This window comes from Kogia breviceps, chromosome 17 (genome assembly GCF_026419965.1).
Source record: "Kogia breviceps isolate mKogBre1 chromosome 17, mKogBre1 haplotype 1, whole genome shotgun sequence".
Lineage (NCBI taxonomy): Eukaryota > Metazoa > Chordata > Mammalia > Artiodactyla > Physeteridae > Kogia > Kogia breviceps.
In genome coordinates this window covers 37,710,453-37,854,631 of record NC_081326.1, presented here as the reverse complement: position 1 = coordinate 37,854,631, position 144,179 = coordinate 37,710,453, and the positions used below count along the sequence as shown (strand labels likewise).

Genomic DNA, 144,179 nt, shown 5'->3' with positions numbered 1-144,179 from the left:
CTGGAAACCCACATTAGACTCATCTCCTTGGGACGTGGTTAGGGTCAGGACCTCACTTGGCTTTCTTCAGAAAAATTCCTTTATTTAATTAATCTATTTATTTTCATTTAAAAAATATTTATTACAGTAAAAATACATAATATAAAATTGATCATTTTAACCAATTTTAAGCGTACAGTTCAAAGGCATTAAGTGCATTCACATTGCTTTGCAACCATCATCACAATGTACCTCCAGAAAGGTGACATCTTCCCAGACTGAAACTCTGTACCCAATAAACACTAATTGTCCATTCCTCCTAGCCCCACCCCCAACCCCAGCCAGCATTCTATTTTTTTGTCTATAAATTTGACTACTCTAGGAACCTTCTATGAGTGGAATCATGCAATGTTTGCCCCTTTCGACTGGCTTATTTCATTTAGCATAATGACTTCAAGGTTCATTCATGTTGTAGAATGTGTTAGAATTCTAATTTCCTTTAAAAGGCCAAATAATGTTCCATTGTATGTATATATCAAATTTTGTTTGTCTGTTCATTATTCAATGGGCACTTGGGCTGCTTTCCCCTTTAGACTATTATAAATAATACTGCTATGAACATGAGTGTACAAATATATTTTTGAGTCCCTAATTTCACTTCAGAGAAATTTTTATCACAAATCCACTTCACGAATCCTCTCTCACTCTCTAGTCTCTCCCTTTGGGATGAGGGAATGTCCTGAAGTGGGTCCTGGATACTTGGAATATTTTCTCTTGCATCTCAAAGTCTCTGTTAAAATGTACAACTTAAAATCCTGTTATACAACGGAAAACACATGAACTAATGTTAATCTTTTTTTTAACAGCTTTATTAGAGTATAATTGCTTTACAATGGTGTGTTAGTTTCTGCTTTGTAGCAAACTGAATCAGCTATACATACACATATATGCCCATATTCCCTCCCTCATGCATCTCCTTCCCACCTTCCCTATCTCACCCCTCTAGGTGGTCACAAAGCACCAAGCTGATCTCACTGTGCTATGCAGCTGCTTCCCACTAGCTATCTATTTTACATTTGGTAGTATATATAAGTCCATGCCACTCTCTCACTTCGTCTCAGCTTACCCTTCCCCCTCCCCATGTCCTCAAGTCCATTCTCTAGTCTGCATCTTTATTCCTGTCCTGCCCCTGGGTTCTTCATAACCATTTTTTTTTTAGATTCCATATATATGTGTTAACATACGGTATTTGTTTTTCTCTTTCTGACTTACTTCACTCTGTATGACAGACTCCAGGTCCATCCACCTCACTACAAATAACTCAATTTCGTTTCTTTTTATGGCTGAGTAATATTCCATTGTATATATGTGCCACATCTTCATTATCCATTCATCTGTTGATGGATACTTCGGTGGCTCCCATATCCTGGCTATTGTAAATAGAGCTGCAATGAACATTGTGGTACATGACTCTTTCTGAATTATGGTTTTCTCAGGGTATATGCCCAGTAGTAGGATTGCTGGATCGTATGGTAGTTCTATTTGTAGTTTTTAAGGAACCTCCATACTGTTCTCCATAGTGGCTGTATCAATTTACATTCTCACCAACAGGGCAAGAGCGTTCCCTTTTCTCCACACCCTCTCCAGCATTTACTGTTTCTAGATTTTTTGATGATGGTAATCTCTTGTGATAGTTCTTTAAGTATGAGTCATAGTCCTGACTTCAAAGAGGAAAGGAAATGCTCAACCATTTAGGAACTGCCAAGTGCTAGGCCTCAGAAAGAGCTTCCTATGTTTCTACATCATTAAATTTGTGTAACGACCCTGCCCAAAGAGGGTTCTCATCTTCTTTTCAGGCCAAGAAACTCAACTTCAGATAAGACAATTAACTTAGTGTATGTGAGGTCCCACAGCCAGAAAATGAAATCCAAACACAGGTCTGCTAAGCATTTCCATAATCTTTGCACCCTATGCCAATTTCACATCTAATGGAGAGACAAAACTGAATAAGTAAATTCTGGAGTACTGATCATATGATAAATCTCAGGAAAGGGGAATACCAGTGTGGCCTGTACTGATTTGAGAGTAGTCTATGCTTAATATCGAACTTGATCTTGAAGCATGAGGAACATTTAGGCAAACAGAAATTAGAAGGGAGGGCATTCCTGGGATAAGGACTATACTAGGCAAATAAAAGGAGGAGGGAATTAGTACAGAATATGTGAGGGACAGAGACTGGACCTTCCTCATTAAGGAGATGGTGCCTGTCGAAGAGCAGTAGGAGATAAGTTTAGATCAGAAGAGCCAGCGCACATTAGAACAGAACTGGAAATCCGGCATGGCATAACACATACAGCATGGGGATAGACTGGGATCACTGCCTTGTCTTACTTGTGAAATCTTGGGCAAATCATTTAAACACACTGATCCTCAGTTTCCTTACCTGTATGGTAGAGACGATCGTACACGTGTTGTAAGCAGTAGTGATGATATTGGGTTGGCCAAAAAGTTCGTTTGGGTTTTTCTGTAACATCTTATGGAAAAACCCAAATAAACTTTTTGGCCAACTCAATGTATGTATAAAGTGTTTTTCCCAGACCTGGCACATAATAAGTGCTCGATATACGGTAGAGGCCTTTGCTACCATCACCATCATTATTGCCCTCATCCACACGTTAGACGGTGGGGAAGCAATGGATATTCCTAAACATAGGAGTGGCTGGGCAGAGGTGGTGTTTTAGGAAGACCTGTCCGCAACAGAATGCAGTCTGATCGCTGAGGGTGATGTGGGAGGCAAAGGGGACTGTCAGAGGACCCTCAGCTTACTGGGGTGTGAAACCAAGGGCGTGAGCAGGTGGAAGGAACTGGAAAGAAGAGGGAAGAGCAAACTAGAGGTTCTTTGAAGAAAGAGATGGCAGAGCTCTCAGAATCCTGGGAGTGACGTACCAGGGAGAGAAAAGATTCTAAAACAACAGCACATTTTCTAGTAAGAGAGATTGAGGAGGAAGATGGGAACACCAGTGCTGTGAACTAAAACTAAAGAAGGAGGACTGATTGGGGAGTGTAAATACCACGGGGGAGCGGCTATGGTCAGTTCTGGGCTTGTTGAGACCTTAAAGTAAGACAAAACCATACATGCAGTGAGCGGGAACTGATACCAGAAAAAAGTGAGGAAAAAAACAGAGTATCTGAGAGAGAGAGCAAAGCAAGAGTCAATTAGGGTTGAATGAACTGGCAACAGTACTCTTCATACAAAGAATTCTTGTTGTCTGAAGCCAATAACAGAAAAACAGTGCACTTGTTTGTACTGTGGGAGCAGCTGCAGAAAGCCGGGAACCACGAGATCCTGCAAGGCTGTCCTTTGCCTACTTGGCCCATGGATACTACTGCACTGGGCACAGTGCCAACTGGTCATTGCTTGTGGCAGAAGGAGGGAAGATGGTGTTATGGGAAGTTGCACGTTTCCTCTGCTGGGGAACTCTGAGCCTTTGCCTACACATACCTCATGTGTCAGCTCACATGACATAAAGGCAATGCAACAGCACTGATCCTAATGCTAGGGTGCCGATATTTGATGTATATTCTGTTGGAAATCCCCTGAACACTTCTAGGTTGCTAGGATACTCTTCAGAACCACTCAGAACTTTGCATGTCTTGAAAGTGCTCATGTAGATCCCCCAAGACTTTAACTGTGACCCACTATATTTAAAAACTAAAGTGGAATTCATCTGATTTAGCAACAGTCACAAGGTTTTATCCTTTGTTTTTTTAAAAAATCGTATTTCAGCAAAATTTACCTAATGCACGGGTTATTCTCAGAGTAAAGGGTTTCTTTTCATTTCAAATCATGTCTGATTATTTCTATGTAAATCACAATGTCGATCATTATTCCAAGGAACAAGAGCATCAGCATGTAGGTGCATTTATTATTTGAGTGAAATGGCATATGCATCATTAGTTGAATCCTAGATATGGCTTCCATTTTATTGGTATTCTGAATTCAAGCAGATTCTAAATTAAAGTATTACATTTTATACAAGCAATACAGTATCACCAGAAGTGCCTTCTGGATAGGAAGGGGAGAGTCAGGAAGAGATTTTATTCTTGCTTCTGTTGTGGGACTATGCAGATCAGATGTCCAGTGCCAACTTGACAACAAAGCTCAAACCTGAAATAGCTGTGCCACTAGCTTTTCTGTTTGGCCCATGTTGCCTTATCATGAGCTGGTAGCCCTGGTGATTTTTCTTATAGAATGTAAATAATAAAATTTACAATTTACTGATGATGCCCCTCCTATGTTCCCCCAACCTTCTCTAACACAGAAACCCTGCGTTGTGTTTAATTAGCATTAAATTGTCAGTTCTATGAAGAAGAGACCACATCTGCTTTATTTACCATTGTAGCCCCACTACAGTTCCTGTGTCAAATTGTGACATGCATCCAGTACATATTTGAATATCTAAACCCATGAATGATGGAAACAAGCTGGTTCATTTGACTAGTTACATGAAATGCTAAGATATGTTTCTTGATTGAGTCATTACAATTTTCCCCATAACCTATTGTTTTACCTTAGAATCATAGAAACTTAAAGTTATAGAGGCCTTATAAGTCATGTAGTGCAGTGGTTTTCAACTTTAAATGCACACTGGAAGCATCTGGGAGTTTTACAAAAGACCAGTGCCTGTGTCCCACCACCAGAGATTCTGATGCAATTGGTCTGGGATGTGGCCCAAGTGCTGGGAGTTCTAAACGCTTCTCAGGAGACTCCAAAGTGCAGTCAAAGTTGAGAGGCATTGCTATGTTGCAGCCTTTCAAAGATAAGGAAGTCGAGGTCCAGAGAGACTAACTGACTTGCCCCATGTCACAGAGTTAGCTAGTGGCAAAGGATGGAAACCCAGGTGTCCTGGCTCTCAGATCAGTGTCCTTCCCACTTATACCTGTGTTTTTCAATCTGGACTCACTCACAAACCATTTACTCTATCATTCAATATTTTCCCTTAAAGGGACTCCTTTTTTAGCATTTAACCGATTTGTCTTAAAAGAAAATTTTATATCATTTGATAACTGGAAAATCTGTTTCACTTGCTATACATAGATGAGAACTAAAAATAAAAATGTTACTAAGTTTTAGCTCGATGAAGTTGCCTGCTGAAGACTCTCAGCCTGAAATTTGTTCTCTCCCTGAAAAGAACAGCAAGAAGAAACAGGTAACTATCATTAAGTTGAGGCTTTCTCCTTAACAAGAGGGTTGAAAGGGAATTGAAATGGAATGACCAGACATAGAGAATGGAGATTAGGATATAAATACACTACCAAGTGTAAAATAGATAGCTAGTGGGAAGCAGCTGCATAGCACAGGGAGATCAGCTAGGTGCTTTGTGACCACCTAGAGGGGTGGGATAGGGAGGGTGGGTTGGGAGGGAGGTTCAAGAGGGAGGGGATATAGGTATACACAGAGCTGATTCATTTCATTGTACAGCAGAAACTAACACAACATTGTAAAGCAATTTTACTCCAATTAAAAAAAAAAAAAGAAATAGTGGTCTTCAAGAATCAGAAAATAGGATATGAAATCCCGTGAAAGAAAGATGACACTTGCTCCCTCTTCTCCCAGAGGGCAGAATCATTCATTCATTCATAAAAAAAGAAAAAAAAGAAATGGAATGACTTTTTAACTATATGAGTCAAATAATACATTTTAGAAGAATGAATGAATTCTTTTATTAATCATAGATTCTGTGTCCACGTAGCACCTACAACTGCCTCAAAGGTCAAGGTGGGCCACAATCACATCCTCTCTGAAATCCCATGACGCAGGCGTAATTGGAGCCACAGCTGTTTTGCGGCTTTCTCTGCAATGGCCGTCTAATCAGAGTGGTTAAAGACCAAAATATATTAAGGGTAGAATTCTGGCATAAAAGAAACTGTATATAAAGGGGAGAAAAGAACAACACAGCATTTTCTTCTGATATGCCAAAAAAGGAAAAACTCACCAAGAATTTCTCTTACTGGTTTTAAAGCTCTTTCAAATTTTTCAGTTATCAAGTTCTGATGCAGATTACAAACTGGTATATTTACTAAGTGCTCTCTCCAGGCAGAAAAAGCAAAAACACTGGGTGGAATGAAAATAGAAGATAAAAAGTGGATGGAAGACCCTGCTGAATTCTCAGCTAAGTCAAGTCTGATTAGACCACATTTTCTAAAGCAAATGTTTATTTTCTGAGGCAAAAGTTAACCTTATCAGACACCCATGGCATGGACAGTGGAATGGGACAAATTATGAGGGACACAAGCCTGATGTCTGTTTCTCAGCATTATTCCATACCGAGGAAACGTTTGCTGGAACAATCCTTATGTTCTCCATAGCATTTGAACTTATAGGCACTCATCCACAGTTTCTTTCTTGGAGGCTGAAAACGTCTTTGTCTATTTTGTGCTGTTTAAAAGTTGTCTAATCAACGTTGGCCTAATGCTCTGTCCTTCCTGCAAAAGAGCGAGCTGGGATCTTTGGTTCCATCAGGGGGTAAGTTATAATACAGCCATTTTCCTTTCAACACACTGGCTGGGAAATCTCCCCTGCCAGGAACTAAAAGGCTTTAATTTTATGAATCATCAAAGCTTTTTCTTATACATGATGTAGAATAACCTTTTCTTTTCAGAAGGTCTAATCCCACAGCCTCCCAGAAATCAAGATGTCACCAAATGGCATGTGCGTGGAGCTCAAGAATAACAAAGGCAAGCGCTATTCAAGGCCAAGCTGCGTCTTGCAGTCTTGCATAACACCCGGTGTTAGAAAACCTCGACCCATAAAACACTCACCTACTTTGTGGAGTTTAAATAAAGCAGAATGGTGTTCCTTTTTAAAGAAGTGCTTTACAGTTATCTTCCTGTCAGAATTTCAATTATTCTATGACTCAGTGGGTATATGTCTCGCTTTTTTTTAATTCTTTTTTTGGGTAAGAATGTGAAGAAGTTTTTCGGAGAAGTTTGTAAAGGAGACGTTTATGTAAGTATGCTAAGCTGCATCAAATACAAATACAGCTTATGTCATTATTGGAAATACAATGTTTTAAAAGTACTGTTTTAAGAATTGAGCCTTGTCTATAAAAGTGAACAACATTTTCTTTGGTGCATTTGAAAACATGGTAGTTCACTTAGGAATTAACTGACATTTATGGCCGAGTTGAGGTTCTTCAATATTCACCTGTCTCAGTCCTTCAGATTCAGACTTCCATAGAAGAAGATAAATCAGGCTGAAATTTTTTACATGCAAGGGATTCGTTTTTCCTGGTTTTCACAAAACCTGCGCATCTGTCCTCTCTCTCACCTATAGTATACCCTGGCCAGCTGTTCCTATACCCACATCCACCTCTGGACACACAGCTAGACTACATTCCCAGCCCTTCGTGCAGATTGACACGGCCTGTGACTAGTTCTGGCCAGAAGAACGCGGACAGAAGTGGTGCGCTTTTCCGGCCTGGCCCATAGAAACTCCCTGTGACACCTGCACCCATCACCAAATGGCCACACATCCAGGGAGGACGCTGAGGCCAAGTCACAAGCTGAATGGCCATGTGCCAACTACAAACACGCACAACACTGAACTCTGAGTCTGGAATAAGCTTTCATTTTGTTAAGTCACTGAGAGTTTAGAGTTTTTCATTGTTTTTAACAGTAACAACCAATACATCACTGTTGTCTTTTCTTCTCTCTTTCCGTCTCCTGCTCTCCTCTTTCCTTCGCTCATTCCTACTGTCTCTCTTTATCGTGTGATTAGGTCTTTCTGATGTAATAACTAAACCAAATTGCTTTGATTGGATTTGTGATTAAGGCCTTAACAGTGTTGAAATAATAAATTATTTTTATTATAAATTATAATAAATAAATTATAAATTTATTTATTGTAATTTAATAAATAAAATTTATAACTAAATTATTTATAATTTATATTTATAATTTATAAATAAATTATATTTATATTTATATTATAATAAATAAATTATATTTATATTATAATTATATTTATAATTTATAAATAAATTATAAGTAAATAAATTATAATAAATGTTTTTATTTTAAATTATAATAAATAAAATAAATTTATTAGAAATTAGAAATTATTTTTATTAGACATTTATTTTTAAATAAATTTCTCTCAATTAATTTAATTGGGAGAAAAACTTCAATTCAACTTTTCAAAAAGCATACAAGTTAATATTTAGGATAATTTTTATTAAACGACTGAGTAAACAGTGAACATTTTATCTCATTTAGAAATCACATGAGAGCCTCAGGGTAAGTTATCTTAATGCTAATGACCCAGCAGATGTGTACATGACAACCATCTTCTAATGAGGAAAACCGGCGTCCATGCACTTGGAAATACATATAACCTTATGTTCTCAGACAACTCTATTTGAATGTCACTGTGACTTCCAGTGGGCAAGCATGGGCACTGTCACATCAGGCAGGCCAGAAAAAACACTAGTACTACATATGACCACGTGAGGCTTCCAAAAGAATTGGAGTTTCAAAGTGGCTTTTAGAAAATCCAAAATGAAAATTCCGATCTGATCTTGTGTAAGCTGCTTTCTTTCAGACTCAATATGGCAATTAACCCTCCTCCTTCTTTTTTTGCTCCAAGTTGGTGATTCTCAAACTGGGCTCAGGGAAGCCCATTTAGAGGTTATCTCAAGAAGTAGGCTCCAGGCAACTCACTCCAGATTTGACTAGAAAAGCTTTATTTTGATCTGTTTTGCAAATTGGGTTTCTGCGTAAGCATTTATTTTTGTGTGTGAGTGGAGAAGATTCTTTTGCTTTAAAGCAAAAAAAACCATTGTTTTATGTGTTCTACCGGGATGTGACATCTACTCTCAGAGTTTTAGTCACACAAATGTCCAAAGATGTCCAAATCTGAACCTCTAGCACACCATCCCACTTGTATTTCACCACCTCCGCTTGCTGGATGCCTCATAGCCACCTCTTCACAATATTCCTGAAATAGAATGCATTATCCTGCCTACCCTCTTCCTGCATTAACGACATAGCCTCTACCTGATTACTCAACAGAAAGCTCTGAATCATCCTGACCCCCTTTCCTTTTCCTCGCCATATCCCAGCAGTCCAGTTTGTAAACTGTCCTAAGTATCCATTAAATATGTCCTCCCTCTCCATCCTCATTGCCACAGCCTTAGTGTAGGGCCTCGTCCTTCTCCTTCTGGATCATCACAATAGTCCCCAGTGGCTCTCATGTTACTCTGCCCCAACTGCACTGATTTTTCTGAAATACAGTAGAAATCATGATAGTTAATATTTACTTTTAGCTTGGCAGTTAATAAAATGCTTCCATGTACACTGTCATATTTAAGTATCACCACACTCCAGCAAGAAGACATTGTTAGTCTTCATTTAGATCAGGAGGCCTCAGAAAATGATCTTGATCAGGCATCCTCAGAAAGTCAAAGAGCTGGTGTTCGAACCCGAGGACTCTGAAGTTAATTCAGATGACATTTACCACACCATCAAACACACATCAGTCCTTGGCTTTAAGACCTTCAATTCCTCACCACTGCCTACAAAAGAAAACCCAGAACTTTTAGCACCTCGAAAACAGCTCGCTCTAAATAGTGCCCCAGGAAGCTTTAGAAGTTGGTAGTAATAGCTAATTTAGTAGTTAACATTCCAGCTCTGGAGTTAGAACACACATTCTAGTGTAAAACCTTGGATAAGTTACATAACCTTTTTAAACCTCAGTTCCTGAATGTGCAATGTAAGGCTAATAATGGAGTTTATCCCACGAGGTTGCTGTAGGGCCTAAGTACGATTGTGCAAGTGAAGTGCTTTACACACTGCCTCTCCCATAGAAAGTGCTCAGTGAATATTGGCTGTGGGGAACAATTCACCAGCCTCTTCCTGCTCTTGTTTACTTTCTATCCTCCACCCTTCCAGCAGCCACACTCTCTGCGATGTCCTCCATGAAACCCCGAAAATCCCATGTGGTAAGTCCCCCACCACTTTGTACACACCTCTACAGTTAGATACTTGGTTGGGTTATACCACGGGTAAGACCAGGGGTGGCATGTTCCCTGGGGCCGGTCACTAGGTCTTGGAGAAAGTCCCCACAATGGAAGCCTCTTCCTACAAGCTCTCCCAGGTCTCTTGCTTTAGGTGTCTTTGCTCTGCCTCTCCCCCCACCCCTGGCACTTCTGACATCAGAGTTGTTCTCCAGGCTTGCCTGTGCCCCAGCCGGCTAGCCCTGCTGTCTAACTCCGGCAGTTCGATGGCTCTCTGACCTCAGCTCTGTGTCAGCACAGTTGTTCCTCTTCGGTGCAAAGCTTTGGCATCTGGTCTGGGTTCTTTCTGGCATCTGACCTCCCCCTTCTAGCTTTTCCGAAGCTGATGACTCCCAGGGTCTGACCCGCAATGGGTCAGACGGGTCGATCGTGAATCTTATCACGCTGTTTGTGTTGTTTGTCGTGTCTTTGATCTTGGTAGGTCCTCCACAGCACCTGGTTTAGAATAAACAATCAGTGCTTGTTGACTGGATATGAGACAGGCTGGGACCTGCGACCTGGGACCCTTTGCTGCAGTGCTGGCACCTGGACAAATGTCTCCTCAAACAACAAAATGTAAAGAAACTATAAGGGACTAAAAACAACTGTGTGCGAGCACAGTTGGGGCAAATTATGGACAAGAAGATACAAAAAGACAAAAAACCCCCCACAACACCTAACTGCCACTTCTGAAGAGCTGGGAGCAAAAGCGGGGTACTGTGCATGACCCCTGCACACAACACTACCAAAGGGGTGAGCAAACCACCTAAGCTACCTCTTCAGCCAGACCCCTGGACAAGCCCCTACCCTCACTCCAGATAAGGAACAAGCTCGCGGCAACCCCCCCCCCCGCCCGCCCCCGCCCCCGCCCCCAGGGAGCGAGCAAGTAAGGAAACTTGTTGCTTGTTTTTTCGCTCCCCACTGCTGTAGCAGAGGTCCCAGTAAAGCTTTGCCTGAATTTCCTGTCTGGTCTCTTATCAATTTCTATTGATCAAGGAGGTCAAGGACCCTGGTCCGTAACAAATAGACTATTCCCAAAGGAGTGGCTGTGAGTCTTGGGAACTCCTGATATATAAGTTCTTAAGACCACCTAGAAGCATCTGACAGCGAACTCAGTCTTCTGAAACCTCTCAAACACCACAACATTCAGATCAGTGGGAAGTACACCTAACTGTGGTCATACGTGAGGGTTTTATCCCCAGTGGAATTAAGAAAAGCATTCCACCTGTAAAGTGTTTTTTTTCTTATTTTTGTCCATCATGTAATAATAAGCTTCATTTTATGTATTTTCAAGATTGACTGCTTTTTGCCAAGCACTGTGTTGATAGTAATTCCTTGCAACTGTACATAAATTCCTTGAAAGAAGTCTTATCTTTGTGTACTTTTTCTTTTTGGTGGCACCTTGTTGAGCAACTTTATGAAAAGTGCATGCTACAAAATGTTTAAGTTGAAATACACTGCAGTTTTCCAAGTTTTGTAGCTGAAAAATATTCCCATTTTGTGGTTGATTCCGTTATTGTGGCTTTCATTGGATATACTTTTTTAAAACCACTGAGCGTTATTTCTTTTTTAAATCTGTAAAACAAAAAGTTGACTAAATGATCACTATTTCTTCTCAACTCCAGCTATCTGTAGTGTGTAGTTAAAAACCCTGGTGTCTCCCTGTCTCAGATGGTCTCAGAGTTAATCAACAAAGATCCTAAAATTCTATTGGTTTACTCAAAATAAGAATACACTTTGAAATTATTAAAATTTTAAAACATATACTTTAGAGAAATGCAAAATAGTGCAACAATGAGATACTACATTTTGCCTACTTAGTACTTAAAAACATATACTCTAGGGAAATGCAAATTAATGCGGTGAGATACTGTTACCAAGTCCAGGCTCACTCTACGACAGGCCAATGAATTGGAGACGAGATGTTGAGGCCAGGAACACGACTTTAATTCGGAAAGCCAGCAGACCCAGAAGATGGCAGACTAGTATCTCCGCAAACCATCTTTTTGGGGTCTGGATGCCAGTTTCCTTTGTAGAACAAACAGGGGGAGGAGATGAGGAAGTAAAGTAAAAAGGTCATAAGTTTTACAAATATCCCCTGGAATGGACAGCCTCGGGGAGGGGATGTGTTAACGTTAATTCCTTCTTTCTTACAGCCATCCACAGGTGAACAGGGTCCGGATGTTTCCCTGAACAAAGGCATTTTGGTTTAACATTCAAGCAGAGGGGCAGGGTTCCCTGAGGCAGGCCATTTTGTATAGACAGTATCCTTTTAGTGAACAAAAGCAATGGGAAGCAAGGGTTAAAGTAAAAAAAAAACAAAACAGATCCAACATGTAGTCAGATTTGGCTCTTCCCTGTTAAAATTGCCTACCAAAAAGAATGATTATCCCAATGCCAGGAATATTATCAGACACCACTGGTAGGAATGTACAACCATTATGGAGGACAATTTCCCAATATGTATCACCAGACTTAAAAATGCATATTTAAAAATGCATATAAACTCTGAACCAAACATTATTCTTCTCCTAAGTTTCTCCTAAAGAAATGATCAAGGATAGATGCAAAGCTTTATTTTTTTTCACATCTTTATTGGAGTATAAATGATTTGCAATGTTGTATTAGTTTCTGCTGTACAACAAAGTGAATCAGCCATATGTATACATATATCCCCATATCTCCTCCCTCTTGAGCCTCCCTCCCTCCCTCCCCATCCCAACCCTCTAGGTGGTCACAAAGCTTCGAGCTGATCTTGTGCTATGCAGCAGCTTCCCACTAGCTATCCATTTTATATTTGGTAGTGTGTATATACCAATGCTACTCCATCCCAGCTTCCCCTTACCCCTGTGCCCTGATGTCTGTTCTCTACATCTGCATCTTTATTCCTGCCCTGCCCCTAGGTTCATCAGTACCGCTTTTAAAAATTCCATATATACGCATTAGCATACGGTATTTGTTTTTCTCTTTCTGACTTACTTCACTCTGTATGATAGATTCTAGATCCATCGACTTCACTACAAATAACAATCGCATTCCTCTTTACGTCTGAGTAATATTCCACCGTATATACGTGCCACATCTTCTTTACCTATTCATCTGCTGATGGACGTTTAGGTTGCTTCCATGTCCTGGCTATTGTAAATAGTGCTGCAGTGAACATTGTAGTACGTGTATCTTTTTGAATTATGGTTTTTTTCAGGGTATATGCCCAGTAGGGGGATTGCTGGGTCATATGGTAATTCTATTTTTAGTTTTTTAAGGAACCTCCATACTGTTCTCCACAGTGGCTGTATCAATTTACATTCCCACCAACAATGCAAGAGGGTTCCCTTTTCTCCACACCCTCTCCAGCATTTATTGTTTGTAGATTTTTTGATGATGGCTATTCTGACCAGCGTGAGGTGATACCTCACAGTAGTTTTGATTTGCATTTCTCTAATGATTAGTGATGCTGAGCATCTTTTCATGTATTTTTTGGCCATCTGTATGTCTTCTTTGGAGAAATGTCTGTTTAGGTCTTCCGCCCATTTTTGGATGGGGTTGTTTTTGTGACATTGAGCTGCAAGAGCTACTTGTATATTTTGGTGATTAATCCTTTGTCAGTTGCTTCATTTGCAAATATTTTCTCCCATTCTGAGGGTTGTCTTTTCTTCTTGTTTATGGTTTCCTTTGCTGTGCAAAAGCTTTTAAGTTTCATTAGGTCCCATTTGTTTATTTTTGTTTTTATTTCCATTTCTCTAGGAGATGGGTCAAAAAGGATCTTGCTGTGATTTACATCACAGAGTGTTCTGCCTATGTTTTCCTCTAAGAGTTTGATAGTGTCTGGCCTTACATTTAGGTCTTTAATCCATTTTGAGTTTATTTTTGTGTGTGGTGTGAGGGTGTGTTCTAATTTCATTCTTTTACACATAGCTGTTCATTTTTCCCAGCACCACTTATTGAAGAGGCTGCCTTTTCTCCATTGTATATTCTTGCCTCCTTTGTCAAAGATAAGGTGACCATATGTACATCGGTTTACTTCTGGGCTCAAAGCTTTAGCTGAATGGTAGTTTTCAATCTTGAGATTGGAAAGAAATGAAACAAATGTTTGCGGATTGGCTGAAATGCCATTTCCCCAACAAGTTGGACAGATCTTTGGGCAATTGTTCTGTTAGTACTGTAGGCTGGGCAGACAGTAGGTCAGAAACTCACACAGACTCTTTCTGGAGCTCAAGTCTCGGGGCTGAATCCCACGGGGGTTAGGCTGGGCAGGGCCCCTTTCCTTTATCCCCTCCCTGGCTTTGTTATGTGACAAACCAGAGGGAACTGAGCATCTCAAAATCTGAACCAGAGGTTTGAGGAAGAAGAGCCTGGATGAGGTAAGGGAGCCGAGGAGAGGAACAGAGGGAAAAAGCTAGAAGGGAGGACAAAAGAGGAGGCCAGGGCAAAGCCACTCCCGCACCCGCTATGAGGGATCGAGCTCTGAGAACAAGAGATGACTGGGTGGAAAAGGAAAGCGCTCTCTTGCGCCACCTTCTGGTAACTATGTGTATATGCACCATACAGACATTTTCTGCTCACATTCTCTGCTTGCTCTTCTGGATGGTTAGGACATAGCTACCGGATTACAGTAGAAAGTAACCAAAAGGTCCAACAGTGGAAGATGGACTGAGAAAAGTTTTATAGACTACTGTAGAGGAGGAAAAATAATTTTCCTTTTACTCTTCTAAGTTCTTAGCTGAGACCCCTGTAATAAAGACATTAACAAGAGAAAACCAGGAATTTTATTAACGTATATATCATGTATACATAGTAGAGACCCAGGGAAAAATGAGTGACTCCTTGAGGTGGATCTTAGAATTCAGACTTAAATACCATTTTAGTAGAGAAAGGGGAAGGGAATGTAGCCCTCTCAGCAGGGAGTGAATGATTTTTAGGAGAGGTGGCTGGGCACTTAGAAGAGCAGGTGGGAGGTATGATGATTTGTGGCAAAGCTTGTCTGGTCTCCTCTCCTGTGGTAAAAGTCAGTCTCTTCTGGTTGATGAAACTCCCGGGGAGGGGGACTTACCACCACTGAGTTCCTTTTGGAGAATCTGTCTTTAGGCAGATAAAGGGAGTTCAGAGAAAGCCTCTCCCTGCATTTGCTGCTTTTCCAGCAACTACAGCTGAAAATTAAAAAAAATATACAAAGCAGCATATTTTGGGGTTGCATGCTCTGCTGCCCTTCACTATTTTCTAACATGAAATGCTATTTACAATACGCAGTTGCGTGAAAAAAGCAGGTTACCAAAAATGTGTGCAGCCATTCCATTGCTGTAAAAACAACACACAAGTCATATATTGTATATATACAGTCAGAAACATGGAAAAAATATGAAATGGTACTCTTTAAGGTGTTAACAGAGTTCTAGGCCCTGGGGTTAGATATAGAAGCAAACAGGACAGACAGAGCTCCTACTTGTGGACCTTGCATTCTCGTGAAGATATACATAACTTAAAAAATAAGCTAATAAATAAATAAATAATATGTGCTGCATACTGTTAACCAGTGCTGGGGTTAAAATTTTGTGTACATGATGGGTTGATATGGTCCCTATCCTGATAGAAGTCTCACTCCTTCTGAGGAGGCAGGCAGGAAAACAGGTTAAGTGGATGCCACGATCAGTGCTATGGAAGGGGAAGTGAGGTCGCTGTAGGGCTGAAGGGAAAGGGTGCCTGACCTTATCCTGAGGGTCAGGGAAAGCTTCCTGAGGAGGGAAGTCCAAGCTGACAGCTGGAAGATGAGGTAGGAGTTAGCTGATATATGGGGGAGCTTTCCAGAAAGAGGCCATTGCAGGTTGGAAGGCCTCAAGGAGGCAGGGAGGTGGGAGAACAGACAGACACGCTGGCTGAATGACAGAATGAGTCACTCCGAGAACCGAGTCTGGGTTCTCTGGTGCTTAGAGTTTGAGTGTGGACAGAGCAATGAGAAGAGAAGAAACTGGAGGAGCAAACAAGGGAAGCCCATGAAACCATGTTAAGCAGTGTCTGGACTTGACCTTGAGTTACCTCTCAAAGATCATCATGAGTAATTCAAGGGATCAGTAAATGGGGTTAGCCCTAGTATGTTCCCCCTCAGGAGGAAAACATTTTAAAATAATGATGTTGCTAAAATCAATTTCTGAAAAATATTTAATCGCATGGGAATATGTTTATTCTATGTAGTTTTTTTTAAAAAAGTAGGCTACAAAACAATGTGTAGCATATAATACCATTATGGAAAAAGGTATAAGTTTGGCATCATTATTTAAAATGCAAAGAAAAATGTCTAGGGAAATACATTATGGTTAAAATGTAATCTGTGCTTATTTATCTCTAGTGATAGAATTTCAGGCAGTTTTTGTTTTCCTATCTTTACACTTTTCTCTATTGCCCAGAGCTTCTTCAAGGAATATACATAATTTTTATGATCAGAAGAGAAAATTTAAATGCATTAGAAGTATGATTTGGAGATAGAGAGCAGTGTCTTAAGGGTCAGAAATCTCCAAGCATCCTAATGATGTGAAAGAGATATAGGCAGTGGGAAAAACTCAGACTCAACACTGAGGGTCCATGAGATTTTACTCTCATTTTTCTGTAACAATTTGAATTGTAATCTGAGCAGCACTAAAGTAAGCTCTGTTTATCTTTTTTTTTCTTTTTTTTTTGCAGTACACGGGCCTCTCACCGCTGTTGGCCTCTCCCTTTGCGGAGCACAGGCTCCGGACACGCAGGCTCAGCGGCCACGGCTCACGGGCCCAGCCGCTCCGCGGCATGTGGGATCTTCCCGGATCGGGGCGCGAACCCGCGTCCCCCGCATCGGCAGGCGGGCTCTCAATCACTGCGCCACCAGGGAAGCCCTGTTTATCTTTTGACAATAAGACATAAATTTCCCTATTGGCAGATAAATTTCACCTGTACAACTACTCTATATGCACATATTTTTGCATATCTAATAGTGTCATTTGCATATAATTTAAAATTATAAGTCATGTTGGAAGAATTCTGAGCCATACTGGTTGTACTCAACAAGCAAGGGAAACAATCTAAATTATATCCTGTCTCTATTTAAACGATTATCAGACCAGCAGTAGGTGTCCTGAGGAGGCTTTAATTCCAGCTCTCCATTGAGGGGCCTTGGATCTACCACAGAACTCCATCGGGCTTCAGTTTTCTGATCCACACTTGAGGGAGGTAAGCAACCATTGCTAAGGTCCACGAAGTCTATGATTTGGGGACTTCTTTTTCCCCATGGTAAAACTTGACAACATCCTAAAAACATTCTACAACTGAGCACTCTTTGGATACTAATCATCTTTATTCCACAAGTTTTACAGAAAAGGAACAATTGTTTTTTTAAAAAAGAAATGTTTGAAGCTGCTTTCTCATTCTGGAAAGTGGAAAAGACAAGGCTGATTTTTTTTGTTTGAGAAATACCTGGAAAGAGTTTTGGGTTACAAAAGGTGGGCTCTGTCTGGCATATTCTGGAAAGAGGTATTTTGACAGAGAACCTAACTGTTCTGTAGGTAAACTAGAGAGATTGCGGATTTGCAGTGGTAAAATGAGTGGTGACTATCAACAGAAGTGGCTTCAGCTGTTATTCTATAACCTCCAGTAGAGCCCCCAACCCACTCCAAGTAACATATAATCTAAGTTTATAAAAACAAGGTGCTTCTAAACAAAGGACACTTGGACAGAGGGTCTTTACCCCTCACCTCCAATCAAATTTTCCTCCCCAAGTCCTTTCCATATAGTCTGATAGTCACCACTGGCAGAAGGAAAAGGTTTAGGAGCCCTGGGGACTCCAAGAAGAAGATAAATGGGAAAAAGATCAGGGTGGAGAGGAAGGTAGGTCTCAGCAGCACACAGCAGGCCAGCGCCTGAAAGTTAAGACAACAATGTAAATTCCCCACAGTGGAGAGTTGGCTGAAGGACTCTGAGAACAAAGCCTAACATTCAACTTGAAGTTGTTTTCTGATCCGTGCTATGCTGCAGCCCCTCCTCTATTATTCCAGATCTCTGGCAAACCATTAAAACATACAGTTATCTAACAGGGATCAAATGGATGCAAAAAGGTATTAACAGATATAATCAAAGAAAAAAAATCCTCAAAATGAAGATTTGAATCTCCAGAACTAAAGTACACATTCTGTTAGAAGAAAATTAATATCAGTATGTTTAACTCTAAGGTAAGTAATTGGACTTTAAAGATAACATTCTTTAAGCATTCAGGCAGAAAAAAAAGTCACCTACAGAAGAAGAAAGTTAAACTGCCCTCAGACTTCTCTACAGCATTATTAACTGTCCAGACATAATGGAAGAGTCTCCAAACTTTGGAAATAAAATTTGACTCAAGGATAAGGGCTTCCCTGGTGGTGCAGTGGTTGAGAATCCGTCTGCCGATGCAGGGGACACGGGTTCGTGCCCCGGTCCGGGGAGATCCCACATGCTGCGGAGCAGCTGGGCCCGTGAGCCATGGCCGCTGAGCCTGCGCGTCCGGAGCCTGTGCTCCGCAACGGGAGAGGCCACAACAGTGAGAGGCCCGCGTACCACACACACACACACACACACACACACACACACACACACAAAAGGATGTTAGACCTAAGTAAACTGTCTTGAATTCAAAGTTTAAGAGACAAACATCTTCAGACATGAAGGAACTCAGGGTATATGACATACACAACTCCTACTTGAAAAAATAAAAAAAGAAAACCCCAAAATTATTCAATGTTGAAATTCAGCCAAGATAATGCAAATGTTAAAAATATGGTAAACGGGATTAATGTAACACTCAATTACAAACAATAAAGTAATGTCTCTGGGTCCTGAACAAAACTAAATGTAAGCCAAGAATTTTGAACGTAGTCAGACTTTTCTTGAGTATAAAGAGAACAAATATTATCAAACATGGAAGAAATCAAGAAATGGATCATCCATGAGACTTTTCTGGAAAGTACAACCTGCCAATGGAATTAATTCAATTGAGAGACAAATAGCATGTAGACATCAGGAGTTAGATTTTGAATATTAGAAATAACTACAGAATGGAGGCTTCCCTGGTGGTGCAGTGGTTAAGAATCCGCCTGCTGGGCTTCCCTGGTGGCGCAGTGGTTGAGAGTCCGCCTGCCGATGCAGGGGATGTGTTTGTGACCCGGTCTGGGAAGGTCCCATGTGCCGCGGAGCGGCTGGGCCCGGGAGCCATGGCCTCTGACCCTGTGCGTCCAGAGCCTGTGCTCCGCAATGGGAGAGGCCACAACAGTGAGAGGGCCGCGTAACGCAAAAAAAAAAAAAAAAAAAAAAAAAAAAAGAATCTGCCTGCCAATGCAGGGGACATGGGATCAAGCCCTGGTCCGGGAAGATCCCACATGCCGCGGAGCAACTAAGCCCATGCGCCAAAACTACTGAGCCTGTGTTCTAGAGCCCTCGAGCCACAACTACTGAGCCCATATGCTACAACTACTGAAGCCTATGTACCTAGAGCCTGTGCTCCACAACAAGAGAAGCTACCACAATGAGAAGCCTGCGCACTGCAACGAAAGTAGCCCCCGCTTGCCATAACTAGAGAAAGCCCACGCGCAGCAAGGAAGACCCAACACAGCCAAAAATAAAAATAATTTTTTTTAAAAAAAGAAAGAAATACAGCAGAATAATAGGGAGTTTCATACTCTTTTAGTGGAATTTAAATTAGTAACATTGTTCTAATAATAATGGTAATGATTTAAAAAAATAGGTCTGAATAGTTATACCTTCTGTTCCAATAATTCACTTCTAGTCATTTATTCTGATGAAATTATTAAGGATTTGAAAAAAGATATCTGATGAAAGAAAGTGATGTCAACACCGCTTGTGAAAGGGTAAAATTCTTTTTTGATTTTCTAAGACAAGAATAGTTATGGAAGATCTACAATATTATGCATAAAATTTCTGAAAATGTATATCTTGCAAATTTTTATTATTGTAAATTATGTTCTTTCTGGACACAGAAATAGTCTCATACTGGATGGATAGATAGATAGATAGATAGATCAATAGGTAAATTAACTGATTTGGGAAACCCAGACATGTAAATGAGACCCCGCAAACTGACTATTACATACTCAACAATTAGTATATAAAGTAATAAAGTAAGGTAGCCTTTGACATTTGAAATAAGGAAATTAAAACAATTTTTCTATTCTGATGAATTTTTACAGATAATTTATATAAGTAATATAAATCTGCCTGTGGAGTAGTTGTTAGTCCAACTCTGTTGGCAGTTTGGGTTTCTAGAGTGAAAAATAAGCCTAAGAAAATTTATGAGTAAATTTATTTTTAGCATTTAATTTTTCAAAATACTGTTTCAATGTATTTTGTATTTATAAGATATTTCACAGGGCAAAAAAGGAACTTGTGAGTAAATTTAGTTGTTGTGTAAACTGACTGACTTAAAAAAAGGCTGACATAAACTCAAAATGGATTAAAGACCTAAATGTAAGGCCAGACACTATAAAACTCTTAGAGGAAAACATAGGCAGAACATTCTACAGCATAAATCATGGCAAGAGCCTTTTTGACCCACCTCCTAGAGAAATGGAAATTAAAACAAAAATAAACAAATGGGACCTAATGAAACTTAAAAGCTTTTGCACAGCAAAGGAAACCATAAACAAGACCAAAAGACAACCCTCAGAATGGGAAAAAATATTTGCAAATGAAGCAACTGACACAGGATTAATCTCCAAAATTTACAAGCAGCTCATGCAGCTCAATATCAAAAAACAAACAACCCAATCCAAAAATGGGCAGAAGACCTAAATAGACATTTCTCCAAAAAGATAAACAGATTGCCAACAAACACATGAAAGAATGCTCAACATCATTAATCATTAGAGAAATGCAAATCAAAACTACAATGAGATATCATCTCACACCAGTCTGAATGGCCATCATCAAAAAATCTATAAACAATAAATGCTGGAGAGGGTGTGGAGAAAAGGGAACCCTCTTGCACTGTTGGTGGGAATGTAAACTGATACAGCCAGTATGGAGAACAGTATGGAGGTTCCTTAAAAAACTAAAAATAGAACTACCATACGGCCCAGCAATCCTACTACTGGGCATATACCCTGAGAAAACCATAATTCAGAAAGAGTCATGTACCACAAAATGTTCATTGCAGCTCTATTTGCAATAGCCAGGACATGGAAGCAACCTAAGTGTCCGTCAACAGATGAATGGATAAAGAAGATGTGGCACATATATACAACGGAATATTACTCAGCCATAAAAAGAAACGAAATTGAGTTATTTGTAGTGAGGTGGATGGATCTAGAGTCTGTCATACAGAGTGAAGTAAGTCAGAAAGAGAAAAACAAATACCGTAGGCTAACACATATATATGGAATCTAAAGAAAAAAAAGAAAAATGGTCATGAAGAACCTAGGGGCAAGATGGGAATAAAGACACAGACCTACCAGAGAGTGGACTTGAGGATATGGGGAGGGGGAAGGGGAAGCTGGGACGACGTGAGAGAGTGGCATGGACATATATACACTACCAAATGTAAAACAGATAGCTAGTGGGAAGCAGCTGCATAGCACAGGGAGATCAGCTCGGTGCTTTGTGACCACCTAGAGGGGTGGGATAGGGAGGGTGGGAGGCAGACGCAAGAGGAAGGAGATATGGGGATAAATGTATATGTATAGCTGATTCCCTTTGTTATAAAGCAGAAAATAACACACCATTGTAAAGCAATTATACTCCAATAAGGATGTTAAAAAAATTGGGCTTCCCTGGTGGCGCAGTGGTTGAGAATCCACCTGCCGATGCCCGGGACACTTGGGTTTGTGCCCCGGTCCGGGAAGATCCCACATGCCGCAGAGCGACTGAGCCCGTGAGCCATGGCCGCTGAGCCTGCGCGTCCGGAGCCTGTGCTCCGCAACGGGAGAGGCCACAACAGCGAAAGGCCCGCGTACCGAAAAAAAATAGATAAATAAATAAATAAACAAAAAAATTTTTTAAAGGCTGACAAAAAATTCAGAAATCAAAAAATAATACAGAAGTCTAGTGTTAATAATACTTCAGGAAAAGATGGAAGAGGGGTGGGGTCCCCATAGGGGTGAAGTGACAGGAGCCAGACCTGTAGCTGCAGGAGGTGAGATGAGGAATAGGACTTCATCAAAACCATTCAGAGTGAGAGTGACTTGAAGAACATAAGCCAACACGGCTGCACTAGCTCTGCTCCTCTACTGCGCTGTGAGCCATGCCACATCCCTGAGCACCTGCACTTGTGCACACACACAGCGAACAGAAGTGCCTGACCCACCCCACAGGCCATCTCCCCTTACCTGTCATTAAGGTCTCTTCATTTAAATGATTGAGTTTTAGTATCAGATGCTATGTATACTCCCCGATTCAGTCTGTGTAAAACTAGGAACACTTAGCATGTGACTGTAACAGAAGTAAATATACAAGATGTGAATTGGGTCTCGAGGGTCTTTCTTTTTTGTTCTGTTTTTTTTTTTTAAATAAATAAATTAATTTATTTTTGGCTGTGTTGGATCTTCGTTGCTGCACCCGGGCTTTTCTCTAGTTTGGGTGAGTGGGGGCTACTCTTCATTGCAGTGCACGGGCTTCTCATTGCGGTGGCTTCTCTTGTTGCAGAGCATGGGCCCTAGGCACACGGGCTTCAGTAGCTGTGGCACGCAGGCTCAGTAGTTGTGGCGCACGGGCTTAGTTGCTCCGCGGCATGTGGGATCTTCCCGGACCAGGGCTCGAACCCATGTCTCCTGCACTAGTAGGCAGATTCTTAACCACTGTGCCACCAGGGAAGCCTTCGAGGGTCTTTTTTATCCTGATTCATTCTGTGTCAACTGAAGAAAAACGCACAACCTAAAATTTGCGAGTTAAGTTTTATTTGGGGATTTACTGAGGACTGTAGCCCGGGAGACAGCCTCTCAGACAGCTTTGAGGAACTCTTCTGGGAGGAGCCAGTATACACAGGAGTTTCTCCTGGACAAAAAGTGTAGTCGAACATCAAAAGATTACTGCTATTCACAAAAAAACAGACATCTCAAGTTAATGATTTTAGTGCTTTTCTATATACGGGAAGATGCAGGAGTCTGGGCTCATTAAAATTATTTCTTAGATGGGCTTCTTAAGTATTTAGGGCCAGTATTCAGAGCACAGAATGTTTTCTGGTTTTCTTCTCCCTGAACTCCCCTCAGGGCGCACCATCAGGAGGGCAGCTGCAGTGGCTGATGACTTGCTGGCGGGCAACATTCATTGTTTATTGGGATGGCAGGGGACATTCCATTTGCACATCTGTTAGCTTCCATGACCACCCGCAAGCTAAAGAATGGTCCAAACCCTCTGTCTGTACTCTTGCTGCCCTTGTAAAAGCGAAGCTTAAAGTGCAAGATCATGAAACCATTCTGTGAGCCAGAACTTTCTTTGGTTATGAACATATGTGAGTAAATGCCTTTTGGGTATGATGATTATAAGTGTAACAAGATGGGAGGAAAATTCTATTAGCCACTGATGCAAGCATCCCTCTCAGGGAGAGCTTGCCTCGCTTAGGAAAGTGCCATTCTTGCCCGAGCTAAGAGCTGAGTCTACGGTGGTGGGGTATGTCCTATTACTCCACAAGGAGCTCCTGGGTGAATTTGGGAGGGGTGTGGGGAGAGGAAGAGAGGGAAGGACAGAGACAAAGGGAGAGAGGAGATGTCCAGTGCTGTGCCACGACTGGGATCTCCTGAATCCTCAGAAAGTTAAAAGAAAACCAACACAGAATACTTGGTGTGATTATTGCATTTCTCATGGAAACCCTCAGTGAGACTGAGAAGCCAAGCAGCTAGCGCCCATGCAGTCACAGGGAGAAGAGCCCCTGTGCGGGTGACAGACAAGATCAGCCTGCTGGGGGGGAGATGGAGGAAGAAGCTACGAGAACAGAAGCCGCGGTCTGCGGCAGGTATGCACACTCGGGAAGTGGACTGAGATGGTTAGTGAAAAGATACATATAGGACAGATGAAGGAAATGTCATGAGTTTGAGGGAAGGCTTGAGTGGAAGAGCTTGTCCTGTCCAGCAGGGACATAGGAGCCCAATCCTTATAGGAAGAAGAAAAATATACCTATCTTATTGTCTGTTCTTAAGAGGAGTGCAGGCATTCTTCGAAACTGTGTCATAAAGCAGAATGCTACAAAATAGAATCTATTTTCTCCCAAGGAAAATTATTATAGCAGAGTAGCATCCTGACTGAGAACTCAGCATTGCATAAACCATAAATACAACCAACACATATTGTGAAAGCAAAGATACATATAAATTTACATAACCACTTAAAACTGTAACATTATTCTTGAGTTCTTTAAAACAGACATAAATGTAATATACACAGAATTTTATAAAAGACTCCAGTGTGCTATAAAGTGAATAGCTGTTAAAACAACTCGTGTAACCAACTTAACATGAAATATGTTAGTTATAATAAAGATTAAACAATTAATAATATTGTGTTTGCCTTCTTAGTACTTAAATATAGTTTTCTGGAACAGTAAGTATAAGCCTTAAAGGAGTTATTCAAGAAAGTTTGAGCTAATGCCTTCTTTTTTCTATTAAATGTCCCTGAATTAAGCAATGCTGCTGGCAGTCAGTCAATTAATCAAAAGTTTCTTAAGAAACATAGTTGATACTCACTACTTGCTTGCTATTCTTGTTGAGGGTGAAGATGATGTCTTGTCAGAAAACCATGAATAGCATATTTAGAAGAAAGAAGCAGAGAGGAAGGTATGAGAGGAGGATTCTCTACTGTGTCATTGAGTTGAGTGGGCTGCAGGTGGTTATTTGCACTCTTAGGAGGTAGGACATTGTATCAAGTGAAATTCCTACTATGGTTTAATTAGTTTGGGCTGACTGGGAAGTAGTTGTTTCCCGGTGTTTTAAAAGTCAGGGTTGCATTATATTGCATGTGATGGACACCTGTCTACAAATAGGGGTTTATAGTTTCCAGTAACAAGAAGTGTCAGCAGCCCTGGGCTGACCTAACTGCTTGAGGCAGTCATCAAAGACCCCATCTTCTGTGCTCTCCTGCTCTGCAGCCTCATGCTGGAGCTCAAGATGTCTTTGGCACCTCCAGGCATAATGACCGCACTCCAGGCAGGAAGAGGGAAAGGGCAAAAGTATGTTAGTTCAGTTTATCCCTTTTTATCAGAAAATCAATAGCTTCTCAGAAGTACTAATGAACTTCTACCAGTCTCTCATAGGCCACCATGAAACAGGGCCACCTACACCATGGAAGTTGCACATATTCCATCCCAAATGAAACCAGTGTTCCATAGTGAAGAAGGAGGGGAGAATGGATATTCCATAGACAGCTAGCAATGTTCTTCCACAGGTTGATTTATTTGGGATAGGAATTCAGGGCTTTGTGGTGGCATACTCCATATTACAGGCTGTGTTCAAATGTCAGGACCGTTAACATCTTTCACACACATTGTCTGAGTTTAAACTGATGTGCGGCTTATAATCCTGCCCACCTGCCCTCTCAAGATTATTATTTACCATTTTAAAATATATAAAACTAAATTTTACGTTAAATGACATGTCCAAGGACAAGTGGGCTCAGTACAAACATTAATTATCTTCATCTGGCATTTTACATGGAGACAGTTGTCAGTTGTGGATCTTGTACTTAGAGATAGAAGAGGCCCTAGAGATTACTGGGACTGCAAAGGATGGAACAGAAGCCCAGACAGCAAAACTGGTTTAGCCAACGTCTAGTTACCAATAGAGACAGAACTAAACCCAAACATTTTGACTTCAGTCTCGCATACTTTCCAAGATCTGCCTGATAAATATTCATCTTACCTTTGAACTCCTTTCTTTTGTGAGGAAGAAGAAATGAGTTTCAGAGCTTTCATTTGATCTCCATCCATTTCAGACTCTCCTAAACCACTTCTTATTTATAGAGCCCCTCAAGATAACCCTAATAACCAGGCTTGTTACTTTGTGGACTTAGACACATACATCATGGGATAAATTCTATTTCCCAAAATGGTAGGACTATATAAATAACAGCCTGGCATGGTCCAGTTAGTCTCTGACCCTTGAGCTTATTCTGTGTGCAAGAATAAGTGTTCTTTAGTATTTTAGTTCTTAAGGCTCACCATCCAAGGGGCCAAATAGACACCTTCCTTTGATGTGGTGATTTTGTCTGGGAAGGTTTAGAATTAATTTTTATTGCAGTAGAGTTGATTTGCAATGTTGTGTTAGTTTCTGCTGCACAGAACAGTGAATCAGATATACATATATCCACTCTTTTTTAGGTTCTATTCCCATATAGGTTGTTACAGAGTATTGAGCAGAGTTCCCTGTGCTATATCACCCAAGTGGCAGACTGGGAAAGGACCGTGGAATCCACATGGTCCATACTTTCCCCAAGGAAGGTAACCCCTCTCTGCATCTCTACATGTGCCTTTCTAAGGCATGTGTAGGAAGACCTGAATGACGAGGAACCACTATTATTTAGGTGGCTCTAAATTATCTGAAAGTTCTTCCCACTCTTGAGCTGAAATCCACTGTTTCATAGATTCCATTCATTGATTCTAAGTCAGCGGTTGGGAGCTCTATGGACATTAACTCCATATTCCACAGGACAAATAGTTGAAGAAAGCCACCGTGGTCCTGGTTAATCTTTTTCCGGTTCCTTCTGTTATTCTTCCTGGGGCATCTCTAGATCCTTCATCATCCTAATCACCACTCTCCAAATAAAATCCAATTTGTCAAGGCCCCTAAGAACCAGGTACATTTGGAACCAGACACCATGGATGAGTGGCACATAGTAGGGCCGTTCCCTCCTTTCTTTTGGATACTCGATTAGAGTGGCCTTACCTTGCATTAAGAAAGTTAACACTCCTCCCAGTGTTGTTCCATCTTGAGGTTGTTGGTCAATCAAAGGTATTTCTCTTTTTCTGGAGCACCGTTGTTTGGCCACGTCTTGTCTTCTGGACTGTCATATCTATACTCACCACAGGTATACACAGAAGCATTCAAATAAGTGAATGTGTCACATTAATTTGCTTTGAGGTTGTCAAAACAGTAATTCAGTCTCAGTGATGTACATTCATTGGGCACTTACCTGTTCCAGGCTCTGTGCTAACAATTTTATGTGTATTATCTCCTTTGATCCTTACGATGATGCTCTTGAGAGGGTTATCTTCTAGTTTGACAGAGGAAGAACAGACTCAAAGAGGTTGAAGAGTCTGCTTATGATCACATACAAAGGAAACAGAGAAGTGGGGAGTTCAGATCCAGGTCTCTCAGAATTCAAAGCTTTTGCTCTTCGCTACAATTCTATTCTGCCTCTTTATGATAAGCACACAAAAAAACCAAAAAATGGATTAAATGAGGGCTCTTCCTGCAGCTTTATAATAACCAAAGAGAGAGGGAATAATAAGAGAAATGGGTTTGAAGTTCTGGTTTGGTTAGTATCTAGGATAGATACTCTGGTCATAAGATCTCATAACCCTCTACCCTCTGGGGGTTAGAGCTACATTGCTCTCATAAGTTACAGAAGTATTGAAGATGTCAACTTAATGAGTCTCCCTGGCAGCTGGCATTGCTGTGCTCATAATACAAAGCAGCTGAAAGGGATACATGGAATGACACCCAAACATTTATTAACATATTGGGAATCAAAGTGCCGTGGAAATACTAACTACAAATATTTATCAAAATACTGGGAATCAAAATGTCATGCAGACAGTGGCTACAATGATTCCCAATGAGAGCTGGCCTGAGAAAAGTTCAACAGTGACATAAGGGGAAAAAGAGCTCTATGATTTATTTTAAAACTATTTTTTAAATGCCCTGGTCTACTAACAGCTGTTTTTTCCTGCTGTGTTAGTTCTGTCCTTCAGCTCCTCACAACAAGAGTGGCTGCAAAAAGAAAACTGCTAACATGAAAACATGATCAGAATAATAGGCGACCCCCAGCAAGGAGTAGACCTTCCCCAGGTAGGACTGGGGCCTTGGCTTTGGCTTTGTGTTCTGAGCTTGGTCTCTCTCTCTCTTTTAGGTAACAATCCTTTGAAACTATGTGTAATGATGGCTTTGAGAAAGGCTTCAGAAAATGAGAACTGTCCAGTGGATGGAACCACATTTAGCTAGCTAAAACAAACAAAACTAAATCTTGCTCTGGTTGCTGCAACGGGGAAGTAGATAGAATCCAGAACTTAAGTTTTTTCTTGCTTTGAAACTGTATGCTTGACTCTAAGCAAATCCTCTCTCTACTGTTGGTAAGTTCTGTCAAATGGCCCACCCTGACCTGAGCTCCTGTAAATGGAGTTTCTCCTACCTCAGGGCCTTTGCACATGTTCCTTCTCTCTGGAAATCTTCACCCTCATTCCCACCCCATCATCCTGGCTGACTTCTGCTCATCCTTTAGATCTCCGCTACCCTCCCACAACAGGCCTTACAAGGTTACCCAAACTATTTTAGGTTTTATGTTATTTTATCCTGTACATTTTCTTTTAATTGCTTGTGGTAAGCAGAATAATGCCCCCCTCCAAAGATAGTCATGTCCTAATCCCCAGAATCTGTGAATACATTACCTTACATGGTAAAAAGGACTCTGAAGATATTAAGTTGATGACCTTAAGATGGTGATTATCTGGTGGGCCCAATAATCACAGGAGTCTTTATGAGTAAAAGAGGGAGGCAGGAGATTCAGAGGCTGAGAGGGATTTGAAGATGCTACGCTGCTGGCCTTGAAGAAAGAGGAAGGAGCCAAGAGCCAAGGAATCCAGGTGGCATTCTAGAAGCTGGAAAAGGCCTCGTATCCTTAGGACCTAGCCCGGTACCTGGTATGTATAAGCACTGGATAAATATTTGAAAATTGATTATGCTCCATAGGAGCAAGCAGTAATGGCATCACGAGATCTCCCCCAGTCTTCGTGATAATAGACAATAACTCTGACCAGAATACCCTTCCATTCATTCATTCATTTTCATTCCTTCACACATTTGCTTTTTTAAAAAATTTATTTTTGGCTGTGTTTGGTCTTCGTTGCTGCAAGCAGGTTTTCTCTAGTTGTGGCGAGCGGGGGCTACTCTTCATTGTAGGGTGCAGGCTTCTCATTGCGGTGGCTTCTCCTGTTGTGGAGCACGGGCTCTAGGCGTGCGGGCTTCAGTAGTTCTGGCACACGGGCTCAGTAGTTGTGGCTCGTGGGCTCTAGAGCACAGGCTCAGTAGTTGTGGTGCACGGGCTTAGTTGCTCTGTGGGCATGTGGGTTCTTCCTGGACCAGGGCTCGAACCTGTGTCCCCTGCATTGGCAGGTGGATTCTTGCGCCACCAGGGAAGTCCCTGCTATTATTTTCGAGGTGCAATGCCAGACAATTGGGATAAGAGAGTAATCAAAACAGACCTGATCTTTCCCTTAATGATGAATCTAAGTGGTGTCACTTGCTAGCCAGGAGCTTCCTTTTCTGTCACACAATTGTGCCCAAGTATCCAAAGTGATTGATTGTGCGGTGGGGGGGGAATGCAAATCTTTGGTGAAAAATCTTGTTTATATTTTCTATGTCATTTAAACATGGATTTGTAACTGGAAGATGTATATGAGAAGGTTGTTTGTAAGCTCATAGTTATAGGATGTAGTTTTAGTAAGCAGCAGGTCATTATATATAAATCCCATCATTCTCTCCCCAAGGAAAAGAAACAGGTACAAGATAAAGATGATCAGACCGGTAGAGACCAGGCCCAGTGACAGGCTTGACCATGGCTCTCTCAGGTCAAGACTGTGTGTGATTATTTTCTTCTGATTCCATCAAGTAAATGAATAAATATGAGATATAAACTAGAAAACTAATAGCATCATAGTATTAAAAAGTACAAAAAAAAAAAAAAAGTACAAATATTGCGTAAACAAAAAATAGGGGGGAGGGCTGGTGGCGCAGTGGTTGGGAGTCCGCCTGCCAATGGAGGGGACACGAGTTCGTGACCCGGTCCGGGAAGATCCCACATACCGCGGAGCGGCTGGGCCCGTGAGCCATGGCTGCTGAGCCTGTGTGTCCGGAGCCTGTGCTCCGCAACGGGAGAGGCCACAACAGTGAGAGGCCCGCGTACTGCAAAAAAAAAAAAAATAGGGGGGAAACATACACGTGTCACCACACTTATACATGCTGAAAACCTCTCTTGTAATCTTGCTTAATATAGAGGTCTCACTCATGTAAAACAAACTCTAAAGGAATCTAAGAAAAGAACGTGGGCTGCATGGTTTTGGAAACTATATGGCCTTTTGCTGAAGGTTTAAAGTTGCCACATTAAAACATATAACATATAGTATTAACATACAATATAGTATGTCACATTTTACATTATGATATATCGTATATCATAGCATATAAGGATAATATCATACAGAATCCCATTTGGTGAGATTATATTTATAAAGAGGCCTTATATACTCTGGATAATGTTTTGTTTTGTTTTTTAAGATTTTAATGTAAATGTGTATTTTATTAAAATGAAGGAAGATTCCATAATCATTAGATTTTTAATGAGCTTTTCTTTCCTCCAGACATGACCTGTTTTGTGATTCTCTCTCTTATATTTCTACTTTTAGCATTCAATTCCCAAACCTGGGATGAAAAAACCTCAGCATTACATATACGGGGAGGGACAGTGGAAGTGAGGAGCGGTGACAAGGTCAAGGTCCTGAAGTGCAGCGCTAGGGAGACCTGTCCCCAGGCCCTGCAGCCCAGGGAGCTCAACACCCTGGAAAGCTGGCCAGAGTTCAGCATGCACTCTACTGCCATCCGCTGTCACTGTTGCTTCAGTCAAACAGGGCAGAAACGTCGAAAACAGGGCAAAAACACCGAGTCTTAACATCTTTGAGATACCTGGAAAATAGTCCAGTCTAATAAGACAAATTCTCTTGCTTTATATAACATAGTATCAGTCATCTGTTCCACTTCCTTACCAACAGTTGGTATTTTACGTTTTAAGATATTAGCCATTTTGATGGTTTGGTAGTCGGTGGTATCTCTTGATTTTATTTTGCATTCTCACGATGACTCAGGTTGAGCACTTTTCACATGTGCTGGTTGGTCACTTGCGAACCCGGTTTTGGGAGATGCATACTTCAGTTTTTTTGCCCATTTTTCCATCGGATTGTCTGTCTTTTCCTTATTGATTTGATGAGTTCTTTATTCTGGATGGAATGCTTTGTCAGATATATGTTTATAAATTTTTTTCCTCATATTGAAGTTTGTCTTTTCATTCTTATAATGCTATTTTTTGATGAACAGAGTTCTTAATTTCAACGTAAATTGAAAATTTACATTTACTGTAAATATGTATAATTGTAAATTTAATGTAAATAGTGAAGTCCAACTTACCAATGGTCGGTCTTTTCTGGGTCTTAAGACATCTTGGCCTACACCAATGTTATGAACATATTTTCCAATGTTATCTTCTAGAAGGTTTATCATTTAAACTTTCACATTTAGATCTACCATCTGATTTTTGTGTGTTACATTGGGGTAAAGATTCATTTTTTTTCCCTTGTGATATTCAATTGAACATTGAGAAACCACCCTTTCCTCACTGCACTGCATGTCACCCTTGTCATAAAATCAAGTGACTGTATACCTGTGGCTCTGTTTCTAGTCTCCCTCCCACTGGTCATTTGTTTATCCTTGGGCCACAGCCATGTATTTCTTTTGTAATAATAACTATAATAGAAGGAAAGTTACTTTTTAAATCCTACATATTGCTTTGATTGGGCAGTTTGTCTACTGCTGTAGCATTCCCGGCAATGTGACAGTGTCTTAATACAGGCTCCCAGGGGACTAATCTGGGTCTTTCTTTCATAATTAAATATTCATGGGACTTATTACCACTACTACTACTACTATTACATAGCTAACATCTACATAGCATTTACTATGTGACAGGCACCCTTCTAAGCACTGTACACACATTAACTCATTTAACCTTCCCAATAACTCTATGAAATAGGTACTATTATCCGCTTTTACAGATGAGCAAGATATTCCAAATCACCCAGTTACTACGTGGTGGAGCCAGGACTTGAATACAGGCAGTGCGGCTCCAGAGTTTGTGTTCTCAGCCACTATCCTTTACTGCCTTACTGCCTCTCTTATAGGCAATGTATTTTCTTGTGAACCATGACATGCAGCCAGGCAGTCTCCTAGCCCATGGACTATCAATTATACCAGAGCAATCTGACTGTGGAAGGTCCCCTCTTGCCCCTCTGTCCATTCACTTACTCTTCGGGGTACTGAGTATTCATTTGTAGATAGGCTGGGAAACTTAGCTTGGTTAAACTCTCCATACACTGTGGCTTGATGTAAAAGCCTTTAATGATATGACTCCTGTTTTCCTTTCCAACCATCTCCCTCCAAAACCCCCAAGTGTACTGTCCTGTGTTCCTTTATGGGATAGTCAGTCAGGTTTGGCCACAAGAGGAGACACAGTAGAGGCTCAGGAAGACAAAATTTATTATACTCACAGGTCAGAAACAGGAGGCACCCATGCCATGCAGAGCCACATGGGGAAGCACCAGTGTTGGTCAGGAGGCAAAGGGACAGGAGCGAGGGGAGAGCCTAGGCCATGGCCTTTATTAGTTTCTGCATTTCTGCAGGAAAGGCAAGGCAGGGCAGTGTAACAACTTAGGACTGGTTACTTTGAATAATTACAGCGGGCTCTAAGCTATAGGGGTGGTCCCTGGTTGCCTGGTACCTGGTCCTGGGATGACTAAGGCAGAGGAATATTGCTTCCAGGGAGGGTAAGGGCCAGATAGTGCAGGTATGGCTCTGGATTGGTGCATATCACAGGCCTGCTTCTGTCTGGGTCCTTCGCTACCTCTAAGAATTGGTTAGTCTCAGCAGGGCAGTCTCTCCCAGTCAGAAAAAAATTTTAAGATGTTAAAACATCATAATACACAGAATATTTTTTTTAAAAAATATAAATATATGTATTCTGTATTCAAACAATCTGTAGCAGCCAATGGCCATGTGCTTCACCTCAGAGCATATATTGTTCCTTGCTTTGATTGCACTTGTTTTGTTTATCTTAAAATCTTAGATCAAATACCACTCTGTCAGGTCAAAGCCCTGATGACCACAGATGAGCAGTTACGAGCTTTCCCCACATCACACCCTAGTGGCCGCAGCGCTTTTGAGATCGCTGTAATTATTGGTTAATATACCTGTTTTCTCTACTAATTGTCTTATCCTTCTGAGGGGCTCGGGCGTGGGAATGGGTGGAAATGTTGCTTGAATGAATGTATAAATGAATAAGCAAATGAAATAAACCCTCCCTTCCAGAGACAACATTCCACTCTCTACTCTTTTCTAATCTGTACCACAAACCACACCTACAACATGGGTTAAGAGCTCCTTCTTGCCTCCTTTCACTAAAGGTCTGACATCTACCAAGGCCTCTTCCTTGTTGAGGCTGGGGTGACTGAGGCAGAAGTAAGGTCCAGGATTTTCATTGCTGAGTTTCTGAAATCAGTAATCTCAGTTTTAATATCATAGAATTAATTTATTAGCAACATGGAATATACATTTGAAGGCACATATTTCAAACTAAAATATTTTAAAATTCCAGTGTTCATAGTCTACTATTGTAAGCCTACCTTAATGAATTAATCCTTACAACAAGTAGTAAGCAAAGGATCTTATTTCCATTGTAAAGATGTGGAATGAAGCTCAAAGATGCCAAACAACTTGGTGTAAAGTCACAAAGCTAGTAAGTGACAAAGGGCAAAATTCTAATTCATATTCATGGCTTCTGTTACTAAATTTGGAGCATTTTTCCATTAAGCCACATGGCTCTTCAATTTACATTTATTTGCCCTCAGCTTTTATTGTCAATGTTTACTGACAACAAAAAGGTACATGTTTCATGCTTGCAAGCAGTGTTATTGGTCATTTTGAATGCTTCTCAAGCTAGGTAAACAGCAGAGCCTTCTCAAAAGGCAGTTTGCTAGGGAAGCAGTATGAGAGAAGTAAGCAAGTATAAACATCTCATAATAGAGAGACTGATCTGCAGAATTATTTCAAGGGCCTATGCATTTCTAAGGAGGATAGAAAGCACACAGCAGCTTGTAAAAAAGCTCTAGGTGAAACTAGGGTCATTATGAAATGACCAAGAGATTTATCAAATGTTTCTATGTAATCAGTAAAATTAAGGATATAATATACAAAGTACAGTGGGTTGGTTTTCCAGAAATACACAAAAGATTATGGGTCTAGCAGAAAATTAAGCACATGATCACAAAGTTTAAATCATGGCAATATGAACACAAGAGTCAATAGTGTATGAAAACCTGTACACCCTTTTATGTATCTAACCAAAATAAAAATAATATTGTACAAAACTACTTTAAAATGATATTTTAAATGTCTTTTCTCTGTCTTAATTTATCAGCAGGTGAGCCAACCGATCATATCTTTTTAAATTTCCACTTAGATACACTCACACGAATATTAACTTCTTTTATGTAGAATGAGAGTTGTATTTCTTTCATAAGCTTCTGAGTAGGTGGCTTTAAAAATCCATGCTGGGGGCTTCCCTGGTGGCGCAGTGGATGAGAATCCGCCTGCCGATGCAGGGGACACGGGTTCGTGCCCCGGTCCGGGAAGATCCCACATGCCGCGGAGAGGCTGTGCCCGTGAGCCATGGCCACTGAGCCTGCGTGTCCGGAGCCTGTGCTCCGCAAAGGGAGAGGCCACAACAGTGAGAGGCCCGCGTACCGCAAAAAAAAAAAAAAAAAAAAAAATCCATGCTGGTACATTTACTTATCTCTGAGGCTTTTAGAAAGTCATTTCTGTACTGTGACCCTTAAGAAACCAGAGTTTCAAATCCTCACCTTATTAGCCTCCCCTCTTCTCAGTCAACCTCAAGGTTCAGAGAATGTAAAGGATTCAGCTTTAGCAATGGCTGGGGACACCCGCCCCAATACTGTTGTATTCTTAAGCGCTATTTCATAAAATACATATTAATAAAACAGGAAAGAGAAACACCAAATGTTTTATTCTATATTTTCAATTCAGTAATATAAACAATATTTACATAGCATTACATTTAAGTATTTACACAGCATTAACATAGAAGGCAGTAAGAAATGTTGCTTTGGGGGTTAATGACCATTATACTTGAAATAAGGTGACTTTCAAGTTCATGGTACACAGTGAACAGGATTATTAAAGAGCATATTGAAGAAAAATAATATCACGGAAAATTATTAGCCACATGGCTCAGGATTTACATTAATTATGTTTTGGCTCCTCATATTTTTTTCCTTATTTAAAAAAAAATACTAGCCTACTAACTTATGAAGCCTTAGTTTACTTTCAATAAATCACCTTGTTAACATAACTTACAGTTTGTTATTTACAGTCTTTAAACATAATTGAAGAGCCAAGCTTTGGGAGTGCTCTTAAAATGTTAAGTAATATATAAATGTATAAAAAACTATATTGAGGAAAATGTCATATATTACAGCTCAATAATATAAATTATTAGACATATAAACAAACTTCATGGAGAGAGTATATTGACCTAATAATACAGGTATACAAAGGAATGTCTATGTACCATTTCACGAGGCGCCTATTAATCCAATAGTGAATCAGTCCACTGCCAAACAGGGTGAACAATTAAAATGAGGCAAATTGATTCAGCCCATATACAATTTAAAATTTCTAAGTAAACTTGAAAATATTTTCAACATTTATTTAACCACAAAATATGTAAAACAAAATACTGAATTGAAAACTAGGCTTGAACTTGGAATCAAAATTCTTTTCCAATGTGAGAAAATATAGGCAAATCTAGTTCATAAAATAATCTACAGAGACAAATGATGGGGACTGTTTTGAATATCATTAAAAAAAGTTATGCTGAAAGCAATATTTAGAATTTTTTTGGTCCCATTGTCAGAGCTATCTAGTCTATGAGCTGGTGAATTAAATACCATGCATAACAGGAAAATACTATTTTCCATTGTATCACACTACATGTTCACAAAGCAAGTTATGTATCTACAAGTTATAAAAATAAATCTTTCTGTAGATTAAAAAACAAATAAAAATAGAATAATTTGTATTACAAGTTTTAAAAAATATGGCAAACTAACCTGATAATCATGACTTTTTTTTGCCATGATTATAATTGTCTTTATCTATTCAATAAATTAAATCAGAAATCTTTGATCCACCAATGTTTTGGATGCCAAATTCTTCTGTCCTACTGTATTACGAATAAATCTGAAAATCTGAAAAAAAAAGTAAAACAATTCAGAAGGAAAAAAAATATAAAGGAAATTAATTGTGCACATCAATTAAAATATCTAAATTAAACTAGCTAATTTTCTCAACTATTTATTTTCATGTATCAGACATCTGAATTCCATGGTGATACACAAAATTATTTCAAGACTATTATCATCTTTCATAATACTGAAGCAGTGTGCGTCCCTATTCAGAATATATTTTTATAAATTAATAATACAAATCCCCTTATGTTCACAGGAATATACTTTTAAATATTTGGCAAGACAAGTTTCCTCTAGCTCTAAACGCTATGGAAACATCAAAAGAACTGTTAGGAACAGAATTTGTTCATAATTCTAGATCTCTATCAAAAACTAATACATTGTATCTTATTAACTCATATACTTCTTTGACATAGTGGGGAATATTTGGGTGACATGAATACTAACATTTCTAGAACAAATTTGGTTTTTCTTAAAGTCTCCATTTCAGGCTCCACACTCATCCACGCAATTGTTTTCTAATCCAAGCACATAGGGGATGTGTGAGAGTTACAACTTAAAGTGGCTGAGCCTGGAGCTACATATCAGAGCTTGCCTTTTTGTTACAGTAACATCTGGTGCAGAGGGTGAATGGGACTCTAATTACTGCTCACTGCTCGCATCTAGGAGAGATGGGTAATTTAAATGTCTTCCTATTAGGTTCCTTTCACATTTGCTCAAGCAACTTATGCCTTCTCCGAGACCTCGGTACTTCACTGACCCTGAAGGAAAGTGTAGAATGAACCTCGTTGAAATGTTTTTCCTTTTTTTGGCAGGGCTAATCATATTCTAAATCTTTATAAATTCCTAGTGAGAGTATACATTGTTACTCTCTGCTATAAAAATAAATATCTACTTCTAACATATTTCTTTTAAATGAAACCCAGAAAAAATTCTTAAATTTACCTCTTGCTGTAGGTATGTAAGGAAGGATGCTAAAATAAAATTTTGGCAAGCCAAATCCACAACACAGAAGAACATCAGATCATAAATAAGAAGAGTGGCTTCATTTCCATAATACAGAACACTGCTGAAAGAATAACTTTCATCTATCAAAAAAAGCAAGTTATAAGACATAAATTAGAAATTTAAAAATAGAATAAACCTGTGATAAATTTCTGGTGATAAAACTTGGATATTTAAAAACAACTAGTTACTATAATACTTCATGGCTATTGTATGTCAATTATACCTGAATTTAAAAAAAGAAAAAAGTGCTTCATGGTTTACAAAAAATAAACAAAGGGCATTAAAATTTGCTAATCTAAAAGGTTAATCAAAGAACTCTGCTCATAAAAATCAGTTCTAACATTTGCACCAAGGGTTGTAATTGCTAGTAGTTTAAGTATACAGTCAGTATCTTTCAATGATCAGGTAATGACTATCCCTTCTCTATTTGTTTATATAACTAAAGGCTAAAGAATCTTAGAAAGATTCTCTAAGATAGATTAAGTTTAAAAAGCAAAACACACTTTTCTGTACAGCAGAGAATTAACACAGCATTGTATATCAACTATACTTCAATTAAAATAAATAAATAAATAAAAAGCAAAACAAAACCAGCAAGGACTAGAATAGTGTGCTATAATTTATGTCTCAAGTAGTCCCCTAAGGCTCTTCTCTGAGACTTCTTCTCTTCTCACTCCCCAAGTAGGGGTTCATCCTTTATGGGATGTGAACACCCTTTTAAGATTCTGATGAAAGCTACAGACCCTTTCACGAGAGGGAGTGGGGGAAGTACACATATACAAATCTTGCACACAATTTCAGGGAGGTACAGAGAATCACTTCAGTGACTCAGCTGCCCATGGATACCCAGTTAGGAACTCTTGTTTTACACAAGAGGACATCTGGCTTGCTGCTAACATTCTTTTTTGATCAGGGCGTTAGTTATAGGAATATATTCAGTTTGTGAAAATTCACTGGCCGTTAAGCTATATCCTTACAAGATATGCACTTCTGTACATATAGTTGTATACATATTAAAAAATAAATAAACAAGCCAGCAATATACACTCTTTGTGGGTGACCTTTCACTGCCATTGCTCCAGCAATGACCTCATTTGATGAGACTCCCCAGCTTACTGTGTGCCTTCACTTTCTCCTAAGATCCAGTCCCCCAGTTCCTTACATTTAATGGCTTACTGGACATCTCTTCCTAGATGTCCCAAAGGTACCTCAAGACACAACATATTCAAAACCAAATTCATCCTCTTTCCTTCAAAACCTGGTCCTCCACCTGCACTCCCTGTCTCAGTGAAGGGTGGCACCTCTGCCAACCACCTAGTCACACACGCTGGAAATCCGGATGATTTTTGACTACTCTTTCTCTCCTACCTTCTTTTCCTTAACATCTCTGGAAATCTTTTCTTCTTTATCCTCATCACTACTGCCTTAGCTCATATTCTCCTAATTTCCCAATAGAGATGAAGAAGTTGTTGATGATGATTGTATTATTATTATTATTAGAAACGGTAACATCATTTTTCTGAGCTCCTACCCATACCAGGTTCTTTACACAATGATTACACATGTGTAAACGCAACAACCTTTAGAAGGTTATACTTAATTTTATAGAGAGGGCATTAAAGTTCAGAAAGGGTAAACAACTTTCTCAAGTGCACAAAACTAGTAGTCAGATTTTGAACCCAAGACCAGAAAACGTTGAAAGCTATATTCTTTTTTTTTTTTCTCTTTTTTTTTGTGGTATGCGGGCCTCACTGTTGTGGCCTCTCCCGTTGTGGAGCACAGGCTCCGGACGCTCAGGCTCAGCGGCCATGGCTCACGGGCCCAGCCGCTCCGCGGCATGTGGGATCTTCCCAGACCGGGGCACGAACCCGTGTCCCCTGCATCGGCAGGCGGATTCTCAACCACTGCGCCACCAGGGAAGCCCGAAAGCTATATTCTTAATGACTAAGTTATATTGTTATAGTCTTACATCTGTTTAACTCAACCTATTCACTACTGCCAGAATAATTCTTCCAATTTATAAATTAGATATGCTGAAGGCTTTCTGATGACATCCATGTTCATTAGCAGTGGTTTCCAAATTGTTCTGATCATGTATCCTTATCAGAATAAAATGCTGAGCATGCATCCCATAATAGGCATAGTTTATTAATTACTACTACATATAATTTTTCCAAAATATAAATTAAGAATGATGGAATTGCAAATATACAAATAGACTTTAATATTTTCTTCTCACACCTCCATGGATCAACCTGCACACACCTTGTAGGACAAAAATTTTAAAAATGTCTTTGGAAACAAGTGCTCTATAGGATAAAGCAAAACTCCTTAGGGTGTCAGGCAAGGCCTTTGGGATTCAGTCTCTGCCCTCTTTATTGTTCATGCACTCTCTCTCACTGACCCACTTCATTTGAGGCTTCAATCAAGTTCCTAAGTGTATAATGCCCCTTCCCCCTTCTGCACAAACGTCTTCACCTCTCTTACCTGGACCCTCCTGTTTGACAACACCACCTTATTTTTTAAGATCCAGTTCAAACTTCACTATGTTGCCTCTCTGGCTTCACCCTGTATCTAGTTAGATTTTCTACTTTCCTTTCTGCACCCAGTGCAACCTGTGTCTACACAGACTTCTATCCCAGCATCACTCTACTCACCCATCACATGCCTACTTTCCACAGTCTGCTAAAAAAGATGCCCAAGGGAGGGACCATTAGTCTGTGTATCCCAGGACTGACACAATATGTGACACTCAATAACACAAGGGTAAGTGATATCTAGGCCAGGACACTGCTTATACCATTTCCATTCTTCCCAAGCCACACAAGAGGTTATCAGTCACATTGACAGTGACATATATACTTCCTTCTTAATGATAAAAAGAAAAATTAAATGTTAAAGATAAATCATGAACATTATTCTTAAGTGTTTCATAAGTGTGCCACTGAATGAACAGTCCAATAAAATCTGAACTTTATGTATTTGTTTTACTATCTCTTCCATGTCTACCACTGATTTTGTTTTGTTTTGTTTTGTTTTGTTTTGGCTGTGCCGTGTGGCATGTGGGATCTTAGTTCCTTGAACCAGGGATTGAACCCGTGCCCCCTGCATTGGGAGTGTGTAGCCTTAACCACTGGACCACCAGGGAAGTCTTGTTTGATTTTGAAATTCAGCTTTTTTTTACTTTCTTGTAGAATAATTATCTTTTATATATTTGTTTCTTGCTATTGATACATGACATAATAAAATGGGACACAGAAAACTACTATAATTCCTTGAAGTTAACTAAGTTCATTATGTTTCCTATATAAAAGTATAAAATCAAAAGACAGGAACGACAAGCGTGTTTTTTTCAAACTTGGAAAATAATAATCAAGTTCAGCACAGGCATTTGAAGGATACCATTGTAAAAGATGCTTTTTTCCATTGGTTCCATGAATTCCATTCCAAGAATTCTTTCAAGAAGCAATTTATCTTTTATAAAGTAGTCCATTTCCTTATGAACCTAATATAAAAAAACGAGAGTCATTTCAAAAATAGCAGTGAAATGAATGCTTCCCAGTTTCTGTAAAATCAGAAGGAGAGAAAAAGAAAAATGAATAGGACACAAAGAAAATCTGTTCTTCAAAGACAATTTACTATGCTGGACTTTATAACAAAATACACTTTAGGAATGTTTTAAATTTTAAATGCTATTAGTAGTACTTAAGACTAGATATACTGAAAATCAATTTATAACAAGCTTTTTAGGAATACAACCATAGCATATTTCTATAATAAATAATTGATATTTGTCAAGTAACAAAATTCCAGTACAGACATATTTTAAGGTAATCATCATGCTAATAGACATGTAAAACTCTTTTTCTTTTACATAACTTAACTCCATCCCTAAGCCACAGTATTAGTTTTTACAGCAACAAACGAACAAAAAACCCCACAAGGCGTAAGTCCATTGACTTGGTTAACCGAAGAAATAATTGACACTCCTCGTTAACTTTTTTAAAATTGCATTTTGATTCTAGCTTAAAAAATAAATGATGATACATACATGATCGATGAAAGAGCCAAGAAATTTATTCATAGTATGATATGCTTTTATACTCTGCTCAAAAGTACTTCCTGATAAACTCAATAGTCTAGCAGGGCCATTTTTCTAATGTGAAAAAGAGACAAGGATAAATGCAACATGCCTTACATCCTTGGTATCTAAATAACATGAAATACTGACAAAATATATGTTAATTGTACTTTATACAAACCATTGTTAGTGTCTCATGAATTCTGTCATACTGTTGTCTCATCTGGCTAGAAATAGCAATTTGAAAAGTTTGACCATCTGTATTGGGTATCAAACCTCTTTGGCTACACAAATTTTCCTGAAAAGTTAAAAATTTTAAATTAAGATCAAGATTATGAACATTTTGCCTATCTTAAAAAGAAAATACAATATTTAACATTACAAGATTTGGAAGCCAACTGAAATTGTACTGAACTATTATATTTGAGACAAAGAGATTCTAACAGTATTCAAGGTTCCCACTCCCCTATAGGTTTTACTAATTTCTATTTCATCATACTTCCTTGCAGGTGCTATATCATCTCCTTTACTCTGCCCTACTTAAAAAAAAATCTCATACTAAGTTCACTGTATATTGATATTCTTAGCTTTCTTTATAATTAATTTATTGCTCTTTAATAAATGACAAAAAGTCTAGTCATAGAATTAACTACTTTTATAAATGGTCTTTTTTGTTTTCTAAACACTTTAATATGCTTCCTTAATTAATTCCAATAAAAAAGGTAGTGATACATGACCCAATGGTTAATGTTATAGACCAGATATCTATTTCAAGTCTCTTTGACACGACTTGAATCCTGAGAACCATATGCCTGTAACATTTTGCCCTACCCCCGACCTAGCCAATTCTCATAGATGCTTTAGGGTTCAGCACAAGTATTCTTGCCTCCATTCTCGAATTTATTTGCCTACTCTGGAGATTAACATTCTCCTCCTTTATCTAAACCTAAGCTGGAAACATAATATAACACTTGGTTTTCTACTGACTTAAAGGCAGTCTATGTGTAGTGAATTTCTCTATTTAAAAAAAAAAATTTTTTTTCCTGATTAAAAAAGCACATGCTGCTACAAATAATTTATAAAATATGGAGAAATACAAAAAAAGAAAAAAAATCACCTATAATCTGAACACCAAGAGATACAGGTATTTTAAGGTATTTCATTTCCAGTTGTTATCTAGGCATATACATATAGATGGCATAAAATTGGGATCGTACTGATTTCTTTTTCACTTAACATTATATCCTCAGCAACTCCCCATGTCATTAAATGTTCTATAAAACATGATTTTTAATGTTTACCTAGGGTTTCACTGTATAGGTAAACCAATTTACTTAATATTCTCCCAGTTTTACATATTTTTTGCCCTTATAAATAAGCCCTGTGATGAAGATCCTGAACCTAAGTAGTTATTCACATTGCTAATTATTTCCTTGAGTTAGATTAATAGAATCAGTAAGTCAAAGATAATGAACTCTTTATTTTTTTCATTTTTGGCTGCATCAGGTCTTAGTTGCGGTACGCTGGCTCTTCCTTGTGGTGCGTGGGCTTCTCTCCAGTTGTGGCATGCAGGTTTTTCCTCTCTCTCGTTGTGGTGTGTGGGCTCCAGAGCACATGGGCTCTGTAGTTTGCGGCCTGCAGGCTCTAGTTGAGGCATGCGAGCTCAGTAGTTGTGGCGCGTGGGCCCAGCTGCCCCGCAGCATGTGGGATCCTAGCTCCCTGACCAGGGATTGAACCCGCGTCCCCTGCACTGTAAGGCGGATTCTGTACCACTGGACGACCAGGAAAGGCCCAAAGATAATGAATTCTTAAAAAGCTCTTGCCAAATGCTTTCCAGCAGGTTTGTAAAAATGTATTCTGAGACCAGTGCCCATTTCACCCTGTCCTTGATGCTACTATTAGCTTTTTAAAAAAAAGTTTGGTAATTTGAAGAAAGTAAAAATGTTATTTTTACATTCATTTCTTTTATGATTTATGAGTTGAATATTTTTTAGAGGTTTATTAGTCTCTTCTGTTTATTTACATATTTTAAAAAATCTTTTTGTCATTTTTCCATAGGAGTTTTTTGTTTCGTTTTGGTTTTTTGGCCATGTTGTGCGGTATGCAGGATCTCAGTTCCCCAACCAGGGATTGAACCTGTGTCCCCTGCAGTGAAAGTGTGGAGTCTTAACCACTGGACCACCAGGGAAGTCCCTCCACTGAGGTTTTAACTTAGTTTGCTTACTGATTTATATGACTTTCAATAGTTATCAATGTTTGTCATATTTACTATGATAATTTTACCCCATGTCTTTTATTAATATAATTGTTGTCTACACAAATGTTCTACATTAATAAAGTAAAATCAACAAATGTTACCTTTTTGATTCTTTCTGTATTTTATGCTTAGATTGTCATCTCCCAATCTGAAATATTCTTTTCTAGGTTTTCATAGTTTCATTTTTAAATTTAACCTTTCAGTCCAGGTATAATTTCTAATAGTTAACCAACTGATTCAGTTCAATGTATTAAACAAATTGTTCTTCTCTGAGATGTTGTTATCATCTATTAAGTTCTTGCAAGTCACAGGTATAGTCCCTTAATCAATAAATCCTCTTGGTTTTTTCTCTTAAGTACATATTTTTCTTTTTAAATTTTCTTATGGAAGTTTTCTAATATACATAGTAGAGAGAACAGTAAACCATCCATCACCTAACTTCAACAATTACCAACATTTTACCAATTTTCATCTATCCTCCCAACTTTTATCTTTTAAAGCAAACCCCAGATACCATGTTATTTCATCTGCAAATACTTCTGTATGCATCTCTAACCAATAAGACCTTGAAAAAAGTGCCATTTTCACACCTAATAAAATTAATCGTTTCTTAATATAATTTAATATTTAGTCTATTAAATCTCCAAGATTTTTCCCAAAGATTTTTTTATAGTTGGTTTGTTTGAATCAGGATCCAATCAAACTCTACACATTGTATTTGATTGGTTTTTTTCCTTAAATTTCTCATATCTAACAGTCTTCTTCCAACACCACCACCACCACCACTTCTCCTTTTCTCTTCATGCCTTTGATTTGTTGGAGACACTGGGTTGTTTGTCCTGTGAGACATCCTAACATTTTGCATCTGGCTAATTGCTTCCTGTGGTATTATTTTGTCTCTATCTCCTCTATTTCCTGTAAACTGGTGGTTAGATCTAGAGGCTTGATTACATTCAGGTTCAATTTTCTTAGGCAAGAATATTTCATGGGTGATATTATGTACTTCCTTACTGCATCATGACAGGAAGTGCATAATGTCGGTTTTCCTAATTTTTACTTGTAGTAAGGTTGAGCCAGTGTGTTCAGATTATATCAACCTGATTCCTCATTATAAAGTTCCCTGTCATCCTTCACTTAATTATTTTAGCATCCATTGATGATTGTAGCCTACAACCATTAATCCATTAGTCATTACAAAATGGTGATTTTCTAACTTAGAATTCCTTTTACTTTCTTCCAACAGGAAGATCTTTCCCTCATGAATTATTTGATTACTTTGAAATACAGTCCATAAAAGAACTGTAGGATGGAATCTGATTCATTCCCTTTCAGTGTTCAGGGTAATGAGTTGGTATCCTAGCAACTTTCAAAAGTCATCAATGAGGATTTTTTAAAAAGATTACTACAAATCCCAGATTAAGAGAACCCATCTCTCAACTTAAAAAACAAGAAGATATAAAATACATTCATACCGCTTCTCTTTTAAGATTCATATTCATTTCTTCCATATTAGTATCGGCATGCCCATGTACTGATCTACCATGAATGTAATAACCAAAACATCTGTGGGATAACAGAAACACTGATATCTATCAAAAGAGAAGAAAAAGCAGTTAGCAACTCATCTGCAAAACAATAAAAATTAAGTTCTTCTTAAAATTGCTTTCTTTCTCTCAAAATAATGAGGGTTAATTCTTGGAAAACATAGAGGCATAGTAAGACATAATAAGACATAACAAAACAAGAGAATAATAAGATAATAAAGGATAATGAGGTTATTTTAAAAAGTAGATGCAAAAGAGACTGGAGACACTCCCAAGAAAGGAAGAAACAGGGTTGATATATGAAAACTTTTCAGGGACTTCAGGCTGAGTCAACTGTTTGGTGGCATAAGCAATTCATAATTAAGAAACTGCAAATAAAGAAGGAAAAATTAAGACAGTAAATATTAACTTGTAGCTTGTTATAACCATTTCTGGAATTAACCACCAGTGGAAATCAGACTAAAAATACAATCATAGCAAATCACTTTTAAAGCCTACTCATGACCTTTAAAAAGGGAGAAATAACAGTTGCAAGATGAAGTCAGAAAGTACTTACATTGCTCATACAGCACAAATCAACAAACTGTCGAATTTTATCTTCTACAAATCTCTCATAAAAGACAGCAAAGAACACAATCTGAAACATTAAGCCAAGTTCATGTTTATTAGATTTTAGGATTTAATTTTCTTTTATAGCCACAGTATAGTGTCATAAGAAAAAAGAAGTTCCAACCAAGAACATATTGGCCAAAAACAATTCCTGTGGGATAAAATCCTACTTATCATTTTTGATTCTTCTGTCAAAGGAAGAGTGCTTTGGAATTGTGTTAAGATTCACTGAGGGAGCTTATTTTGAATTTAAAAAAACTTTTCTGTGTCATTAAAATAAGATAGGACAAACACAGGGGGAGGAAGTAAGGGGCTTTAAAAGCTTTAGGATAAACCAATGCATTAATGGCCAGATTTAGGTCTGTTTCTGCAATTCTGCTCATCTCCTAAATTCAAAAAGCCACTAGAAAAATTGCTGTTTTTCAAATTAATATTCTCTGATAGAGTAGCACATAAAAAGCATATGTCAAGTATTCTGTTTCAACTACAGATAATGTGTTAAACATTCAAATGGAATGGTTTCAAGTGTTTTCTTAGATAGATTTAATAACAATACTACAAAGGGAAGTTTTATAAATCACAAGAGAAAAGTTTACATTGTAGGCCTTCTTAGATACACTTCAGAGAAGGAAAACATTTCCTAACCACCCAATTCAAAGCTGTCGCCTGCTGTCGCATTCCTAACTTCCACTCCCCTTACCTCTCCCTCTACTCACTATCTCATCTCCCTGCTGATGCCCTTCACAGCACTTGTCACAGCTGTGACTTGTTCTTGTTACAGCGTATCTTTGAGCTCAGCACAGTGCCTTGCACATAAAATATACTCAGATAGGTAAATGAATATAGCAGGTGAATACTGAAAAGACTTTCCTAAATACTCTATGTACACATTTTAAAACTCCTTTAAATGACATGAAAAACAGTAACATTCAAAGTTTAAAAACTAAAAGATGCCACTTAAAAATTGAAGAAGCTGGGTTTGGGGAAATATAAGGAGTGAACAATAAAGCCTAATATTATGAGAATCAAGAAGAGTTTGTATAGACAAATTTATGGAACTGTAATAGGCTAAAGGAACTTTTATGGATATTTTAGGAATAAACACTGATAGTTTGAGAATGTGACCATGGAGAGAAATACTTTCCTATCAAGTGATAGCAAAGTGAGAAACAAAGAACGAGGTTAGACGGTAGTGCCCAAAACAGCTAGTTGCTGCCTGAACAATCCTTTCCCTTCCCCTTAGTGACAGACCCCTTCTTTGAGTGGGCACACTGCTGCCCAGCTGACAGTGCAGTGAAGTGTGGCCATGTGACCAAGTTCTGACCAAGGAGATGTCAAAGACACTTCTGAAAGGGCTCTCATAGAGGAGAGCGTGAGTGTCCATTGCACTCCCCCGATCGGCAGGCCCACCAATCTGCACACAGGACCAGACCCCAGCCCCTATGGTCCTTGAGTTGGGGCTGCCCTTGCCCCACTGCCCGCCTCCTCATCCAGTCATGCTGGAGCATCTGAGCTCGCTGCCCACACAAATGGATTACAAGGGCCAGAAGCTAGTTGAACAGGGGTTTCAGGGGATTATTCTTTTTTTTTTTTTTTTTTGAGGTACGCAGGCCTCTCACTGTTGTGGCATCTCCTGTTGCGGAGCACAGGCTCTGGACGCGCAGGCCCAGCGGCCATGGCTCACGGGCCCAGCCGCTCCGCGGCACGTGGGATCTTCCCGGACCGGGGCACGAACCCGTGTCCCCTGCATTGGCAGGCGGACTCTCAACCACTGCGCCACCAGGGAAGCCCTTCAGGGAATTATTCTTTTCTGCAATACTTGGATTTATCTATGGGTATGTGGCTGAACAGTCTGGATGGACTACATAGTTATGGCAGGATTTGTTTTTTCGTGTTTGCTGACATTTTCCATCACGGCCCATTTATCACTGGTTCGAGACTTGCTCTGTTTGAGACTCCGGCACACAAGACAGGAAACCAGGTGAAAGAAAAATTAAGAGGCATGCTAAAAATAACTGACAGGGGTTTTCAAGATTCAGCTTTACTACTTTACCTGCTTGTGTTTCATGTGAAATGAGCTAAATTGTTTTCATACCTAAAATGTGAGCTAAAAACCACCTATGCTCAGCTATATATAAATTTTGTTCTCTATATTTTACTTCTCAGTTGGGTTTTGATTTATAAAACTTTTAGACTTTCTCTTAATAATCTTCATCTGAAATGCAGAACAGAAAACAACACAAGTATACAAACTTTCTTGCAGGTCTACAAAATAACGAAGAATAAATGCCTCGTAAGTGATAATACAATTTAACTATTACAGTTTCATAATTCATTATGAGTAGTTAAGCTGTTTTAATGTTTTCAGTTAAAACTCAAAGTGAAAAAAGTAAAGAGGAAAAAGGGTGAGGTCTTCTCCCCTGGCTCACCCCTGCAACTCCATCAGCTGTTATGCACTGCGAGGTGACCTTAGAGGTGAAGTCCTGAGGGGCAGAGCAGAACAACAGGCATCTGGGCCTGACAGCAGCCACCCTGCTGGCCCTGCATTGCTGACCTCTGCTCTTCTTTCTCACAGGAGACAGAAAAGTCACTTTTATTTCAGCCACTGCTATTTGGGGTTTCTGTATTGTTGTACTCAACCAATACAAAAAGCTTCAGATGGTATTCCTTTAAATTCTCTACACCCAGATAAATCTGATCTATTCACAAAAACTTATATTGGTATATATAAAAATAAATATTTTCTTACTATTATACTGATGATAAACATCAAACCCCATAATACGGTTGACAGCCAGTAACTAGACTTATCATGGTGATCATTTTGAAATGTATAGAAATATCAAATCACTATGCTGTGTTCCAGGAACTAACATAGTGTGTTGTAGGTTAATTATACATCAAAAACGAACAAATGAACAAACTCTTAGAAGAAGAGATGAGATTTCCGGTTACCAGAGGTGGGGGCTGGAGGCGGAAGTGGGGGGAACTGGATAAGGACAGTCAAAAGGTACAAACTTCCAGTTATAAGATAAATAAGTACTAAAGATGCAATGTGCAACATGACAAATATAATTAACGCTGTTTTAGGTTATACATAAAAGTTAAGAGAATAAATACTAAGAGTTCTCATCACAAGGGAAAATATTTTTATTTCTTTAATTTTGTATCTATATGAGATGATGGATGTTCACTAAACTTACTGTGGTGATCATTTCATGATGTGTGTAAGTTAAATCATTATGCTGTACACCTTAAACTTATACAGCATTGTATGTCAGTTATATCTCAATAAAACTGGAAGGGAAAAAAATCAAACCCCGTATTCTTTTAATCGAATTTTATTTCAAATCCTAATTTCTGTTTCTTTTTCTTTTCTGATTGTCAAACTATCCCTCACTAGCTCTATCCTATAGCTTCAAGTTTGAACAAGTCTCACCAACTTAAAATAAATGCAAATTTAGAGTCTATTCTTAAGTTACAGAATGACACCTGGGTCCAATTCTGTAGGAATTTTGGGATTTCAATCCCAAAGATCTTTTAAAATAAGCTTTTAAGGCAAATATTTGCTCTCCAGTTTATAGGAAGTTCAACCTATTCTTTCTAGAGGTCCCACCTTCATCTGCTTACTTAAAAGTTAAAGAGGGCTTCCCTGGTGGCGCAGTGGTTGAGAATCCGCCTGCTGATGCAGGGGACACGGGTTCGTGCCCCGGTCCGGGAAGATCCCACATGCCGCGGGGCGGCTGGGCCCTGTGAGCCATGGCCGCTGAGCCTGTGTGTCCGGAGCCTGTGCTCCGCAACGGGAGAGGCCACAACACAACAGTGAGAGGCCCGCGTACTAAAAAAAAAAAAACACCTTTTCCCACTCATGGGAGTGTTTGTAAGCAAGAGGAAAGAAATGCAGAGATCAGAGTTAAGCGCTGTAGCTGCTGCTTCTTTCTTTTCTTCCTTTCACTCTTTTTAAAAAAGTTTTAAGAAGATAAGGGAAGTAAGCATAGAAAAGATCCTCTGCTAGAGCCCTGGGACCTGAGAAGATTTATTTTTAGTTTCAGCTATTTCAATAAATATTTCAAAGAAGATTTCAGAAGGGGTACTGGTTTTTGAAAGATTCAATGATATATAAATAAATGTAAACTATAAGTTACATTTCAAAAGAAAAGAAAAGATTAAGGGTACCTTAGCAATTCCTATCATTATATATAAACTAAACCCTGTGACTAGAAAGCTGCAGACTCTGAAAGACCCTTCAGAGTCTCACTACTGATAAGAAATGAACTCTGAAATCAGATTGCCTGGGTTCAAATTCCAGTTCTGCCAATTCCTAATTGCATGACTTTAGGTAAATATTTAACCTTTCTGTGCCTCAGCATCCTCAGCTATAAAACGAGGATCCTAAAAGAATCTATCTCTGAGGGCTACTATAAAGATTAAGTTAATTTGTGTAATGCAGTTAATTAACACAGTGCCTAGATTATCATACTAAGTAAAGATTAGCTATTAGTTATTATTATTGTTGTTCTTGTCACCTTCTTTATACTATAGAAATCATGTTGTGGTCAATATTTGAGGATTAGCATGTAAACAGAGTTAAAAATATAGAGAGACAATGTTGCTTAAAAGAACAATCTCTTGTTACCTGTATAATTCCAACGACTAGCCAAAGAACGGTAGATACAGCATATCTCAAAATGCGGCTATAAGGAGCTATGTAGCTAGGTGGGCTTCTGGAAAGACTAGAAGATGAGTCCATTAATGCTAAGTTCTTGAATCCCACAACCTGAAATAATAAGAAAAAATAATTTAAACAGACATAAAGAAAACTCCTCTAGTCTGAAAATGAGACCCTCCTCTCTACTCCTTACCTTGAAAAACTAAAGTATTCAAGTTTGTATAAATGGTAGAAAATCTAGATAAAAATAATTATCCAGTATTTTAATTACAAAGTATTTAATACAAAATATTTAGCTAGTTCATTTGGTATTCTCTTCAATATGACTAAAGGCCAAATATAACCTTATTATCATATACACAGACAAAGCTCAAAAATTTCTGTCAAGAGAATAAAGCTTTCTTCAGTAAATTACCAATGAACAACCAGTATTTCATGAGTTTTAACATATGCCAGGAACTATGTAAAACACCTTTTATACTTTAAAACAGTATTTTCCAAAATGTCTTTTGAGGAAGATACCATCGAAGATACCATCTCTGATGAAAGGAAACCATGATCAAATAAGTTTAGTTAGTATATTATACTCACCTCCATGCCTTCCACCCTCATAGAGTAAAAGCTCTGGAAAGTTTTATGGTAAAGGAATCTACATGACTTTATTGAATCCAGTGTTTTCCAAACTTACTTCATTATAATACTTTTTTCTCACATAACACCTTTTAAAGCTTTAAAAAACACTACTATAAATGCATTTTTGAGACAGTGTTCATATATCCTAGGGACACACACATTCCTCTAGGTTTAAAAAGGAAAGGAAGGAGAAAAGCAGGAAAGAAGGAAAAAGGAAGGAAGGTAGATAGACATACAAGTTAATAATTCATATCTAACCTTACTTAAGCAGCTAATTCTATTTTATTTTATTTTATTTTTTTTTTAAATTTTTTGGTATGCGGGCCTCTCACTGTTGTGGCCTCTCCCGTTGCGGAGCACAGGCTCCGGACGCGCAGGCTCAGCGGCCATGGCTCATGGGCCCAGCCGCTCTGCGGCACGCGGGATCCTCCCGGACCGGGGCACGAACCTGTGTCCCCTGCATTGGCAGGCGGACTCCCAACCACTGCGCCACCAGGGAAACCCCAGCAGCTAATTCTAGAGAAAACCTGTTACTCATACAGTTTCCATATTTCAGTCTCATATTCAGTACGGAATCATTCTTTAATAATTCTACCCAGACCCATGAAATAACTGTAAAGGGATCATAAGCATGTACCCATTCAGTGTGTCTTGTTAAGCTACAGCCCCAGCTCTTAAGACAGAACACAGTCCATAGTAGGTGTTCAATTTTTGTTAGAAAATTTCAACCTTCTAATAGTGGTTCTAATACAGGAGTGAGAATATGAATAATGGGGGGGGGGTTCTTAAAATACAGATACCTGGGCTTGCCTCAGAGCTACGGAATTGAACATAATCTTGAGGGGTGAGGTAAGGCATAGGTATTCTGCAAAAGCTTCATATGGGATTCTGCTACAAACCAGTGGTTTAAAAATCACTCCTTACCTACAGTAGACAAATTCAAAGAGACAGAAAGTAGAATGGTGGTTTCCAGGCACTGGGGAGAGGGGAGAAGACGGCTGTTGTTTAATGGGCACAGAGTTTTAGTTTTGAAAGATGAACAGAATTCTAGAGACTACTGCACAACAATGGGAATGTACTTAACAGTACTGAACTGTATACGTAAAGTGATTAAGATGGTAAATTTCATGTTATGTGTATTTTTTAATGGCTTGATTACAATACTTTAACCTTTAGAAAACTCTTCCACTGACATGAAAACTTAGCTGGAATTATATTAACATTTATGAGGTACCCATAAGTTGTATACAATTGCATCAAACAGTTTATACCTCCAAAAGGAAGAGGACAGTAAGTACTTGAAAGAGTGGGTTAATTTTTCTCACAGTCTGAATTTCATTCCATTCATTTGCCACAAAATATGTTCTCCATATGCTTACGGGAACGGTCGCACTCCGAATACCACCCTCACCTGGTTGGGGAGATAAAACGAGTAAAAGAGTTTCACCTTCTTTGCTCTACAATGGTGGCAAAAGAATCTTGGTACAAATGGTTACTTTCATTACCTTCAACAGCTTTAAGAACCTTTCCTTTAGGTCGCTCCCAATCAATAAAGAATATGTCTATGGTAATCTGGGAGATGAGCTTATGCAAAAATTGCAGAGCCTGAGAATGACAAACAAAACACCTTAAAGTATCTGCATTAAGCCTGCTTATGAAACCAGCAGTGATTCTTTAAGAATGTCCATCGACAGATGAATGGATAAAGAAGATGTGGTACCTATATACAGTGGAATATTACTCAGCCATAAAAAAGAATGAAATAATGCCATTTGCAGCAACATGGCTGCAACTAGAGATTATCATACTAAGTGAAGTAAGTCAGAAAGAGAAAGACAAATGCCATACAATATCACATGTGGAATCTAAAATATGACACAACTGAACTTATCTATGAAAACAGAAACAGACTCACAGACATAGAGAACAGACTTGTGGTTGCCAAGGGGAGTGCGGCAGAGAGGGATGGACTGGCAGTTTGGGGTTAGTAGATGCAAACTATTATATACAGAGTGGATAAACGAGATCCTAATGTATAGCACAGGGAACTATACTCAATATCCTGTGATAAATCATAATGGAAAAGAATATAAAAAAAGAATGTCTCTGTGTATAACTGAGTCACTTTGCTGCACAGCAGAGATTGGCACAACGTTGTAAACCAACTATACTTCAAGAAAAAAAGGGGCTTCCCTGGTGGTGCAGTGGTTGAGAGTCTGCCTGCCGCTGCAGCGGACACGGGTTCGTGCCCCGGTCCGGGAAGATCCCACATGCCGCGGAGCGGCTGGGCCCGTGAGCCATGGCCGCTGAGCCTGCGCGTCAGGAGCCTGTGCTCCGCAACGGGAGAGGCCATAGCAGTGAGAGGCCCGCGTACAGCAAAAAAAAAAAAAAAGAAACAAACATACTGTAATCATAAGAATATATAATTTTCACAAGTTACAAAGTCGTAATACCATTAGGGGATCAATAGAAGCTCACGAAATAACGGAATCACCAAATTCACAGAATTTTTATATACATATTAATTCGACTTCCCTTTTTCTGTCTTTCTTTGAAATAGGGATATGAAAGGAGACACACTACCTCCTCCTCATACAGGGATCTTGCATTAATTGTCTCTCTTTCCCAAGGTTTCCAAAAGCATACTTTGTTTTCTAGATCATCTAACTTCTTTATAAGTAAAGAAGTCCTAATTGAAGTTTTAGCATGCTCTCACTTTTGGTTTCTTTTCCCTATTTGTGGTATCTTCATTTATGGAATATGTTTAAACTAAGGCTTCTTCCTAGTAGGTACATTATTGATCAAACAAGGGATAAAAATCTAAGTATGGGATGATTCCTCTCTTCATGGAGCTCACAGATCAGTGGGAACATCAGACACTTAATAATCACAACACAAGTGGATGAGATCTACCACAGAAGCATGTAAAGAGGTTCATATCCATCAACAGAACAATGAAGTAGGGAGGGGGGTTGCCATGGGAAGAGGAGGAAAGGAATATGGAGGCAGAGAACAAATGCTAAGAGTTCAGCACTTTATCGAGCATGGTACCTTTTACTCTCAATTAACAGGTTAAATTAAATAATAACAAAATATTTAAGGCAGATCTTCAGAATAAGATATCTATTATAAATAAAAGTAGACTTCCTAGTAAAACAGAATTAATTCACGCTTTCTTCCAAAATTAAACTAAATTTTACACCAAAGATTTTGAAAGCAGTTTAATTTTAAAGACTTATGTGCTTATTAGCAGGTCTTTTAAATTCAGTAACCCATGCTTTGAAACTTACCTTCAGAGCAAAAGCACATCCCACATAAGTAACAAAACGTTCTTCCTGAGCCGGCATTGGTAGCAAAACAGAGACAGACTTCTGTGCCTATGATAAAAATTACGCTGCTAAATATGACCATACAAAGTTTTTACTAAACACAAGTTATAACCCAAAGAAAGCATAAAAGAGGAAGGTGGTGATGCACTCAATAAACACAGCACACTCAGGGAATCATGAGTTTAGCACTTGCCCCAATACTCTTGATCAGAAATATCCTCAACTAAAGACAGTTCCTTTATAAAGAAAGCTTACAAGTTATTCAGGTATTGGCACTTAGGTTAAATTCAGAAAATCACTTACTTTGAAGAAAATAAGCCAGTAAAGGCCTGTTCCCACAGTGATGATAAAGAAAACATTGGCCAGATCACCAGCATAGTAAACCAAGAATTTCATAACTGTCTGCAATTTAAAAAGATAATTACAGCCATTATAAACACTATCTATTTATACTATTACTTTTAATAACATGTTATTTACCCAGTTTCTCAAGCTTGAAGCCTTGTTTCATGTATACGTGGATCAGTTAGAAAGACCAACTGCAGCCACTTCCTAGACACCTTTTGGGTCCTAACCTTTTGATCCATTCCCAATAGCCTCTGTCTTATTCAACCCTTCTCACCTTTCACCACCTAAGAAATTTAGAACTGCTTCCTAATTTTCTTTGAGTCTGGAATCCTTCTCTCCAATGTATCCTCTATACTACCATCAGAGTTGGCTTTCTAAAATGTAAATTGGATTGTGTTACTCTCCTTCTTAAAAATGTACAGTGATGCCTTATTAAAATATAAATTCCTGACTCACAAGGTCCTCTACAACCTAGACAAAAATTAAATGTTGAGCCTCATCTGCCAGTTCCAACCACTTACTCAATAATTAACTACTCCACACTTTCATCTCAAATGTTTTGGGGAATGAAATGGGCATTGATTCTACAAATATTCTTCCCTTCTTCTCTCTGGCAAACTCTTGTGAGCTCTGAGGGCAGAGACCATGTCTCTCTTTGCTCATTATCACAACCCCCCCAGTGCCTAGTAGAGCACCTGGCACTCAGACAGTAGGCTATCAGTGACTATTTGTGGAATGCGCAGATAACCCAGCTTAAAGTTCACTTCTCTTGGAAGCCTTTCTTGACTATCCCAGACAGTAAATCAAGCCCCCCTCCTCTGATTCCTTGGCACATTGGCTCTGGAGTCAGGAAGATATATCCCAGCACAAACAAGTTTACTATGTGCCTTTCACATGTTCTTAATCAGCTAAATGGAAATACCATCTATTACTTTGTTACTATAAAAATTAAATGAATAGGAAACTTACTTAACCTCTGCCACAATTTCAGCACGTATAAAATGGGAATGATAATAATACCTAACTTCATAGAGCTATTGTGAGGACTAAATGAACTATACATGTAACGCTTAAAAAAGTGCCTGGCACATAGTAAATATTTAAAAAAATGATAGATAAAAATAAAAACAAACATTAAAAAAGATTAATTGAGAAGAGAAACTATAAAGTTAATAGAATAAAATATGGGCGAATACCTTTTTGATCTTGAGATAGGGAAGGCTTTCCTAAACAAGATCCTAAAAGCACATTTCATAATATGAAAACCTATTCAGATGTGACAATATTAAAATCAAGAGTTTCTGTTAAACAAAGTAACACGTAGATAAAATAACACATGAATCACTCTTGGAGAATAAATTTCAACATCATAAACCAAAAGTGGATTTATATTTAGAAAATACATAAAACTCTAAATAAATAAAATAGAAAAACTTGTTTAAAAAACAAGAAAAACTGAAAACTTAATTAGAAAAATGGGCAAGGGATATAAACAGGAAGTTCACAGAAGGGGAAACCCAAATGACTAATAAAGCATATGAAGAGTAATCAGAGAAATGAAAATTAAATCAGAGTAACATACTACTTACCCCACCAAATTGGCAAAAAATGGAAAGACTTGAAAAACAGCAAGTATTGGTGAGGACGTGAGGAAACAAGAACAGCTCTGCTGTTGGGTGCAGACTGGCCCACAGCAACATGGGAGGGAAATGAGCATACACCTCTCATAGTCATATACACCAGAGAAACTCAAGGCAACTTTTTACTCATTCTCTAGCTGTGTCTTATTAGAAGGATATAAAATAGCCAAAAGATAAAAATATACTTAAAAAATTCCTGTGATCATACCTGTAAATCGATCATGGGACTCCCAATGCGTCTCTTCCAACCTGCTGTCTTCAAAAGAGACAATAAAACAGCTAGTCCACCCAACACGCCCAAAGCAATCTACAGGAAAAAAAAATGTTGGAATTTATGTAATTTCATAATGTAATTTCATCCATGTTCAAAGATACTGTAAATAGAAAGTAAAGAAGTACTCAAAAAATGGTGGTGGAAGGTGGCTAAAAGGACATAGGAGCCAAATTTAAGGAACCCCCAATGGTCAAATCTGGGACAATTTGAGCAAGAAAATAGATAGTAATTAATTATTATTGCTAGAATAAATAAATATCCATGAGTCCATACTGATTTAAATAAATAATTGAATAAATAAATCAATGTGGACAAAGGGACAGTTCCTCCTTATAGTAGAACTTGAATTAACAAATATAGAAGAAATGATGGAAATACACAATCACCATCAGACAAATGTCACAGTAACACTTTTTGCTGCCAAGAATTAACAATGGGTGCTAAAATTAGAGGGCAAAAGAATAATGAGGAGCAGGATATTTGCATAATCTCAAGCATTTCCTCACAAGATACAAGATACTTATTAATTACAAGTGGAAAAATACAGTGGAGAACTCTGTGGACACCATCTTAGCCATATGATCGAGGTTGACATCACTGTTAATAAGATACACTGACATCAAGTATCTTCTGATATGATTTGCTGAGAAGGGTACAACATCATTTTTGTGGCATTTGTGCTAAAACTACATTTTAGTCATGGAAAAATATGGGAAAATATCAGATAAACCCAACTGAGGGCCAAAATACCAGTGTCAGTCATGAAAGACAAAGAATGACAGAGGACCTGTCACAGATCTAAAGATACACACGTGGCTAGAAGTAATATGTGACCCTGGACTGGGTCCTGAAACAGAAGAAGGATAGTGAAAAAAATCTGTAAAATCCAAAGAGTATTTAGATTAGTTAACAGGACTACATCAATATTAATTTTCTGATTAAGATCACTGTACTACCATCATGTAAGGTGCTAACATTAGGGGAGACTGGGTGAGGGATATGTTGCAAATCTCTTTATTTTGACAACTTTCCTGTACATGTAAAAACTTTTTTTTTAATTAAAAAATATACTGTAAGTATTTTTAACAGGTTAAAATAAACTCACATCTGTCTGGACATGTGCTTCTCCTTGATCCATTTCATATGTGACCGAGAAAGAAACCTGATATTTAAAAGAAAGCAAATTAGCCATACTGAAGTTATATAACACAAACCTACTTTTACTATAAAAATAACTTATAGCTGAATTTTACCATAAATGCCATACTTTTGAACTATCAACGTTACTAGAGTTGACCCTTATTTGTATCAATACATAAATGAATACGCTTTTGGGAATTATTCATGCTACTTTAAACATCCCTTTTGAACACATGTTAAAGAAAGAGGGCTTCATTAGGAGCTAGGTTAGGTTCATTAATAGCAGTCAAGCCAAATTAACCATATTTCATTTTCTGATAGGTTTCTGTAACTGAGGAGTGTGACTGATCTTATGTATCAAGAATTCAGCAACTGGCTAAATAATCACAGCCTAAGATGGCAGATTAATCAAAGGGCTGAACAAGAATCTTAGGGATACCACTATATTGAGACAGGAGAAAGAAGAACCAGTAAAGGGTTAAGAGAAACAGGAGTGTGAGAAGTAGGAGAGGGAAGATACCTAAGTCTTACCAAGGTCATGAACAGGTAGTTTCAAGGAGGAGGTCACCAGTAGTGTCAAATGTTGTACAACTGGCCCTTGAACAATGCATGGGTTAGGGACGCCAACCCCCGTGCAGTCAAAAATCCAGATAGAACTTTAGAGTTGGCCCTCCGCATCCATGGATTCAACCAACTTCATGTACTGCTGTGGTACATATTTAGTGAAGAAAGAAAAAAAACCCATGTATAAGTTGACCCATGCAGTTCAAACCCATGTTGTTCAAGGGTCAACTGTGTAAGTGTCAAGTTAAAGAAATAAAGCCAGTGTATGTGGAATTCATTGCTGACTGCATGAAACAGGTTTTGGAAGCAAATGGCAAGAGCAAAACTGCAAATGATGAAAGAGTAAATAAATGGTTGGGAAATCAAGGAAAGAGACACGATAGCAAGCTGAACAGTTGGCAGAGTTGATGGAAGATTTTACTGTTTGGTTGTGTTAGTTTGTTTTTAAGATGGGGCAACCTGAAGGGTATTATAAGTAAAGGAAAGGGACCAGCAGAGAAGCTGGCTGAATAAAGGGCTGTGGGTGAAACAGGATACTGGAGGAAGTACCCTAAACAAGTACAGGTTGAAAATTCGCTTAAGAAAGGGGGAAGGGTCCTTTTTTCTTAGAAATAGGAACAGGAGTTAGGAAAGATAATGAAACAGAGATACTTGAGTATTAAAGAGGAAATCTGAAGGACTTCATATTGGATGGTTTTGATCTGCTCAGTAAAATACGAAGATAGGTTATTTGCCTTTGGTGAGAGAGCAGAGATGTAGCTGGATACTTAAAATGAATGTAGAACTTTTACAATAGCTATCATGAGAAATTAAGAAATGATGAAAGAACTGTAGTACATTCTACAATTAGAATGAATTTGAGGTGGACTTCCTCAATATGGCTTTATGATTCTCTCAACTTTTTTTCTCTTTTTTTCCAATTTGTCAAGACTTAGTTTAGAATATTTTGGACAAGAAAAATATTTAAGGAAAACACCCGGAAGTGTTTTATATTAAGATAAATATATTCTTGATTACCCAAGAATGACCATTCCAGGAAGACGTAAACCAGGCAGTCTTTTATTTTTACTGAGCATGTTTCTGGATTTTCTTCTCCTCTCACTATACTGTATACAAATACAGGCAATTGAAGCGAATTTTCACATGAAATTGGGTAATACAAATGAGGATGTGAAATCTTTCAGAGAAAAGTTATTTATGTGCCTACTTTTCACTTAATGAAAGCCTGAATGCAATAGTAGCTGAGCACAAGTACAAGCGCAGCAGAGAGGCCAAAAGCACTGGCTGAAGAACTGGAATATTAAAATTCAGAAAGGTAAAACAAAAGAAATTAAAAGCTATTAGTGGGCTTCCCTGGTGGCACAGTGGTTGAGAGTCCGCCTGCCGATGCAGGGGACACGGGTTCGTGCCCTGTTCTGGGAAGATCCCACATGCCGCAGAGCGGCTGGGCCCGTGTGTCCGGAGCCTGTGCTCCGCAACAGGAGAGGCCACAACAGTGAGAGGCCCGTGTATAGCAAAAAAAAAAAAAAAAAGCTATTAGTGAGTCTTGGAGGTAAGGAATGCTCACCTTCCAATTCTCACGTTTCTGGAGAGGACAGGGAATGAGGACGAAGTATAGAAGGATTAGCCTGTTTTTGATCTCTATCCTCTCATTTACCCCTCATCAAAGCAGGGATGCTTCATCTGCCTGGCGAGGCAGAGAGGAGGAAGTGTGTCGTGCGGCTTGGCCTTTCCCAGGCTCATTCTCTTTGGTGCAGCTTGTTTTCAGTGTGCACATGGTATCGCTTCCATATACAGGCCCTGCCAGGCAGGGGAGGATTTTAGTTCTGTGGTTAAATTTAACTGAGTTGGGAAATAGCAGAAGACTAATTGGCTGCAGGTCCAAACTGCATTCTCTAGCTCAGTTTAGTGCTACTAGCTATAAAGCTGATAATTTGATTCTCTTTCTGCCTGTTGAATCGTGTCTCTATCAAGTGGGCAAGACTGGTGAGAAGAGGAACACACATGCCCACTTAAGGTTTGAGTTCCTGGTTTAGTTAGTCAAGGAGGCAAAATCTTAACGGAAGCAAGGTGGCCAAAGAGGACAGGAGCAGATGCTGCATGGCTCAGCATACCCCAGGATACTGAACAGGGAGGCCCAGGTGCTGGTGATGCTGTCTACTGACAAACATAATTCTTGCTTTTTTATACCCAGGATCCATAAGAACTCACCTCTTACCACTGTTAGTAAAAAATAATTAAGTCTCGACTATATAAAGTGCCATGTTTATTTAAAACTTTAAAAAGGACTAATTGTCTTTTGACCATAACACAAACTCTATCAGCATTATACTAACACATAGAGAGGCAATGATTAGGAAGGAACTCACCTTCACAGACTGGCTGTTGGGATCTTTGATATCAATGTCACTGTAGGCAATGGTAATTAAGGGAGTGTAGATATTTCCATTTTTTGTGTTGGGTACAAGGCGGATACTGTTTAAAAGAAAATTCATTTTTAGTTATAAATACATCTAGGCCCTTAAACATACATTTAACTTACTGTTTCTTCTGAATTGGATATGGATAGTCTTGGTGATCTCAGAACTACCAGTTACTAAAAACTAGAGGTCAAACATAAACTAATGGTAACAATATAGGCTATTTGAAGCGGTCAAAACTTTATATTGAAATATAACCTCTAAAAAAAAAATCAAAAAAAAAAATATAACCTCTGAGACAAATTAGAAACTCTTGTTGATCTAGGTCCTATGAAGTTTACAAATGAAATCAGTGAAGTACTGTGCACCACTTTTGAGGACTACTCAAAAGAGAAGTGTTACATGAAGCCTAGAGAAAGGCAGATAATATCCTAATTTTCAAAGAAGATGAATTCTTAACAAAATACTGTGTCATATCTAATACTGTTTAGGGCACATAATGGGGTACATTTTGCTGAATTCAACGCATTAGTAATGTACAGTTTGTAAACTCAGAAAGGAAAAGGCCAAGCAGCAGTGGCCAGCATAGTTTCTCCAAGAGCAAATCGAGTGTGACTAGTTTCAATTTCATTTTCACTAGGGATACTACATTAGATTGAGGGACTGCTAAAAACAGCACAGTTGAATTTCAGCAAGGTATATGACAAAACTTCTGTACTGCCTACCTCATAAGATTATCATAAAAATCAAAGTGAAAAAAATAATGTATGTTGAAGTGCCAGAAAGAAGATGGTGTTGATTTTCATCAGTGTATTCAAGGTGCACATCATAAAATATTGGAGTGGGAAGGCTGGTTAAGGTCTTAGAGATACGAATCTCACACTGGAGAAGACACATAAGGGCTGCAAGGCACTACCCTAAGGCAGGGTCATCATTAAAGTATACTAGGAAGGGACTTCCCTGGTGGCGCGGTGGTTAAGAATCCACCTGCCAATGCTGGGGACACAGGTTCGATCCCTGATCCAGGAAGATCCCACATGCCGCAGAGCAACTAAGCTCATGCTCCATAACTACTGAGCCTGTGCCCTAGAGCCTGCGAGCCACAACTACTGAAACCCACACACCTAGAGCCCATGCTCCACAACAAGAGAAGCCACCGCAATGAGAAGCTCGTGCACCACAATGAAGAGTACCCTCCGCTCGCTGCAGCTAGAGAAAGCCCGTGCACAGCAAGGAAGACCCAACACAGCCAAAAATAAATTTATTTTTTTTAAAAAGTATCCTAGGAAGAGTGAGGTATTGATAATTAATGAGGGCCAACCTAGAACAGTAGCTGTTAAAGGAGATGGAGCCGGAGGAGGCCTGCCTGCTGCAATCACCTGGCAGGCTCTAACATACCTGCTTCAGCCCACTGATCTTTACTTTCCCCCTCTCAACCCATTCTAATTTAGCAGGTCTAGAGTGAGCCTACAATATGAATTTTGGCAAAAGTCCTTAATCTCTTCTGATGTAATTCTCCCCTCTATTAGTGTATCCCAATCTATCGGGACATCTAAAAACACAGTATGTATTGTTCCAGTTCAGGGGTTCTTATTGTTTTCATCTGATAATTACAGGACAATACTTTCACTACCACATTTTCCCATATACTCCAAGCCTCATTTAGTGCATTAGACGTTTGTTTACCTCAGTGATATTTGGGTAGCAACTCGAATTAATCTTGGATGACTTCCTAGGTCATTTTCTCTTCCACTTAGTGCATCCACTAAGAAAATGCGCCGAGTCAGAAGCCACTTGCCAGAGCTACTGTCTTTTATAATAATAATAAAAAAAGATAGCATTTAAAAAATACCTTCAATTCTTCAAGATGTCTCTCAAGGAGAACTTTTTCAGTTCTACTAATTTTTCTATTAAAATTAGCCCTGATTTTACAGTTCTACTAATTTTTCTCAGGATACACTTTTAGCAATAACATAATTTCTTAATAATAAGCCTGATATATTTAGTAAAAATTTCTAAATATACCCGCAACCTTACTGTTTTACTTTTAGGCATGCTATATAGAAACTTATACTCAGAGAGAATCTATGACCATTCTTATAATCTGTGATTTATTAAATTATCATGTTGGTTGCCTGGTTTATTGATTTCAGCTCAGAGAAAGAGTGGTATGTATGGATTCCTTACCTTGGTTCACAAATATTTTATTGTGCTGAAGATTTAAGTTTAACACAGGCACAGCCCAAATATATTGGTGTTGATTTTCATCAGTATATTCAAGGTACACATCATAAAACGTAGGCATGGGGAAGTCAGTTAAGATCTTAGAGACAGGAATCTCACACTGGAAAATAAAATGAAAAATGAAAGTATCCAAATTGAAAATTAGAAAGCATATTTATTATCTTTAAAAGTTCTTTTTTTTTTTTTTTTTTGTGCTAGGCGGGCCTCTCACTGTTGTGGCCTCTCCCATTGCGGAGCACAGGCTCAGCGGCCATGGCTCACAGGCCCAGCCGCTCTGTGGCATGTGGGATCTTTCCAGACCGGGGCACGAACCCGCGTCTCCTGCATCGGCAGGCGGATTCTCAACCACTGCGCCACCAGGGAAGCCCTAAAAGTTCTTTTTAATTGTAAAATGAAATATCTTTCAGTTATCTTGTTTATACACATTTCCATGGGTCTTTCAAAACATGCATACTATGTATGATTCTTTTACAAGGGCCAAAATAACTAACAGCAAAGAACCACCTGGATCTTGCCCTACAACCCATTCATTCTCAACAGTACAGTGAAAAGGTTTAAAAACTCCTATCCTACGGGATGAGGTCCCAATTCTTTCTCCTGATGTACACTGCTGTTTATGATCTGGCTCCCCTTAACAGAGCCAGGTTTATCTCCCACTGCTCCCTCTCTGTCTATGGTCCAGTCACACTAATCTACTTACAGTCTCTAAATATGCTATGTTATTCTACATCTCTCTAACACTGCAAATGGTGCTTCTGTTTGACATTCCCTTCCCCACTGTGCTCTCCTGGCAAACTCATATTCATTCTACAAGCGCAAGTATCACTCACTCTGTAAAGCCTTTCCATATTTCCCTAGGAACTGCTAATGAACCCTCCTTTGGACCAACATGGTACCTTGTTCGTATCTATAGAACAACACATCACATTCTTTGCAATTCTTTGTCTGTCTATATAGCTGTTTTCTCTACCAGGCTATGAACTCCTTGAGAGGCAACCAGGTTCAATAAGAAAAACATGATTTTCAAGCCTAACAGAACATTTACGTGATGCAACACCTTGAGTAAACTACCTAATCTTACTGAGCACCATTTCCTCATTCATAAAACACAAACAATATGTATTTCACATAGCTATTTCATGGATCAGATGAGATAAAAATGATAAAATGCTGAGCATACAGCAGTGGGCATTTAACAAGTGTTGATTCTCCTGGCCCAAGGTAGACACACAATAGCATTTAAAAAAAATAACATAGAAGTCATTTCTGATAATTAAATTAAATTCACGTTCATGATAGAAAATTTGGAAAATATAAAAAAGAGAGAAAATCACCTATAATCCCGCCACTCAGAGATAACCACCATTAAAAATGTTTATCTTCTTCTAATCTGTTTCCCCTGATAGTATTTTTCATTGCGGTTTTAACAAAACTGGAAGCACAGTTTTGTTCTATGGTGTATGTATATGCATTTTATCAAGAAGTATTTTTGTAGGCTAGTGAAATTTCTTTCAAACGTTTAATGGCTCATAATATTCCTTTGTACCATACTGTAGTTTTAAAATACATTACCAAAGGAAGGAAGGTCAGGGAGGGAGGGAGGAAAGCATGGAAGGAGAGAAAAGGAAAGCATTTTTATTTGTTTCTGGAGGGTAGAGGGAAGAGGGAGTGATAACACTTTATTGAAGTTCATTAAAAATGAAGTAGGGCTTCCCTGGTGGCGCAGTGGTTGAGAATCCGCCTGCCGATGCAGGAGACACGGGTTCGTGCCCTGGTCCGGGAAGATCCCACATGCCGCGGAGCAACTAAGCCCGTGAGCCATGGCCGCTGGGCCTGCGCGTCCGGAGCCTGTGCTCCGCAATGGGAGAGGCCACAACAGTGAGAGGCCTGCATACCGAAAAAAAAAAAAAAAAAAAAAAAAAAAAAAAAAAAAAAAAAAAAAAAAATGAAGTAATACTTTTGCTTTATTCTAAAATGCTCAAAAGTAGAGATTATTTTTATGACCTATATGCCTAGAAGTAAATAAACAATTGATTATGATGTTTAAGACTCTATCTATGACAAGATACTCTTTTCATGCTGATTAGATTAATAAAAACTATATCAATTGGTGAAATTATTCATTACTACAAAAAATTTCCAATTTCAAAAATTCAAAGATATTCCAATTATTGCTGATGTGAAAAAATGAAGCTAAAATACAGACTGCCTAAAATAGTTCCAACTTACATTCTGTTGATAGGTTGTTCCAAAGGAATAAGCAGCATTTAGTCTTGTCTCTGTGTCTGGACAAAGCTACAGCAAAAGAATACAACTGATAAATACCTCTCACAAATGTTTTCTTTGCTTATAGTCAAGGGTTCTCAACACTCAATATGGACATATACTTTATATAATACTCATTCAATGTATCAAGGGAATGAAAAGTTAAGGGAGCATCTTTGTTATAAGTCATAACTTAAAGTAGTTTTAAGAAATTCCAATTTAAAACACATGAAAAAATCAACTCTACCAAGCAACTGATGCTCTATCCAAGCAATATCTAGTTTTTTCCTCATCTCTGCCTCAGTCAAAAATAAGACACGTTAGGAATTCTCTAGCTAGAATCATACTCACCTGTAAAACACCTCCTTCTAAAGTTTGCCACTTGAGAAAATTTCCTCTTACATCATAAGAAGCAGCAACAAACTTCAGTTTTGTATTCTGATTAAAGAAAAACAAGAATAAAATAATGTCACATACTCTGAAACTCTATAAATATATATATTACATATAACAGTCTACACAAACTTTCAGAGTTTAGACTTCCAGAGTATATATTCAGTAAAATAGTCTATATTTTTTTTCACTGTTGATTGATCTTTTCTTTTTCCAGAGATCAAATATTGAATTCAACTATCTTTATTTTGAAGCAACATTAATCTAAGTATCTCTATGATTAAACACACCAAAATAAATGGACTGGGTTTTCGCACAAAAACTATTATTTCAGAATTGAGAGGCAGTGCTGGTGACAGATAACTTCTTTTCAAACCTGTTAAATGTGTGTGTGTGTGTGTGTACATGTGTGTGTGTGTGTGTGTGTATGGGGGGTGAGTAGGGGAGGGAAAAATCTGTTTTTTCATTCTGGAAGGTCAAAAAGTTGAGGTAAGAATTTGGAGCTGTAAAGTGCTAAGGAAAGGCATAAGCATCCCAGTCAATCTTTGGAAGCCCTTTTTAAACATGTGGAGATACAGGACAGAGATGGCTTTGCATTTGGTGATGAAAACTGTCCTTCTCAACCCCACAAGTACCACTTGCTGCCATTACGACATAATCCAGAGGTATCATATACTCAAGTAAGGCAGCTAAACTTTATATTGTTTAGTGCCTCAGCACTTAATATTTAGATTTAGTTTAGTAATTAAATTTTTAAAAGCCTATCAAGAATTATGACTAGTAATATTCTTGTTACCTTTTAAAATTGTAAATCAAAATGTAGTTATCCTTCAATAATATAGTGACTTGTACCTGGTTTTCCCCTTTAAAACTGAAATTTGTTGGAATAGGTGTAGTACTGAGTACTTGAGGTGCTAATCCTAGCTGGTCTCCATAGAAAAGCCATGGAAGATTCTGTCTCCTATAAACAAACACAATTGTTTTAATAATGTGGAACAATTCTTAATACGTATTTGTGAAAGTAATTGCACTGAATTTCTTCAAAATGATGGTTCATCAATTAGAATAGCCTTACCAAAATGAAACAGAATGAACAGTGCCCAGTCCAGCAGTATTTTCAAAGATAAACTGAAACAGTCGACATGCATCAAAAGTGGTAGAGTCATAAGAATTCATATTCATCACACACATATTTCCAAGAGCTTGGCAAGATGTTAGATTGGCATACACCTACAAGACAGCAATGACAAAGAAATGTATGGACTTTAACATCCTAAGCAAAAGGTGACATAAAAATTATGCTCAGTTTTAACTTTACCTATTCTGCAAATTCTTTTTTTGGATATTCTTTTGCTTTTAATACCTTTCCTCTAATTTAAGTAGAAAAGAACTTTCTATATGGCAGATAAATAATTTGTACATTTTAACTGTAAATTTTAGGTGGAAATATAAAGACAAGCAAGTAAAAGAAGAACTAACAGCATGACATTTAAAAAAACTATTATGTAGAATAATTATTTTTGAGAGAATAATTTGTTCCTATATCAGAGCTTATGCATATAAATCTAATCCATTTTAAGTAATTTGTTTATGAACAGCAAAATAAGATCATGTGTTGAGTTTGCCTCTCAAACTTCTTTTTCAGTTTTCCCTTTCAGGAAAAGACCATTCCAGTTTTAGTTATTCATATAAAAATCACTGCAGTAATATTCTTTCTCTCCCTTCTCGTATCCAGCTCATCATTAAATCCTGCTGGCTCAATCTTGAAAGTATATCCAGAAGCTAAACATTTCTCACACTTCCATGGCACCACCCTTGTCCACGAGTCCACTTTCTCTCACTTGGATTACTCTAATACTCTCCTAAATGGTCCCCCTGCTTCTGTCTTTGCCCCAACAAAATCTGCTCTCCATATTAGAGTGATCTTTTCAAAACCTGAGGTCAACCATTGTCTTTCTTTGCACAAAATCCTCTATAATCCTTCCAGTAAACTCCAAGTCCTCACCATAGTCACTCCCTTCATCTGTGAACTCATCTCTCCACTTTCCCTGCTCACTCTCCTCTAGCCACTCAGGTCTCCTTCCTGTTTCTTTAGCATGAACACCAGAGAACTGCTTTGGGACCTCCGCACTTGCTGTAGTCTCTGCTTAGAATACTCTTCCCCTAGATATTTACAAGGCTCTCTTATACTTCTTTCAGATCTTTACTCAAATATCACGCTCCCAGAGATGCCTGTCCTGACCACCCTCCATAAAATAGCACCACCTTCTACTCTCTATGCTCTTTATCCTGATTTATTTGTCTTCATAGCACTTAGCTCCACCTAACATTTACTTACAATATAGTTCCACGAGGGATTTTTCTCTGCCTTTTCCTGAAATAGATAACTTAAAGATTTGAGAACAGGGCCTGGCATACACTAGGTCATCAATAAACATTTACTAAATGATAGTATGAATCAGTTTCCCCTAACATTCAATTTCTGCTGAATAAGTTTGGACACATTCAATTTACGAATAATGAAATGTGAAATGAATAACATTTTCTTTAGTATTCTCTTTCAGTCCACTTAGAAAGTGTTTATTTTTCTTACAGAAAATGACCAAGGAGATATACCTACTTAGAGAGAAAAGTTTTATTAACTGGGGAAAAAAATGGTATCACAATTCTTTGAAATGAAATAAAATTATTTTCTAGAAATTCAAACATACCCAACAAGCAGCTGCTGATGATTGCAAATACTCTGCAAACCATTCTGAAGTGAAAGACATGCCCTGTAAACAAAAAGATGAATTTTAGTTTTAAGTTCAAATAGAAATTCCTTAACCCTACACTGTTTAGAAGACATTAATATGCATATTGCTGAGTCAAAAATAACTAACATTACTTTCTCAGTATTATCAGAAAAATAGATTCTAATGGGAATATAAGAGTTAATTCTAAGCAATGTCAGTAATTACAAATAGGATTGAATTACAAAATCACATCCCTTAGGCAAAGGATATAAGGAAACAAAGTATGTCTATAATCAAATAAAACCACAACACTATTATGCCCATTTCACTAAAACAAAAAACAAAAATCAAAGTGCAAAAAAATAAATGAAAAACTAGATTCTGACTTAGTATTGGTTAACATTTGCTGATTTAGGATTATTACACTGTATTAAATTGGCAAGTAATAAAAAAGAAATATTTGTGAATGATTTCTAAGCAACTGGAGACTGGGCGATATACAGAGTAACTAATATGTAAAATCTCCAAAGTGGTGATTCTCAAACAATGATGGGTATCAGAATCAACTGTGGAATTTCCTAAAAACAGAAAATGCTTGGCTTCATTCTAAACCAAATGAAACAGAATGTCTAGGATGAGACCAAGGCATACATGTGCTCTGAAAGCTGCAGATACAAGCCTCTAGTTAAGCACTACTGCTATAAAGCTCATCTGCATATATTGCTAAAAAATGAGACACTGAGAAGCACCATTCAGAATAAGTTCTCTGAACATGGACAATGGAGATAAAACCAAATTATATGAATCGTGACACCACAACTGTCAAAGAAATCTAAAATAAAATTTGAGTCACTTCATTATTCATTATTTTCATCTCTTCAATAAGCAAAAATTCTCATTTTGTAAGAAAAAAACCTATGCATAGAAGGTTGACTAACACACACAAAAAAAACTGAGTAAAAATGGAAAGCAATAACAACAGTACTGGCAAATGCATGTAAAAGGAAGCCACAGACAATGCCAGTGATAAAGTTACATGATCCTTTGTAAAACAATATCAATGGAATTTTTAGAAACACTAAGGAAATTTGTCTTAAGGCAATAATCTCACCAAAAGGAAAAACACATCTTTGTGCATAAAATGGTTGACAGCAATATTATTAATAACAGAAAACCTGAATAGTCAATAGACATACAATTACATGAATTTCAATGCATATACTAGAGTATTACGTGACTATTTAAAATTATAATTACATTGGTTGAGCTTGGAACACAGTATAGAGAAACCAAGGTAGTGCCTAAGGACTGAAAGAGACATGTCAAAATAACACAGGGGCTATACCAAAGGGAAGTCCAAATTTGAGACAATTTGAGCTTTGAAAAGAAGAATAACAGTGACAGATTATAACACACTCATGATACCTGGAGTTTGCAATCAAGCTAAAAAAAACCGCACAGACAGAAAAGAAAGCACTCTTTATAGAAGACTGCTGGGGCTTCCCTGGTGGCGCAGTGGTTGAGGGTCCGCCTGCCGATGCAGAGGATGCGGGTTCGTGTCCCGGTCCGGGAGGATCCCACATGCCGCGGAGCGGCTGGGCCCGTGGGCCATGGCCGCTGGGCCTGCGCGTCCGGAGCCTGTGCTCCGCAAAGGGAGAGGCTGCAACGGTGAGAGGCCCGCGCACGGAAAAAAAAAAAAAAAAAAAAAAAAAAAAAGAAGACTGCTAACTAAAAATATAAAGGGAACAACAGAATTGTGAAATCATTTTGAAATAACCAATTTAATAATTGATTCAGGTAAGGTTCATCAATGGCTGCTCAAATAGATATGTACCTAGTCTCAAAGTAAAATCTCAGACTAACTTATTAGTCACAGTACCTTTACAATGGAGAGAAGTGGCAGACAGCACCATGACCAGGCAGTCAATTTAGCATCACCACTAACTGGACATCCTGACATTATGTGCTCCTTGTTGATGCAATGGGCTGTACACAACACCTATATCATATTTTTGCAAAAAGACATTTCACTGAGTCTAATCATGAGAAAAATTCAGAGTGTGGGATGCTCTACAAGAAAGCTGGCCTTGACTCTGCAAGAGTCAATGCCATAAAAGCAAAAAAAAAAAAAAAAAGCCAAAACAAAAACAAAAAAACGCAAAAAGCAAAACAGAACAGTTCTGGGTCTCTCTGTTCTAAATTAAAGGAGACTAAAAAGATTAACTCAATGTGGGGTCTTTCACTGATCCTGGGGGGTCCCCCTTGCCAAAAAAAGTGGGGAGGGATAAAAGACTTTATTGAAACAAGTGGGGAAATTTGGATATGAACAGTATATCAGGTAATTCTATTATATTAATTTTAATCTTATTAGGTGTGATACCAGAAAAATGCCCTTGTTCTTAGGAGCTACATAATAAAGTATTTAGGAGTGAAATGTTATATAGCTACAACTTATTTTCAAGTGACTCAAAAAATATGGATGTGTATGTGTGCATATGCATACATTTACATACACAGAGAGAGATAAAGCAAATGTGGCAAAATATTAATAATTGGTTAAACTACTAAAAGATATATGCAAAATTATTATTTTTTTTAACTTTTCTGCAACTTAAAAATTTTTCAAAATTAAAGTTGGGAAAACAAACCAAGACGTAAGCTGTTTTTGGAAAAAGGGAATGGGAAGACACTGATTCATATATTTTGAAAGTTTTTATTGATTGTCTGGTATGTTACTTGAGGAGGATTGGATGTCTCTCATAAAATTATATAGAACTATAGGATAAATACAGAAATAGTTATAGATGTGTGTATGTATATACATAATGTGTGTATGTATTTTCTAGCTATGTCTGCTAAAGAGGGCATACTAAGCATGGTAAGCTTGGTTTCTAAATATTATCCTTAGGAGCTTCTTAGAGAAATAACTGTTTCCAGGGCTGAAGCAGGAAAAGTACAAGATGAGCATGGAAATCTTATTGTGCCAGAAAGTAAGGAAATGCTCAAAGAATGATAGAGATATGTCAAAAAGACATAGGAACCAACTCAAAGGGGCTTCTAATAATGGCCAAATCTATGACAATTTGAGCACCAAAACAAATAATACATATACTGGATTATAAAAAATGAATAAAATAGGAACCCACAAATCCATACTGTCCTCACTGAACAAATAAATATATAAAGGTGAGGAAGGGAAAATTCCTTACAGCAGAACGTTAATAATGTGGAAGGAATGATAGAAACATCTGGCAACCATCATAGTAGTGGTTGATGAAGGCAAGTGACATCAGTGGAAACTAAAGCTACTTAGTTTAGAGAAGGTTTAGAGAAGAAGTGTAACCTTGGAAATTCTCCTCAAAAATACTACCAAATACAAAGGGAAAATGCTAACTTAACAGCAGATGTGGTGAGTTTACAGCAGGGGGTGATGGTTAGGTTGAAGTCACCAGTGGTGGGACATCATGTGTCTCCTGATGTGATGCAATGGATTGAGAAGAGCACATCTTTTTTGTGGTTTCCTAACAGGCATGTCCTGATTATGAAAAAAGACTGGATGGACCCAGGTTGAGGGTCACCCTCTGGATTGTAAGGCCTGTAGTCTTCAAAACTGGTGAGCTAGGGGACTTCCCTGGTGGCCTAGAGGTTAGGATTCTGGGTTTTCACTACTGTGGCCCAGGGTTCAATCCCTGGTCAGGGAACAAGATCCCGCAAGCTGTGTTGCATGGCCAAAAAAAAATAGTAAAATGACAAAACTGTCGAGTTCATGAAAGGCAGGGAAAGACTGAGGACCTGTTCCAGACTGGAGGAGACTGAAGGGGACATGACCTCTAAATGACTGGTAATCTGAGCCCCCAAATGAAAAAGAGACATTGTTGGAATTTTTGGCAAAATTATTTTTACTTATTTTGAAAAGGAAAAAAATGAAAATTAAAGGTCTGAAAATTTGAAATTTTGAAATTTGAAATTTGAAAATGGTATATGTCACTATAATCCGAGACTGGAGAAGAATGGCCCAGAAAACATGAATCTATTACAAACGAGCCAATTTTTGGATGATCTTAAGCTCCCTATGTATATGTCTATTTTAGTATTTGTTTTTCTGCAAATATTTGGTACTTGCCTATAATCCCACAAGACTATACTGGAGAGGAATTTTTGCTTTATTTGTGAGGATTCCAGATTCCACCCTCATCACGGCTATCCTTACAGCCCCCCTAGTCACTCTCATTTATTCAGTAATGATTGTAGCAACCAGATCCTAGCCTGTCTACACAAGCTCTACTCATTAACTAACTCCTAGTTAGTCATCTAACTCCTATTCTCTCAGACTGATGATCTCTTCAGTTCCAATTCATTCACTTCCCATTTTACATCCCAGATCTTGTCATCACCAGATTCTGTTGCAAAAGCTCTAACTATATGCCATCACACTCTCATCTATAAACAACGAACTTGGCCGGATACAAATAATCCTCAAATCTCCAGTGACTACCATGTACAGGCTCTGTGAGGTAGGTATTATTATACCCAATCTACAGACAATAAAACTGACGTTTAGAAAGTCCAAAGGTATAAAACTAATGACTGGTAAATCCAGGGTTCAAATCTAGAGTCTCTAGTGCCCTTAACTATATTATACTGCATTCTTTATAGGATCTATAAAAGACCTTTCCAGCTTAAACATTCTGAGATCCACTGTAAAAGAAATGAGCTAAGGTAGAGAAGAGAGCAACTGTACTTATAAATTATAATGCTGAGTTGTTGCCTAATGTTTCTTAATGACTGATAATTTCTGTTTTAAAGTGATTTACACATAAATGTTTCTCATTTTAGCCCCAAATTAATTACCAAAGGAAGAAATGCAGAAATATCCTTAACAATAGAACAAAATAAAACTGAAGCATACTCACAAGATCTCCATAACGTGCAGCTGAAATCATACGTGGAGGGAAATTCCCTGTGCTGCTGAAACATAATCCCCCTGTCTTCATTAATAAATAAGAAAAAAAAAGTTTATGGAAGAATATAAGTAATTTAATTTAAAAGTATATACATTATCAATTTGATTAGACTTACTAAAATGTTAGGTTCTGAACACACACAGGACCTGCTGGTATTAATGAATGTTGGTTCACATTGGACACACCTGTCAATATAACAAAAATAATTTTTTTTAATGTTAATAAATTACACTAGCCCTAATTTAATTGAGAACTTGTCCTCCTAACTGATTAGATTAGAATAGATTCATTCAACTAAGCAATTACTTGTAATAAAGTAAACATATTAAAAGCATTAATGCTGATATACTACTCTTTGTATTACAAGGCAAGGTATAAATAAATAAAATTAGCCAATAATAGGCGAATATTCTTTTGAAACCGCAGGTAATATAAAATAAATAGTATTGAATAGCAAAGATGGTTAAGTCACTCAAATAACAAAAGAGCCCAACAAACTCATATAAAATGAAACCAAATCCATTTTTATAAGTAGTTATTATCGAATATACTTTCTTTATTTTTCTGCCACAAAGCAAAAAGGTAACATACGCTGAAAAGAAACAAGTATCTATACCCTCATCAAACCTAAAACAAACACTCTTAAAGTCTTTTCGTCTTTATTTATTTTAGGAAAATACTTTATATTTTTCATTAATGAATGATATAGAGGGAGAGAGGGAAGGCAGTGGACTAGTGGGGACACTGATAGGTTTCTACGGGTACTCATTACTTACAAAATAGAACAGGTAGGAGGAGGAGCTGGGGCACAGCACAGACCTCAAACTAGGCTTAGGGAGGTGTAAGAGGAGAGGAACAAGGGATCAACCCAGTAGTCTGTATTTGGATGCTACAACCTAGGTCAGCCTGAGAGAAAAGATGATCCAATACTAAGTATCCCCAGGAGAAACTGCTCAAGTATTTTCTATCTCAAATTTGGGAACTGAAGAGAAAACAGTATTTAGAGGGAGGTCAGAATGTAGGCATCTAAAAAAAATTGAAGAATTGGAATAGCGATGATGTGTTTGAGTTAAAGAAAGGGAGGGGTGTGTGTGTGGTGTGCAGGTATGCATGCATAAATAGGGAACAGGAAGTGACAGAGAATAAGGCTACAAACCAGGATACCTGGGTTATGATAATTATCATCACATTTATTAACATATTTTTATGTAATATAATATATGAAGATAGTACCTAGTATATAAGTAGATTGCAAATAAAAGTTACTATTATATACTATGCACTATATTATAGATTATGTACAAATTACATGACAGACAAAATTAGCTACCTTTTACTGAGCACTTACTCTGTAGTACTTAGCTAAGAACTTTAGGTATGTAAAGTATGTTTCTGAGCTGTGGTAACAGCCTATGAAGTGGGTGGTATGTCCCCATTCTGAAGACAAGGAGACAGACTTATCGAGTGAAGTCAAACAACCAATAAGACACTGAAACAAGAATTAAACCCTATTCTGCCTCATTTTCTGGGCCTCAGCTTCTTTACCTGTTTATTTCTATCCTTCCTTGGGTTATTGTGAGGAGCAAGGAATCTGATAGGAAAGGCACAGATTCTACATATATATAAGATATTAATGAAGTCAGCACCCAGCACACTGCTTACCTGTTTCCTAAAGCATTTGCTATTGTAAAAGAGTTTTTACTTTCCTCACAGAGCTTACAAGTTGCTTGAGACAACAACGTTCCATTAACATCTCTTTCCACTAAACAATTTAGAAACAATAAGATGTTAACTCATAGTCAATATATAAGCTTCTATACACTTAGTAAAACCCAGTTGTAATTATTATTCTAGTAATTCTCAAAACACCTTGTTTGCATAAAGACATGTCAAGCACCATCCATAATAAAGCATCGAAAAGTGAAGCCTTCCCTATTCCCACATAAAAAAATACAGAAACCAATTTCCAAATCATCATCATCATCATAAATTAATACATTTTCCTCAAAGAATTTCTTACTTCTCACCTGCATGTTCCTGTTACACTGGATTTGGGGAAACAAGTATTTTCATAGACTTCTGATAAGTTTCACAACTTAGAGGGCTTTTGGTGGTATCTATTAAAATTGTAAATTCACATACCTTATAATACTACAATTTCATTTTCAGATACCAAACCCACAGAAACACTTGAACATGTGCATACGAATATTCATCAAAACATTATTTGTTAGAAAATAATCTAAATATTTTAAATAGCAAAATGCTATGAAATACCATGGAGTGGATTAAAAAGAATGTGGTAGATCTAACAGATCATACCATTAACTGAAAAAAGTATGCTGGAGAACAATGTTTGGGGTATGAAATATTTACATAAAAAATACCACATATTTCCTGTGGTTACAATGTATACAATGTACATTAAAAACAGGAAAAAAAAGGGTCTATAAGGACACATTCTAGAATCTACTTCTTACCTAAAATATGGCCAGGGGGACAGTAGCATTTTCCTTCTGCAGTTAAACCACCAGGGCAAGAAATACAGTTCCAGCCATCTCCAGTAACACCTTTCTAAATTAAAAAAAAAAAAAAAAAATTATTTTCCCTTTCTTAATTAATGTTCTCCTTCTTAATTGATCATGTAAATTCAAAAAGCCACAATAGTGTATAATTTTCAGGAGATATGCAAATAAATTATACAAATATGAGCCACATAAAGATTTCCTGGATAGACAATTTGTGCTTATATTCAAAAATTAAGCTATACATCATTACTATAAGTACTGACTACTATGTTATTATTACTATAAGTACTGACTACTATTAACTCCAGGCAATAGTTCTTTCTTCCTTATGATTTTCAATTTAAATGAGTCCTTACTCTCATGATTAATAATGTCATTCAGTTTTTCCATTTACAAAGAAAAAAATGCAACGAAATTCAACACTATTTAATCAACAGATGGCCAATTAATAGTTTAGTCTTACCTGTTCTAAAATAGTTATTCTAATTTTTAAAAATTCAAATACAATAGCTTTTAACAATCAGTTATGATTTAAAATGGATGAATTTTATGATAAATAAATATACTTAAAGTTGTTTAAATTATGAGATCTTTCCTTTTATCCCCTAATAGTTTGTACTAGTAAAGGTTTTTGATAAAATATGACATCATCAAAAATTGGGCTTATTATATGGTTTAGAAAAAAAACCTGGGGTAAAAATACAGTAATTTTATTACAAATATGGATGTAACCAAAATTAATAGAAAACAATGGTAACAACAAAACAATGCCACAAATTATTTTAGGTTTTGGTTGAAAAGACTGGATATATCAAGAAATGCTCCTATATCTGTTAGTACATTTATACATGTAGGACTATTTAAAAATTATGATAGCTTAGTAATGTCACTGAAAAATAAATCTGCTTTGGCACCATTTCATATTAGCAGCTTTTTATCACTGTAATTCTGCTAGGGTCAATATTTCCAAAAATATAAAGTTTCAAAATGATCATCAAACCTGTAAGTACTAGTCATAAACCGGGACTGGTTTATATGTTAAATATTAAATTCCCAGACACAATTTTTTTTTTTTTTTTTTTGTGGTATGCGGGCCTCTCACTGTTGTGGCTTCTCCCGTTGTGGAGCACAGGCTCCGGACGCGCAGGCTCAGCGGCCATGGCTCACGGGCCCAGCCGCTCCGCGGCATGTGGGATCTTCCTGGACCGGGGCACGAACCCGTGTCCCCTGCATCGGCAGGCGGATTCTCAACCACTGCGCCACCAGGGAAGCCCTCAATTTTTTTAATACAATAATGAGAAGAAACATTACTATAAAGGCAGAATTGGCACACTGATGATTCAAAGATATATTTCTGTTAATTAAGAATCATCATATATAGTAACTATTAATTTACTAATTTTCCAAAAATTATGATTTAATGAAATGATTAACAAAACAGCAACAGATATTAACCTATTTACTGATGGAACTGGCATTTCATGAACTTATCACTCAGATACCACTACGAACATGAATCATTATATAAAACTGTTGATGCTAAATCTAAGACACTGAACTCACTCTGTACCAAATGATACACAGATGCAAAACTGCTCTATATATGTATCATTCACTCATCTATTGATATTTGCTTTTATAACTCAGTTTCTCTGTGAAATAAAAATAAAGACACTCAAATTTTCACAGCTTTGTGTTTTTTCAGGTTTCAGATTTTAAAAAGTAAAGCAATATCTTTGTCTTTTTCCAAGTTTGCAAAATTTCACTGATCTCCCAAAATTTACTCTAGTAAAAACAAAGTTGGCTTAATAATTTAAAACTCTGTGGGAAAATGTTAGATTACAGCATTAAATTGTAGTTTAAAAAACAAAGGTATTTAACTTACTATTTTCTACAGTAAGATTATTTTTTAAAATAAATACTCCATACCATGTTTTCTGGGCACTTTTTACAAATAATATCAGGTCCTCCATTATTAGAGATCATCTGAAATCCTGGTAGACACACACATACAGTTCCTAAAAAGAAAAGAGCCAATTTTGACCTTGATAAATAAAACTCCAAGATAGGAAAATTTTAATAACACTTAAGATCTTGAGAATAGTTAAGAGTAAGACAGCAGAGGGACTTCCCTGGTGGTGCAGTGGTTAAGACTCTGCGCTCCCAATACACGGGGCTAGGGTTTGATCCCTGGTCAGGAAACTAGATCCCACATGCATGCCACAACTAAGAGTTTGCATGGCACAACTAAGAAGCCCGCGAGCCGCAACTAAGGAGCCCTCCTGCCACAACTAACACCCAGCGCAACCAAATGAATAAATATTAAAAATAAATAAATAGGGCTTCCCTGGTGGCGCAGTGGTTGAGAATCCGCCTGCCGATGCAGGAGGCACGGGTTCGTGCCCTGGTCCGGGAAGATCCCACATGCCGCGGAGCAACTAAGCCCGTGAGCCATGGCCGCTGAGCCTGTGCGTCCGGAGCCTGTGCTCCGCAACGGGAGAGGCCACAACAGTGAGAGGCCCGCATACCGCAAAAAAAAAAAAAAAATAAATAAATAAATAAAAGCAACACAGTGGAGCCAGTACTGCCTAGGTTCTAATCTTGATTCTGCTACTTAGTTGTGTGACCCTGAGCAAGGTACTGAACTTCTCTGTGCCTTGGCTTCCAATTTGGTAAAATAGGAACAACAAACAGTACCTACCTCACGGGGTTAATATAAGTTAGTTATTATCTGTAAAGGTCTTAGAATCTGTCCGGCACACAGTAGGTATTGTGTTTGCTACCATTTTAAGTGCAAGCATAAATAAACTATTAAGTTGTAACTATTAAACTAATAACCAAACTACTGATTAACTGCTATGGGAGATTTTACATTTCTATTTCATCCAACCATACACATATTTTCAATGCATTCAAATTTACTTTGTCAAAACAAAACCTTATTAGGGAATAGCCAAAGCAATATTGAGAACGAAAAATGGAGCTGGAGGAATCAGGCTCCCTGACTTCAGACTATACTACAAGGCCACAGTAATCAAGACAGTATAGTACTGGCACAAAAACAGAAATATAGATCAATGGAACAGGATAGAAAGCCCAGAGATAACCCCACACACATATGGTCACCTTATCTTTGATAAAGGAGGGAAGGATATACAGTGGAGAAAAGACAGCCTCTTCAATAAGTGGTGCTGGGAAAACTGGACAGCTACCTGTAAAAGTATGAAATTAGAACACTCCCTAACACCACACACAAAAATAAACTCAAAATGGGTTAAAGACCTAAATGTAAGGCCAGACACTATCAAACTCTTAGAGGAAAACATAGGCAGAACACTCTATGACATAAATCACAGCAAGATCCTTTTTGACCCATCTCCTAGAGAAATGGAAATAAAAACAAAAATAAAGAAATGGCACCTAATGAAACTTAAAAGCTTTTGCACAGCAAAGGATACCATAAACAAGACCAAAAGACAACCCTCAGAATGGGAGAAAATATTTGCAAATGAAGCAACTGACAAAGGATTAATACCGAAAATTTATAAGCAACTCATGCAGCTCAATAACAAAAAAACAAACAACCCAATCCAAAAATGGGCAGAAGAACTAAATAGACATTTCTCCAAAGAAGATTGCCAACAAACACATGAAAGAATGCTCAACATCATTAATCATTAGAGAAATGCAAATCAAAACTACAATGAGATATCATCTCACACCGGTCAGATTGGCCATCATCAAAAACTCTAGGAGAAAAGGGAACACTCTTGCACTGCTGGTGGGAATGTAAATCGATACAGCCACTATGGAGAACAGTATGGAGGTTCCTTAAAAAACTACAAATAGAACTACCATATGACCCCACAATCCCACTACTAGGCATATACCCTGAGAAAACCATAATTCAAAAAGAGTCATGTACCAAAATGTTTACTGCAGCTCCATTTACGATAGCCAGGACATGGAAGCAACCTAAATGTCCATCAACAGATGAATGGATAAAGAAGATGTGGCACATATATACAATGGAATATTACTCAGCCATAAAAAGAAATGAAACTGAGTTATTTGTAATGAGGTGGATAGACCTGGAGTCTGTCATACAGAGTGAAGTAAGTCAGAAGGAGAAAAACAAATACCGTATGCTAACACATATATATGCACTCTAAGAAAAAAAAATGTCATGAAGAGATTAGTGGTAGGATGGGAATAAGACACAGACCTACTAGAGCATGGACTTGAGGATATGGGGAGGGGAAAGGGTAAGCTGTGACGAAGTGAGAGAGTGGCAGGGACATATATACACTACCAAATGTAAATTAGATAGCTAGTGGGAAGCTGCCACATAGCACAGGGAGTTCACCTCTGTGCTTTGTGACCACCTAGAGGGGTGGGATAGGGAGGGTGGGAGGGAGGGTGATGCAAGAGGAAAGAGATATGGGAACATATGTATATGTATAACTGATTCACTTTGTTGTAAAGGAGAAACTAACACACTATTGTATAACAGTTATACTCAAATAAAGATGTTAAAAAAAAACCTTATTAGGAAAGTTATCTCGATTCAAATAAATCACTGTTTTCCTCTGTTTGGAAAGATAGTAAACTTTGTAAGATAATCACTACTCAATTTGCTGGATAGGTAAGGACAGCATTCTCTAAGAAGCCATTAAGTGGATACAGCACCCATAAGAATCCATGTAGTAGAATGCTTATGATATCAGGGTTCATAACTATGACCCTTACACTTTAGAGTCTGGGAAATGCTTTCTCATTCATATTTCCTCACCTGAGAATCCTGACCTGTCCTACACAATGACTTAAATAAAGATACATGAAATTTCAAAATGGCAGAAAGTTAATACCCTGGGGGCCCAAACTGAGATTAAAAATATTCTAAACTTTATAATATGGGAAAAGTCTTATTCTGAGCAGTTTCAGTGAGGACAACTAGGACCAAATGATGAATGTCTCAAGAAAAAAAAAGTTAAGCTTAATCTAAAGAGACTTTAAGGGAAATCAGTAATATTCAACAATGAAAAGCCTAAATCCTAAGGAAATCTATAATATTACGGACAGACTGCATAGTGGAAACACATAGGTCAAGACTGATGGGCAAAGAGACAGGAGTTCTTCCTGTCCCCAATTTATAAGACAAAGAAGACATTACGACCTCATCTGGGCTTCCATTTCCTTATCTGTAAAACGAGGAGGCTGGATCAGATTACGGTTAAGGTCCCTTCCAGCTCTAAATTCTGGGATTTGAAAAGATCAAAAACTATCAAAGCTTACAAGCGCTAATTTGCATTCCCTCCCTAACCTGTTCTGTCACCTGCTCCTCTGCACCTCAGATTACTTCTCTATTTTTTTCCTTCGGTAGTCAGCTTTCCAGGTGCCTCCCTAAAGACCCCCCGGATGAGGAGTGGGGGACTGGATCCGAGAAATTAATTACGACAGCCTATGAGGTAGCGGACTCAGGGTTTCCCCAACCTCACTCGTTGTGTGCAAGCTGCAATGCTCCAAGGAAACCCTCCTCTCAGGCGCTGGCAGTTAACCTTTCTGAAACATTCTGCCGCAGACGAAAAGATGTTTTAGTGACAAGGGGTCTGGGGACAGCATCAAGGCGCAGGTGTTACTTTGGCCAGGGCCCATCCCGGACCGTCTCACCTCGAGCTCCCTGCCTCTGATTGGCTCCACACGCGACACAGGAGAGCGCGGAGATATCGAAGTACTGGTTGTGGCCGCACGTCTCCGGCTGTCGGAAAGGGAAGAAGAAGGTTTGAGCCTGTGAGACGCGAAGAAGGACCAACAAGAGGAACAGAGTCACAACCGCAGCGTTTAAGGTGGACCAAGCCGCCATTGCCACCACAGTGCCGCGTCCAGCCGTCACCGTGAAGCACACACTATCAGCCGCGCAGTCTCCGGCGCCCCATCAGCCTCCGCGACAACTCTGCAGAGCTGATTGGACAACTGCGGTCCGGAAGTGTCTGCCTGCGCTGCCTGGTTGCTAGGTTACCAAAGCCGCGGGAAGCTGGCTGGTCTGGGAAAGGATGAGTTAGAGGCAAGCTAACCCTGGAGCCTGGCAGGTGGGACCGGCTATTTAAAACGTTTGCTTCAAACTCTGCTACTCGACCCATTAGCGGGACGTGAAATCAATTTAGGAGGTCGCGAAATAGATAACCACAGCAAAGAAAATATCTGATTTTCATCACACAAATTAAGTATTGCTTCATTAAACTGTTAAATGATATTTACATCAAAATTTACACAGACTAGGTCATTTTCGTGTTAAAGGAGACATTCCAACAATGTATTTGTCAAAATACATTAGTCAAAAAAGTAGGAAAAACACTGATTTGAAATATGCAATGTTGGAAGATTGGCTCAAGCACTAAAAACAGATCTTTCCTGACAGACCTTTCTTTGTGTTTCCATGTTCTGTGTTTTACGCATAGACATCATGTTTATAAAGTGAGATCTTTAGTCCAGTTGTGAATACAAAAGGAACTTATTTTTTAAAATCAAATATACACATACATGATTGTTGTCTTTCAAAATGGGCACTCTTGGAAGCTGTTAGCCCCGAAACATTTTAGAATTAACTTCAAAGCCAGTTTCTGGGTCATAAAAGAAAAAGTTATTTCTTAATATTTAAATTTCACTTCTGCTTTTGTTGTATTCTATTTGTTTTGTTGTTGTATTTTGTTCTCCCCCCCAATAAAATCTGGCATATTTTGAAGCCACCTTATTCATCAGTGGTATCTTGAAATGACTTTTGGCTTTCCAAAAAAACCCACAAAGTTCATAATAAAAATGATGATTTATCACTATTAAGGAAAATACACACGTATAATGTTCTCAGTACGTGTGGGAAAATGCATCTAAGGAAGTTAGATAACTTTAACTATTAGCCACCATTAGGACTAGAATTTGTCATGTGACCTTCCCCAAAAGACCAGCATTCACTATGTCGCTAATATCTATGACACAGAAGGTGTATGTTATGAAAACTGTTCCTTAAATAGGCATTATAAAAAATGTTTTTTGAGTAATTACCATGTTGTTGGAGTGTCTAATTTGAAGTAGAAATCACTTATCTGAATATAATTTTTGAAAAACGTATGACTCCATAAATGTTAATGGGGGCTCAGAAAGAGTATGGTCAGAATAGTTGCAATTAATCTGCAAAAGCTTCCTGTGGGTGAATTTTAACTCTAGTCTTCCTTAATGCTCTGTGGGAGTGGTCAGGGCAGTAAAATTTACTCACTGTCTACTATATAATTGAAGCAATAAAAGAGCAGATTCTTTGTATTCCACACTGTGCACTATGGAAGGCACTTGACAGCATTAACCTTAACTCTTCATAATAACCCTCTGCAGGAATGCTATCCCCTTTTTTGGCTACTTTTACAATTAAAGAAACTGAGGATCAAAAAATTTACATTTTAGGAAGTGGTGAAACTAGACTCTGTCTCCATCTGGCCAACTCCAAAATTGTTGTTATCTTTTCATACTCGTTACGTTGAACGAGTTGCTTTACTCAATTGTTATCTTCTCAATCTATTTAGTGGCTTCTTTGCAGAATAGAGAAAAAAGGCATATTCTAATATGTAGGACAAACCTATTGTCTTTAGTTAACAAGATGATACTGCCATTTTATACCACAGACAGTGGAACTATGTGGTTGTCTAAGACCTTTGGGCACTGCACCTAAAAAAACTTCCCCAAAGAGCTAAATAGTTTATTTGTAGCATAAGGATTCAAAATAGATGTAGTTAAGTTGGAAATAACTGTAGATACTCTTGGTTCATCTTTATAAACTGCCTAGAAGGATAACAAAAAGACTGTTAGCTAAAACTGTTAAGCATAAATTGGGACTGTATCATTAGGAATATTTTCATTGCAAGTAATAGAAGATCAGGTAGTTTAAACCAGTTCACAGTGGCTTAAACAAAAGCAAACATGGGAATTTTGGAGGTAGGGGCTGCTGGTGTTCATTCAATGATATCAGAGAGTCATCTCTGCAGTTTTCTTGGCTTTTCCCTCCTACCTGCAATGTGATTGCCTTACACCAGATATCAACATTCAGATTTAAGACAGGAAGAAGGAAAGTTACTGAACCAGAGATGTTTCCTCTGTCTCTTTAGTCAGAGAAGAAAATGTTTTCTGTATGCCAGATATTGTGCTAAACTTAAACTTCTTACATGTATCATTTCAATCTTTTTATGAATAGGTAGTAATCTCCACTTATCAGGCTTAAAGACATGCCCAATATCACCCAGCAAAGAAGTGAAAGAGTTATACATAGAAGTGGATGAGAAGAAGAACATGTTTTAATGTCAACTTAGGAAGAACTTTACCCCCCAAAAGTGAAAGGATGGGTTCAAACACTATCGCAAATGCTTATTGAACACCTAGAATGAGATAGGCACTGCAACATGCCTTACCAAAATTATCATCCACTCAACAACCTTATGAAACCTATACTGCTATTATCATCTCTTTTTTTATAGATGACAAATGGAGACAGAAGATTTTTAAAACTTACCAAAATTCAAGGCTTGCAATTTACAGAAGCAACTTTAAATTATGGCAGTTTAAATCTTGGGGCTGCTTAACCACAATGCTGTGTGTCCTAACAATATAAATGCTACAAAAAGTCAAGGAGGCTGAGGACTGAGAAAAAGTCTTTGGATTTGGAAATTAGGGGATCATTAGTTATCTTTTAGAGTGCAGTTTTATTACAGTGATGGGGTAGAAGCAAGTCATAGAACAGTACTGAGAAAGAGCAACCACCAGATGTAGACTATTTTGGCATTGAAAGGAAGGCAAAGAAGGGACTGAGCTAAAAGAATTTTAATTTTTTCTTTAGGATAAGAAAAATATGTCTATAAGTGGAGAGTAAAGGAAAGGAGTAGTAGAAGAGAAATTTAAAATAAAGAGAGGAATAACTGACTCTCTCTTGAGCTCCTAGGAAGGGGTCAAGGACTTAAAGTAAGAGTGGGAGGAGGACCATCTAAGGGGAAGAAAGTCATTCTCAGAAGGAAAAAAGAAAGATGAGTGAAGCCATCAATATATCTTGGGCTAGGGATCAGAGAAATTGAGCAAGATCAGTTTTCTAAGTAAAGAACATAGGTAAAAGTAAGAAATATTTTGAAAAGGTAGAGTGGATAATTGGAAGGGAAATCATTTAGAGTTGAAAATTGGCAGCAAGTCTAGATCTTACCTGCAAAAAGGCTAGATCACGTTGGAGTGGGAGCATCTAGAGGATAGACTAGGAAAGTCCTAGGGTCAAAGTGAACAGTTTATGGAGAGGACAAGTGTAGTTTGGTTATGTTGAACAAGTTACTTACTCAGGTAGAGAGGTATAACAGAAATGGATGTAGAGGTCTAGGGCTTGATAAAGAGTTTGGAGCTGGAAATGGGAATCATCTTGAGTGTTCCAAAGACTATTGTGTTTTTGAATCCCTAAACTGAGTTAAGAGAGGCATAATCACCAGGAAAGAGAGCCCTATGGGAAGTCAGAGGGCATCTCATCTTTGGTGGGGAGTTCAATCATTTTTCAAACTTTTATTGAGCACTTCTATGAGTAGACACTTGTTAGGGACAAGAGCTATCCCTGGCACTTTCCCTCAGGGGTTTCATAGAAAGAAATACATAGAAACAAATCATTAAAATATTTTGAGGTAACTGCTCTAATTGAGACTGTGCCACTTGAAGATGAGATTACCCCTGCCTTGGTGGGTAGGAGGGAGATCAGTGAAGAAGTCACAGAGCAGGAGACACTGTAGGACAGAACAGGTAGCTGGACCAGCAGAACAGACCCAGAGGCATAAGTGAGCAGGCATAACAGTGAATGACACATATCTCAGTATCCCTGAGGTGTGGGTTGTGTATGGTCAGTGGCAGGAGATGAGGCTGGAAAAGTAGGAAGAAATACAAATGAATGTTCTTGAATGCCTGTTATTTGCCTACCACTGTTGATCAGATTCGCATTTTAGAAAATATTGTAGAAAAGAGGTATATGGAAACCTCTAAAGGTAGAGACCACCTGGGAAGCTAAAGCAGAAATCTAGGGTCTAAATAGGGCAGGGGAGGAAGGGAGAGGCAGGAGAAGATAAATGAAAGAGCTGTTTAGGAGGAAGAATTGTGAGAATTTTATGACTTGGATAGAGGAAGTAAACAGGAATAAGGATCATTCCCAGGTTTTCTGATTTGGGTGGCTGGGTGGACTGTGACATTAAAGGAACATAGAAAATACTTGGGGCAGATAAAGACTTCTTATTGAATAAAGAAAAAATTTAAAGGTAGAAATTCAACTTATAGGAATTATCTAATATGTTGGTGGAAGTTAAGACCATGGATAATAATTGAAATAATTTATATTAATTTCTTGCTTTCAATGTGTCAGGCACTGAAATATCTCATTTGATCCTAAATTGGGACCATTATCATCACCTTTACTTTACAGATGAGAAAACCAAGGCTCAGAAAGCATCTAGGACTTCCTAGGGTCACACTCAGATCATGATTCTAACCCTGGCAGTTTGACACCAGAGTCCACGCTTTTTTAACCCTGATTCTTTACTGGTGCTCTTGAGTCCCTGGATGTGCTTTCCTGGGCATTCACAAATAAAAGGGAAAGGTAAGTGAGTCCATGAGGGGATTAATGAACTAAAATACTACAAAGAACATGAAGGCTAAATTCAAAGTGCGGAAATGGAGGTGGTGGTCAAAAGGGGAATTAGGTCAAAATCTACAATTGGGGCCTTTTGTGTGGTGAGTCTTGCACTCTTTCCCAATCTCCAGATTCTTAGATATAAACAACTAGAGATAAACAACTGCTGCATTGTATTCAGTATGTTCCAAACTGAACTTGGCTTCCATGATGGAACACTCTCCTGGTTTTCCTCCAGGTTATTCCTAGAATATACTTTCTGCTTATTCCTGCTCTCCACACTTTGTAGGCCCAGACTCCTTTACTTGGCTATTAAATGTGGAATCCCTGAGGGCTCACTCCTAGACTTTTGACTCTTCTCATTCTTTGGTTTTCCTCCTAGGGAAAGTCATGTCCATGACTTAATGACCACTTTTTGTAGATGACTCACATTTATATTTATATCCAGGCCAAATAATTTTTCTGAGCTCTGAATCAGTATTTCCACTGTTTTCTTGAAAAACTCCATTTGGATGGAATGGAGTATCTTTAAATCCAGGTGTCCAAAAACATCTCATGATCTCCCTCCCTTCTCCCACCCACAAGCTTGCTCTCTTCTAGTGTCCTCTATCTCAGTTAATGGCAACATCATCCAAACTGTAATAAAGGCCAAAACTCTAGGAATAACTTTTGATGCTTTCCTTCCCTTCAACTTCCCATTTCAGTCCATTAGCAAGACTTCTTGATTTTTATCTTCTCAATATCTTTTGATTTTATTGCCCAAATATCCCTTGAATTCTTTGACTTTTCTTAATCTCTGCCATCACTGCCACCCTAAATACAACCTTCCCCCCACCCCTTAATTACTGCAATGGCCTGTTTTAAACTTAATTTTTCAGCTGTAGGCATTATCAGTTGTCTGCCTGCTATGGAAGATGAAGATTTGCTTTTATCACATTTTCTGAACCTCTCCATCTTTTTAATATATTTACTTTAAATTTTCAGTTAGAGTAATAATCACTTTTACATTACTATGAGTACTTAAATGCTGTTCACATTTGAGTCATGTACCATACCACAATTTTTATCCTTCTCTTATTTGAGTGTCTTCTTTGCTTCTTTAGTTATCATGTGCTATCATTAAAAAAATCCTCAATTCTTCCTCAGAACTATGAATCTCCTTTCAATATATTTAACACATTTACTCTGGGCCAGGTTCTCCTTCAAGTGGCTTTAATCTGCACAGTAGCCCTTTGAAGTAGATACTGTTATCCCCCATTTATAGATGAGGAAATTTAGGAACAGAGAGAGCCAATAAGAACTTATGGGCTTCCCTGGTGGCGCAGTGGTTGAGAATCCGCCTGCCGATGCAGGACACAGGGGTTCGTGCCCTGGTCCGGGAAGATCCCACATGCCGCGGAGCAACTAAGCCCGTGAGCCATGGCCGCTAGGCCTGTGCGTCCGGAGCCTGTGCCCCGCAACGGGAGAGGCCACAACAGTGAGAGGCCCGCATACCGCAAAAAAAAAAAAAAAGAACTTATATTAGGATCCAGGAATCTGTGTTCATTTTCTTTTCTTATTTTTTTAGGAAAATATTTTATTTTATTTATTTATTTTTATTGAGGCACAACCGACATGTAACATTAGTTTCAGGTGTACAACCTAATGATTCAATATTTGTATATATTGCAAAATGATCACCACAATGAGTCTGGTTAACATTTGTCACCACATATAGTTAAAAATTCTTTTTCTTGTGATGAGAACTTTAAAGATCTGCTTTCTTAGCAACTTTCAGATATACAATACAGTATTATTAACTATATTCACAATGCTATACATTACATCCCCATGACTTATTTTATAACTGGAAGTTTGTACCTTTTGACACCATCCACCCATTTTGTTCACCCCCTGCCTCTGGCAACCACCAATCTGTTCTCTGTATCTATGAGTTGGGCTTTTTTTTTTTAAAGATTCCACACATAAGTGAGATCATATGATCATACGGTATTTGTCTTTCTCTGTCTGACTTATCACTTACTATAACGCCCTCAAGTTCCATCCATGTTATTGCAAACGGCAAGATTTCATTCTTTTTTGTGGCTGAATAATATTCCACTGTGTGTGTGTTTGTATGTGTGTGTGTGTATATATATGTATCTCGCAACTTCTTTATCCATTCATCCATTGATGGATGCTTAGGTTATTTTCATCTCTTGGCTATTATAAATAATGCTACAGTGAACATGGGGGTGCATATATCTTTTTGAGTTAGTATCTTCATTTTCTTCAGATAAAACCCAGAAGTGGAATTGCTAGATCATATGATAGTTCTATTTTTAATTTTTTAGGAACCTTCATACTGTTTTCCATAATGGCTCACCAATTTACATTTCCACCAAGAGTACACAAGGGTTCCCTTTTCTCTATATGCTGGCCAATACTTATCTCTTGTCTTTTTGATAATAACCATTCTAACAGGTGTGAGGTGTTATCCCATTGTGGTTTTGATTTGGATTTCCTGAGTGGTTAGTGATGTTGAGCTCCATTTCACATGCCTGTTGGCCATCTGTATGTCTTCTTTGGATAAATGTCTATTCAGATCTTATGCCCGTTTTAAAATTGGATTTTGGGGGGTTTTTGCTACTGAATTGTATGAGTGATTTATATATTTCAGATAGTTACTCTTATTAGATATATGATTTGCAAATATTTTCTCCTATGTGGTAGGTTGCCCTTTTATTTTATTGATGGTTTCCTTTGCTGTGCAGAAGACTTTTTAGTTTGATGTAGTCCCACTGGTTTATTTTTATTTTTGTTGCCTCAGGCATCCATGTTCTTAACCACTATATTATATGATATCTCCTCAAGGGAGTAAACCAAGATTGAAGAGAATATGCACTCTATTAAGCTGGAAGAGGAAAAGAGAGATCTCAGGCTTAGTGGATTGTATATCCTCTTATTTCCTGGTTTACTTCTTTCTTTGGGCAGAGCACATACTTCAGCAGCTTCCTGAGAGGGTTCATAAGACAGAAATTTTAGAGACCTTAGATATCTGAAAATGTCTTTAGTCTTCCCCCACACTTACTTAGTAGTTTCCCCCCTGTTGTGCTGATGAATTCCCCAGAAATAATCTTCTCCCTGAAGGATTTAAGCTTGGTTACCAGTTTTAGTGGGGAAAGAGAGTGTGAGTTTCATCATTCAATTTCATCATCCACATGATGCCCTTTTTTTTCTCTATAGAGCCTCTGATCTCATCTGTACCCATTGTCCCTAAGTAGTACTCTCTCCAGAGAATAAACCTTCAATCTTCTGCTATAGTGAGGGAGAGACAGGTTTCTTGTACTGGAAGGAAAGAGCCTTAAGTGCATGTCTTCAGTGCTTCATAAATTGATGTTCAATCAACTCTGTTTTCACTTCCTTCCCCAGCAGAAGATATTGAGGCCTCTTCAGCCTTTGAGGACTTATTCGGTGCATATAAGGTTGCTTCTTAGCTTTTTCCGCCGTCAGTTCAGAATCCTCTTGGATTCACAAAAGAAACGATCACCTATCCATCTCATTCCTGCTTGCAAAGATTTATTGCTGTTGTCTCCTACCCTATCATCTTCATTCTTGTCAGAAATCCTTTGAAAGTTCCCTTTCTGATATTTTATTTGGATTTCTGAAAGGAGTGAAAATAACTACAGTTCAAACTGTCACCTTAAACTGGAAGTCAAAATAACCTGTTGACCTGTCTTCATGTGCATACTCTTGCCACAGTCTAATCCATTCTCCAGACCTCAGCTGGAGTAATCTTTTGAAATGCAAGTCTAGTATGTCACCTCTCCGTGGAAAATAGTTCATTGGTTTTCCACTGGAAAGCTCAAAGTCTTTAACGTGAACCGTAACCCCCAGCAGGGTCTGACTTCTTCCTGCAGCCTTTCATTGTCCTGTGCACTCTGCCCACACCGGCCTTCTTTCAGTTCTCTGATTGCCACTGAGCCTGTGCACTTCTCTGCCTGCACCACCTCTCCTCCCTTCCCCTTCCCAGCAATTTCCCTTTACCTTGTTAATTCTTCCTTTCCTTCCAGCTCATCTGTCACTTCTCTTCCTGACTTCCATGAGCAGGCCAGGCCCTCCTATGAAATACTCTCAGAGGAACATGTATTTCCCTTTTACAGCTCTTATCCCTGTCGTAAATTTATATTTAGTTGAATAATTCTTTCACTAGTTTACTCTCTTCTCCTGAACTACAGTCTTCACGAGAGTAAATACCATGTCCATTTTTGTTCACCATTGTCTCCTGGAGTTGTGTGTAATACATTATAAGCATTTAATACACATTTGTTGAAATGGAAAAGATCAAAACTTGCTTCATTCCCTCATTCTCTAGTTTACTGTCATCTTCCAAACTCTAAGGGGAGCTCAATGCTCTCTTCCCTCATTTCATCCCTGGGAAGGGAGCAGAGGACCAATGTGGGTTAGACCTAGACCACGAGGCCTCTGGCCATAGTCCTTATGGACAGGATTTTTTGGTGTCCACATGGCATGGTGTCAAGCAGAGTACAATGTACCAATTATTGATCCTGGGGAAAACTCCAAACACTTCTGCCCATTGCATCTTGGTATTGATTGGAGTTTCAAAAAAAAAAAAAATACAATGCAGTCAAGCCCTGGATGGGACAGCACTTAACTTACATAGAGAAGAGGCACAGCAAGCTCAGCTTCCATAGTGGGCATCAGCACCCCATAGCTAGCAGGTCTCTCCCTGCTGCTGACACAGGGTAATTAGCCTAGGCGCTGCATCCATTCATGCTGCAGGGAAAGGAACCCTGTTCCCTCACCTTAGAGGACAGTCATCACAGTGGGGTTGGTCAGGTACCGTATGAGGCACATGCTTTAAGCACAGACAAAAGAGTACTCATTGAGATTGAAACAAGGAAACAGATTCCCACATAAGGTAATAAACCAGGCACAGTCTGTGTGGGCTCCTTAACCCTTGGTAAGGAAGGGTTCCAGACCCAAGGTCCATTCTTATGCAGCTGAGTGGGGGCTCCATGAGACTGCTTTTTCCAATGCAAGGTCTTCTGGAGTCTCTCTCTCTCTCTCTCTCTCTTTTTTTTTTTTTTTTTTTTCGTTTTCTACTTTTGTTCTCTCTTCAGAATTTCTCTGTAGATTCTTAGGTCTTCCTCTTGCTTCTTCCTTTTGTTTTATGTTCCTGGGACTGGATGGTACACAGGGAAAGGAAGCCTAAGCAGAAGGAGACATCCTGTTTCACACATGGTCCTGCCTGTTCACTAGGAATAGGTTCTACAGGGAGATTTGGGGGTCATAGCTTCATCACTGAAACCCAGAGATTTTATCCAGTACCCTTCCTGCATGCCTCCTTTTTGTTAACTATAGCATCCATAGAATATTCAGGATCTCAGTCTCCTCCATATTTCTACCATGGAGACAAGACTCTCATTTACATCAGGCAAGAAGTTATCCAAGTTAGAATGCTGGGATCCTGTTCAGTTCTAATTGACCACATATCATTCATTTGTTGATTCTGTTAAGTCTTTCGGATCTGACTTCTGTTACACACAACTGAGTAACTCCCTTTATTTAGTTAGTAGTAATCATACAGTGCTCCAGTGATTCCTGGAGGTTTTGTAGATGAGCCCCTGAGAACCACTGCAGGGGACAAACTGGAAAGGAGCATACAGGCCACCACAGAGACATGTAAGATTTTCATGTTATATGCTTTTCCTGGTGCTTTACTATGGGTCTTTAATGTTTATATATATAAGACCATTTTATCTACACAACAACTCTACTATTGTCATCTTCATTTGATAGGTGAAGAAACTGAAGTTCAGCAACTAAAATGATACAGCTAGCAAGTGGCAGCATTAGGCTTGGAACTATGGTATTCTGATTTCTGAGCCTACCTTCTTGATTTCTAAGTTATACAGTTGGCCCTTCATATCCATGGGTTTCACATTTGTGGATTCAACCAACTGCAGTTTGAAAATATTTGGGAAAAAATTCCAGAAATTTCCAAAAAGCAAAACTTTAATTTGCCACATACTGGCAACTATTTACATATCATTTATACTGTACTAGGTATTATAAGTAATCTAGAGATGATTTAAAGTATAGAGAAGCATGTGCATAGGTTATATGCAAAAACTATGACATTTTATATAAGGGACTTGAATATCCCTGTATTTTGGTATCTGAAGGGGTCCTGGAACTAATCCCCTGAGGATACCTAGGGACAACTGTAATGGAGTTTACTGTGTGTTAGGGACTGTTCTAAATGCTTTACAAGCATTATTTCATTTAGTCCTCATAATCACCCTGCACGGTGGGTACTGTTAACTTCCTCTTCAAAAGGAGAAGTTTAAGGATCAGGAATTTGTCCATAGTCACGAAGTGGAAGTGCTGGGATTTATACTTGAATCTGGCTGATCCAAGAACCCACGGTCTTAATCCCTGTCCTCTACATGTCCTCCTGTATGTGATGACTGGCTGCACATGTGGGCTTGTCTCTTCTGCTACAGTATGAGCTTCTTGAGGAAAGAGAACTGTGATTTCTTCAGCTTTGTCTTTCAGGAGCCTTAGCAAGGTTCTGGACATACAGTCCATTCTCAATAAATACCAGTTGAATTGAATGGAAGTCATGGCTTGCAGGAGGGTCCTTGGAGTTTAGAAGATGGAGGAACTCTGAGACCAAGTGATGAAAGGCTGTTCTTGTGGATGTTGAAGACCTAGGAAGGACAGCTAAAAACTGTCTGATACTAAAATCATGCAGGAGGGTAAGTAGTGCTGTAGTTATAGTAACATGCCTAGTAAAGTTGACTAATCGCCCAGGCAGAGCCAAAGAATGGTCATGGCTCAGTGTGGTTACCATGTTTCAGGGTATAGTCTTTGGTTTTGCTGTTCCAGAAACTTTCTTTCTGTTTTCTAAAATGATTACGTTTTCATGTTGACACACTAAAGGCTCCAGAAACTGTTCAATAGCCAGAATACCATATAGGTAAACTCTATTACCTTGACTGGAATTTTCTTCTTTTGATTATAATGGTGTAGTCATCAGAGAAAGGCAAAAGGCAGACTAGAAAAAAACAGCCATTCACTATATTGTTCTGTTTGGAGAAAATCTATGTGAATAGAAGGGGGATGGTCATCCTCGAAAAACAAGGGCAGCTGGCAATATCTGTCTAAGCCTCTCCAAGGGAAGGAGTCTGATCTAAGCACACTTATTCAGATGAGCCTTATAGTTAGTGCTCATTAAATGACAGCTGTATTTTTGTTAAGATGGGTTAGATGGGTTTCTTAGGTATCCTTAACTGAAAAACAGTTTTTGACATTAGACAACTCATGTTCTATTTTCATGCTTAGCAAACAACCCTCTCATCATTTGACTTCATATAGAGAGTGTTTACAGCCAGCAAAGTGCTGGTCAGCCTGAGTTGATCTCAGTTTCACTTTACTAGTGTTTCTTCTTGTGAATTCATATTGACAATATTGACATTTTGGAGCCTTGTTTCTGTGTGCTTGTTTAAATGGAGTCTGCCTCAGAAGATAGCATACTCTCCCTGTATAATTCAGAGCAGTGTTCTCTGGAAGCAAACCACTAGGGTTCAATTCCTGGTTAATACTATCTCTGTAACCTTGGGTAAGCTATGCAATCCTTTATGCCTGTTTCTCTTATTTTTAAAATAGGAAAAATAATAGTACCTACCTCTAAAAGTAGTTGTAAGAATAAAATGAGATAATACACAGGGGCTGGCACATAATAAACTCTCAATAGATGTTAGTTTTTAAGTTCAGGTTCTTGAGCTTGCTAGGCTAGGACCAAACCCTGGAGTTTTGGAAATACTCAAGGTAAATGCTGCTTAGTCATTGAGCCTAGCTCCCTGAGGTGACATCTTCTGCTTGTCTATGGGACCACCTTGACATTTGAAACAAGTCACTAATACTTATGTAGTCTCAGATATTTACATATTATTTGCTCATTCAACATTTCTGGCTACCTTAAGAGGCAGGTACTAATATTATCCCCATTTTACAGATGAGGAAACTGAGGCATAGAGAGGCTAAGTAATTTGCCCAAGTGAGTAAATGGTGGCTCACTCAGAGAACCACCTTTTATTCACTTGTTAAACTATCTCTTCTTTCTCAAAGAGAATGGGTATTTTGCAGTGAGAGAGATATTGAAAACTCATTTTTTCTCTCATATGTAACAATGCTTTAAAGTAATAGTTTCTCAGTGAGCTTTGAATCCACCCATAAATGTATCCTGTAATTATAAAACGTGGTGGGCTGCTTTGTTACTTGCAAATAATAAAATAAAACACAAGGTTGTTCACCAGTTCTTTCAGAGCAGGCACCACAGAACGTGCCTGTAACTGTGCTTTTCGCTTTCCAATTTTCAATACTGGCTTATGTGTTCTGTTTCAAAAAACCCCAAAATAGGAAGAACTGTATAAAGACATTTAGACTTCATAAACGTCTCTAAAGTTGAATATGCATGCACTTATTAAGCCCCTTGGGTGTTGGCACTGTACCTGGAACATCTAAGGCAGCAACACTAACATTTTTCTGGCCTTTTAAAAGTATTTACAAAGGGGCTTTCGTTAGATGCTTAGAACACATAACTGCAGCGCTGAAAAGAAAGAAATCGCAAAATTTTCTCCGCTTTTGCGTCTCTTTTCTTAACTCCTGGGAATCACGAACGTTTGTCCAGTAAATTTCGGCTGTTATTTACTGAACCCTCTCACCGCAGCAACGGGTTAACCCCGAACTTTACCTCAGAAGCTCTCTCCTGTCCCTTGTTGAGGTTCCCGGCTTGGTTGGAATCTGAGCATGCGCAAGAGCGCAGCAACTCCAGGGCGAACGAGCGCGCTTGTGGGCGCCACCTCCCTTCCCTGGACGACGGGAAGTAGGTGAGCGTCTGGGCGCGTGCGCAAACGTGGCCGGGGCGCCGGGGTGGTGGGTTACGCCTGGAGAGCGCATGGGCAGACAAACTGTACGTCCGTTTGTCCGGAGCAGAGGGGAGAGTGGGCGCCATCTTCTTCTAGGCTCACTGAGGGGTCTACCTGTTTTGGGGAGGCTGCTGCGACGAGGAGTGCACCCCGCCCCCAGCCTTGTGGTTCCGACTCGGCAGCAGCGGTGTGTGTTTATTGCCAAGTGCGAAGCAGTTACCCCTGGGGCGCCGGGGGCTGGGAGGGGTTGGCGGCCGGGACGGAAGCACAGGGAAAGGCGGGGCCGCGCCAGGAACTAGCGTAGCTTCTGTCGTTAGGGCACCCTCTTTCCTTGTTGAATACCGACTCCCCCGTCCATGTGGTGGTGTGTGTGCACTTGCCAGTCTGCTTGAGAGTGAAAATCTCGAAGGATTGCATAGGTATTTTTTTTTCTTTGCTATGTCATCGTAGTCAGCGGTGGCAGAAAAGCGCTGAAGGCCTGGCTCATTAGGCTTGAGGGGAGCTAAAGTGTTTCAGTTAGATTTGGGGACAGTTAACGTTTTGGCGACTTAGGGCGGAATGTTTGCCCTTGGGACGGTGTAAAGGAAAGGCACGGAGGTTGGGCGGTCCAGGTTAATATGAAGGCTGATTTTTTTGGCTGAAGGTCTGGCTACAGCATCGGATCCCACGTAGCAACTTTGGCCTGGTGCGAAAGACGGAAGCTCAGACCCCTGGGAGTATGGACAAAGGCTTTGGGCTATAGAAGCAATTCCTTCGGATGATCCGTTTGAGGATGATGGATGTTATGGGAATTCCTGTGCCGTGTGGATTCATCTTCATTTACGGTTCCTACTGGGGACTTGGCTCTGTGTCATGTCTTTAGTTTTTTATTTTAACCATCTACATTATAAAAGGATAAAAGGCAGATCGTCATAATGAATCATTGTGGACTGGGGTAGATTATTTTCTGCAGGGGAAACTCTTGCGTTTGTGGTTCAAATGTGCTTCATCCTAACTTTAGGTTTTAAGAAATAGTGGCAGTGTTCTCCCCCTCACCATGTCTGGAAAATGACTTGCTATTCTCTAGTTAAAATAAATGGATATGAAATAATACCATTTAAATTTAGCCTTCCTCCCTTTTCCCTTTCAGTCTTGATGAGAAGATGCACATTTCATGTTTTTTTTTTTTTGTGATAATGATGATTAAGTGGGCTGATCGTTGGATAAAATTAGCAAAATTATTTAAAATGAGCTTGTTAATTTCAGCGACTTGCCCTTAAATGAGCTCTTAAGGACCCACTTCCTTTTCATAGATTAGAAGTTCTAACAGATCACTGTCTTTAAACCAACACAGCCACAAAAATACTTTTGTTGCATTCGTAAGTAGAAAAATTTTAAGTGTAGAGTATTTTAGGGTATTTTTGTGTTTTACTTTTTTGTGTAATGTTCTAAGAATAGAATTTCTGGGGAATTTGCTTAAGGAAATAACATGGGAACCACAGGAAAGATGCTTATTTTCAGAGTGATTTCTTATAGGTGGTCTCCTAGGTGTGTTTTTTAGAGGGATAAATGGTACATTACCTTTCTATCGCAAGGGCAGAAAAGTTTAAGCAATAGTTATATTTGTGGCAAATTAGAAGAAACATTTTATATATTCTACTTGAATTGCAATTCACGAATTTGTACTCGTGGAACTACTTAGAATAGTGTTTACTAATTAGGATAAATTATAAGACATTTTTTGTATTTGGCATTAATTATTCCGTGAAATGTTCTCAGCTTTTTCTGTAGATAGATTTCTGTTCCCTATTGAATTTTTAAAAAAGTTTAGGAGGGACAAAATGATGTTTATTACACTGCTTTCTAAAATATTTTAAAAGCAAAAAAGGAGCTAAATCATTTTGCATAGGAAGGAGTCTTGGAACAGTAATGTGGACAACTATTCCAGAAGCCATTTGTAGTTTTTGTTAAAATGTTGGTGTGGATGTTGGTTTGTTGAAGAAACTAAGCTTATACACATTTTTTGGCGGGGGGGGGGGTTGGGGAGACAGTGCAGATATTTTCTAATAGACTATTTTTTAGAACTTTTTTTTAGTTTCACAGTAATATTTAGTGGAAGGTACAAAGATTTCCCATATGTCCTCTGCCCCTCCCCCCACATACCATGCAAATATTTTATAGTAAAACTCATTAATATTTTTAATATCAGTTTGGCATCGATAATTCAGATGTGTAAAATGTGCCAGTTAATTTCTTGGTATCCTTGTTAGTTTAGCTTGTAGTTTAAAAAGTAATCTATGGACATTTTTCAAAGGAAAATAAGCCTTGCAGACCTCAAAGAACATGTTTTCAGACACCACTTTTGTGGATGAGTGGTACTTAGGTGTAAGTACGGAATTAAAACAACCTTTATTTGCACACTAAAAACATAAACTTATAATCACTAATTTAGCAGGTCTTAAAAACTTACTTGGTTAAGACTACTTTGTTTGGGTACATCTGAAAGTATTAGATGTAATTTCCTTAAGGAATATTAAATTGAGATTTTTGAGTTGTTAATAGTGATATCCTCAAACATTCCAAATTAATATATTCTTGCTATATTTTTACCATTCTACATTGTCATTTGGGTTTCCTCGGTAGAATGCAGGATAGTTGTTTGAAATGGAATAAACTTATTAGCATAATAAGATTCTGTGTTTATCTGAATATTTTCTTTCTGGCTTAAGATGAATTTTAATAGTAGTTTTTTAGGAGTTTAAGATAAGGAGTAGCAATAGTTGAGTATAAGAGTAGTAGTTTGAGATTTTAGATTTTAGGGATATTTTATTATTTGTCTTAATTATAGTGGAATCAGGAAATTTGGTTCCATGTTTAGAAATGTGAGGTGTATACGTAGAATGTAAAATTGTGTCCAAATGGTAGCCATTGGTCTTGGATTTATTGCTTTAAAAATTGGTTTTTGCATTTGAAACATTAGTGTTCATTGTATCATTTATTAATTTGATTTGGTCTTATGTTTTGAAAGGGAGGAGATTTGCAGGAGAGTTGGATATAATGAATTAGATGTTGGTCTTTTCATGGGTGGAAGTGAATAGAAGGTGTTTTGGGAATTTTGGGTGTTAAATTGCCATTTTACTTGTAGAACAGTTTTGTTTTGTTTTTTTAAGTAGAAATAAAATTCATATACAGTGAAATGCACAGACCTTAAGGATAGAATTCATTTAGCCTTGATAAATTTATACAACCATATAACCAGCATTCCAATCAAAATATATAACATGTCCAGCACCTTTTTCCTCATGTCACTTCCAATCAAGGACTGATTGTTAAATTTTCAGGTTTTCTGTTTCTAAATAATTTGCCGATGTCTACTTGGAATCTGTACCTTCTTTTTGCTGAAGGATGATTAATTTCCCCTTGGAACAAAGATAACCATTTTGTAATGCCCTTAGTTGTGCTTCCTTATATTGCTTCACTTTTAATAGGTAATTCTGAAGTGAATATCCTAATCTGGCGTTGTTTAAGATCAATTGCAGGGTCCAAGGATTAATTATATTTCATTTTCTTTCCACAGTTAAGTTGCTTTTACAGAATTAACAGGTCTACAAGAAATAAAAAAAGGTAAGATATCCAGAGCTTAAGGCGTTTCACAGAAGCTTGACAAAAAAAAAAAATGCAAAGTAGAATAGTACACCTAGGTACATATGGCTTCTGTACTTTAAGTCTGGTCAGTGATGCACTAGTGGTAAGCAGTTTATTATCATGAGCAGCAATTATATACTGACCATAGATGTCTTTTCTAAGTATGTAAAATTCGTTGTGGTTGGTAAAATTCTTTAATCGCCAAAGCTCTCTTCCATGTTTCACTAGAAGATATGTCTGAAAATAGTTTGGTCTTGTTGTGAAGTAGCACTTGGCAGACTTACAAAGAAGATGTGATATTTTTGATGCTCATATTGTATAGGATAGGTGATAGGAAATGTTTCTTCAAAGTAGCTGGCTTATTTATTTGTATGTTTAGTTGGGAGAAAGTTTATTCCTTTTCTTTTTTTAAGAATTAGATACAGTCAATATCTTTGTGAACTCATGTCTTATTTTCATTTATAAATGCAGAAGAAGGTAGGAACCAAGTAACTATTAAGCTTAGTTTGGGATTAGGTACTTCAAAAATAAGACTTGCTATTATGTGTACCTTTCTGTCTGCAGGTCATTATTGCTGTGGTTTGAGCTCAGCATGGCTGTAGTCATCCGTTTACTGGGGCTTCCTTTTATTGCGGGGCCTGTGGATATTCGTCACTTCTTCACGGGATTGACTATTCCTGATGGAGGAGTGCATATAATTGGAGGGGAAGTTGGGGAGGCTTTTATTATTTTTGCAACAGATGAAGATGCAAGACGTGCCATAAGTCGTTCAGGAGGGTTTATCAAGGATTCATCTGTAGAGCTTTTTCTTAGTAGTAAGGCAGAAATGCAGAAGACTATAGAAATGAAAAGAACTGATCGCATGGGAAGAGAGAGACCAGGATCTGGGGCACCAGGGGTTGGCAGCTTATCTAATTTTGTTGAGGCTATTAAAGAAGAAGCAAGTAATTCTGGATATGGCTCTCCGATTAATCAAGATGCTGGGTTTCATACTAATGGTACAGGACAAGGTGATTTAAGGCCAAGAAAGACACGGCCATTGAAGGCAGAGAATCCTTACTTGTTTCTACGAGGCTTGCCTTACTTAGTAAACGAAGATGATGTACGTGTCTTTTTCTCTGGTTTGTGTGTGGATGGAGTAATTTTCTTGAAGCATCATGATGGCCGAAATAATGGTGATGCCATAGTAAAATTTGCTTCATGTATCGATGCTTCAGGAGGTCTTAAATGTCATAGAAGTTTTATGGGTTCAAGATTTATTGAAGTAATGCAAGGCTCGGAACAACAGTGGATTGAGTTTGGAGGTAATGCAGTTAAGGAGGGTGACATTTCTATGAGGACTGAAGAACATTCTCCACCAAGAGGAATTAATGATAGACATTTTTGGAAACGATCTCATTCAAAATCTCCCAGAAGAACACGTTCTCGTTCTCCTATTGGATTTTACGTTCACTTAAAAAATCTGTCCCTGAGTATTAACAAAAGAGATTTAAGAAATTTCTTTAGAGATACTGATCTGACTAATGAACAGATTAGGTTTTTATATAAGGATGAAAGAAGAACAAGATATGCCTTTGTGATGTTCAAGACTCTGAAAGACTATAACACTGCTCTGGGTTTACATAAGACTGTTTTACAGTATCGTCCAGTTCATATTGATCCAGTTTCTAGAAAACAGATGCTGAAGTTCATTGAATGTTATGAAAAGAAAAGACCAGCGTCAACAGAGAAAGAGAGGCTTGGACACGTTTCACAAAAATCCTCTCAAGAAGGCTATTCTGGCCAGAAACTGTGCATATATATAAGAAATTTTCCATTTGATGTTACAAAAGTTGAAGTGCAGAAGTTCTTTGCAGACTTTTCTCTTGCTGAGGATGACATTTGCTTGCTTTATGATGACAAAGGTGTTGGTCTAGGAGAAGCATTGGTGAAATTCAGATCAGAAGAACAGGCCATGAAAGCTGAACGTTTAAACCGACGAAGATTCTTGGGGACAGAGGTATTGTTAAGGCTCATATCTGAGGTACAAATGCGGGAGTTTGGTGTAAATTTTTCTTCAATGTCCAGTGAGAGAATGCATGACCATTCAGAGTCATGTGATAGAGATGATCATTCCCATTCATTTGACTCAAATGATCTACCATTATACTCGGTTGGCTCTTCTGAAAACTTTAGGCATCGGCAAGAGGACTTGAGGCAACTGGACAATTTCAAGCATTCCCAGGGGGATTTCCGACCTCCTGAAAGGCGCCCTCCAGAAGACTTTAGGCATTCCCCAGAGGATTTCAGGCACTCCCCTGAAGACTTCAGGCGCCTTCGGGAGGAACACTTCAGGCGGCCTCCTGAGGAGGACTTCAGGCGCCCTTGGGAAGAGGACTTCAGACACACTCCGGAGGAGGATTTCAGGCACTCTCGGGAGGAGGACTGGAGGCGGCCACCTGAGGAGGATTTCAGGCGGCCTCCCAAGGAAGACTTCAGGAGACCCCCTGAGGAGGACTGGAGGCGGCCCCCCCAGGGAGACTTCAGGAGGCCACCTGAGGAGGATTGGAGACGGCCTCCTGAGGAGGACTTCAGACGGCTTCCCCCTGGGGAATGGAGGCGACCACCAGAGGAAGACTTCAGGCGGCCCCCTGAGGAGGATTTCAGGCGACTTCCAGAGGAAGACTTCCGGCGACCTCCTGAGGAGGACTTCAGGCGGCCCCACGAGGAGGACTTCAGGCGGTCTCCTGAGGAGGATTACCGACGGTCTCCTGAGAAGGACTTCAGGCGGCCACCTGCGGAACACTTCCGGCGGCCACCTCCAGAGCATTTCCGGAGGCCGCCCCCGGAGCACTTCCGGCGGCCACCTCAGGAGCATTTCCGGCGGCCGCCCCCGGAGCATTTCAGGCGGCCGCCCCAGGAGCATTTCAGACGGCCACCTCAGGAACATTTCAGGCGGCCATCCCAGGAGCATTTCAGGCGCCCCCGAGAGGAAAATTTTAGGCACCCAATGGATGAAGATTTCAGGGGCCCTCCAGATGAAGACTTTAGGCACCCTCCTGATGAGGACTTCAGGAGTCCCCAGGAGGAAGACTTTAGAAGCCCTTCTGATGAGGACTTCAGGCGGCTCCCGGAGGAAGACCTCAGGGAAGCTCCAGAGGAGGACCCTAGACTTACTGACAGTTTTAGACTTCCTGGTGAGGAGTTTAGGAGCCCCCCTGATGATTTTAGAAGTCATCGCCCTTTTGTGAATTTTGGTCGCCCAGAAGGTGGCAAGTTTGATTTTGGAAAGCGTAATATGGGAAGTTTTCCTGAGGGGAGATTTATGCCTGATCCAAAATTAAATTGCAATTCAGGTAGAGTAACACCCATTAAAATAATGAATCTTCCATTTAAAGCTAATGTTAATGAAATTCTAGACTTTTTCCATGGTTACAGAATCATACCTGATTCAGTTTCAATACAGTATAACGAGCAAGGATTACCTACCGGGGAAGCCATTGTTGCCATGATAAACTACAATGAAGCTATGGCTGCTATTAAAGATCTGAATGATAGGCCAGTTGGCCCCCGCAAGGTTAAGTTAATTTTGCTCTAGAGAGCATTTCTAAATTCAGAATTACCTCCCCACAGTATTGATGCAGTAAAATGCATTTTTTTAAGTGTTTATTTTTAACTAATGAAACATTTTAATTTTGACCTGTGAATAGAACAAATGTAAATAGTAGAATGTGAATCTGGTTTTCTTTTGCTTGCAAATTGCCATTCACTTTTTCTAACTTAAAAATATATATGCCTTTTTTTTTTTTTTTTTGACCAGTGGGGGAGAGAACTAATTCACTGAGTGCATTAATTTTTGTTGATGTCATGGGTAAACATCAAGACTTGTATAGTAGAACTGTATTTGGGGAAGATAAGTTTTATATTCACTTTTGTTTCCATTCTGTAGCCTACATCTTTTTACTCAAAACTGTATAAGGAAATGGTCAGTGACTGATTGTTCAGGGTTAGCATTTTCATTGCTAACTGCCTGCAGAACTAATGCCCTCTTCCTTGTCTGAGATATTACTGTGTTAAGCCTCCTCTTAATCATAAATAGTTCAAAATTGACAGACTGTGAACTTGAAGTTTACTTATGTAAAAAGCTTAGGAAATTCTTAAAACTTCGATGATCATAACTTTCAAAATTTTATAAAAATAAAAAAATTGCAACTGAATAGACCAACTAATTGTATTTGTATAAAGAGAAAAAAGAACTATAGCTTCTTTTGTGACGGTTTCTAACAGCTGTATAAGGTAATATTTATGACAGGAGAGACCAAACATTCTGTAATAATAGTGTATTAGTGCTGTGTATAGTTCTGTGGTTTCTTCCAACATCTCATCAACCAAACTGATAAGATTTACTCAAAATATTTAAAGACAAAAAGTAATTATAGGTATAAGGGGACTTTCAGGCTTATGCTGGGAAGAATCTGATAAATGGACATAGTTCGTGTTTCTAGGAAGAATTTACTGATGATTCATATAACTTGTATTTTTAAAGTTAGGTTCTCATTTCTTAATTTCAAAACTTTTTATCCAAAGACTCAATGACTAAATATAACAAGACTTGTGAGATTGAATTTTGACTTCTTTGATATTAGACATTTAGTGTAGACATTTTGCAAATACTGGATTTGATTTTCTATACCATCATAATGTTAATGCTAACAGTGGGCACTTATTATGTGCTAGGCAGTATAAGTACTTTACATGTATAATGTCAATCTTAATTATTCCCTAAGAAGCTTAAGAGTATTTAGCTCTATTTCACAAATGAGATAATGAAATTCAGAGAGTTTAAGTTACTTGCTTAAAGTCATAGCTAGTAAATCATGGAGCCAATTTCAACCCAGACAGACTACACACTCCAGTTCATGCTTTTAATACTTTTGCCTGCTAACTTTGTTAAATGCTGTTTTTAATTTTAGTAAGACCATGCTAAAAATATTTTCAAGAGTAAAGGATATTTTCTTACCCCCATTTTTGCTTTAAAAATAGCATTAAGAAAAGATAAAATTAGTATGCCCAAACATTGTTAATAAAAGACAAAGTAACTAAAACATCCAGAGTTTCTCTGGGAGACAAACATTATGTATTGGCTTCTAATTTAAAATTGTTCATCTTATGAAACACGACTTGACTTTGGTTGGCCTTTTATAGTTTACATAAAACAAAGTTAATTTTCCTCAATTCTGTGATTTAGATATTTCCCACAGTGAGCAAATAAGAATAAAGTTTGAATTTATATCAGTAGTTTAGTCATTTAATAATAGGGTATGGCAGAAGTAGAATACTTTGTCAGTATTTAGCTAGTTAGTGCTATAAGTATTTTGGATTAATCTTTAGTGATTTAAAGAAGTCTAAGAAAAACCAGCCGAAGTTTCTGTGTGTTTTTAATTATGTTGAATGTCGTTCTTGCTAGTGGAATGAATAAAATGGTAAATTTTGTTCAAAAAAGCACATCAGTATGGCTCTTGAAACTAGTAAGCTTACAAGCAGCTAGGAAAATGACAACAGGAAGAAATATTTTTAACTGCTCAGAGATTGTATAGATGATTTATTTGAGGAGGATATGGAAAGACTTAAAAATGCTTCTTAAATATATATCAATAAAAGCTAAGAGGAAGCTTAAAGTGCAGTATCACTTAATATTGAACTGCTTCTCAATCTAGGCTGGGATGGTGGTGGTAGATAAGAGGCTATCACAATAGTAAACACAGGCTTTGTATTTTGATTGTAAAATTAATGGATTGATATGAATAGTTAATTTACTCCGTAATCTTCGGTTTAATATATTTTTTAACTTTAAAAAGTTTATTACAGAAAGCTGGCTTCTACTGCTTGGGACCCATTTTTGCATATCTGTTCCCAACTCTACCTTCAGTGACATGTTGATAAATTGGCCATGGTAGGAGTATTTACACCATGGAAATTGGTAAATGCAGAAAATCAGGGCATTTTCCACCCCAGAGAGCCAATTACCAGCACACCACCAATTTCAAACAGATAATAGTGTACTAAATCCTCATATACCCATCGCCCAGCTTCAATAATTATCTCATAGTCAGTTTTGTTTCCTCTCCTAGATGTATCAGGTACAGTGGCATATTGGTTCTCTAGTTTAATACCCAGTGGCATTTTAATTATCTGAAAGCCAAACATTTTGACTCGAGGTATTCTGAAGAACATAGATCATGCCTAGAAAGTAACTTACCACTTACTGAAAACACTGTCAAGAGCATTGGCTCTTGGTCCATTTATCACCTATTAAGCAGTGACCCTATCACCTCCATCTTTGTATTAAATGTAAGCTAATATTTACTGAGCTGTAATACATACTGTATTTATGATCTTTAATTACATGTGAATTAACTATATCACTTAGTTCCAATAACCCTAATAAACCTATTTTGGAGATAAAAAATGGAAGCCTGTAGCCTGCCTTTTTATAAGGAAGCTAAGAGAGGTTTTTACATTTTTAAATAGGGTTACATAGGTACCTATGTAATAGCCTTGATTTTGTCTCTCAGCTCACAAACTGTAAAAATATTAACTGTGTAACCCTTTAAGGAGTTTGCCAACCTACATCTGGTCTAAAATTTAATTTTACATTGGAAGTATTTTGTATAATATTCCTTTTGTCCTTAGAATATTTTTTTGAAGTAGCCAAAGCATACATTTTATATCAGAATTGTTTGCTGATTGCTTTATATATCAGGCACTATTTTAACTTTACACATAGGGCAACTGATGCTCAAGAGAAGTGAATTGCTATCATAAGCAGCAAGAGCAATACTAGAACTGTGTTTTTTTTCTCCCAGCTACAAATACCAAGATTAATACTGAGAAAATAAAAATGCAATGATAGCCTCAGTTTTTTAAGAATATCAAATAATTTAGGATTTTAAAATGTTTTGAATATTTACTTAAAAACTAAGTAAATTTATCACTTAGGGCTATTTTCATGAAGCAGTGCTTTATTAAGAACAGAACCATGAATAACAAAGTCAAAAAAGCTTTCTGGAAAGTCTTTATTTTTCTGTTATCTTTTTGTGGTAATCCCAAATGATCATTTCTTAATTTTTATATGCCTGACTGGGATCTATGAAATAACAAGTACAATTCCCCACCCAAAGAATAAAAGCATCAGACATACTGAAAGGCTCTGATTAAATTGTTTTATATTTTCAGGAACAAGAGTGACTGTATACTCTTTTATTGATTAGATGGTAATTTGATAAAAGTTTTATAGAATTTTTACTGATTTATGGTTTTCCATGATGTTTTTTAGGGCAACATTCCACCAAATCATAGCTCTGCAAAAGTTGTAGTGCCATATATAGCACTTTAGCATGACAGTGGCTTCGTTTTAAAACCAGAATCAAGCTGAATGTAGCTTTCTAAAGCTAAAATTTAAGCTTTATGTATAGTTGTAAAACACCAATATCGTAGTGTCCTATTATTGTTACGAGTGACTATAATAATCTCATTGAAAAGTAAATTTATATATTGAATGATGAAACTTCAGGTTGTAGTAGAAGTGAAAAAACAGTAAAAAAAGAAAACTTGGCTTTTTGATTAAAGCTTTATGGATCAGAATTTGTATTTCATCAGAATGACTATCTAGGACCTTTTTCTGGTATTGAAAGCATGGTGTCTTAACCTAAAGGAGGCAAGTGGGATTGTTAGATTTTTGTTGTTGTTATCTATTTAACCAGTGTTACCTCAACTAGGTATAGTGCATTAATATGAAATACTTCTGAAATACATAATCTTTTTTAAAAAATGGAACCTATACAAAACGATCACATACTGCTAGATAGAATGTTGAAATGACTGGTGTGCAATATTTTTTAAAACCTTCATTTTTGGTCAGCATAAATTTCCTTTAATAATTTCTCCATTTCCAGTAGGATTTCATTTCATTTCAAGCCAGTATAAAGTTTTACAGTTTTAGTCATTCTGGATTCCAAGTCATTTAAGATGAAAATGGAAATGCAAAGTTTACTTAAGAAATTTAATTTTCTTCTTCCGTAACATCTAAGTCTTCATCCTCTTCATCATCATCTATTTGTTGATCCTTTCTTAGTCGACAGGTGGATACCTGTTAAAAGTTAAAACATTTTAAAAAATACTAACTAAAAAATATTTTTACATGCTTGGTATATTTTTAATAGGCCCTGATAAAGAAGTACACATAGAACAAATATTTCAGAAAAATGTCCATAAGTAGTAATTTTAGTAATGAAAATTCCCTATGAATTATTGTATTTTAAGGTTTGAAAACATGCAAAATTTTTTCATTCATGTTATTTTTTGAAGAAAATTGTGAAATTATAGTCACTTGATTCCAGTTGGGTACCAGTACTTCAATAACCGACTTTCAGAGAAAAGTATAGTGTCCGTATATTATCAATGTCAAAAAATATTTTAAGTTAAACAATTCTTAGGTCACAGAAACAGGTATCTGAATGAGAGTCATTAAAGGGATGGCAAGAACACAAGGATATCTCAATTAGGCAACTGAAATATTAAACTTTAAAAATAGTGTGATTTAAATGTAATGAGTTGAGAATCTGAATTCACTACTTGGCTTTAAGTCCTGACTGTTGCCACTTGGGTCATCCTGCTTCAGACTTTTCTGAGGGTGATAATACCTCCCAGGGGACATCTGGCAATGTCTGGAGACACTGTTGATTGTCAAAACTGGGGTGTGTGTTTGTGTGTGTGTTACTGGCATCTTGTGGGTAGAGGCTAGGGATGCTGCTCAACATCTGTACAATGCACAGGACAGTACCCCTGCCTCCCTCCCCCCTCCAAATTATCTGGCTCAAAGTTAATAGTGCTGAGGTTGAGAAACCCTGGGATTATGTATTCTAAAGTGCTACACAGATCTTGGCTAACTTAGGTGATATTAGCTCTAAAAGGTCAAAACTCTGCATGCTATAATACTATAGTACTATAATACTAGATTTATGGAATTTATGTGCAAGGCACTTAGTACTGGAATAATAATATAATTTGGTTAGGGGGAGAGATGCATAAATAAAAAGCAGTAAATAAATGCTTAGAGGAGAATCAAATGAAAACAGAAGGTACTGGGTCACACTTACCTGAAAGTTATATTTTGAAAATATTTTGCTCAATTTTAAATTTTGAAGGCTAGATATGAAAAAGGCCATAGCTTTCTAAATCAGGAGTTGGCAAGCTACAGCCCAGTTTGTGGCATTTCTGTAAATAAAGTTTTATTACAACTATTGATTTGTTCATGTATTGTTTATGGCTGCTCTTGGTTGGGGCAGAGACCATATGGCCCACAAAACCTGCTATTTTCTGTGTGGCCCCTTAGAGAAAAAGGTGGATGACCCCTCTCTGTTCTAGATACCAGGTACTTCAGGCTTTCTGGATATAGAAGAAAAGAAAATTGATTCTTTACCCTAAAGATATGTGCTTCTGGATCTATGATAATGTTCAACAAAAGCCCTTTTTAGGTATCATTTCCAGTAAGCTGTGATAGTGGGATTTAAACCCTAAATAGTTTGATTTCAGAATCTGTGCTCTTCATGCTATACCAGAGAACAAACGTAGATCAGCATTTTCCTGTCCCTTCCACCTCTGCTCCCAAGTGTTCTGCTTCAGAGAGTAATATGTTACAGATGATATAAGAATTAAGAGCCGAACATAGTGCAGTCTTCTGTTATTTTACATAAGAGGGTAAGAGAGGGTAAGTTATTCAAAGTCCTGTGACTTAAGGAAAACATTTTTAGTACTGAACAATTCCAAAGGCAGTAGCTCACATTCCTTTAAATTATGGTTTCTAGCTCACCTGTCCTGTTCCAGATATACACTTAGCTGACAGTGATCTCTGAAGAGGTGACTTTGAATTTGCTCTTACGATATCTAAACGGGATGAATAATCTGGTGGATACAGAGAATTTCGGAAAACCTGTTGCAATGATAAAATGTTATAAAGTGATACTAAACAATGGAAATCTAGAAAATCATGTTAAGTTCCCCTTAGTTTAGAATTTTTTTTAAGCAACTCCCCTCCCCACACTGGGGACAATGTTTCATTTATTTATTGTAAATTTAAAACAAAAATCAAAAAATAAAAAAATATTTTAAGTTGGAAAGATGTAAGCTAAAAAATTCTATTGAACCACCTAAGTTGATGATGGGCCCTGAAACAATCACGTAAGAGCTTTGGCTGGTGAAACGTGAAAAGTTCCTACATTCAAAGAGTATGCAAGCCAGTGGGAAGACTAAGTCACACCTTTGATTCTTTCTGGTCTGCCTGTCCTTAACTCTTTATCAGTTTAAATTCACTGATGGCTTTCACAGTATATCACAGAAGAGTAAATGGAGCCACTCTAATTTATGGATTCCAGTCTCACTAGGATCTGGAATGCCATCACTTGTCGGTTCTTTTTCCTTAAAGCAGTAGTTCCAAATCTTACTGTGGTCTTAAGCTTCCCTACCTGTAGCTTTTCCACCATTTCTGTAACATAAAGAAGGCAGGTCTGTCAGATGTGAATTTCTTCATATTCCCTCTTTTTTTCCTCAACTCTTCACCCTATCCTTTTCCTTTTTTAAAGCAAATGTCATTCCGATTCTCTCCAAGGTACGCTTTCCCTTTAGCGAAACTTCAACAAACAGAAGCTCTTTCTCCAGTTTTCCTCCCCCACAAACAAGCAAGAGCCGTTAAAAAAAAAATACTTCAAGGTATAACTTCACTTTTTAAAAAACTTCTCAAACATTCTACTTCATTTGTCAATAAACTACAATTAGCCTTTCCCCTTCCACTGAAATTGGTCTTGCTGTCAGTCACCAAAGTTGTCTTTTTGTCTTCAACTGACCTTGTCCTGAAACTTCTTTTCCATGCATGCCATCACTAAACTCTTCAGGTGCTAGCTGCTCTATTTCTTCACATCCCTTTTTCTACTGCATATACCCGAAATATTTTTAAAGGGTTTCCCTTAGGCCACTTTACCGTTTTTGACACCTTTCTCTGAAAGATCTACATAGTGTTTTATGGCTACCCTTCCACCAATTCTCTGTAGACTCTTCTGATAGCCATATTTATGCTCCCCAGTACCTTCTGTTCTAGACCAACACCGTCCAATAGAATTTTCTGAGATGATGTAAATGCTTGCTGTTCTGTGCTGTCTAAAAAGGCTACTGAGCCCTAGAAATGTTTACGTGACTGACGAACTGAATTTTTAAGTATAATTTAATCTTAAATGGCCACATATGCCTAATGGCTACTATACTGGACAGTGTAGCTCTGGATTCACCTTTACAGTGAAAGACATTACCAAAACCTTAGACCAAGCTAGAAGCCTGGGCATTCTCCCTAAATTTCTCACCTGAGGTAGTTCTATTTTAATTTATTGACTCTATACATCTTTAGCTTACTTAGAATTAGCATACTACAAACCAAAATATGATTTCTCTACTAGAAAACTTTGGCTCCTGGCTATTGAGAGTCTAAATGCCTTAGGTGACATTCAAGGCTTACAATCACCTAAACCTACCCATTATACTTCACTTGTAGCATACCTATATGCAGAACATGTAATACTACTGTGACTTTGCAGTGCTGGTTCCTCAGCCTGGAATTTCAGAGCACTTACTCATCCTTCAGGAGCCAAGTCAAATGCCATCTTTTTCTGCTTTCCCCTGTTCTCTAGTCAGTAGCTCCTATTGTTTATACCCTCAGTACAGCTTTTATCTCACTGTTTTGTAATTACATGTCTGTTTCTACAACTAGTTTTAAGTTCCTCTAGAGCAAGAAGCCTTGTTTTATCTTTGCAGTTCCTTCCAGCTTAAGACAGTAGCCTGGTAAATGAATGATGTTAACATGAACTTAATCTGGGTGTTTTAAGAAAAAACGACCCAAACTAGGGGATGTCTCTACACATTTCTTTAAACCTTAAAGAAGTGCAGGACACAAAAGGAATCAAGGGATGAAACTTAATGCAAGAGGTATGACTTGGTTTAAGGGCAATTCAGGCATGCTAATAATTAGGTTATTGAACAGTTTACTGAGGGCCCAATTATATTTTGGTGCCAGACATGGAACCTGGCATCCTGGTATGATAGCAAAACTGGACAACTCAATCCACTGGTATTTGGAAGAAATATATTTTTGTTAGAACAACATTCCTTTTTAAGCTCTTCTAGCAAAGATAAAAGTGGGAAATGGAAGATAATTTACAACCCTTGGGGTAAAAGTCTAAATCAGTTGAATATTAGTCTCCTACTGCAAAACAAAAGATTTACAGGAATATTAATTTATCGGCAATAATGCATTTAACAATGTGGTCCAAGATCTCTTCTAGGAGTGAGTCTCAAGATCTGAATATGCTCTGAACTGAATGTACAGAGGTGATATTTTGAAGGGGAATATGGGCCTGACAGTACTTTTTATGTGAAGAACAAATCAGGTAAGATGGTTTCTGTTAACTAGATGCAAAAAATTACCTGCTGCCTGAATAAGTCAGGACTGCTATCTAAGAAGAAGAGCAAATTATTTCTCTGTTCCTCTGCATATTTTCTCTACTTGTTTCCAAGAAACTTTTATTTAAAGGGTCCTTCCTCATCTTGGTAGTTGTTTGATGTAATTTTACTTCGACTTGTCCCACACAGCTTTCCCCAGACTGCTCTCTTCTCCTTTCCACAATTTCTGTATGGCATCGTAGTGATAGCTTAGGCCTATAGTTCATTACATCTTAGGGACCTTTGTATATGTATCTGAGCTCTCTGCCTGAAAGCTGTTGCCACGTATCCTACTTATCCCTCAAACTTCTGATTAAGAAATCATTCTTTGATTCTCTAGACTTTAGAATCCTCCATCACATACACTTTCAGCACACTATATATTTTTCTTCACATTATAAAATGTAAATAGTTACACGGTATATTCTTTAAATGTCTGAACTCCTTTTAAGTTTCTGCTTTTTGACAACTTGGACCAATTCTTATAATGCTAAATCCTCGGCACTTAGAATGGTGTCTGGCATATAACAGGTGCTCAATGAACAGTTGATGAATGTACTTTTTATGAGTAAGCACTATACTTATCTCCATTTTAGAGATGAGGAAGCTGAAGCATGAAAAAGTTAACTTGCTCAATACTGCCCCATTAGAAAAAATGGGGAAGTTCATACTCAAAAACACATCTACCACACAGTCCTGATATCTTGAATTTTTTTTAATGAATCCTACAAGCTACCTAGCTAGCTGATGAAGAACAGTGGTAAGAGAAGTGGTAATGGAAGTGATGTGACAAAAAAGATATCTAGGACCTCTGGAATGAGAAGGAAAATCTTGGGGTCCTAAGGGCTTGAAGGAACTTTTAGTGACTTTAGTGACAAATGTATTGGGTCAAGGGTGTTAGAGAAAGGAGAATGAAAATACTTGTAAAAGGAACTTAAGTCTTGTAGGAAAAGCGGGGGATCAATTTTGAACCTGCCACTCAATATAGTGTTGTTTCTTGTAGGAAATGGTTCATGTCACTCATCAAGAACCACGCTTCTGGCAGTATAGATAGGATAAAAACACAATGTCTATAGTCAAACTTTGGGGTTTGGCTCGCAGCTTTGTTACTTACTAGCTATGGGATCCTCTGGGAGGTTCCTTAACCTCACCGTGCCTGTTTTCTCATCCACAGAAGTGAGGATAATAAATACTTCTATTAAAGTTGATGGTAGGGTTAAAATAATACAATGAAAATGCATAGATCAGTAGCTGGTTCAGAGTAATCGCTATATAAACATTTGTTACTTTTACAAATTACAGATAAAAGCTTGATCTGTTTTTTAAAGAAATAGGATATAAGAAGGAGTAAAAATTTAGAAACATTAGCTTTAGTATTTGGAGGGAATAGACACTTAAGAAGCTATCTATTAACAAACAGTAATAGAAATACAATCATGTATGCTTAACTGAGGTAAAACTGAGATCAGATTTTGGCACTGGAAAATGTATATACACATACTAAAACATGTACTTTTCTTCATTTTGGCCAAGCTATAATCTGGTTTTACTGAATTCAAGTTTCTTGGAAGCAGTAGAGTAGTGGGAAGTGAAGGTGCAGGGAGTCTCTTTATAGATAATTTAGTTAAAAAAAAAATGGAATCTTCAAAATTATGAAATGACAGACACTCTCAAATTCTATCACTTATTAATACAAAATTCTGGTTATATCTTGAGTGTACATGGCCTTTTTCACTTCTGTAGACAGTATATCTCGAATATTTTATCTGTTTCAGCAAAAATACTTTGCCTTTTTTTCCCCTTTTGGAAGGTGAGATTGTAGGACATTAACTCTTCAGGTGAGCTTGCTGAAACCAGGCTTTGATATTTAATTGCTCTAATGTTAGCTGGCCAGTAAGATTTATTTGCATTTAACTATCAGTACAAAGCAAACCTACATTTATTTCATAGCTTACTGATTAAGTCCCACAAAACTAGTTAGAAGCCAGATTTACTAGCTAAGTAGCCAAGGGCAAGTTAAGTTACTTAAAACCTCTACACCTGTTTCTTTAGTTGTAAAACGAGAATGATTAACAGTACCTACATCACAGGAGTGAGTGAGAAAATGCATGTAAAGCTTCGGGTGTTGTGGCATAAACAATCAAATGTTAGCTCAAATCAATATATGCTATTTTTAGCATATGTAAGTGACATATCACTAGTCAAAATGGTACATTATTTCATGTAATGGCTTTATTTCTATGTTTTACTAGATGTTAATCCTTGGAACTCTACCATGGTTAATTTGAACAGTTAAAAAATAAATAGAAATAAATAGAAAGTCTTACAGGTTCAGCTCTTTGGAACTGCATACAATAACATCTAAATCACGTAGTGTTCTAATTTAAGATACTTTTTACCCAAACTAATGCTTTCTTTTAAACATTTCCATATCAATAGAACTGAACTTAGATGGACAGTCTTACCTCTAAATCTTCTTCTTCATCAATCTTTTGTATATTTTGGTAGGCAGCAGTGTAGACCTCTAAAGCTTTGCCGTGAAATAACATTTCGATAGTGATAAATTCTGAAAATATAGTCTAAAAAAACAAGGATTTGAATTTAAACAATCATATAAACTGCTTCATGAATTTAGTAAATTTATTACTTACTATATAGTCTTGGCATTTTATGAGATACAGAGGTATCTTTTTCCACAGGGCAGATGAAGTACAAAAGATAACAGGAATAAAAATAGTTGCAGGGCTTCCCTGGTGGCGCAGTGGTTGAGAGTCTGCCTGCCGATGCAGGGGACACGGGTTCGTGCCCCGGTCCGGGAAGATCCCACATGCCACGGAGCAGCTGGGCTAGTGAGCCATGGCCGCTGGGCCTGTGCGTCCGGAGCCTGTGCTCCGCACGGGAGAGGCCACACAGTGAGAGGCCCGCGTACAGAAAAAAAAAAAAAAGAAAAAAAATAGTTGCAAAGACCTTCTGCAGCAAAACTTTCAAATTACACAAAATATTTCCTATCTTATTATTTACTTCCCTTTTTTAGTCGGTTCTTCTATTAGATATTTATGATTTTAAAAAAGATTTGACTAAAATGTATGTCATTACATACTCTGTTGCTCAGTGCTTGTAAGTATTAGCTAAAGCAGTTTAGTTCTGAAGCTGTTTTTTTTTTAGCAACTCCAACTGATGTTTAAAAGAATGTTTTTTAGGCAAGAATTCTATCCCATCATATTTATATGATACTTGTATTCTCTAACCACAAAGGGATTACTTGGTAATAATGACATTCCTACTACTGATAATAGCACCATACATTTGCATAGAGCCTTCCAGTTTACAAATATATGACTTGTCCCGTGTTGCTCACAGCTATAATGTTAAGACTTGGATCTGATTCTTCAGTTATAGCTCTTGCTCATTGTACTGTGCTGTTCTTGCTGGAATCAGTCATTTCCTTCACAAATAAACTACAGGTAAACTCTATGAGCATGAGGAGGACAGCTTATGGTAGGGAAGGTCATGAGCAAAGAGAATGAATACAGATGTGCATGTTGATCTAAGCAGAGGTGAGATAATCGGTAGGTAGGGAAAGTATACAAGCCAGACACGTTTTCAATAAAATAGGATCTATCCTTTTGTTATCTTGTCCCTTATCAATAAAAAATCAGAGCATTAATGTAAAGAGAAGTGGGCAGAATAAGAATAGGACAGAAAATACTCAAGCATTGTCCCTTAAGGGGCAATATAGATGAGATGGGTTAGGCTAGAATAGTCAAATACTCATTTTTCTTCATTTCTGCTCTCCTGTGTTAACCACCCAGATAGGAGTGGTCCTGCACCTTGGAAAGTAGCCATACAGATATCCCTTAGTGTCCTGTGATTTTTTTTTTTCCCTCTCCATCTCCATTCTTAAGGATTAGAAAAATATTTAAGGGAGAACTAACAGGCTTCTGATTGCTACTCAATGGAAATAGATCTGTAGTTGAAAGTAACCCTTCTGAGCTGCCAAGCACATATGTAGGGCTAAATGCAAAGACTGGGCTCTGGGATAAATGACTTATAACTATAACTGACAATGACCTTTACTGTCACTTCATATAGGTCACAAAGTGCTCTGGTATACTGGACTGGCAACTGACTAATAAACAGCATTATGCCAAGGTACAACTTTGGATTCCACACCAAGAATCTCCAGATACCTAGGAAGACCTTAGAGGTAGAATGGCTTTTGACTAGGGCTGGTATTTCCCTTGTCAGTCTTCCTAAGATAGTTGACTAGCTAGAAAGTAAGGGGTTAAGCTTAAATCACTCAAGTTGGGTATTACTCCTATTTTTAAATAGTTCTACAAATGAACATTCTAAATCTTTAATAGACTGGCACACTATTTAATAACTAATGAAATCCAAACATTTACAGCCTTATTACACCTAAATCTGTAGGTTTAGGCTTAATTCAAGTCTATTCCACTGTGGTAACTTTGAGGAACATGGAAAAAATTCAAAATAATTTAAAATATTTTTTGAATATTCAAATATAGTTATTAAATGCCAAAATCTCTGAATGTGATGTCATCTCTGAACTAACAATTTCTTAATAATAGCATTTTATAGGAGTTATATTCCCCTTAGCTCATAAGTAAGCCCTGAAAATATGTTGATATGTCTGTCACTGAAGAATGATACATTATTTTGGTTTATCCATATCCTCTGATAAGAATCTATTACACTCTCATTTTAAAAGACAGAGCTCAACTTTGAGTCTGTTAGCATTTTGCAGTCTCAAAATTTAGTTTTAATTAGTGATAAAAAACATTTTAAGAAGTAGCTTTAATTAGTAAATGGCTATTATTTACTACTTGGAACATGAGGGAAAAATCACTCTCAAGTTTTGTGATACTTTGGTTTAATCCTTTATGGTCTGACCTTTTATTTCTTGACAAAACATATACTATATATCTATTTAAGATGGGAATGGCCCTGTTAACTCTTCTGTCAAAAACAGTGATGGAGAATCTGGCATTGCTAAGGTAGTATTCCAGACTTGGAATTTTTGACCCAAGAACCATGAAGGCTTAAGATTATCACAGAGGACAGTTATATCCCTGAGTATAGTAAGGAGGAAAAACTACCAGTTATACTTTTTTTTTCTCGCTATTGATAGAATTTCATAAAACATGGGAAATTGGGCAGAAAGGAGGAGGATAATAGCAAGGAAGAATTAGATGACAACTGGTATAAGAAAGAACATAAAAACATTGTTTTTAAAATAAAATAATTTCAGTGAGTCACCAGAAAGGTGGTGGAACTTTGAAAGATTCATACATATTTAGAAAAAATTTTCCTCAAATAAACATAGCTTTCAATGAATGATCTCATGTAATCTGCTAGTCTGGAATGGGTCAGTATGGTCAGGGACAGAGGCATTCAGCATTACTTTTTTTCCTCCTTTTCAATTTTATTTTGTGTGACTAGAAGGCCATTTGGGTATGTACTTATTAATTTTTATTGGTGGGGGGGTGGGGGAGCTAATAAGAATTTCTCCACCCATTGGCAAGTATTCTGCAAAGCCGGTAGCCTAGTAGTTTAAAATAGGGTCTCTGGATTAAGATAAACCTGGGTTCAAATCAAGACGGAAACAAATCAGTTGTGTAATATTAAAGTTTGTTCTTTTTCCTTAATTTCAAAATCTTAGGTTTGCCTTAAGGATTAAATGTAATCCAAGAAAAGGTACAGTATGGTAACTGGCTTAGAGTAAGTGCTCAGCACAAGTTTGCTGTTTTTACTGCCCAAGGAGTAAACCAGCTAAATTAGAAACTGTTCCTTATCATAACATTAAAGCCTCCATCTGGTTTAATTAGAAAGCAGGATATTTAACAAAAAAGTCATAAAAGGTCTTGTTAATAATTTTGGCAAATAAAGGGGAAATAGCTCTCCAGAGTAGAGGCTATTTAATAAATGATGTCAGGAGAACTTTCTATCCATTTGAAAATAATAAAGTTAGACATCTACCTCATACCATATGCAAAATACAACTGCATAAAATATTTAAAATATTTAAAAATCATACAAATACTAGAAGAAAATATGAGCAAATAATTACATAATCTTGGGATGAAAACTCCTTTCTAAGCATGACACCAAGGCAGAAATCAAAAGGAGAAGATCAATAGATCTGGCAGCAAAAATAAGACTTTACGGTGGTAAAAACATACCATAAGCAACAAAATGGGAAAATATATTTGCAACATATCTTCTCTTTAATATAATGAGTTAATTTTCTCAATATAAAGGATTTTTACAAATTAATAAGAAAAATGCCAACACTCAATAAAAATATAGGCTAAGGTCAAATGTGAGTAATTTACTAAAGAAATAAAATGTGTCATTAAATATATGAAAAAATACTCTGCCTCAACAGTAGTAACTAGCAAATTAAGATGATACTGATTTTTCACCTATTAGATTGGCTATTATTAAAAATACTACTACTCGTCATTGTTACATTGGTGTGCTCATGTAAGGTTCTGCAGAAATTTTAACTGGTTAAAGCTTTGTGGACAGAAGTTAAAAACAGCTATCCAAATTAAAAGTGTGTATGCTCTTTGAATGAGAATGCCACTTCTAGTAATTTATCCCCAAAGAATAACTGGACCAGAAAAAAGGCTGATGTTTAATGATGCAATGAGATCTATAATTGCAAAAATAATCTAGATGTCCATCAATGAGGGCTGGTTAAATAAACTGATATATCCATATAGCAAAATACTATATGAGGATGCCATAACGGTCAATATGGATCTTTGTTTCCTCAGCACAAATATATCTATGATATATTAAATTTTAAAAAGAAATGCTACATATAGTGTGGTCCCATTTAAATAAAACTGTATAGTGGTAATAATATTACCTTTCTCATAGGAGACTATGAGGAGGAAATGAGTTTATCCATATAAAATGCTTAGAATGTGTGACATAGTTAATGTCTAAGAAATATTTGTTGTTATTATACTTATTAGTGTATTTCTTGTGTATATTTCATAGAAAGTCTGGAAGGATATAAACCAAAATGCTCACGGCTTATTTCTGAGCAGTGGAATTATTACATTTTTCTCAATTTTATGAAAAAAAGTCATGGTGATTTCGTATTTATTTATAAGAAAAATAAAGTTACTAAAAATTAAGTTTTGAAGCTATTTCTTGCTCACGTCAGCCACTTTACCAATACTGAATTCCTGTCCCTATCTGTTCCAGGAGTGACCCCTGGTCAAGATCGTTTTCATAGGTCGAAATTCTCTTAACACCATGTAACTGATGACTTTTTCCATTACATGGGAAACAAATAGGATTGTGAGTTTTCTTCCCCATTCTATACAACAAAGTTCATACCAGCTTTTCTCTGAAAGACAGATTCTTTGCAAGGTTCCTATCAAAAGTCTTTTCCTAAAAATTGTGCTACCTTACTAATTAACACTGCTGCTAAAATTCAGATGGACTTGTCAATTAAACCCCACCTCAAACACAGTGAATACAGTTATGAGCAGTGCTCACTACTGCCAATCATTTCTAACCCCAGGGAGGTTAAGGAAGACCCAGAAGCTCTGCCTCCATCTGAAGCAGTAGCCTGGTAACAGGTACAATAAGAATGTTCTTAAACAAAACAGTGTTTTGTGTCTGCTTCTCCCAAAATATGAGCGGGATAACAGTTTTGACCTTTCCATGAATTTATCTCACAAACAGAAGTGTTTGTCAGACATGGTAAGATCAACGTGGCACTATCTGAATACTGTTTTTGTTAGAAACAAGGGGATGGTAAAGTAACCCTTCTGATTGATTTTCGAGGCTTTTGGGTATAGGATCTGTGCATCCCTCTTTATCACAAAACATCTCAAATGAGGCCTAACTTGGAAAAGGAACAATTTGACAGTAAGGAGGAAAGACATACAGAACAGAGATTTGTAACCTTAACAGAATCTGGTATTAATCTCTGGAACTCAAATTTCTGGGAGTTTGCTAGAGTCATGGGGGCCTGTATTAAAAGTGTATACTTTCACAGATGACATGATCTTGTACGTAGAAAATCTTGAGGAATCTGCAAAAAACTATCAGACCTAATAAATGAGTTCTGCAAGGTTGCAAGATATAAGATCAGTACACAAAAATCAACTGTATTTCTGTGCACTTGCAATGAACAATTGAAATCAAGTAAACAATTCCATTTACAGTAGCATCAATAATCATAAAATACTTTGGAAAAAGTTTAAGAAAAGCACAAAACCTACACTTTGAAAATTATAAACATTGTTAAAAGAAATTAAGGATGATTTAAATAAATGGAAAACCAGCCCAGGTTCATGGATTGGAAGAATTAATCTTAAGATGGCAGTACTCCTCAAACTGACCTACAGATTTGATGCAATCCCTGTCAGCATCCCAGCTGACTTGTAGAAACTGACAAGCTGATTCTAAAATTCATACCAAATTACAACAGATCCAGAATAGTGAAAACAATCTTAAAAAGGAACAAAATAGAACTCACACACCCTGATTTTAAAAGTTACTACAAAGCACTGTTAATTAATTGGGACAGTGTGGTACTGGCATAAGGACAGACATAGATCAATAAGAATGGGAGTTCAGAAACAAAACCATGTCAACTGATTTTCAACAAGAGTGCCTAGACTTCAATGAGAAAAGAACAGTCTCTTCAATAAATGGTGCTGGCACAACTGGGTAGTCGGTCACATGCAAAAGAATGGGGTTTAACACCTTCAGTTCACATGATACACAAAAATTAAATGCATCAAAGACTTGACAATGAAAACTATAAAAGTGTTAGAAGAAAACAGGGATAAATCTTTATAATCTCAGATTTGGCAATGGATCCTTAGATATGACACTAAAAGCACAAACAACAAAAGAAAAAGATAAATTGGACTTCATCAAAATTAGAAAGCTTTGTGCTTCGAGGGACACCATCAAGATAGTGAAATGAACTCACAGAATGGAAGAAAATAACTGCAAAACATATCTGATAAGGGATCTGTATCCAGAATATATAAAGAATTCTTAAAATGCAGTAAAAGATAATCCAATTAAAAGATGTGAACAGACACTTTTTTCAAGAAAGATATACAAATGGCCATAAGCATCAGCAGGAAAATGCAAATCAAAACCACAAAAAGATACCACTCTACACCCACTAGGACGGCTACAATGAAAAAGTCTGATGAACAACAAGTATTGGTGAGGATGCAGAGCAACTGGAACCCTCATATACTACTGGTGGGAAAATATAATGGCACAGCCACTTTGGAAAACAGTCCAGCAGTTTCTGACATAATTAAAGAGTTACCATATGAACCAGCAATTCAACGGGTTATATGGTTGAACTGAAATGAAATGTCCAAGAGAAATGAAAATATGTCTATACAAAAACTTGTCCATGAATGTTTATATCATTAATCATAATAGCCAAAAGGTAGAAACAATCCAAAAGTCCATCAACTGATGAAAAGATAAACATAATGTGGTTAATATCCATACAATGGAATATTATTCCACCATAAAAAGGAATGAGATACTGATACATACTACACTATGGATAAACCTTGAAAGCATGCTAAGTGAAAGAAGCCAGTTACAAAAGCCATGTATTTTATGATTCCATTCATATGAGATGTATGTTCAGAATAGCCAAATCCAAAGAGACATGAGATTAGTGATGGTTGCTTAGGCCGGGGGTGAGGGCTGGGGGAGCAGGAAGGTAAAAGTTAAAGTGTACTAGGCCTCACTTTGAGATGATAAAAATGTTCTAAAATTGAGTGATGATGGTTGTACGTATCTGAACACACTAAAAACCACTGAGCTGTACATTTTAAATAGAATTGTATGGTATATGAATTATCTCTCCACTTTTAAAATAGTAGGTTTTTTCCTGTCGTTTTTTGTGACCACCACAAGACTTCCCTCTTGCAGGGTCATGATATAGCAGGCCAAGAGAGAAGCTTGGAAGCCCTTTTCTTCTCTCTGCACCCTCCACTGTGCAGTCCCTTACTCCATGTCCTACTGCTTCAGGAAATCCCAGGTCGTAGGAATTGTAGTTGGGAATTCTGCACTCACTGTCTCTGCCCGTTTTGTAATTGGTGATGCTCATGGGATTAAAAACAGCTGTAGAGTTGGCCAGCATGCAGATGGAACACTGAAGTGAGCCTAAAGATCAGAGACACAGATTGCCATGTGTAAAAGAAAAGTTTTTAGGCATGAAGAACAGTGGTAGAGTGAGGAATCAGGCTCCCAAGTCACTAAGGAAGCCCTTACTTAGGTGGCAATGAATCAGACATACCTCACAAGTCTCCAATCTCATTTTTCAGATTAAAGCCAATTATTTTAATCTTCCTTCCCTTCTTCCTCAGTTTAGGAGAGGATGTCAGCAGTTGTAAAATGTCATGCCCTGCCCACACTCTCCTACGTCGGTAAAAGGGTTTGTCTCAGGGCAGCTCCTGAGGTGCTCTTCCTGAGTAGCAATCTACACAGCAGAGTTCAGAGTGAAGTGAAAGGCTTAAATTTGTTTTTTTTTCTTTTAAATCTTCAGGAGCAAAGTAGAGACCTTTGAGCTTGGCTATCAGAAAAATCAAAGTTCTGAAATCCTATGAAACTATGATAGGAAATTTAAAAAAAATAAAAGGGCAAATGAATGTTGTTTCATGGATTGTAGAGAGGAATGATACAATTAAGTGGCAGATAATGCCTATTTTATTGACAAGAACATAACTTTTGAAAGCAGGGTAATACTTTTCTTTAAAAGCTGTTCCAGGAAAATTTGCAGTGAGCCAAAAGGCATCCTTAGATGACTTGTTTTAAAGGATAGAATGTGATCATAAGTAATCCTCCAAATCTTTCCAAGATGCCTATGAGAAAGTCACTGAAGACCTTCTCAAGTCCATGATCCTGAATGTCTACTGATGTGTTACAATAAGTCAATTCTGGTGACACCATACCATGGTGGATGCAAGTTTATGTGGTTAGCTACTCTTAATTATTTGATAATATGTAGGTATTAGAAACCTATAAGCTATAAAAATTAGTGATAGTGTATCATAATGGAAAGCACAGATTTTTAAAATACATAATTGGTTTAAGTTCAGACTTGGCTATGATACTTCAGAAAAGTTACTTTATATCTCTGCTTAATTTTTTTTTTTTACATAATATATGATAATACCACCTCACTTTCATGGGGTTGCTGTAAAGATTAAAAGATAATTTATGTAAAGTGCCTGGAGCCATACCTGATACATAAAAACATAATAAATGTCACTTTTCTGTGATTAACACTATTTGTAATAACATTTGAATATCTGGCCTCTGATTGGGAATGGAGCCCCTTTAAATACCATTGTTTCCATAAGAAAATAACATTGATATATTTTTGTTTACACCTTTTTCACACAGACTATTTATGGACTAAAAAAATCAGTAATTTAAATTTGTCATAAATTTAAATAAAAAATAAGGTTAGAAAACATATTTTGAACCTTAACAGTTACTTTGTTACCTTTATATCCTTTATTTTCTGCTTTTCAAAGCTGTCAATAGTCTCCTCCAGATGGCGAGTTGTTCGAGCAGCATCCATTGTGGCCCTTTGTAATTCAGTTTCTGCCTACAAAAGTGTCTCCGCCAAAGTACAGGAAAAACTCAAGTCAGAATCCATTAGACTGAGTCTTTTTGTAAACGCTACCTGCGGTACTGGCTTTTTGCCGTAACAGTGTCAATCATTCAAAATATATTTTACCACATAAAATAAAACCATCTATACGATAAGCACATGCAGAATAAAGAACTTTAAATCTATCAGGTGACATGATTCATGATCTCAAAAGAAAGCAAAATTCCTTCCTTTTCTGCATACAAAAACAGTTTTTTTCCTATATCACCCTTAGATGATTTACGGTAAAACAATTTTCTATATTTTCTACTGCTTTCACATATTTCACTGTCTCTGCCATTTATCATACTCTCCTTTTCTCCTCACTATCTCTCTCCCCTTTAACCCTTTCTCCCTCCAAATACTTAAGTATTTTCAATCTTCTAGTTCTCCAAATGCATGAAATGTTTCTACTTCTGTAATGTCCTAATCAGGTAGAGTAGAATATACACTACACGTATTTATTTCAGCATGGATTTTCTATTTGTATATTCTTCTTATAAGCTAACAATATTAAACTGTTACTACTTAGTTAATGCCTATTACAAAAAATATATACCAGCAACTAATAAATTAGATGGAAAATCTAATGCTTTCCTTCAAAGTACTCATACTATCTAGATCCATGTTGTACAATCAGTTTGGTGGCCACTAGCAACATGTAGCTATTTACATTTAAATTAATTAAAATCAAATGTAAATTAAACTGGTTACTCTAGTTGCCATTGCAAGAGCTCAACAGCCATATATATAGCTAGTGGCTACAGTGCTGTAAAGTGCAGAACATTTCCAATCTAATCATGTATTTCTCTTTAAAAAAATCATCTCTTCCTTAAGAACAACAGTTTACCCCAAAATATTTAAAATTTTTTGTTAAACAATAACATTTTTAAAAACATGGCCCAATTTTCTGATTAAATTCTTTCTAATAATGTTGTTTCCTATGTTAGTATTATGTTTATTCAAAAGTATCACATATCATCTTAATATTTACTCCATAGGAAAAATTTGCAGTTGTGAATCAAAGTTTTGTGACACATAATATTATGTCATTTAAGCGGTTGCTTTCTTTTTCAAGAAAATGTATAAATTGAAATAAGTAAAAAGGTTTACTATAGGGGTCCTTCTCTTCACACATCACTTTATTACCCACCTGTGACTGAAATTTTTCATAAAGGAAAAATGTACATTTCAAATAGAACAATTTTTTCCAATAAATTAAAATCATATTCTATTATAGAATTATACCTTCTTGCAATTAGATTATACATTAATCATAACTTTATATTGATTATATACTCTTACAACTAGGTTAATTCAGATATACAATTTCAAGAAACTAAGCATTTAAAACTTATTTATATATATCTCTGTGTGTGTACGTTTGCTATATAGGGTGTAAAGTTTTCTTAAAACCATGCAAACTTTTATGCTTTTAATCATAACCAGTAATCAAAAACAATTCTCTTTTTTACTGATCTTCAGATTTTTAAAAATATAACTATCACAGGATTTATTATGAAAAAATTTCTAACTGTTATGATGCATGTTAACCTTTTACTAATGAGAATATTCAAGCAGACTATTTTTCTAATACTGTTCAGTACACATGACTTGTGAAATTCTTTACCGTGACTACTTACTTTTGACTTAACATCTTTTCCCTCCCCGTTTATTGACAGTTTCATTTTAAAATCTGGAAGGGTAGGTAGAGTTGGCTAAACTAGCAAAGAGCAGGGAAGCAGAAGCCACAGCTGGGACATGGGTATCTTAACCTTCTACCACACTCCAGCAACTATGATTCATTTCTTAGCTTTTACTCGGGCATAGCCACGTGCTCAAATTCCTACAGCTATTTTTAGCAAAGTGGATACAGATTTCTGTTTCTTCCTTTTGTTGAAAATTCTTCAAAATCCTATAACATACCAATTTGGGTAGGAGATACTTTTGATTAAAATACTGTGATACAACTTTATGAATAAGGATATCAGTATACTTAATGAAATTAGTCATGAGTGCAAAATGGCTTATAAAAGAGTGAGCCAGATTGGTGTTTTTCAAACTGTTGCAAGCAGCTTTTTCAGAAGCCACCAGGGGCTTCAGGGGGTCCAGGCAGAGCACTGGGATTCTTCTTTACCCCATCCTCTTATACCAGAACTACTCTTTTATTTTATATACTGAACTTTAATGTGCTTCTTTTGAAGATAGATGAATTTTAAGGGTCTATCCTGGTAAATACTCTATGATGCTATGATAGAATATATTTATAGTGGATGCATTTATATGTAGACTGTCCTTTATTTTCTGGTTTCAGGTTGTCAAAATCCACTGGAGTCCTACACCTTTCCCACTGAGCATGGCAATTCATCTACAGCCATAATCTATTCAGTTGCTGCTTTATCTCCCCCTGTGTGAACTCCTGACCTGCTTTGTCTATGGTACAAGACAGCCTCCTCCACAGCAGTGTTTACAGCAAAGTACCAAAGTCAGAGGCATCTCTGTCTTAGGATGACATTTATTTCCACATTGAGTGTCCATAGCAATATCCCTGAATCAATCTTACCACCTCCTCAAGATTCCAGATGTGACATTTTTTCTGCCCTTATGTACTCTCCTCTCCTCCAAACAAAGCAGCAAAATTTTGACCTCTGGCTTGATTCTTAAAAACTGGTGATATTCCCTAGTCTCTGCCTTAGTCCATAGTTGTCAGTCATAGATTTTCCAGCATTCTCTAGTTTGTCTGACTTGCTTGAAATCCTAGCCATGTGGCTGCCCATTTTTATTACAAGGTTGGGCGTATGTATCTTTGGTCCAAAGGAAGGAGGACCAGGCTGTTGGTGCAGCCCAAAATCACTAATCAAGAGATTCCCCTCAGAAATGGAGGTGTTCTGGAACCTCAAATGTCCCCAAAGAGTCAATCCTCATGTGGTTTCTGGCAAAGGTGGGCTGTAAAAAACCTTAAAGAAGTAGGGAGGAGACATAAGGAATGGGAAAAAGAGGCAGCAGGATACGTTAGTACTTTATATACAACTGCACCTATCCCAGTTGCTGGCAATTAGCCAGGTGCTATTTTCTTTATTTAGTTAGTTTATTTATTTATCTATTTATTTATTTATTTATGGCTGCATTGGGTCTTCTTTGCTGCACGTGGGCTTTCTCTAGTTACAGTGAGCGGGGGCTACTCTTCCTTGTGGTGCACCGGCTTCTCATTGCAGTGGCTTCTCTTGTTGCGGAACATGGGCTCTAGGCGCGCGGGCTTCAGTAGTTGTGGCTTGCGGGCTCTAGAGCGCAGGTTCAGTAGTTGTGGTGCACGGGCTTAGTTGCTACACAGCATGTGGGATCTTCCAGGACCAGGACTCAAACCTGTGTCCCATGCACTGGCAGGCGGATTCTTAACCACTGCACCACCAGGGAAGTCCCTGTTTAGTTTTGAACAAGGCACATTCTAGTTTAACAAATAATCATTCTGAACAGAAGAACCTTGTTAGAGTAGACACTCCTATTTAGATCTGTGTCCAGCTGTGAACCTCAATTATACTCTTGAATCTCCTGAGGTTCTTTGGCTGGAAGTCATAATTGTAGTTTCACATAGCTGTTGTTTTTTAAGATGAAGGGAATTTTACTGGGAAAAAAATTATTGTTCCTTCCTTTTCTCAAATGCAGGGCTGAGAGGGCATTGATACATTAGGATTAATGATAGATCTTTAACTTTATAATTAATATTTAGTCATCATTGATGTAAAAAAATCTTAGAATTTTGTATTCTTTATAAAAACATCTATACTTATGAGTGTTTTATATTTTGAATATCTTGTGGAAAACAACATAAGACTGAATTAAGTTGTGTATTCTCTTTAAAATTAGCTAATTTCCATAGTGAGAATTTGTAAATGCATGTGTTTCTTTTCAAACTTTACATTCATAGTCTTTGCACATTTAAAGTAGAAATGCATAATTTCCATATATATTTACTTCTGTACTGCATACCTTACAAAATGTTTTTTTAAAGACCCAAATTCAAAGGATACAATAACATGTCGATCAGATGGGTTTCTCTGACGTGTTCTTTCTAACTGAGTTAACTGTTTAGCTTCTCGATTCCTTGCTGTTAATGTTGCTTTGAGGTCATCCTGCAAACAAGCATTTTTTTTTTGTTAATAAAAATCTCTTATTTAAGAAGTAAAATATACACTTATCTGTTTTAAGAATGGAAGAACGCTCCCTATTTGATCCAGGCATCATTACCACAGGAATTATTACTATTGCATAATCAGTGTGTGTCTTTTTGTGTGAGACTGTGTGCATGTGTGTAGTTTAATATCCTCTCAAATAATGACACAATTTCAATGCAAAACTATATATATATATATTTATATATGTGTATATACACACACATAAAATTTTGATTGTGGTGGTAGTTACAGATGTATACACATTTATTAAAACTCAGTGTACATTTAAAACAGGAGAATTTTATTGCATGTAAATTATACCTCAATAAAGTTGATTTAAAAAATAGAACTTTGGGAATGTAATGTATACCCTGGTGACTAGAATTAATAATACTGTACTGCATTTTGAAAGTTGCTAGGAGACTAGATCTTAAAAGTTCTCATCACAAGAAAAAAAATTTGTTAACTATGTATCATGACAGATGTTAACTAAACTTACTGTGACCATTTCATAATATATACAAACATCAAATCGTTATGTTGTACACTTGAAACTAATATATGTCAATTATACCTCAATAAAAAAATTAAGAAAAAAACTCTGTCACATTCATTTTTAGTTTACATGTTATTGCCTGCTTTAAAACAAAAATATAAACAAATTCATTTAGTAAAATAATTTGTCCATCTATTCTTCATGAATATAAATATTAAATATTTTAAAGTTTCCATAATAAACAAAACTGCTTTATGATGCTACAGTAGTATATAAAAATACTTCCTTATTCTCAAAGTTCTAAGAACGCTTCAGAATGTGTAAAAAGAATGACTAAACACTACTCTGTACCTTCTATTAAAAGGACAGTTATTGGAAACCTCATATGTTTTGCCAGAATACCTAATAATAGTAGAAAAAATGAATTTACTTACTCGTTTCATTTTTACAATGGTTCCATAAGCTTTCAAAGGTTCAACTACTTTGGCTTCAAGTCTTTCAACCTATTGAAAATTATTATAAAATATAACTGAAAAGAAACATAGACATATCAAAATTTAAATTCTGAAATAAAACCTGTGCTGTCGAACCTGAACATAATTACTACACTGATTAATATTTGAAATTTTTTAAATTAAAATGTCAGTTACCTTTATAAATAAAAGAATAACCACCAGAAATTGATAAGACTCAGAATCTAAACTCAAATACATTAAAAACTGTTAAGCTGTGCAGTAGCAATAAAAGCTTTTGGTAAGTTTTAAGACACCTCAAATTTTATTACAGGTACCACCTTCAGTGTGTTTAATACTTGGATGGATACTTTACATACATTATATCTGAAATGTAAAAGCCCAACCTTCCAGATAAGAAAATCAAAGCTGAAAAATATAGCATATTGAAAACATTTAAAACAACACAATCCTCAAAAGCAAAAAAGCCTACAGACCACTTAAGAGAACAACATAAATGGTGTTTCTGAGCTGTTATACTGTATGGTCGATCTCTCTTTTATTTAGAATTAAACAGTTTTTCTTAAACATTACAATATTTATCAGATTTTGAGTAATTTCTCCTTTTACTAATAGCACTAGTGGAAGGCACTAAAGAAACAGATTTTTTTTTAAAGGCAAGTATATAACTATAGCATAAGAAAACTCCTGAACATTAAAGTTTTCTTTTTCAGGATAGCTAATATAAGATGACATATATTTAATTGTTTAAAGTGAACATGTATTACTTTTGTAGTAGGAAAAAGGCTTTTTTTTGATGATACAGGTTTATATAATCAATGAGTGTATATCACTTCATATTCATTTTTGTTTAGTTTCTATAAACAAAGTATATGAATGTCTCATTTTAAAAAATTTTAGGAAAATGGAGAAGATCAAGTTCTCATTGGGCATTTAAATATTAGGAATCCTAAAATCAAATCCATGAATACTCAGGATTATTTATTCCATTTCAAATAATCCATACACTGATTATTCAGTGGAAAGATTAGCCAAGTCTTTTTTTCTGTTCTCCTTTTTGTAGCCTACCTTTTGTTCATTGTTCTTTAGCACCTCCACCATTTGGTAAGCAAGTGAAATAAAAAGAACAAATGTAAATCAATTCAGTTTGCTATTTGATAAACAGCATAAAGGTTTTCTAGAAAGGGACACTGAAATTATTGGCTAACGTAGGGTTCTAGTATTATCTGTGAGTATAAACTACTTTTGAAACATTAAGTTCCCAGTTATACATAATGGAGAGTTGCTTGTTTATTACAGAATAAATATCATATGACAAGAACGAAACATTTCCCCCCAACGTACCCCCAAAAGTAATTACTACTCAAATTTCTGTATGATTAGCAGTTACAGGTTCAAAGATCATTATCTTCTTTTTGATTTTGAGGTTTTTTTGATAATTGAAATTTCTGTTTTGGGCTTTTAAAAAGGAAGAAAAGCACTGATGAGAAAAGTACAAAAGAAGCAATGCAGCTCTAATTGGGCAACTTCTGACAAGTTAAAAGTTAAAGTAAAAACTTCTGACCTGTATCTTGAATCCTGAAGTAAATATAAGTGAAAGTGCTGATGAGGTATTAAAGTAAATGGGCTTTAACAATTTAAACAATTACAACACCACCTTCTTCCCTCCCCCCACCCCAAAGCAAAAAAAACCAAACAAACCCACAAAAAAACAAAAAACTCCACAAAATTTCACTACTGGTTTGTATGCATAATACCATGGTGACTAGAATTAATAATACTGTACTCCCCACCCTGCCCTTCTCACCCCCCGCCTTTCAATGAAACATTGGTCAACTTTCCAGAGCATGGAAGCAGCAACAAAAATCTTTTGTTCATTTACTACTTATTCACTCACATTACTACTTCCAACATCTTCCATCTCCATATATACTTTAAAATATACCTACCTGCACACAAGACATAAATCATGCTCCTTTTCTTCCCTGGGGTACTACGTTTACTACACCCTGCAAATAGCCACCCCATGGGCAAAAGTTGGCAAGTAAGGTGGGGAAATTCAGGACTTCAAGACAGCCTAGAGTTTAGTTTGAAAACGGTAAAATCACAGGAAGCATCCCTTTAATAGACTTACACAATGTTACCGACATGAAAAGGTACGTTTATCATCAAGAGTGTATTCGCCACTGCAGTTAGGTAGATTACAAGTCTTCAGGGCTCCTCCGTCCACTAGTCCACTATGTCAGGGCTCACTCATAACATGACGGTGTGACTTCACTCCATACCTCTGCTTGTCGATAATCCTGAAGTTTGGCAAACTCGTCAGCAAAGGTTTTCAGGCCCTGCTTTAACTTCGGGGTCTCTGTAGAGGCATACACGTTGATTTCATTCACCAGGAGATCTGCTTTGTCTCGCAGTCTGGCAGTTTTCCGCACATAAGCAGCAAAGATTTGGCACAGCTCTCCAAAGTGCTTCTCCACATTTGTGACAGCATCTTGCAGTTGTCTGGTTTGAGCATCCCTAGATAAAAAGGTGACACAAAAAGCAAATCATTCTCATTTGAGATGAGATGGCTTCCTCTTCACGTTAATTTGATTATGCCAACATTCCCAAGGTATTTTGCAGCTTCGACGGCGCAAACCTTCAAAGATCCCACCATCTCCCAAGCCCGATCCTCCTCCTCTAGGTCCCCATTCGGGGCCTGGCCTCCACATCCCACAATGCAGGCGCACTTAAGAGGCCTGGCTCCAGCCGGCGGCGCCGCTGCGGGGTGGCGGCTCCCGGGGCAGCTCCGCGTTGCGCTACCCGGGTGCCCGGCTGCCACCCGGCGTCTGCACCGCCTGCGGCAGTGCGGGGGCCGGCGCCTGGGGAGCGTGAGGGGCAGCCACCGGGGCTCGCCGCAGCCCAGGGAGGTAGGCCCCAGAGCGCAGCGGCGACTGTCCAGCCCCCGGCCCCGCGCCGCAGGTCGGCGCGGAGGCCCACTGAGAAAGAAGGCTCCACTACCCCACCCGAGCCCTTGCGTGTGGCGGCCCCGAGCAGCGGCGGCCCCGGGGCTGTTACCGGTTTTATTTATTTATTTTTTTCGGTACGCGGGCCTCTCACTGTTGTGGCCTCTCCTGTTGCGGAGCACAGGCTCCGGACGCGCAGGCTCAGCGGCCATGCCTCACGGGCCCAGCCGCTCCGCGGCATGCGGGATCTTCCCGGACTGGGGCACGAACCCGTGTCCCCTGCAGCGGCAGGCGGACTCTCAACCACTGCGCCACCAGGGAAGCCCATGTTACCGGTTTTCCAAGCTGCGCCTCAACATCTCGTCTTGTGCACGGTCGGAGACCCGGGGCTGGGGCCCAACGACAGGGGCTCCGAAACGGCCGGCCGTGCGCGGGGTCGCGAGAGCCCGAGAGCCCGCCCCGCGCGCCGCCGTGGCGGCCCCGGTGTTTCCACGGCAACGCCGCGCGCGCCCGCGCGGTCGGCGCCTGCGTCCCGGAGCGCGGCGAGGGCTCCGGCCGGGCCAGGGTGCGGAAGCGAGAGAGGTTCCCCGGCGCCCACCCGCGCCCACCGGCCGGCGCGTTCACCTGTGCGCTCCTGCCCGCGCGAGCGTCTGGAACGCGGCGGAAGGCGGGCGGCTGCCGGGCCTCTCCGCGTCCTGCGGCGCCCCGCCACCAAACTCCCGCCTCCATCCCTACATGCTGGACTGTGAGCAAAGCAGGAGAAAAGCGGGTCAACCGGTAACGAGGAGGGAGGGAAAACTGGAGGCCAGTGGGGCCAGTCTCTGCTTATGCGACGCTGAGTCTTAGAAACTGTGCTCATCTTGTCCACTTCTCTGTGTTGAAGCCGAAAGTGTGGGCTCTTGGAAGGAGCAGTGCTTTCCGCCTTATTCATTTATTCAGCTTTTCACTTATTCAGCAAATATTTACCGAGTTCCCATTTTGTGGAAAAAATAATGTTCGACGCTGGGAATAATATAAAGATAAGAATCCCCTCCCCACCCCTAACCTTCCCGGCCCTGGAGGACCTTAGAGTTTGATGAGGAGACACTTAAACCTTTGCGATATAACCCGAGATAAATAACAAACAAAACCCCCTATCCTTGGCCTTCACTTCTGCTGCTCTTCCAAGTCAACACCATCAGGACTAAATCTAGGCTTTATTTCTTTCAAGAACCCTCCCGTGACAACTTGCACCCTTCCCTCTTCCAGACAGCGTTAGGGCCCCCTTCCAAAGTCGTGTATTCTGTTGATTTTGTACCGTGTCGGTAGTCTAGACTTTTGAGCTCTTGGAGCCAGAGGCAATGTAATCTTGGCCTTGTATTCCTCAGCACTTGGTGCTGATAAAAGTTTGTTTTGGACAAACGAATGTCCCCAGTCCTATGTTAACTCTTACAGAACTTTTACTCTCTTATGTTACAGTGTATGCCTCCCTTCTCCCCTTGTATTCATTCAGGAAGTTATCCATTGACTGCCTGGTGTGTTCCAGATGTTATGCCGAGCTTTGAGCATGCAGTGGTAACTTAAAACCAGAAGTCTTTGCTCTTACAGAGCCCACTTGGAGGGATAGACACTAATCAAACAAATACTGATACATGTAAGATTGTAACTGAGTTGTGTGCTATTGTATCAGTTTTTGCTGTTTAGCAAACCACCACAAAACGTAGTGGCTTACAGCAATCCTTTAGCTAACTCAGGATTCTGTGAGTGAGCTGGGCCGTTTTTCTACTTTGGGTCTGCTCAGCTGGGCTCTTCCATACATTCCTGGTCAGCTGGCGGGTCTGCTGGTGGCTGGATGATCTAGGATGGTCTCGCTACCAAATCTTCTGGTGGGAAGGCTGTCAGCAGGGGCAAAAAAGGCAACATGTTAATAGCCACTTTTGCAATGTGACACAAGTACTAAGGAAAAATACTTAACACCAAGAGAGCATATACTGAATATAGACGTTTGTTTTGAACTATTTGGGGAAAGGACTAAAGTGACGTTTGAGCTGAGATCCAGAAATTGGGAAGAGGGTAACTCGGTGAAGAGGGAAGGAAAAACAGTCCAAAGAGAGGGATAATACAGGCAAATTGCCCTCCCCCCTGCCCCCCATTCCCATCTATACCTCAACTTCCATGTTTCAGAAAATGGTACCAACCTCCAGCTGATTGTTCTAGTCAGAAACGTAGCAGTCATCCTTTCTTTTCCCCAGGCACACTGGCAATTCTCACCTGTTCTACCTCTGAAACATCCTGAACCATTCCTTCTTAATTTCTACATCACCGTAATCCAAACTACTGACATCATTCACCTTTACTGCAAACCCTTCTTACTGGTTGCTTCATGTCCATGGTTACACACTGCAATGCCAAATAAAAGATGTGGGTCAGATCATGCCAACCTTTCAGAGCCTCTGCTGGATGGGTCTGAATGTTTGTGTCTCCCCAAAATTCATATGTTGAAATCCTACCCACTAAGATGATGGTATTAGGATGTGGGGCCTTTGGAAGGTGCTTAGGTCATGAGGGCAGAGACCTCATGAATGGGATTAAGTGCTCTTATACTAGAGACTCCAGAGAGCTCCCTAGCTCCTTCTGACACCATGTACTGAGCAGACGGTCTCAGCAGGCACTGAATTGGCTAGTGCCATGATCTTGGATCATGAATTGTAAGTAAATTTCTGTTTTTTTTTTTTTCTATGCTACCCAGTTTGTGGCATTTTTGATATAACAGCTCAATGGACTAAGACACACTCCCAGTGTACTTAAAATAAAATTTTAAATTCTTACTTTGGCTATTAAGGTTGTATCTCACTCTTGTCTACCCATCTACCTTCTCTCACTGCCCCAGTGTGCTATAGCAACAATATCTTTCTTTCTGTCTCTAGCATATATCTAGCTCATTTCAGAGTCAGTTTTGTGTTTGTTTTCTCTGTCTAGAACACTCCATTCTCATGTCTCCACATGCCTGGCCCCTTTTCATCATATAGAATTCTACTTAAAAGAGACCTACAGAGCGAGGCTTTCTCTGATCACCTAGCTATTACCATATCACTCTTTTTTGTTTCCTCTGAAGCACATGCTACTCTCTGTTTATATGCTGTTTGCCTCCCATGACTAGAATATATTCTCCATGAAACCAAGCACTTTGCTGTCATGTTCATGTTAGATTTCCCATACCACCACAGTCCTTGACTCATAGTAGGAACTCAGTAATTAGCTGAGTCTGTCAATGAATTAGTAAGTGAAAACCCCATGACAGAGGGAGCATGGTGTGTGTGAGGAAATGGAAGAAAACCAGTGAGGCTTGAGTAGAGGAAGTGGGCATGATGATATGTGTTGCAGTGGGAGGGTAGGTAGGGCCAGGTCTTGTAGGGCATCTCGGCCATGCTAAGGAGTTGGGTCCTTGTATTAGTCAGGGTTCTCCAGAGAGAAGCATATATATGGTTTTATTATAAACAATTGGCTCATATAGTCATGGAGGCCAATTCCCAAGATTTGTAGTCAGCAAGCTGGAAACCCAGGAGAGCTAATGGCTTGAATTCCAGTATGAAAGCTAGCAGGCTCAAGACCCAAGAAGAGCTGATGTTTCTGGCTGGGTCTGAAGACTGGAAAAGACCAAAATCTCAGCTCACACAGTCAGGCAGGAGGAAATTCCTCTTCCTCAGCCTTTTTGTTCTTGTCAGGTCTTAAATTGGTTGGATGAGGCCCACCCACATTAGGGAGGGCAATCCCTTTTACTCAGTCTACCAATTCAAATGTTGAGCCCATCCAGAAACACCCTTACAAACACACCCAGAGTAATGTTTAGCCAAATGTCTGGGCATCCTGTGGCCTAGTCAAGGTGACACAGATTAACCATCAAAGTCCTTATCTTGGTATCTATGTGAAGATATTGATGTGCTACAGCAAGGACTATCTTATTCATCATGTAACTCAAATCCTTTAGCAGATGCCTCATATATAGTATAGTAATTGTTGAATAAATATATATTGAAGTGCACTCTTTCAGTCTCCACCCAGCGTATGGGCTGAATGTGTTCTACGAACCCTTCTCCTGAGATTTAGGCTCTTTGATCTTATTCTCCTGTCAACAGACATTTCAAAACATGCATCAGTACAATTGTTCTCCAGTCTTTGCACTGCTTGTAGAAACTTTCTTTCTTATAGGCTATACTTTCTCCTAGGACACCTCTCATAGAAGAGGAGCTGGGGGCCTGGGGAGGCCAAGTGCCATGGCCAAGGTCACATGATGAGATAGTAGGGGAGCTGGAATTAAATCCTTTGTCTTCCCTCTCTCCAGTGCTCTTTCCACTGTACCAGGATCCACTCCCCCCATTATGCTTTTTTGCAAAGTTATTAAACAAATGTAAACATAAAGTACTAAGTAGTCAATGAATGTCATTTCATGTTTGGAATAAGGAGAGGGTGTGCCCATCATTGGCTGTAGCATTCCAAAATCTCTTGGGATTATTGTTCCAGGTTACAAGCAGTGTAACCTGACTTTTCTTAAACTACAACTGCCTTTTCATAAACCACTATATGATATTTGTATATTTATTGTGAAAAACAGCACAATCTTATTTTGTATAAAATTGAATAAATTCCAATGCGGGATGGCTTAAGAAAGGTCCAGTGGAGGCAAAGAGTTACATTAACTTCATTCCCTCATTTATTCAACCCTACTTACTGAGAACTCATCATGTACCAGATGCTGGATTTACCAGTCTTTAATCCAAGTGCTCTGAATAACATGGAAAAAGAGACAGCTATACATATAACTGGATCATTAAATTTTTTTTTCTATTCTTATTTCTTTGGAACTTTAGAGGTGATGATGTTTAAATTAGATTATTTTATTTAAATTATGTTATTATTTTGTTAATCGTTCTCCTCCCCTACACTTTTGTCCCATTTTATTTTTATTTTATTTTATTTATTATTATTTTTTTGTGTGGTACACGGGCCTCTCACTGTCGTGGCCTCTCCCACTGCGGAGCACAGGCTCCGGACGCTCAGGCTCAGCGGCCATGGCTCACGGGCCCAGCCGCTCCGCTGCATGTGGGATCTTCCCGGACCGGGGCACGAACCCGTGTACCCTGCATCAGCAGGCGGACTCTCAACCACTGCGCCACCAGGGAAGCCCCGTCCCATTTTATTAAAAAAAATATATTTATTTATTTTCCTTATGTTTTTCTTTTGGCTGCGTCAGGTCTTAGGTGTGGCACACGGGATCTTTGTTGAGGCGTGCAGGATCTTTCCGTTACAGCACACTGTCTGCTCAGGTTTTCTCTCTACGTGCGGCGTATGGGCTTCTTTCTAGCTGAGGCGTCTCGTTGAAGTGTGCGAGCTTAATAGTTGTGCCGTGTGGGCTTAGTTGCCCCGCAACATGTGGGATCTTAGTTCCCTGACCAGGGATGGAACCTGCATCCCCTGCGTTGGAAGGCGGATTCTTTACCACTGGACCACCAGGGAAGTCCCTGTCCCATTTTAGAAATGAAGAAAGATGTTAAGTGACCAACCATGATATATTGTATTTATTTGCTAGTGTTTATGCCTAAACAATATAACTTCAGATGCAGCTGTCCCATGTTAAGAAACAAGCAAATTGTTTTAATGCTGATGCACAGAAATAAAACCTCTCTCCAGTAAAATTTTAGGCTTTTTTTGGTTTGTATGATTTTATTTTTCGCTTTAAAGATTCAATACTTGAGGGGATATAGGGGCTCCTTCTAGTGGTGAATTTAGTATTTAAAATTACTTGGTCAAGTACTAGAAGCCAAGAGTATAGAATGAAACTACCCCAGAATCCTATCTCATTTAACACCAGTTTTAAAGTAGCGATCACCTATAGCTGGTTTTCTTTTTAGTAGTTAAGGGGGGGAGTATTATTAAGTGATAAAGCACATGGGCTTTGATGGACTCTGAAGTCTCATACCTGGAATTAAATTCTGGCTCCATCATTTTCTCACCTGTTAGCATGCCTCAAGAGCCACCTGGAGGGCATGTTAAAACACAACCTTCTAAGCCCCACCCCAGAGTTTCTGATTTGGGAGGTCTGGAGTGAGAGCCAAGAATATGCATTTATAACAAATTCTCAGGTGATACTGATGCTGCTGGTCCAGGGACCACACTTTGAGAAGCACCGTCCTTGACTCCTAGAGTGATGAAACTAAACCTTATATTCCTCAAGGTTTAGCCGTAGGGTTATTGTGAGCATTAAATGGAACAGTAGATGTTAAGCGCTTAGCATGGTACCCGACATAGTAAGTGCTCCACAGAAGTTAACTCCTAGTAATAGATCTATCAGTGTTTTCCAATGTGAAAAATTCAAAAAATAACGTAGAACTTTTTAATAATATTGTTGAGTTACTGTTGTTAGCTAAGTTATATCAGTAATTTTACTTATGATTGTGCTTGACAGTGTACTAAGCATTATTAATATATCTATTAGCATCTCTCTCAATACATTAATCTTTATGCATATTGCTTTGAAAAATTGATACAAAACAAAACAAAAATGACACACTGAGGGGGCTATGTCAAAGAGACAGAGGGGCCAATTGAAAGGGATCCCAATGACCAAAGTTGGGACAATTTGAGCAATAAAATAAAGTGGTAATTGATTATAACCCACATTAAAAAGTAAATATCCCTGAGTTCATGCTGAGATAAATAAATGATGGAAGGAAGGAATAAACAAACAAATAAATGGAGAAGAAGAGACAAATCTTCCATGTTAGTAATTCTAAATATTCTCTGTAGACACTATGCCCTCAAAGATGTGGGGGATAGCTACCCACTCCTTAAGTGTGAGCAGCACATGGTGACTTCCTTGCAAAAAGGGAAAAAAGAGTAACTTTACAGCAGAGAAACATGAAGACACCACCTCAGCCAGGTGATTAAGGTCAATATCAACAGTGGTAAGTCATGTTACTAGTATGTGCCCTTTATATGATGTACCTTAAACTTATGGTCTTCTTCCTGATAACCCATAACTCCAGTGTAACCATGAGAAACACATCAGGTAAATCCCAGTTCAGGGATACTTTACAATATACCTGACCATTACTCCTAAAATTGGTCAAGGTCACCAAAAATAAGGAGAGTCTGAGAAACTGTCACAGCCAAGACCTTAAAGAGACATGACAACTAAATGTAATGTGATATACTGGATGGGCTGGGTCCTGGAACAGGAAATGTACATTAGGTAAAAACCAAGGACATATGAATAAGGTATGGAAAAAAATAAAGCAAAACTCTTTGACTTTTAGAAAAAAAAGACATATATTTGTTATTAGAAGTACCATCAAAACTTGAAAAGCATAGTAAAGAAAATAAATGCCAATGCTATATGATAAAATGTTATGTTAATATTAGTTGAACCTTTTTCTAGATTGATCTATCTATCTAATAAGTAGAGGTAGAGCATATATATGCATATATATATATATACACACACATATATATACACATATGTAAACATACATAGGCATGAAGACAAGCAATCTTATAAAAATAAGATCTTTATATGTGTTTTAAAATTTTATTTGGGGCATTATTTGATTTTTTTTACATTATGAAATATATCAAACATACAGAAAATAATTAACTGACCCCTATAGTAGTATATTTACTGGGCAGATTTTACCATATTAGCTTCAGTTTTTTTAAATAAGCAAAAGTTCCACATGAGTTAAAGCCCTACCCCTTCATATTGTTCCCTCTGTCCCTTTTGTCTCATAATAATCACTATCTTCAAGGTGGTGTGTATTCTTTCCATGCCTGTTTGTATATTTCTACTTTACATGTATGTGTTTATTAATGATGTACTATTTTTATGTTTTTGAACTTTACATAACTGGTATAATATTTTATATACCTTTTGAAATTTACTTTTTAACACAGCATTATGTTTTAGAGATTTATCCATGTTGTTACATTTAGTACTGTATAAATTTCTTTTGTATGAATTAATGACGGTGTTTTCGTTCTTCTGGTAAATATTGTTTTTTTTTCCTATTTACAAAATATGCTGCAATGTATATGTACTTATTTTCTTTAGAGTATCTATATAGAAATGGTTTGTCTTTTCATGTTGTTTGTAATCACTTTTGCAGAGCAGAAGTTTTTAATATTAGGTCTTTAATCTAGTTGAAATTTATTTTTATATGTATTCTGAGGTAAAGCTCTAATTTTATCTTTTTCCATATGGATAACCACTTGTGCCAAATTAATGTATTGAATTTTTGGTTCAACACCCCCCATCCCAACTGATTTTTTTTTTTTTTTTTTTTTTTTACTACTTCTGTCACATACCAAGTTCCCATACATAGTTTTGCCTGTTTCTAGGCATTCTGTTCTACTGGTCTATTTGTTTATAGCTGGACCAATTCTAAACCATTTAAATTAGAGATATTCTGAATGGATCTAATTACTCGAAACAAGAGAAACTTGTTTGTTGATTTTTAAGGTAAATCAAGTTGGCCTTAACGTGAAAAAAAATTTTAATGGCTGTAACCACAATTTATTTTCCTAATCCACCTTTTGGGGACAGCTTTATTGCAATATAATTTATACACCATACAATTTGCCTATTTAAAGTGTACAATTCCATTTTTTTAGTACATTTACAGACTTGTACATCTATTACCACAATCAATTTTAGAACATTTTTATCACCCTCAAAAGAAAGTCTGCACACATTAGTGGTCATTCTCTATTTCTCCTCAATCCTCCCAGCCCCAGGCAATCAATAATCTACTTTCAGTCTCTATAGATTTACCTCTTTGGGACATATATAAATGAAATCATACAATATGTGGTCTTTTGTGACGAACCTTTTTCACTTAAGGTAATGTTTTCAAGGGGCATTCATCTTATAATACGTATCAGAACTTTGTTCTTTTTTTTTTTTTTTTTTTTTTTTTTGCGGTATGCAGGCCTCTCACTGTTGTGGCCTCTCCCGTTGCGGAGCACAGGCTCCGGACACTTAAGCTCAGCGACCATGGCTCACCGGCCCAGTCACTCCACAGCACGTGGGATCTTCCCAGACCGGGTCACGAACCCGTGTCCCCTGCATTGGCAGGTGGACTCTCAACCACTGTGCAACCAGGGAAGCCCCTTTGTTCTTTTTATTGCTGAGTAATATTCCATTGTATGGATATACCAGTTTGACTTATCCATTCATCTGTTGATAGACATTTGGGTTATTGCCACCTTTTGGCTATTACAAATAATGCTGCTATGAACATGTGCCTTCAAGTTTTTGTGTGGACACATGTTTCCATTTCTCTTGGGTATATAACTAGGAGTGGAATTACTGGATCCTTTGATAATACTATGTTTAACTTTTTGAGGAACTTCCAGACAATTTTGCAAAGTGGCTGCACCACTTTACATTCCCACTAGCAGTGTGTGAGAGCTCCAATTTCTCCACATCCTCACCAACACTTGTTATTTTCTGACTTTATTGATTCTAGGCATCCTAGTGAGTATGAAGTGGTTTCTCAAAATGGTTTTGATTTCCATTTCCCTGATGGCTAGTAATGTTGAGCATCTTTTCATGTTCTTATTGGCCATTTGTAAATCTGTTTGGAGAAGTAATTATTTGTATCTTTTGTCTATTTTTAAACTGGGTTGTTTGTCTTTTTATTACTGACTTATAAGTGTTCTTTATATATTCTAGATATAAGTCCTTATCAGATATATAGATCTGCAAATATTTTCTCCTATATATGGATTGTCTTTTCACTTTTTTTTTTTTTTTGCGATACGCGGGCCTCTCACTATTGTGGCCTCTCCCATTGCGGAGCACAGGCTCCGGACGTGCAGGCTCAGTGGCCATGGCTCACGGGCCCAGCTGCTCCGCGGCATGTGGGATCTTCCTGGACCGGGTCACGAACCTATGTCCCCTGCACTGGCAGGCGGACTCTCAACCACTGCGCTACCAGGGAAGCCCTCACTTTCTTGATAGTATCTTTTGAAGCATGAAAGTTTTAAATTTTGATGAAATTCAGTTTAGCTAATTTTTCTTTTGTTCCTGGTGCTTTTGGTGCTTAGTTTAGGCAAAGCCTTCTTTGCCTACCTAAGGTCACGAAGAATCACTCCTATATTTTCTTCTAAGAATTTTATAGTTTGGGCACTTACATTTATGTCTATGGTCTAATTTGAGCTAAATTTTGTGTATGGTGTGAGGAGGGGTCAAAGTTCATTCTTTTACATGTGATTATTCAGTTGTCCCAGAACATTCATGGAAGAGACTTTTTTTTCCCCACTGAGTGTCTTGGTACCCTTGTTGAAAATAATTGATCATTAATGTAAGGGTTAATTTCTGGATCTCAACTTCTTGCCATTGATTTTTATGTTGATCCTTGTGCCAGTACTATACAGTCTTATAATTTAGTAGTTATTTTGAAATTGAGGTAAAGATAGGATATTTTTAAAGACATTGTTTTTAATTAAAATGTTAACTTTAATTTTATTGAATTTAATAACAGAGAAAAAAGAAATAAAGTACAATATAAGGAGGTCTTGAAATTTAGAAAATAATATTCCTGTTCCATAAGATGTTAGTTTCTAAAAGATCTAAGATTTAAAAAAGGGAAGTCATTAAGAATAGAAGTTTTTGGGCTTCCCTGGTGGTGCAGTGGTTGAGAGTCCGCCTGCCGATGCAGGGGACACGGGTTCGTGACCCGGTCTGGGAAGATCCCACGTGCCGTGGAGTGACTGGGCGGGTGAGCCATGGCCGCTGAGCCTGTGCATCCAGAGCCTGTGCTCTGCAACGGGAGAGGCCACAACAGTGAGAGGCCTGCGTACCACAAAAAAAAAAAAAAAAAAAAAAAGAAGTTTTCATATTTTGTAAATGTGCTTAAATTTCAGGTTCTATGTTTAACTCTCCTATGAAAAATAAGGAAATTAGCATCTTCATAATTCCTACCTCTTCCCTTTCCTCACATTTTGTTTTTATGAATAATATTTTCATGGCACATTATCAATGTTACTAACAATATATTTGAAACTACAACCCATACAGTGGTTTAGTCTTGGTTATACATTTACATCAACTTAATGCTCCCTACCAGTCCCTGTTATCTAAGTTGTTGACTATAAGCTCAAAGTTGTGTGTAATTTATCTTTTTTTATTGAGTTATGGTTGATGTACACTACTGTATAAGTTGCAGGTGTACAATATAGTGATTCACAATTTGTAAAGCTTATACTCCATTTGTAGTTATTACAAGATATTGGCTATATTCCATGTGTTGTACAACTTATCTTTGTATCTTATACATAATACTATGTACCTCTTAACCCCCAAATTCTGTATTGCCCCTCTCCCCAGTGGTAACCAGTAGTTTTTTCTCTATATCTGTAAGTCTGCTTTTTTGTTATATTCACTAGTCTGTTATATTTTTTAGATTCCACATATAAGTGATGTCATGCAGTATCTGTTTTTCTCTGTCTGACGTATTTCACTTAGCATAATACCTTCCAAGTCCATCCATGTTGTTGCACATGGCAATATTTTCTTTTTTGGTGGCTGAGTAGCCTTCCATTGTGTATGTATAACACATCTTCTTTATCCATTCATATGTTGATGGGCACTTGATTTGCTTCCATATCTTGGCTATTGTAAATAATGCTACTGTGAACATTGGAGTGCATGTATCTTTTTGAATTACTGTTTTGGGAGGTTTTTTGGATATATACCCAGGAGTGGAATTGCTGGGTCATTTGCCAGCTCTATTTTTAGTTTTTTGAGAAATCTCCATACTATTTTTCAGTGTGGCTGCACTAATTAACATTCCCAACAACAGTGTACAGGGGTTCCCTTTTCTCCACATTCTCACCAACATTTGTAATTTGTGTTCTTTTTGATGATAGCCATTCTGACAGGCATGAAGTGAAATCTTACTGTGGTTTTGATTTGCATTTTCCTGATGATTAGCAATGTTGAGCATCTTTTCATGTGCCTGTTGGCCATCTGCATTTTCTCTTTGGAAAAATGTCTATTCAGTTCTTCTGCCCATTTTTTAATTGGGTGGTTTGCTTTTTTGATGTTGAGTTGTATGAGCTGTTTATATATGTTGGATATTAATCCCTTATTGGTCATATCATTTGCAAATGTCTTCTCTAATTCGGTAGGTTTTCTTTTCATTTTGTCAATGGTTTCCTTTGCTGTGTAAAAGCTTTTAAGTGTAATTAGGCCCATTTGTTTATTTTTTTGCTTTAGGAGACAGATCCAAAAAAACATTGCTATGTCAAAGAGTGTTCTGCTTATGTTTTTTTCCCCCTAGGAGTTTTATAGTATCTGATTTAGGTCTTTAATTCATTTTGAGTTTATTTTTGTATATACTGTTAAAGAATGTTCTAATTTCATTCTTTCACATGTAGCTATCCAGTTTCCCCAGCACTACTTATTGAAGAGACTGTCTTTTTTCCATTGTATATTCTTGACTCCTTTGTGATAGATTAATTGACCATGAGTGTGTCGGTTTATTTATGGGCTCTCTATTCTGTTCTGTTGATCTATGTGTCTGTTTTTGTGCCAGTACTACACTGTTTTGATTACTGTATCTTTGTAGAATAGTATGAAGTCAGGGAACATAATTCCTTCAGCTCTGTTCTTCTTTCTTAAAATTG

At 37.9% G+C, this 144,179-nt stretch overlaps 3 protein-coding genes and 1 pseudogene across 9 annotated transcripts; 2 read left to right on the top strand and 2 right to left on the bottom strand.

Annotated features, from left to right (window-relative positions):
- Positions 1–33,570: 33,570 nt before the first annotated feature.
- On the bottom strand, positions 33,571–95,783 carry TMEM67 (transmembrane protein 67). 5 transcript variants are annotated; one of them, XM_059042874.2, is made up of 29 exons: positions 95,412–95,783; positions 81,640–81,727; positions 77,899–77,987; positions 75,922–76,015; positions 75,104–75,203; positions 73,557–73,626; positions 73,391–73,465; positions 68,454–68,516; positions 66,818–66,972; positions 66,595–66,703; positions 65,701–65,787; positions 65,314–65,379; positions 63,028–63,184; positions 62,527–62,650; positions 60,790–60,895; positions 57,822–57,878; positions 56,651–56,749; positions 54,758–54,856; positions 54,416–54,502; positions 52,631–52,730; positions 52,397–52,536; positions 50,460–50,600; positions 45,771–45,851; positions 45,143–45,259; positions 41,595–41,711; positions 41,384–41,488; positions 40,735–40,837; positions 37,270–37,412; positions 34,367–36,324 (listed from the first exon to the last, which is right to left on the bottom strand). In XM_059042874.2, the coding sequence occupies exons 1-29, from the start codon at positions 95,670–95,672 to the stop codon at positions 36,244–36,246; spliced, it is 3,114 nt and encodes a 1,037-aa protein (XP_058898857.2). In that variant the 5' UTR covers positions 95,673–95,783; the 3' UTR covers positions 34,367–36,243. The 5 variants fall into 5 exon arrangements, with proteins under 5 accessions (XP_066874054.1, XP_058898857.2, XP_066874056.1 ...); XM_067017955.1 differs by lacking the exons at positions 75,104–75,203; positions 95,412–95,783 and having other exon boundaries at positions 81,640–81,905; XM_067017953.1 differs by lacking the exons at positions 52,397–52,536; positions 52,631–52,730; positions 95,412–95,783 and having other exon boundaries at positions 33,571–36,324; positions 81,640–81,912.
- On the top strand, positions 47,320–47,842 carry LOC131743913 (signal peptidase complex subunit 1-like; annotated as a pseudogene).
- Positions 95,633–105,654, top strand: RBM12B (RNA binding motif protein 12B). 3 transcript variants are annotated; one of them, XM_067017956.1, is made up of 4 exons: positions 95,633–95,773; positions 96,230–96,410; positions 99,143–99,189; positions 99,775–105,654. In XM_067017956.1, the coding sequence occupies exons 2-4, from the start codon at positions 96,366–96,368 to the stop codon at positions 102,785–102,787; spliced, it is 3,105 nt and encodes a 1,034-aa protein (XP_066874057.1). In that variant the 5' UTR covers positions 95,633–95,773; positions 96,230–96,365; the 3' UTR covers positions 102,788–105,654. The 3 variants fall into 3 exon arrangements, with proteins under 3 accessions (XP_066874057.1, XP_058898848.1, XP_058898849.1); XM_059042865.2 differs by lacking the exon at positions 96,230–96,410 and having other exon boundaries at positions 95,639–95,773; XM_059042866.2 differs by lacking the exons at positions 95,633–95,773; positions 96,230–96,410 and adding an exon at positions 95,884–96,005.
- Positions 105,655–107,099: 1,445 nt separating this feature from the next.
- CIBAR1 (CBY1 interacting BAR domain containing 1) lies at positions 107,100–132,011 on the bottom strand. Its single transcript, XM_059042909.2, has 9 exons — positions 131,850–132,011; positions 130,854–131,088; positions 128,530–128,598; positions 127,456–127,557; positions 124,581–124,586; positions 123,278–123,382; positions 114,198–114,311; positions 109,061–109,180; positions 107,100–107,338 (listed from the first exon to the last, which is right to left on the bottom strand). The coding sequence occupies exons 1-9, from the start codon at positions 131,873–131,875 to the stop codon at positions 107,252–107,254; spliced, it is 864 nt and encodes a 287-aa protein (XP_058898892.1). The 5' UTR covers positions 131,876–132,011; the 3' UTR covers positions 107,100–107,251.
- Between the last annotated feature and the right edge of the window lie 12,168 nt (positions 132,012–144,179).

Excerpts from the sequence above, each read along its gene's own strand:
- TMEM67 (XM_059042874.2), bottom strand. The coding sequence starts at position 95,672 with ATGGCGCCCACTCTCCCCTCTGCTCCGGACAAACGGACGTACAGTTTG. Across the intron at positions 52,731-54,415 it reads GATGTGCTTTTGCTCTGAAG|GCTCTGCAATTTTTGCATAA; the intron begins GTAAGTTTCAAA and ends TGTCATTCTCAG. Across the intron at positions 40,838-41,383 it reads TTGGCTCTTTCATCGATCAT|GTTCATAAGGAAATGGACTA; the intron begins GTATGTATCATC and ends TTTTTATATTAG.
- RBM12B (XM_067017956.1), top strand. The coding sequence starts at position 96,366 with ATGTTATGGGAATTCCTGTGCCGTGTGGATTCATCTTCATTTACG. Across the intron at positions 96,411-99,142 it reads TGGATTCATCTTCATTTACG|TTAAGTTGCTTTTACAGAAT; the intron begins GTTCCTACTGGG and ends TTCTTTCCACAG. Across the intron at positions 99,190-99,774 it reads TCTACAAGAAATAAAAAAAG|GTCATTATTGCTGTGGTTTG; the intron begins GTAAGATATCCA and ends TTCTGTCTGCAG.
- CIBAR1 (XM_059042909.2), bottom strand. The coding sequence starts at position 131,875 with ATGTTGAGGCGCAGCTTGGAAAACCG. Across the intron at positions 114,312-123,277 it reads AGAAAATAAAGGATATAAAG|ACTATATTTTCAGAATTTAT; the intron begins GTAACAAAGTAA and ends TTGTTTTTTTAG. Across the intron at positions 109,181-114,197 it reads ATGAAGAAGAAGATTTAGAG|GTTTTCCGAAATTCTCTGTA; the intron begins GTAAGACTGTCC and ends TCATTGCAACAG.